Below are 101,941 nucleotides of genomic sequence, written 5' to 3'. Positions count from 1 at the left end.
TTCATGATAATACTCATGTTTTAGGAGAGTATTTTAAATGAAATACTATTTCTCTAAGTGTAAAGACAATAAACTAGAAAATTATTCTTAGACTTAAGGAATGAATGGACAAGATCTTTCATTCTGAAGCAGTGTAACTTTTGAAGACACAGTTCTTCTGGAAGCTTTTAGTAAAAGTCCAGATGTCTTTACAGAAAGATGTACACATGCAGATTTTAGATACCTTTGCAGGAGATGTAATGGGGATCCATAGATAAGTAAAGCACATTTAGGGACCTTGTATAAGGAACTTATATTTTACTGAGAGGATCTTGTTGTAGGTATGACTGAAGTGGAAAGGCATTCCATAAAATTACTATGTATCTCTGAATATATAGATTCTTAGTTGTCTTACGGGAGGTGGAGATAGGGGAGATAAAGTAAGTTTTTCTATTTTCTATAGATAGATTTTCTATAAATTCACCTCTGAGTTTCCTTTCACTTTAAATCTTTTAGTCTTTTGTTAAATGAATTCTCCCTTAAGAATTGTGAGCTACTGACTCTTACCTCCTCTAAAGTTATTTAGTGAGTAAATGCAGGTATTTAAAGCAGGAAATATTTTTGAGAGGTTTGCTCACTTGCCTCCCATACCAAGTATCTTGTCAACCATTCCATTTTTAAATTGAAACTTTCTAAACTCCATAATAGCTACAATTTTACAGTGCTTTGACATCACATACTGTGTTTTTATACTTCAGTCTTCCCTGTTTGCAAAGTTTTATTCCTTTATTGACTGATGTTCTGTTGTGATCCTTGTGATAACTAGGATGATATTTTATGTATTTTACAAGGCATAAAGTATTTTATATGCCAGATAATTTTTGGCATATAGGCATTAAAGTTTTTCCATATGAATTCCACTCTGCTCCCACGCCAAACACTTTATTTTGATGAAAAAATTTTGAGTTGTCTCTCCAAGTCCTCCAGATAATGCTAATGTTATCTCAGGGGTATTCTTTTTATTTATTTATTTATTTATTTATTTTTGGCTGCATTGGGTCCCCGCCGCTGTGCACGGGCCTTCTCTAGTTGCGGAGACAGTTGCATTGGGTTGCATTGGGTCTACGTTGCCGTGCGTAGGCTTCTCACTGCCGCGGCCTCTCTTTTTGCTCTAGAGCACAGGCTCAGGAGCTGTGGCCCACGGGCCCAGCTGCTCTGCGGCATGTGGGATCCTCCCAGACCAGGACTCAAACCCGTGTCCCCTGCACCGGCAGGCGGACTCCCAACCACTGCGCCACCAGGGAAGCCCTCAGGGGTATTCTTAATTGCCACTTTAATGATTAGGCTGATATCTTTGTCCTCATTTTTCAGCTTTTGGGCAAGTGTTGACAAACTGATAGGTACAGCTCATTTGCTACCAGTGCAAGACTCTGAATGCCAGATGATAAAATATTGTTACCCATTATCAATATCAAGAGGCCTTAGGCTCATTAATTGTAAGTTTCCTAAGCATTATTCTTTTATTCATTTTATTTCAAAGGCCTTATATGTTGAAATAAATTATTAATTTAGGTGGGTTTTAATTTACCATAAAACCCAAATAGGTGGGTTATCTGATTTGTACCTGGCTCAGGGGCTACAAAGATCAATGTTCAGACACATCAAGTATATCAGTTTTATCCATTTTATCCATTTCATCTGCTGAGAGCAAATCTCTTGAATTATTTCTCTGATTTCTATCACACTTCTGTTTTTTTTTTTTTCTGTTCTATATCTGGAAATCTTACTATTCAGAAGCTAAACCTCCTTGGACAAGTTATTTAATCTCATCTTTTCTATTGTTTCTAAGTTTCACTTTCTGGAAGATTTCCTTGATTTTGTCTTCTGACCTTTTTACAGAGTTTGAAATTTCTGCTGCGTTTAAAATTTATAAGTACACATCTGTTATCCTGAATGTTCCTTACATGTGTATTCCATTCTTGTTTTGTGATTGCACTATTGTCTAAGGATAGTTGGTTTTCTTAAAGTTTTCTTCCCTCCGTAGTCTATTTCTGCACTTCGTTTGTCCTAGTCTTATATCTGTATTGTTACATTTGCTCAGAATCTTGTGATTATTTGTTGACTGTTGATATTTAAGAATGTGATTGGAAGCTTTGAGTGCAGAGGTGGGGCTTGTTGGTCTTGGGGTTTGTAGTAGCATGATTTTTGTGGGGGAGAACACCAATGTGGAAGTAGGGAGGAGCTTTCTAAGTGGGGCACAAAACCCAGATGCCGTAAAAGATGGATAAATTTGACACATAGAATTTATTCCCCTAAAACTTGTTAGGGGAAACAATGTCAAAAGACAAATACTGCCTGCAGTGGGAGAAAATCGAAAAAGATGGCCCAAAAAAGGAGCCACAGAAGTGAAGAGACAGTTCATATGCGCTTACAAAAAACAAAAAACAAACAAAAAAAAACAGTAAGCATATGTAAAGTGCATATTTTGGCAAGCATGTGGGAAAAGGGGCACTCATAGTGTAGATGGTAATAAAATTGGTACTTTTTGGAGAGAGAAAGTATATGCTTTCTAACCCAGAAATTCCACTGCTAGGAATTTACAAGTAGTTTTGGAATTATGCCAAGGTACATGCATAGAGATACTGTGTATAGCATTAATTATAACAGCAAGAACTGGAGAAACAACCTAGATGCCTGTCAGTAGGAAATTGGTTAAGTCAGAAGAGAAGAATATAGATCAGTGTGTGCAAAATGTCATTTATGTAAAAATTCCTAAAAGCACATATATGTGATTACTTGAATTATTTTTTTTTTCTGGTAGTATGTACAAAACTTGATAGTGTTGGCTTTAAGGAAAAGGGGTTGTAGTAGGTATTTTTCATTCTGCATATTACTATAGAACTTTAAATGTACATATCACTTTTTGTTAAAAATTTTAAAGATAAAATGGTAGATTGCTATGGTACTTACCCTGCTTTGTCTTTCCTTGGCTAGAGCTTGAGGGTCTGCTTTAATTATCATTAAGCCTGGGATAACGCATGGAAGAGTTACCGTAAAAACCTTTCACCTTTCACTAATATTGGCATTTCACTTCATACAGAGTACTCTCATTTGTGTAATCTTATTTGATCTTCACAGTGGTCCTGGTGAGGTAGATGCTTTTCTAGGGGATAAGAAAATTGGGACTCTTGGAGATTGACTTTCTAAGACCACTAGCAGTAGTGCCTGAGCCAGGCTTTGAGTCCAAATACAAGCGCGGCCTTTCTTACCGTACTCGTTGCTCTTCCTTAGTTCTCAGGTGTGGTTGCTTTCACCGTATTTTCCATTGCTGTTTTGCACACTGATGTTTTAGATGTACTACTCAGCTTTACTAGAGCAGAATAAACACTGTGAACTGGATAAACTGGACCCAGTTAAGGCTGTCATAAGTTATCATTTCTTGTATGTCCTGAATTTGAACAGGATGACTCCTTTTCCAATGTGAAATGTGAGAAGCCTGAGGAAATGAAGGAACAGAACATTTTGAGGAAAAAACTGATTTGAAAGTACATATTTCATTTTCAGTCTTAGTTAATACCACTCTCTTTAGCTTCTATGCCTCCCGCCCACTACTACCATTTTAGTTTCTTGGAGATGGAAGTTTCTGGCTTCTGATCAGAAACTTCCTAACCCCCTATTACTTTAGCTTATATATACTGATATTTTGTTTTTAAAAAATTCTTCTTTAACTGAGAGGTCTGTCATTCGTCTAGAAAATTCTACTCAGGGCTTTTGGTTACATGTGACAGTTTAAAGGAGATTACCATACCATTGACTTTATTATACTAACAAAATACTGAAGACCTTACATTATTAGATGTATGTACGTACTCTTGCCTGTTTTTCAGGTGCTATGATGTAGAGCTCTGCCAATATAGACCCTTTTGAAGTAGAGGCATTTAATCAAAATTAACGTACTGTATTCACTTACAGATCATTTAAATGGTTTAAGAGATACATTATTAAACTTACAGGTAGAGACTTCTGTGCATTGGGTTTTAACTCCCATTTTGTCTTTACCGTATGGACTAGATTCAAGCCTGCTAACACAGACCAGCAGTTGAGCTGCTGCCAACAGATGGGGAGGACAACTGTGTGATATTCCATTTAGATGACTGAAATGTTAAATCTCAAAAAAGGCCACAGTGGCAGTGCTTGGAGTGAAAATTGCTTTCTGTAATTTGAGCTGTAATCATGCCAGTTATCCTCTGTGCTATATTTCTAGGATAATGTCATCCATTTCTATGGTGTCAACTAACCTATATACACAGATGACTCACAGTTCTCTAACTCCATCCCTTTCTCCTTCCTCTAACCCCCTGCCATAGCTTCCTCCTTCTCACCTAGCTCTTCTGTGAGAGCCAGAAGTCAGTTTCTGATTGTCACTGGAAATCTCCACTTGTATAACCCATAAGCACTTCGAGTTCAACATGTCCAAAGACAAACTCATCTTCCCTCCAAAATATAATACTCCTTCCATTTTCCCATAGGTCATCAAAGCCTGATACTCTAGAATCATTTTTGACTTCCCTTTGCTACTTTGTGTATCAGTCACAAATTTCTGATGCTTCAGCCTGCGAAATGTCTCATATCTGTCCTACCTTCTTTATTCCTACTGTGCATATCCTGTTTCAGACCCCTTATCTCTCTCACATTCATTCATTTATTCACTACTTATTAATTGCTTATTATGTGTCAGGCATAGTGTGAGACTGTCTCACTATGTCTCATTTATCAAAGGTTGAATAAGGTCTCTCCTCTCTCCTTAATAGAATACAATCATAATAGTTAATATTGAGCGTGTACCATGGGCAATGTACTTATATCATTTAGTCTTCACAGTGTCTTTTGGAAGCAGATGAGGAAACAGGCACAGAGAGGTAAGCCGTATGCAAACCATGATACTACAACAAGACAATACAGCTCGCTCAAATTCTACCTTAAACAAGGTGAATGTGTTAATAAATATAGACATCCTCTCACATTGTGCATAGTAGTAAAAAAAAGGGACTCATAAACAACGAGCCGTTTCTAAGTTAAAGATATAGTTTAGGGAAAGCAACTTTAAAACACTTGCAAAGAAATCTGAGAGCAGAATCAGATGCTTGGTTTTTTTTGTTTGTTTTCCTGTTGTCTCAGACATCACTAATTTGACAGCATTATTTTTGAGTAACTTGTCTTCACTGAGTCTTTTCAAAGCATACAAAGTTTTCATGGGAACATCATCTCTTTCTTAAATTATATATTTTGTAAGTTAAAGTTTATTTTTTGAGATAATTGTAGATTCTCATGTAGTTGTAAGAAATAATACAGATGGGTCTTGTGTACCCGTATCCAATTTCCTTCAATGGTAACATCTTGCAAAACTATATACATCTATATATCTATATCTATATCTATATCTATATCTATATCTATATTACAGTGTCAGATACCAGAGAGAGGTTTTAAGATAACTAAAACTGTCTCTTGCATAGATCAAATGTATATACCTTAGATACCAACTAAGGGATTCGTGTTCATTTTTTGTTGGCAGTTTCAGTGGGGGAAATGAAGGCAGAAGCCTAGGAATAGCTGACTGAAGCACAAATAGGAAGTAAGGAAGTAGAGACAAGGAATGAAGACCCTTCCTTGGAAAAGAATGAACGTTAGTTAGAGAGCATTACTGAAAAAAATTGTTTTTTAACTGAGGGAAATATTTTTAGACTGAGGTTGAATCAGTGGAGAGAAAGGTTGAAAATATAGGAAAGAGTTTTACAAATTGTCAACCATAAGTGTGTAATAAGACTCAAAATTTATTTTAATGAATAATATATAGAATAGAGATTTATGGAGCAAGGTCCCAGAGGAAATGGGAGAAGATTGGGTTCAGATTGGAGGCAAGGAAGTAAAGGGGGGTAAACAGATTAATTTGTGTTTGAGTGATTTGAGCCTAGTGGTTTTGTTCATCTTTGCAGAGCTCTGTGGAAAGAGGTAGGGAGTTTGAGAAGAGTATTGAGGGTGGGAACAGTTGCTGAGATGCTGAAGGTGGTGCTGAGCAAAGGAGAGGAATAGGATTGTTGAGCCTAAGGAAAGAACACATTTGTAGCGGTGTCGGTTTGCACAGTGGGTCAAGGGTAGACTTGAGAAGTTAAATTGGGAGTTTATTAGCAGAGAAGGATGTGTAGTCATGAATGGATAGACTAAGGAAGGGCTGAAAAGTGACTGAGTTGGAAAACCGTTATAGAGTTATTGAGGGAGACAGAGATGGAAGAGAAGGTCCTAAATTGAAAAGAGGATATTGGAGTTAAGATTTTAGAGGTCAAGGCATTTTAGATTCATGTGGTCCAAAAGAGTGGGATAAGGAAATAGTGTGAAGATGAAAGGCACTATGATTCATAAAAATTTGGAGTGCTAAGGAGTTTGTATTTTATCTTGAAGTTGATGATGGGAAATCATCAAGGAAGGGACATGACAGTATTAACCTTTAAGAAACACTACTCTGATGGAAATGTAGAGAATGGGAAAAACTGGAAGCAACCAGATACATATTGCTAGGCACTTTTGCACCCAGCTGAAGGGCGTGGTCCCATTTACAGCCCCTGTAGAGGGGAGAGCTTTCAGGCAGCTAAGTTTTCCACCACAAAGTTTCTGCCCTCTTGATTGAACCCAGTTAGCTGAACCAATCTGTCTTAATTACGTGCTCCAGGAAAGATCACACGCCTTCAGATGTATTTTGCCCACAGTCATCTTCTTTACAAATGTAATTAAACTCTCTTTTTCTGGGTTAACTTCAGGAACAACTAGCTCCTTAATATTTTTATGCCATTGAAATTTTGGGGCCATATACGGCCACAGTGGGTGGAGACAGTATACCTTTTCTTGCATTTCACTACTTTTCTGAGAAGATCTGGAAGTATTTCAGAAACCCTCAGGCATAGAGTTAGTTTCTCTGATCTGGAACAGTTACTTTCTAAGTATATTTTTTCTGTTTACATTTGTCTCTTCTATCACATTGTAAGTTCCTTCATAGTAACCTGCATTGAATTCATTTTGTTATAATGTGGTGCCTAAGTATTGTAGTACTCTGGCCCAAAAATACATGTTTAAAAAACGTTCAGTGAGGGACTTCCCTGGCGGTGCAGTGGTTAAGAATCCGCCTGCCAATGCAGGGGACACAGGTTCGAGCCCTGGTCCGGGAGGATCCCACAGGCCATGGAGCAACTAAGCCCCCAGCGCCACAACTAATGAGCCTGAGCTCTAGAGCCCGCGTGCCTAGAGCCCACCCAACGCAGCCAAAAATAAATAAGAAAAAACAAACAAAAAAAACCCGTTCAGTGAATGAATGAGTGAATGAATGAATGATGGCTCCCACAGACTGAGGGAGCCTTGTTCTTCTGTGGGCTAGATGATCTCAAGGTCCCAACAAGTCTGCCCTGAAACAGGCTCAGTTGTAATGCCCAAAGAGTGCTCAGACTAACAAAAAGTGCCACGCCATCCATATATGCTTAATTTGGATGTAGCTGTAAAGAGACCTAGCTAGCTCGTTTCCGGATCTCCGAAGAGGCGGTAGGCTCTTTTCCGTATGGTAGCAAGACTGTCTCGCCTACCGGAGCCAGTGAAACCGGTTTCCCTCCGGGAAAGAAGCCGAGACTACTTTCCGTACAGCAGGATGGTGGCCGCCAGCGGGGGCGGCCATAGCATCACGCCCGGGGGGAAGAGGCCGCCGTAAAGGAGGCGCCGCTTCCTCTTCTTACTTCTCCCGCCTCCCACCGGCTGTCGTAAAAGGGTGAATGGAGAGCGAGTTGTTGGGGGTAGAAAGGGAGGACAGGGGGCGCGGAGTCAGAGTGGCGCAGCAAGTGGCTGCAGGTGGCGACGGTGGCGGGGGGTGGGGAGTGAGGTAGTGCAAGGGTCGCGGAGGAGGAGGCTGAGAGGGTCAAAAGAAAAACTAAAGCTGCAGTCTGGCCTACTGGCCCGGGGGCCCCCGAGCCCCCGCCCGGGGAGATGGACCTCAACCGGATCATCCAGGCGCTGAAAGGCACCATCGACCCGAAGCTGCGGATTGCAGCTGAGAATGAACTCAACCAGGTAAGGAGCAGGCCTGCGGCGCCCCCCGCCGGCTCGCCGGACTCTCCCTTCTCGGCGCCCCTGATCTCCACCCCCACCCGGGCCCCGGGCCCCAGACCCCGACGCGTCTCTCGGCCGGTTCCACCCTCGCCCCAGCCCCCGCCCCGGGGTCCAGTGGCGCCGCACTCTCCGGATCTTTTCTCAACGGCTCACGCACCTGTTGGCCACCTTTGCATCTTTTCATGTCGTTTTCCTTCCCCAGTGCAGTTTGTTCAGCCTGCCTGGTCCGCAAAAAGAAGCTTTAGCAAGCTTTGCTAGTGTTTTCGGGATGTGATTTCTTTTCCTTAAGTACGCTGACTTGGTGGGAAAATTCACTTAAAATTCAAATCTGAGTTCAGCTTTTCTGCACACCCAGCTCTTTTTAGGTGTTGCTGTGGGAAACCCTGCCCATCGCCTGCTTCTGTGGGGTTGGCAGGACCGTTTAGACACTGATTGGCAGAGTTTTATTGGAGCGTTGGAGAAATGCTGTCGGGAGAGTGCTCTGGGAAGAACAGGCAATTTTTATGGTGTTAGTGCTTTGCGAAAGACTCGCCGAGTAGTAAGTGTAGGGACTTCTTATAAACGGTAAAATGTGTGAGACTTTCTTTCATTCCCCATTCTCTATTCTTACTAACTAGCCTTGACCATGTTCCAGCGATACTACCGACATTTCCAAATTTAATGATCCCAAACTCTAGCTTGTATTTTACTCCTCACCTGTAAGAATGAATCAGAGACCTCTCACTAAAAAGTACGAGGTCCACCTCCGGGATAGATTGACAGCTGTCTGAGGTTGCAGTAATCCTTAAAATGTAAAAGAATATACCTAAATTAGTGGTTCTCAAAGTGTTGCTCAGGATGAGCAACATCAACATCGTTTGGGAACTTGTTAGAAATGCAAATTATGGGGCTTCACTCTAGACTTAAAGAATTAGAAACTCTGGGGATGGGGCCCAGTTATGTTTTAATTAGTTAGCTAGGTGATTCTGTGCTTCCTAAAGTGTGAGAACGACTGTCCTAAGTAAATGTTTCTGTAGGAGTTCACTTAGGTTTTCCCTGGTTGGAGTTGACTTTAAAGTGCAAATATCCATTGTGAATCTCTGACAGGGATTATTTTAATGGGAAATCTGGGTGGAGTAAGTGTGAATCCAGGATTTCCAAGAGATAAGAGGGAGAGTGAAAACACTGACTCTGGAGGGAAGGTTGAGTTGAACTGAAGCCCAAAGGGAATGCATTGGTGCTTCAAAGAGAAAAGGATTCTCACTCAGAATAGGGGAAAATTAAAGTCAGTACCTGTCCCAGGCTTTGCAGGGTAAAAGTACTATATGTTGCTTGGCTAGAAGAGTAGTAATCCAGGCATTGGTTAGGAGGAACAAAGCAAGAGCTGAACTTGCAATCTACCAGTATGAACAGGCGAGTTAGCCTCTTTCTCTTCACAATGAGGCCAGATGTTATACTGGTAGTGTTGACAGGGATTATGTCTTTGCTATCATGTTGTACTACCCTGCCTCTGTTAGCCTACCCTTGCTTTGTTTCTGAGTCATCAGTATATAAGTGCAGTTGAATTTATAGAAGTGGAAAAGGTAGGTAGGAAAGCCTACAGAACTGCAAGAGACATTTAGGATCCAATTCTACCCTTTTCTTCGTGGTATTTCAATCCAAATCCATTCCAACCTCACTCTGCCCTGCCCCATACCCACCCAACTAATCACAGACCACAATTTCCTCTGCAACTTCTAAAAGTAGCTTATTGCTATGTCACTCATTTAGCATTTATATTTAGTATAATGCTTTGGATTGTAATATGCTCTAAGTATTTTTTTGAATTGTAAGTAGAAGACCAAAGTATAATGTCATATAACCTTTTAATAAAACATGGTTTTAATGTCGGATTTTGTATGTTTATCCTTTACCACCACTGTAACCTCCTTTTTTGTTGAATAAACAGGTGGGTAATCTACCATAAATGATTACGGTCCAGCTCATTTAATATTTTAGTCTAGGTCCCCCCACGATAAATATTCTCTGCATAGGAAATAGGGGCAGTTTCTATAGTGTACTGATTGATTTGTCAGTTGCCATTTAGAAGAGTAAGCAGTTTCAAAACATAATGGCCTGTGTTCCAAAGGATAAATTCTTTTGCACCTAGATTTTTTTTTTTTTCGGTACGCGAGCCTCTCACTGCTGTGGCCTCTACCGTTGCGGAGCACAGGCTCCGGACGCGCAGGCTCAGCGACCATGGCTCACGGGCCCAGGTGCTCCGCGGCATGTGGGATCTTCCCGGACCGGGGCATTAACCCGTGTCGCCTGCATCGGCAGGCGGACTCTCAACCACTGCGCCACCAGGGAAGCCCCAAAGGATACATTCTTATTTGGAACTATATTTTTCTGTAGCCAACATCTTTCTGTTACCAGTGACTGGCTCCTTGACTGCTATATCCAATATTGTTTCTCTGGAAAAATGTGTTTTCAGTTTTATTGAAGGCTATTAAGAATGGATCCTGTACACATTCATCATTGTCTTTAAACCCAGCAGTCCCTTTAGCAGCAGCATAGGGAAGTAGGAATGGGTAGATATCTTTTTTCAGTAACTCATCCAGAAAGATGTCTTCTTTTAATAAATCATGGCCTCAAAAGGGAAATCAAGATATTTACTTTCATTGCCACACTTTGGAATCTCTCCTTTTCCATGCATCTGTATGTATCATTTTTATTGCCCTTTAAGAGAGTTTGCTTCTGTGAATAACATATTTATCGGGTTATTTTTAGGCACTACTACAAGACTCTGCTCTCATGGACGTTACCTTCTAGTGGGGGATACAGAAAAGTAAATAATACAATTTTAGGTTATAAGTGCTATAGAGAGTAAAGCCCTAGAGAGAGTGTTGGAATGTATAAGTAGGGTGATCAGTCTCTGAAGAATGGCATTGAGCAGAGACCTAGGTATTGTGAAGAAGTGAACCAGATGAACTGGGAGAGGAAGAAAGGGAAGAGCAAATTCAGTAAAGGCCTTCAACTTGGTGTGTTGGAGGACTGGAAAAGTTAATGTTGAGGGAGCAACGAGGCAGAGTGGGAAAACATCAGGTTTTGCTTTAAATGAATTCTCATAAAATGCAGAATTTAGCTAAGCAAGGAAGCTTTATTTTCAGAAACTTTATTTTCAGAAAACTTCACAGGTATGAACCAAAATCCTCAAGAAATCATTGAGAGATAGTATTATTATTATCTTTGAGAAACTTGAAGCCCAGGGTAGAAAATTGGATAAATATTTGTAAGGAAAGTAGTATGAGAATATATCTGAATTTACCACTGAATGTTTTAGCTGGTCAAATTAATGTTGATTGAATCAAGGCTGAAAGAAGACAAAAAGTTGCAGAAGTTCTCTGAAATGTCAAACAGTTGTGAAAAGAGGAGTTCCAAAATGTGTACAGTGGCAACAGTGTTGAAATAAAGTCTCCACTATAACTACTTCCAAATAAGTAGTATTAATCTAAGTGTAAAGGTTATTTTGTACTTATGTATAATAAGTAAACTATGTAGATTAGAACTAAACAATATATATGTTTCAATCATTGATTCACTACAGGATCTTACAGTATCTCAAAAGTTATAAACGTGAGTTATTTTACAAGAATATAAATGTAGAAGATGAGACTGAGCTAAATCTGTTTTAATTTTGACTCCTGTAAACAGCTATTAAAAGAAATCTGTTTTCTTAAAAACTACTTTAAATTTCTGGTGGTTTCAATTTACTTTATGTACAACAGATTTAAGATTTTGAGGTTTATACAGGATGAAAGGAAGAGCAATTATAAGATAATTTAAAATTTTACTGAAGGATATGGAAAGACTTGGAAAGCATAATGTTCCTGGATGGAAAGAAGCAATGTTTTAAAGATGCCAGTTTTCTCCAAATTTTTGGTCAAACATTTATCTTTTTTTTTTCATATGTATTTATTTGGTTGCACCAGGTCTTAGGTGTGGCAGGCGGGCTCCTTAGTTGTGGCACACAGGCTCCTTAGTTGTAGCATGTGAACTCTTAGTTGCAACATGCATGTGGGATCTAATTCTCTGACCAGGGATCGAACCCCGGCCCCCTGCATTGGGAGCGTGGAGTCTTAACCACTGTGCCACCAGGGAAGTCCCTGAACATTTATCTTAATAAATGCTATTACATATAATAGGAAAGGTGATAAATTTAAAAAATGGAGTGGTATGCATAAACCTAGTGGTGTACTGAAAGGGATGCACCATAGATCCAGGCTCCTGGGAGGAGGTAAGCAGAAAAGACTCTGCGTCATGGTCTGGCTTTAGCCTCACTGAGTATGAGTCTTTTCTGGGAATGTCAGTTGGCAAGGCCAAGTGTAAGCTCTGGGAATGTGGCAGGCCTGTACTAGACAGGTACTAGGTCCAGGTACTAGACATCTGGAGGGTATATGATCAGAAGAAATAGGCTGCTCTGTTTTTTTTTTTTTTTTGCTTCTAAAGTTACCATGGCCAAACTCAGGAATAGGTCAAAGTAGAACATGTCTATGGGGAGAAATGGCCCAGGCAGCAGGCAGTTCATCAGCACAGGCTCACTTGGGCATTGTTAAATTTAAAAGCTGCTCTGACAGGGAAGAGATATGGGAACATATATATATGTATAACTGATTCACTTTGTTATAAAGCAGAAACTAACACATCATTGTAAAGCAATTATACTCCAATAAAGATGTAAAAACAAACAAAAAAGATGGCTAGAACATAATCAGTACTCAATAAAATTTGTTGAACAGATTAAAAAAAAAAAAATGCTCTGGCAACAGAGAGCAGCTGGTGACGACAGCTCTCAACACTGTCTTGTGAAGCACACTGTTCCAGTCTGGACTGGTTCCTCTCTATAGCTCATGCACAGCCATTGTCCGTTTTCTGTGTTGGATCTCTTGTTTTCTGTAGCCCATGTTTTCCTGTTTGTCAAAAATACCGTAAACAAAATTGAAGCACAAATAAGCTGGAAACAAACACTTGCAATGTATAAGTCAAATAAAAATTTGAGATTAAATTCATAAAATAGCTCCTAGAATTTATTAAGAATAAAACAAATATTCCATTTACAAAAGGGTGAGGGGATAAAGGAATTTGTAGAAGAAAACAAATAGCCAACAAACAGGAAAAAAAATTCAAGCTGGAATAAATGTAATTTAAAATATGAATAAGGTTTAAAAGTTTTGAAGGAATGATAATGCTAATCCCTATATTAGATACATAAACACACATATTCTACTCTTGGGAGTGTAAATTCCTACACCCTTTCCGGAGAGCATTTTGACAATATATGTCCAAAAAACATAAAATTGTTCTTACTCACTTATTCATCAATTTATTCTAAGTAAATTTTTCTGACTTGGAGTATCTTAGTAATCTTCATTTGGCTTTGGAGAGATTCTCTCACTGTAAAAGTTTTTCTTTTATTTGGACAGTAATGTATTCAGAAACAGAGTGCTAACAGTTATTCATTTATATTGCCCTATTTTTTTATAAAATATTTCTTTGTAATTTCAGTCTTACAAGATTATCAATTTTGCCCCCAGTTTACTTCGGATTATAGTCTCTGACCATGTGGAATTCCCAGTACGCCAGGCAGGTGAGTTGGTTTTTTTTAATCCTTTATAAGTTTATTTATGCGTAAAAGTAGGACTAGTGTTTTATTTCATTTCTAAATATCTGCTTTCTTTGAAAACATAGGAAACACACATGAAGTATTTCTAATGGTTTAAAATCTCACTCTCTTTTTCCCTGGAAATTTAGAGGTCCATACTGAGCTCTTAAATCTACCATAGCTTTTTCTTTCCTCTTCTCCCTTCTAGCTTCTAGCTACAGTTCCTTTTCTCTGTAACCTTGCCATTTTTCCCTCTTAGCTTTCCCAGTTTTAATAGCTTTATCTCCCTAATTTTTAATGATTCCTGGTGGCCTTGCCTTTGGGCCTATAGATTAAGACCGTGAATTTGTATATATTAATTTGGTTCCATTCATGCATCAGATCATGGAGATAAGGTTTGCACAGGTGTGCTTAACCACATGATTGGGGAGCAGGACTTTTGTTATAAACATGAAACTTACTTTTGAGTCTGTGGGATCTTAGGGTAGTTCCCTGATGTGTATTATTCTTCTTTTTGCTTTTTTAATGAACTGGTAGTTAGAACCCAGAAGGTTAAAAAATGGAGAAAGTCTTAGAGTGTAATGAGTCCTGGAAAGAGAATAATTTCATGATAAAAGGGGTAAAATGATAATACCTAATTTAAAGATATGTAATTGAAGAGACTTAAAGAATTATGTAAGTGATATGTATTAATAAATAATTTAGGCAATATAGAAAAATAGAAACAAAAATGTAGCAAAAATTACCTGACATTCATCACTCAGAAATAACCATCATTAACATTGGGTGAACGTTAGTCTTTGCATGTGTTCAGGTAGAAGGATAGATGAACAATATAGAAATGGGATTATACTATACATACTGATAAAAGTATTTAGTTCTACTTGAACATAACAGAATAAAAATGTAGGGAATCATTAAGTTTTGGAAAAATATGATTTTCTAAATGATCCATTTGTGGTTAAGAAAAACCTATGGAAAAACATTCACGGTGGAATTATTTTTTATTTTAATAAGATTTATAAGGCTTCTATGTAAGGTTTTTGAAACCACAATTCTCAATTTAATCTTTGTTTTATAAAATAGGCTGTTTTGAAACCACATTTTGCTAAGTGAAACCTATTTTAATAACCTAAGTGTTTATAGGGCCATTGTGAATTTCCCATAAAGCTTTGTAGAAACATTTTTAAAGATCTTAAAGCAATTTATTAAATTAATATGTCTTCTTTATATGACATATAAACATTACAAAAATACAGTTTATATTATTAGATTCCTCTTAATCCCACCCCCAAAGATATCTACCGTCAACTTTGGTGCATGGTTCTCTAATTCTTTTTTTTCTGTAGATAGATTGGTTTTAAAAAGTAACAAAAATCTGTTTGTATTACACATGCTATTTTATAATTTCCTTTGTTTTCATTTAACCTAATACCCTTGGGGCATCATTCCATGTCAGTACATATATTTCATTCTTTGTAACAGTTATTCAATATTTCTTTGAATTAGAACTGCCATAGTTTATTTAAGCAATCTGATATTAGTGGATATTTCCTCTATTGTCCCTTTTTGTGGGTTTTTTTTTTTTTTTTTTGTACGCGGGCCTCTCACTGTTGTGGTCTCTCCTGTTGTGGAGCACAGGCTCTGGACGCGCAGGCTCAGCGGCCATGGCTCGCGGGCCCAGTCGCTCTGCGGCATGTGGGATCTTCCCGGACCGGGGCATGAACCCTTGTCCCCTACATCGGCAGGCGGACTCTCAACCACTGCGCCACCAGGGAAGCCCCTTTTTTGTGGTTTTTGATAGAGGCAATGCTGAAATGAACATCCTTGGACACATATCTCTGGATGCTCATGTGGATAGTTTCACAGGATAAATTTTAACAAATGGAAGTACTAGGTCAATGATATTAACAATATTAACATTTAGAATTTTGAATCTTATCACCAAGTTGCATTTACTTGCTTTTTCTATCAACAGTGCATTAGAATGCTGGGTTCCCCATGTCCTCACCAACTGTATACAACTTTAAATCTTAATAACTTAGGTAATTAAGTTTTGATATAAAATGTAAACAGCATTTAAAGGCAATTTTTTCTTCATAGTTTATGTAGATTTCAAATCTGTTAGCCACATGACAGGGTTTGTCTTGGTGGTTGGTCATGTCCTAATTTATTAGGACAACTTTCTACTTTAGAGCCTCCATTTTATTAGACAGTCTGAAATATACTGTGTAGACTTCTACATTATCACCTAAATTTAAGTGCCATTAATAAATTTTCTGTTCTATTTAATCTATTATTAAAATACAAAAGCTCCAAGAATCTGATGGTGACACCCAGACAGATAATTTATCATTTTAGCATGACATTTAAAGAAGAATGATATGATCTTTGATTAAAAAATATCAGCCTGTATAAAAAATTATGCTAATATTAAGTGGAAATACTTAGTTCTGCAAAATATTCAGTGCTTGATTATTTTGTTTGTGGGAAATTCTAAAATATTCTTGCTATTATCAAGCAAGCTCATTAGTGAATGTCCTTTATTACTTTACTGTGAAGAAATAGGAAATAAATGTAATATTTTGATATTGGCAAGCCAAACAAAATAAATTTGGATGTTTGCTCCACTGTTTTCCTTTTGATTGGTAAGCTTAATAGCATTATTAAGGTTAACCTCAGTGTTCCAGAATACAAAACCTAGAAATAAGCAGAAAGTTGCCTCTGATCAGTCCAGAAGCACTTCAAGAAGCTCTTTTGTTAAAACTAATGTGTCTTATTTGTAGGATACTCAGAATCTATTTAATCTTGTTTCAGATATATAATATATACACTTTGTTACTTTATTTCCTAGCCTTTAACAGATTAAAGTAATAACAAGGGAGAGAAGGAGAGAGGGGCTACCAAATTACTATGAAAAATGGAAAAGCTTAAAAACATCAGCTTAGAAAAGCACAGCATTCTGCTTCACAGAGCTTAATGGCATCCTTTCCCCTTTGAGGTTATGGAACCCAGTTGATCTGTGTAGTGGTGGCTCTGGGTCCAGAGGATAGAGTGTGTGTGATGATTTATTGTGTTTGAGAAGGGGAGAAGCGTTTGTATGTTTTAAAACTAATTTCAAACTTAAGATGCTTGAAATTGTGAGTGGATTCTGCAGAAAAGCAAATTTTAATACTTAATTTCTTCATGAATGAATTAAGATATTTGTATTTTCTTAGCTCTGGCAGATGTTAGATACTTGAATTAAATGATTAAAGGGAGATTTTTAGATTACTGGTACAGTTTCAGTTATTTTTGGTATATTTCCTTCATTATCTTTAGTAATCCATGATTATCCATGAGAGTAATTAATATTCTCTTTTCAAATTATTCATTAAGTTCAATTTTATTTTAACTAATTGCAGATTTATTCCAACATATACAAATTTGTCAGTGTGCCTTTTATATAGGCCATCTCTTGTGGTGTCCCATAATAAAAATATTTTTTAGTTATAAAATTAATAGCATTTAATGACTGAATTATGAGTAAGTTCATGATTTTACCATGTCTGTATCTTTGCTGTCTGAAAGTTGTTTTTTATTTTCAAGACTAGTTCTATAGGGATTAAAACGGTGTGTATAATATATTGATTTTTTGATTTTTCTTTTTGCAAAGATTAATCTCATGAAATCAGTCTGAACTGCTGACAGGTTGGACCATATTCTTAGATCATTTATTCATTTTTTTTCAACAGTTTATGTATTTTTATTGCTGATGACTATAATATTAAAAAATAAATATACTGGGATAAACGATGGTACTTAGTCCAGAGACTGTGTGGTCTGAATTAAAAAAAGACAAAAACCCAAACTCTCTCACATATAGACACATTTTCTCTCTCCCTCCCTCCCTTTCACTCTCTCAAATAATTTTTGTTTTTATCCTAAAAAATGGAAATCCTAGGTGAAATTGTCTTTTTCAGACCTGTGTTGAATCAAAACTAATGAAAGAAGATCTTGTAGGATGTCAGGTTTATAATTTCATTGGGTTTCTGTTGTATTACAGCCAATGTAGAACATATTGGTTTATTCTCTGTGGTATAATGCTTTTACGAGCCAATTTAGTTTATGTTAAAATTGAGATGAAGGGAGGATTGGGTGGAGGGGAGAAGGGAGAGGAGAAACTTAAGGGAAGAAAGTTATAATGCTTTGCAGATCACCTTTCTTTATTCATATATATTATGTATATGTAAGAATATGACACTATAAGTAAGTATTAATTTACATTCAGTGCTCAGCTGGGATGGTTAGAAAACTTAACACCCCCTATCAAAATTCTGTAGCAGTATGTTAGCTTCTTTTAGAAGTCTTTTGTTAAATGTTGATGATTAAAAAGAATAGGAACAGAATCATTGATTATGTGTTTTGATAGAAATAAACAGGTAAGAAATTTCCTGAGATTTTTCAAAAATATTTGAAAGCTGATGTCCTTTTCTTTATTGTTATATTTACAAGTGGCAAATATTTCAAAAGGGTTAGATAAAAATTACCAATACTATAGGTATTTCAAAATAGTAGTACGGGATAATAGCCAGTGAAAAACAAAACAACAAAAAAAGCAATCTCCACGAAGGACTGTAGAATTTCATGTGTTGTCAGTTCAGTATTAGGCATTATGAACAGTATGACTCTTATGGTCTCAAAGTACTTAGTAGAGTTTCATTTAGACCATCTTGTGTTTAGTCTAAGGATGCATACTTGAGTTCCTGGATCATTTTTCTGTCATGTAAACTCTGGAAGCTTGATTTAATGAGATGTTTTCTGCTTAGACTTGCTTTACTAGCTAAAGAGAAACTTTCAATTCTTATCCATTTTCCCTTCCCCACTTGGCTATTTATAACTGTAAGATTTTCCATTTTTGCTGGGTATCATGTTTAGCATTGAAGGGTTTAGCCTTTCATGCTCTGTAAAGCTGAATGAAAGCCATCTTTTTGACACTGCTACTTCAGCATTTTTTTTTCTCTGACTTAGCTGCCATTTACTTGAAGAACATGGTGACCCAGTACTGGCCGGACCGAGAACCTCCACCAGGAGAAGCAATATTTCCATTTAACATTCATGAAAACGATCGCCAGCAAATACGTGATAATATTGTGGAAGGAATAATTCGGTCTCCAGATTTAGTGAGGTACATTATACTGTTTCTATATGCTTAGTAGGAAGCCCAAAATATATGAATGGGGGAGGTGGGATTTAATCATCAGCCTCAAGTTTGTTTTTTAAAAGAGATAAAGTAATGAAGATGGGCACTCAAAGAATACAGTTTTAGTTATTTGTTTTTGCATTTGTAATTCTTTGCCTCAAAATATTTTGGAAAAAAAATTTAGTTTCTATAAGTTGCCACAAAAAGAGTGGAGGCAAAAATCTAACGAAAATTGTTGTATAGATCCTTGCTATGTGAATAACCTATGTTCTTAGTTATGAGCTCTTGACTTTTTACTATCTGCTTTTCTTTTCCCTGATACAGGGAAATTGACTTCTGCGGGTTTTAACCTACCAGTTTTTGTAACACTTTACCTATCTTTTTGTTCGTTTTTATGAACTGAGTTTCTTTTCCTTTGAAGAAGACAGGATAGAGAAAATACAAACTAGAAGAATTGTCTTTGGTTTTTCAAATTTAGATTAGATGCTATAAAGCAGCACTGTCCAATAGAACTTTCTGCAGTGATGGAAATGTTTTATATCCACACTGTCTGATATTTAGCCATGTGGCATAGAAGCCAACTGAGTACTTGAAATGTGGCTAGTGTAACTGAGGAACCGAATTTTTAATTTAATTTTGATTAAATTACGGTGTGTACATGTAGCTGGTACTTGCCCTTAGTGGATAGCAGAGGTGTAGGTCAAAAAAATTACGCAATCTTAAAAGACAAACAAATTCTTTTCACCATGAGCAAGTGATTAGGTTGCTTTTGAAAATGTGGGAGGGAAATAGATGAAATTGAGGTAGGGGAATGAAATCATTTAACTTCAAGAGATTAGATGTAACCTATCCCTGAGTGTATAATGTACATTGGCATAAGCAGAAGAAAGGGAAGAAAGTGTGAGGATAACAGTGAGGAAGGTGGACAAACATTGAACACCTCTTTGTGCAGTTGTTTGGGTAAGAAGAGAAAATAGGGGTATTGATGAAAGAAAATCATCATTCTCATTGGTTGCCCAAATGCCATCTGGCACTGGCTTCCCTGTGGTACCATCATGTGTCCATTTCTTGTCAAAATCTTTACATTTTCAAATCTCTCTGAATCTTGCAAGCAATGCTTCTACACTTTAATATATGAAAGGATGGCTGTTCATAAACATCCTTTGCTTGGCTTGGAATTGAGAAAGGATTAAGAGGGTCAACCTAGGGGCTTCCCTGGTGGCGCAGTGGTTGAGAGACCGCCTGCCGATGCAGGGGACACGGGTTCGTGACCCGGTCCGGGAAGATCCCACATGCCGCGGAGTGGCTGGGCCCGTGAGCCATGGCCGCTGAGCCTGCGCGTCCAGAGCCTGTGCTCCGCAATGGAAGAGGCCACAACTGAGAGGCCTGCATACAGCAAAAAAAAAAGAGGGTCAACCTGAAGATGAAATTAAAAAAATGAAAAGTTTCAGTTTTATTGAATACAAATATGACCTATTTGTTGTTTAGAACAGCTGCTGGTGGCACAAGAGGTTATCTTTATCTTTATTATGAGACAGTTCCTTGTGGCTTTGCTTCTTTTATGTCCTGAAGGCTTAACTGTAACTACTCTTTTTTTCTTTTTGGTACGCGGGCCTCTCACTGTTGTGGCCTCTCTCGTTGCGGAGCACAGGCTCTAGACGCGCAGGCTCAGCGGCCATGGCTCACGGGCCCAGCCGCTCTGCGGCATGTGGGATCTTCCCGGACCGGGGCACGAACCTGCGTCCCCTGCATCGGCAGGCAGACTCTTAACCACTGCGCCACCAGGGAAGCCCTGTAACTACTCTTAAAGAAATATTCTCAAAGTTTATTTAAGAGTATTGCAAAGGATCTTTTGCAATTATATTTGGAAAAGATCCTTTGCAAGGAAAAGGCATTATTTGTTTGTTTCATTTCAGTGAAATCAAGTTATTGGCTGTTGAACTGAACACATATCTTTTTCTTGGCATTGTGGAATCCTAATTTAGCTAGATTCACTCTCCATACATTTGCAAGTGACCATGTAAGGACATATTAATAGTTGGTAGAAGAGAAATTTTTTTCCCCTCACTTTCTTTTCAATCCCAATTATAGTTGTATCCAATTGAGGAAGTGATTACTGACCTAAGTGTTATGAGATCACATCTTTCATAGCTTCACTTTGCAGTTTCATTAAAGAGGTTTCTTCTTCTTTTTTAAATGTCTTTCCTGTTGCTTTTTTCTTTATTTCTTTGGAAATAGTTCTTAGCATTCCTCTTCAGGAATTACCAGCTAATGCTTGTTACTTCATACAAAAATTAGGATCTCAGGAAGCTGTGATAGGTGCAAAATACTGTGTGACTGGGAACTGATGATGAATGGTTCCAGGCTTTGGCTCACAGAGATGTTTCCCACTGTTATGTAGGCCTCCATTTTACTTACTTTGACCATTTTTAGGCTAAGTTTGTCCAGTTGAAATGATAAAATACTTTTTTGGTTTTGTCTCCCCGTTAGGATATAATAACCAAAATACAAAATATAACAAACTGGGAAATTTTACAGAGCTGGGCTGGATTCATTGTCTTTTTCTTGGAAAATTTTTTATGAATTTATTTTAAGTTTTTTTTTTTTATGGTGTGGACCATTTTTAAAGGCTTTACTGAATTTGTTACAATATTGCCTCTGTTTTACGTTTTGGTTTTTTGGCCACAGGGCATGTGGGATCTTAGCTCCCCGACCAGGGATCAAACCCACAACCCCTGCATTGGAAGGTGAAGTCTTAACCACTGGACTACCAGGGAAGTCCCTGAATTTATTTTAAAATTCTTTATAGGACTTTATAGGTTTTTCTTTATAGGACTGCTCTTTTTCCCTCCACCCCAGATAAATATCTATATAATGTAAGTAAATAGGAATCAGAGTGTTTTTATGTACAATATTAGAGGTCTTTGAAGCCTGATATTTATAACTACTTAGATTTTGGACTTTTTTCCCCCCCCTTTATAGAGTCCAGTTAACAATGTGTCTCCGTGCCATCATTAAATACGATTTCCCTGGTCACTGGCCAGCGGTAGTCGACAAGATAGACTATTACTTGCAATCACAGAGCAGTGGAAGCTGGCTTGGCAGTTTATTATGTCTGTATCAACTGGTGAAGACATATGAGTAAGTTGATTTCTATTGGCTGAAGATACCAGCCTCCTGTTACTTAGAAGAATTACATTGCATAGAGGGGTCTGCTATGGGTGTTCTACAGAATCAGGTTAGATTGGGAAATGTTGGATTAAACACAGTTAAACATGTTTATTTACTATAGTTTTTCACAGAATCTTTAATCTGCTAATGTACTAATCTCTAAGTTAGTGCTTCTCAAACTTATTTGTTAGTTTCAGGGGACCATTTATTAACAGTTTTCCTTGGAAATTTTGATGGAGAGGTACCTTAACATTTATATTTAAGTAAGCACATCATTAAGTAAACCAAACATTTACCTTTTTGGATGCAAGGTAGAAAATGTTCAAGTTTCTTTGCTAGTGACTTTCTTTTCTATAAAAGTTGCTTGGGAGGTGTGGGACTAGTGTCACATTTAATAGCATTGCTTTCTAGCTTCTAAGGGGATTGCTGCTTCTGCATGCAAAGTCCTGTAGTCTTCCTTCTAAAATGATTTTTAGAGTATATTTTAGATTTATACCTGTTAAAATGACCTAAGAGCACCTAAATTTGTAAACTGTTTTAACTTCTCAAAGTAGGGTGGTAGATGGACAAATGTTTTTTCCACCACATCATTTGTTACATAATAGGAATGTCTATTTGAACTGTTTATCAACTTGTATTTTATAGCAAGAATTGTGGTATGTGAAAACTAATTTAAGTACTAGAAAAATTCATGTAGGAAAGTTGCAGAACTGTCTTGGATTTTTTTGAACTAGTCTAAATCTTTCTAGAAAATTTTAGGTATTCTGCCTAAAACAGGGATATGCTTTTTCAAAGTTCCTTTCAAGTTTATTCTAGCAATCCAAACAGAAAAATGTAAGCTAGTGTTTGGAATGTTATAGCTTTATATAGTTTAAAAATATTATTTTTCATTCATTGTTTATAGCTCTTTTGTGGGGGGGGAGAAATTATTGTTCTCTCTTTTTGTCTTTGCTCATGTAGATATAAGAAAGCAGAGGAAAGAGAACCTCTTATAGCAGCAATGCAAATATTTCTGCCTCGTATTCAGCAACAAATCATGCAGCTCCTTTCTGATTCCTCACATTATTCTGTATTAATACAGAAGCAGATCCTGAAAATCTTTTATGCACTTGTGCAGGTAAGTTTCTATAGCAGAAGACAAATATTGTATTTCTGCCTGATACATAGAAAGTGCTCAGTAAGTGTCAGTTATTGTTAAAAATTACATATTGTATATTCTCACATGTATTTCTTTAAAAAAATCCTTATGAGAGAACAGACTTTGAGAGGTCAACTTAATTGTCCAAGGTTATCTGAGTGGCAGAGCTGAGATTCAGTGTCCATATGCCTTTCACCCCCAGTGTCTGAAGTCTGGGTATGGAAGAAACAAGATAGTTAACTTCCCTGAAACCTGATAATTTGACTAATCTGTCCATAGCATTCTGCCTGTAGATTAGTTATGATTATAGGAGAAGAGGAAGGAAAAGAAGAAAGTTTCTTTTCTTTTTTTTTTTTTTGTGGTACGTGGGCCTCTCACTGTTGTGGCCACTCCCGTTGCGGAGCACAGGCTCCTGACGTGCAGGCTCAGCAGCCATGGCTCACGGGCACAGCCGCTCCACGGCATGTGGGATCTTCCCGGACCGGGGCACGAACCCGTGTCCCCTGCATCGGCAGGGGGACTCTCAACCGCTGCGCCACCAGGGAAGCCCTGAGAGTTCCTTTTTTTAATTGGGAAATCATATTGATGGTAGTTTCTTTGCATTTGACCCATTTAAAGCTAACAAACAAGACTGAGTGCCTCATTTACCTTCATTTAAAATACTTCCTTTTTCTTACCTGAAAGCTATAAAGAACATTAATATGGAATGTTTTAAATATAAAAATATTTAAAATTTAATCCTCAGAAGACTTGGGTAAGTTATTTCGATCTGGGTGGAGAAGAATAATTGTTGTCAGTTTAAACTGTTTGATGTTGAATGGATTAAGGCTTTATTTCATGCTTTCTAGTTAAATTAGTCACGGCAAGAGGGTAGTTTCATCAGGCTGGAGAGCCAAGATAGTTTGGTTTTGTTCTTGGCTTCTCTCTGACTTAAGTATTTTCATACTGTTCTAGAATATTTCACTTTAATAAAGATTTATATTTTTAGCCTCATCTTTTAAACTTTTAATAGAGATAGTCCAAGGCAGATTTTCCTTGTTTTTTAGCTTAGCCTTTTTTGGGGGAGACAGAAAGGGAAAGGAGGCACATCTGAGAAAAGAGAAGAAACTAGACTACTAGGAAAACATTCCTTCATCCTCTTTTTTCTTTTTTTAAAAGTAATAAGGTAGGAAGATGTGTGGTGCTTTTGTTTTTGTTTTTCTGTTCAGAAATCTTCCTCAGGAGAATCACTTTTTGGCAAATATTTTTTATTCAGTGAGATGTTTTGCCATTAGATATAGTAATATCCCATTTATTCAGAGCCAGACTTCCCTTTCCCCATTGGGAGAAGCATAGCCAGGAATCAGTAAGTGAGACAGAGGCTGACGAAATAGTGTTCTTAAAACCTCTACTTCTACTTGGTTTGCTAAGAGAACAAAAATCTAAAATTTTTTTCTCAACATGTATGTGCTAAAAACCTAAAAAACCAGAAAAAAACCCTCATCATTTTAAACCATTTTAGTAATCTATTATGTGCTAATACAGTAATATTCTTTAGTGGGAAATCCTGGAAGCAAAAATTTAGAAGGCTTTAGGAGGCACAGTTACAGTGTTTATGGAAGTAAAAAGTGATTGTCTAACAATTTGGGATGAGGCAGAAAAATTTATGTTTTAGAAAGTATGACGCAATGAAATTGATTTTGTCTAAGCATTTATTAAATATTGTGTACAGGACTGTTGAATATTCCATACATATTTCAGAACTCGTTTGTCCAGAAGTGAACTCATTGTTACTTTCCCCCAGCCCTTAGCCTGCTCCTCCTATGTTCCCCATCGTAAAACCAACTGACTCCCCACTGCATTTAGAACAAAATGTTAACTTTTTCCCATGGCCTATAAAACCCTTCATCTCTTGCCTCATCTTATACCATACTTAGCTTTAGCTTTGTTCTTTGCACTCCAGCCATATGGAAATTCTTTCAGCTTCATGAGCAGGTCATGTCCTCTGTCACTTCTGAGCCTTTAAGGCACTGTGTTTCTGCCTGGAGCATTCTCCTTTCCCTTTATGCCCTGGTCAATTTGTGCTCCTCCAGGTCTTGGCTTGCATATCACTTCTTCCAGGAAGTTGTCTCTGATAGTAGCAGACTGCATTAGGTGGTCCTCACGGGTGCCCTTATCAACATTATACTGCTTTTATCTGTACTATTTATCATACCATATTGTAATTCCTTGTTTAAATGTGTTCCCCCTCACCCCCCCCAACTAGACTGTGAGCTTTACTTAACATTATGTCCTTAGTGTGTAGTAGGTTTTGGACTGCATGGGTGCAGAGGTGCTATGCCTCATCTCCTGTAGCTCAAGGTGTAGGAGGGGTGGGGTTGCACACTGTAATACAGTGGACTGTGATTTCATGCCACAGTGTAGAGGAAAGTAATTGAAAAAATGTTTCTTGGATGTTTCATGATGTAAAGATTTTCATTAAAGTCATTAAAATGAGTTTCCACCACAAAAAAAGATAATTATGGGAGGAGAAATTAAGGAAACACCCCTATTTACAATTGCATCAAAAAGTAAAATACCTAGGAATAAACTTAACCAAGGAGTTAAAAAACCTATACTCTGAAAACTATAAAACATTGATGAAGGAATTTAAAAACAATACAAAGAAATGGAAAGATATTCTGTGTTCTTGGATTGGAATAATTAATATTGTAAAAATGTTCATACTACCTAAAGCAATCTATAGATTTAATGCAATCTCTATCAAAATACTGATGACATTTTTCATAGAACTAGAACAAATAATTTACAAAAGACCCTGATTTGCCAAAGCAATCTTGAGAAAAAAGAACAAACCTGGAGGTATCATGCTCCCTGACTTCAGACTGTACTACAGAGACACAGTAATCAAAACAGCATGGTACTGGCACAAAAACAAGCATATAGATCAATGGAACGGAACAGAGAGCTCAGAAATACACCCACACACCTATGGTCAATTAATCCATGACAAAGGAGGCAAGAATATACAATGGAGAAAAGACAGGCTCTTCAGTAAGTGGTGCTGGGAAAACTGGACAGCTACATGTAAGTGAATGAGATTAGAACATTTCCTCACACCATATACAAAAATAAACGAAAATGGATTAAGACTTGGAAACCATAAAACTCCTAGAAGAGAAAATAGGGAGAAAACTCTTTGACATAAATCATAGCAATTGTGTTTTGATCTGTCTCCTAAGGCAAGGAAATAAAAGCAGAAATAAACAAGTGGGACCTAATTAAACTTAAAAGCTTTTGCACAGCAGAGGAAATCATTGACAAAACGAAAAAGACAACCTACTAAATGGGAGAAAATATTTGCAAAGGATATGACTAATAAGGGGTTAATATCCAAAATATATAAACAGCTCATACAACTCAATATCAAAAAAACAACCCAATTAAAAAATGGGCAGGAGACTTGAATAGACATTTATCCAAAGAAGACATACAGGTGGCCAACAGGCACATGAAAAGATGCTGAACATCACTAATTATCAGAGAAATGCAAATCAAAACCACTGGATACCACCTCATACTGGTCAGAATAGCTATCATCAAAAAGTCTACAAATAACAAATGTTGGCAAGGATGTGGAGAAAAGGGAATCCTTCTACATGTTGGTGGGAATGTAAATTGGTACAGCCATTATGGAAAGCAGTATGGAGGTTCCTGAAAAAACTAAAAACAGAACCACCACATGATCTAGCAATTCTCCTGCTGGGTATATATCTGGAAAAAAATGAAAACACTAATTTGAAAAGATACATGCACCCCAGTGTTCATAGTGGTATTATTTACAGTAGACAAAATAAGGGAGCAACCTAAGTGTCCATTGATAGATGAATAGATAAAGAGGTGGTGTGTGTATCTACATATACACAATGGAATATTACTCAGCCATAAAAAAGAATGAAATTCTGCCATTTGCAACAATGTGGATGGACTTAGTGAAATAAGTCAGACAAAGAAAGACAAATACTCTTATCACTTATATGTGCAATCTAAAAAAATAAAACAAACGAATGTATATAACAAAACAGAAACAGATTTATAGTTATAGAGAACAAACTAATGGTTAACAGTGAGGAGAAGGAGGTGGGGAGGGTTGAGATAGGGGTATGGGATTAGGAGACACTAACTACTATGTATAAAATAAATAAGTAACAAGTATGTATTGTACAGCACAGGGAAATATAGCCATTATTTTGTAATAACTTTGAATGGAGTATAGTCTATAAAAATGCTGAATCACTCATATGCCCGAAACTAATATAATATTTTAAATGAAGTATACTTCAGAAATAAAAAGATAATTTTATGAGGTAATGGAAGTATTGACTAACCTTATTGTGATAGTAATTTCATAATGTATATGTGTATCAAATCGTCTTGTTCTATACCTTAAACATACATAGTATTATATATCAATTATATCTCAGTAAAGCTGGAAAAATGAAAAGTTTGACACACAAAGGGGTAAATGGTAAAAAATCACTTATCTAGAATCTCATGTTGAACAAATGATGCCTTATTGTATTATTATAATTTTTTACTTAAAAAAGTAGCTTAGGGACTTCCATGGCAGTCCAGTGGTTAAGGCTCCACACTCTGAATACAGGGGGCACATGTTCGATCCCTGGTCAAGGAACTAAGACCCCTTGTGCTGCACAGTGCGGCCAAAAAAAAAAAAAGCCTAGAGAAATAATTCATGGCATGTATATTTTCTAGATTTAAAAAATTTAATTTACATACATATGTTTATAGAGCTGTTTTAAGTTAAATTTTAGGTTGAACCACCTGAAATTACTAATTTCACGGTCAGGTGTTAACCGTTTCATATATTTCAATATAGATAAATTGCTGATTTTTTAGAGGGGAGGAATTATTGTCTGATGTTGTTGTCCTTTGTTTTCAGTATGCATTGCCTCTTCAGCTGGTGAATAACCAAACCATGACAGCGTGGATGGAGATCTTCCGAACTATTATTGACAGGACTGTTCCACCTGTAAGAAAGGGCTTCTGTTCCTAAGAAGAATGGGGAAAACTTGGGTTTGGGTTATTTGTGGTAGATTGATTTATTATACCAGCCTGCTATTTAGAAAAAAAAAAAATTACTACTGTAATAAAAGTAATTAATGATACATACTCATTTTTAGAAAGTTCAGATAAAATTAATAAAATAATAACTAATCCTACTAAAAATAACCATTTTTAAAACTTGGTATTTATTCCTCTTGTCTTTTCTTCTCTACATTTATATACAACCATATTTTTTTTCTTTCTACAAAAAATATTACAGAATCTTTATAGGAAGAAGTGATTAAAAAGGGTATGCTGACAAAATCTTATTAAAAAGTAATTTAAAAGGGTATACAGTAAAAGGAGCATTAATGAAATTTGTTAGGAGGAGCAATCATATTTTATATTTGTAAAAATGGTATAGATAGGTACTGTTTTGAAGTTCATTTTTCACTTAAAATCTATTGTAAATATTTTGTGTGATTATGAAGTTTTTTACATTGTGTCATTTTTGTTGAATGCTTCATTTGCTAGATATTTAGGTTGTTTTAGTTTTTTAGTGTTTTAACTATAAGGATGTAGTTAAATTTTTATGCACATACATGATTATTTTGTTTGGATAACCTCTTAGCAGTGTTTAAGGCTTTGACAGATCTTTAATTAATTAGTTAATCAATTAATTGAAGTATAGATATACAATATTAGTTTCAGGTGTACAGCGTAGTGATTCAGTATTTTTATAGGTTATACTCCATTAAAAGTTATTAGAATGTAATAGCTATAATTCCCTGTGCAAGACTTTGACAGACCTTGCAAATGGCTTTCCAGAAACAGTGCACTGGCTTATACTTTAATAAGCAGTGACTGAGAATGTCTGTTTTGTTAAATTCTAAGTTTGCCGGTTTGATAGGTGAAAGATGGTGTCTCATTTTTATCTGTAGTTACAGTGATACTATATTTCATCTATCAGATTAACTCAAATAATCAAATTAACTAAATTAAAATATATCAAATGTTTAAAATTTTGAGCTTGTCTCCAAATGTGCAGTATTCCTTCCTTTGCCCATATCTTGGGACAAATGATGTTGAGGTTTAGTTTATACACATAAATGCACAGAACTTAGTGAACAGTTCAGTGAATTCTGACAAACATACGCTTGTGTTACTATCACCCAGATCAAGATATAGAAATTTTCTGGCATCTCAGAGAGTTTCCTTGAGGGATATGGTGTTTTGTGTTTTCTTTTCTACTTATTTGGGCCTTTTAATGATAGAAGATAAAACAACAGCACTGGTTGGTTGAAATTTGCTTTGCTTGTTTAATTCCTACCTAGCAATCTATAAAGTAAGAATTTGCATTTGTTTGGCAGTCTAAATTCACATTTAATTTTACTTAATTTGTATCAATATTTATTCTGCCTTTGTTAGTCACACAAACCTTTTCATTATGTGGGAATTTTATCTGGGTGTTTTTGTCCTCCTAGGAGACTCTGCAGATTGACGAGGATGATAGACCAGAATTAGTCTGGTGGAAGTGTAAGAAGTGGGCATTACACATTGTAGCTCGTCTCTTTGAACGGTAATTCTGGTTATTAGATTTACAATCTATGGTTGGTATTTCAGTATTGGATATAATAAAATTGAATAGGTCCCTTGATGCTCTACAGTATATGATTATTTTTCTTTAGAGCAGCAGAGGGCAAAAAGTCACCCTCTGCTTTGTTTTAAAGCAGGCTTAACTGTGATCACTGGCTTTGAGATCATAGTAAGGTGAACAGTCTTCTCTGGATCTTTCTATTCTCTGTAAAAAGGATCGAGAAATGATATTTCTGTCTGAAATTTTAAGTATGGCCTGGAGTCTAAGTACAGCTTGTCATAATTTCATTTTGGGGCTTGTGAAAAAAAGGTAAAATGTTAGTATCTGTCCCAATAGAATACATCTTTCAACAAGTATTTAAACTGGTGAGCATGCTTTGTTTCTAAAATTTGCAGTATTTAAACATTTCTCTTTGTATTTTAAGATATGGAAGCCCAGGAAATGTCACAAAAGAATACTTTGAATTTTCCGAATTCTTTTTGAAAACTTATGCAGTGGGAATTCAGCAGGTAATAAACTTACATTTTTTAAATAGAAGGGTGGTTACTACTGAAAGTAGTTAAGTCACTTCTATCCATTTAATAGTAGTTTACAAACATGTTAATACATATTTATAGGGGGATGAAATGGCAGCTCTGGGAATCTAATACAGTGCAGTCAGTTTTAGAACCAAGTGTCCTAGGGTAGCTACTGCAAGAATGTCCCTTCTAGACTCCTAGATGCTGGACTGAAACCTTTCAAGTCTGTTGATTGATACTTGTGTAGCAGTTGCCAGTATTAGATCAGGTTCTTCAGTTAACTTCCTGATCTCACATGAGTTTCTTACCCTCTATTTGTTGGAGCCCCACCTCTTTGTTCTAAGCTTTTATATCAGAAGATTTAGGTAATAGGAATTGATATATTTCAAGAGGAGTTGAGCTCAGAAGTTAAGACTTTCAGCTGAGAAGTTACACATATTTGTGGAAGTTTGGGAACCATTCTGTACAGTGAAAATTAGGAGTTCTTGAGAAATAATCCAAGTTGATATTAATATTTACAAACTACAAAGGATAGATGGGCGTGAAGACTATCTGTATTGCCATTTGAATCATGAAATTTTTGTTTCTATTTCAACAAGTGAAATTCAGTAGTGATTGAGCATTGGCTGTGTCAGGGCTATATTAAGGAAGCAAAGATTAATCAGACATAGTAAAAGGCTTTCATGATACAAAGGGTGTTTCTAGATTTTTATAAATCTATGCAGATTAGTCTTCTTTACTGTCAGTGATAGAAAGTTCAAGCCTGTCATCTTAGATGGAATACTTCCTTTTATGGATTATCATTTTGACTAGTATCATTTTTTGGATTATCATTTCTAAAAATTACCTTGCAACAATTCAGGAAAGCTATGGCTATAATTTTCTCACAGATTATTTTGTTGGCCCATGAGAAAGTCTGTGGGGAAAATTGGTGAGTGATGAATAAAATTATATATTCAGCCATTCATTTTGGATACTAGGATAATCAGGGAGCTGGTTAGCTCTGTCTTCTGCTCTTTCCACTGCTGTTAAACCCCAGTAAGCATCCTAAAGTTGATGCCCTCTTCTGGTGTGTTCAGTAGAGGTTTTCCAGTGTCACATAAACATGTATGTACACACACATTTAAATTTCATGCTGTTGCATCCATGTCATAAACTGTTTGAACCTTGGTCATTTAAAGTATATATTCCTGATATTTTAAAACTTTTTTTTTTTAATCAAAAACTGTTCTCTTCTTTACTATTGTGTCTCATCTGCGACCACCTCCACTTTGTGTGAACAGCAACTGTATTAGGAAGAACTGTGTTTAGTAGCATCCATTTTTAGCCTGCATTGCAGAAGGAGTTTCTAGGTGATAGTAGGACTTCTGACAAATTTTATAAACCTGAACTTTATATAACTTGAACTGAATTCATGTTCTGAATTTATAAATTCTGTACATGTTTTAAAAGAACCCCTTTTACTTATTCAGCAGTTCAGTGATAAGCTTGCTGTAGTGAAGGGCTCTGGAGATCAGGAATTGGAAGACTTGGACTGTGTTGTAGTGCAGCCTCTGACTGCGTGTCCTTGGGTCCTCACAGCTGCTTTGGGCATGGTTCTTTCCTTAGAAACAATCTTTTTTTAAAAATCAATATTAAAAAAAATAACTTCTCAGTTTTGTGGTATTTCTACAAAGACTTTCCGTGGTCTGAGATTATAAAATAAAAATTTTCCACACTCTTTTTTAGTTACTATGTGGTTTCATTTTTTGTTGCTGTTGAAATATTTCCCTATCTGGAATTTATTTAGGTGTGAAGTTTAGTTAGGGAGCCACCTTAATTTTTTTCAGAGGGCTAGTCAGCTGTCCCAATACTGTTTTTTGGATAACTTACCATTTCTCTTCCAGTTGAAATGCACCTTTATCAAATATTAAAATATGTTTATGGTGTCTCTTGCTATATGGATGTTTTCAGTGTTCACTTAGTCAAATCTGTTACTATTTGACAGGAGTCTTAATTTATTTGAAGAGCTAGTATGTGGAAGAGCGTATAGACTTATTTTGAGTAGTTCCACAGGTTAGAAGCAGGATAAATGGCTGAAAATCACAGTGAGACACCCTTCAGTTCAATATTGCAAGGACCTATCTAAGAATTAAAACAGCTTGTGTGCTGTCTCACAAAATATTTACTTCTCTAAAAATCTGTTAATTTTTATCTCTTGACTTCTGCGTTGGTTTTATGTCATGCCTAAAATGCGCATCCTGTTAACTTTAAAATTGTTTATGTTTTCCTATGTTTTCTCTTCCTATTTTCCTGTAGGTACTACTAAAAATTTTAGACCAGTATAGGCAGAAAGAGTATATAGCTCCCCGTGTTCTTCAGCAAGCATTCAACTATCTCAACCAAGGCGTTGTTCATTCTGTAACCTGGAAGCAGATGAAGCCGCACATACAGGTTAGTGTCAGGGAGCAGCTCTCGGAAATCATTCTCTGGTTAAATTTTCTGGACAGGGTAAGTGTTAACTAATCCCATATTTTATATTTAATATGTTTTTGTTTCCATTAATAATTTCGAATGAATGCAGTCTTATATCTGATATGAAGGACCTGGAAATTTAAGTATTTGAGAAGAGTGAAGTTTTCAAGCTGTGTGAATTGGAAGACTTGGATTTAGTTAATCTTGCTTGGAATCTTATTTAGCCTCTGTTTCTCCTCTGTTAGGTCAGATAATATTTTTCTCCCCTTCTTACCTAAAGGTTGCTAGGATCAAATGAGGTATTTTGTATGATAGCATTTTGAAAACAGTCCCCAGGGCTCTACTAAGTTAGTGTTATTTTGCAGGAAATGCAGCCTGATACATGACGATTTTCTTTTGTGGGTATGAGCAGACAAGGTTTTTATTTCTTTTTGGATTGTTAAATACTATAAAAGAGTTAAAAGTTTTCAGTTTTTATATCAATTGTGTACTTAAAGGTAGAATCAGCATTTTATTAAAGAATAAATCAGAATGAAAAATTATGGACCATTAATAAATAAATTAATATTTACATACAGATAATTTTGGGTAATTCAAAGATGTTAGGAACGGAATTTTTTCCTCTCAAACTATGAATTCTTAAATTCTGTAATCTCTAAGATGGTATCTAAAAAGTAAAGCAATTCTTTTACTTTGTCTTTGGTGTCTAGGATAGAATTTGTTTAGTGTTATCTTATTATAGGTCTTACAGATATTAGATCTTTTGCATTGTTTTCTGTGGACATTTTAATAATGTTTGCCTAATTCCCTTGATCAAATAGTGATTGGTTCTTTGCAATTAATAAAGATACAGATTTCATTTTATTTTACTGTGTGCCTGTAAAGTAAGGGTGAACTGTGATAGCATTTTTTTCTACTTGATGCCTTTGGCCTTATTTTTACATGGCTGTAATGTAGGAGTAAGAAAACTCTGATTTTTAGGCTGAATTTTTTTCTCTTAGAATTACTTAATTTGGAAGAAGTGATAAGAGATAATTTTGTTCTTACATATGTAATTGTTAGAGCACGGAAGGGCTTGGTAGAGCATTAGCGGCAGTGAACATAGAGGCTGTTAGATGTGATTTTTTTTTCCCCCCACTGAAGCCTGCGCTTGTAGGGTAGGAAATTAAGTTGTTGAAAATGGAAAAAGAAGAAAATGTTAATGTTGTTGAAATATTGACATTTAGGATCAAAATGGAAATGTAAAAATGTTCACAATAAGTAATATAATAGTAAATATAACCTTGGTTTGATATTTATTTCTCTTAAAGAATCAAGGTATGTTTAGGTATGTTTAATATTGATAGTAAAACTTTTATCCCCGCTCTTGCTTCAAAGAATAGCATTCATCTCTTTCTCTGTACCTTTAATCAATTGTGGTTTAAAAACAATCTTATGGGCTTCCCTGGTGGCGCAGTGGTTGAGAGTCCGCCTGCCGATGCAGGGGACACGGGTTCGTGCCCTGGTCTGGGAAGATCCCACATGCCACGGAGCGGCTGGGCCCGTGAGCCATGGCCGCTGAGCCTGCGCGTCCGGAGCCTGTGCTCCGCAGCGGGAGAGGCCCACGTACCACAAAAAACAAAAACAAAAAACAATCTTATGTTTAACTTCTTCTGCCCCCACCTCTACCCCTTACCCCCAAGGCTTTTGCTTTCCTTCTTTCACTTTAGCCAACGCAAACTTGACAGAAAGATTAATATAACAGTTTGGAAAACTAACTTCAGGAAGGCTTTCATTATTTGTGTTCCCCAAATGTGAATAGTCTATACCCATTTGTTGTTTTGTTTTTTTCTCTTGTTAGAATATCTCTGAAGATGTGATTTTTTCTGTGATGTGTTATAAAGATGAAGATGAAGAGCTGTGGCAGGAAGATCCATATGAGTATATAAGGATGAAATTTGGTAATGGAGATGATTTTAGTCCTCATCAGTTCCTGGCTCCGTAAAGTAATAGAACTAAATTTATACTTTTAAGCAGATTTTACTACTTTGTTAAATTCCCAGAGTTCTGCTTTTCACGATAAACTCTGAAACTCGTGAGAGTTTGATGTTCTGTTGAACCGATGGACTTGAGATGAAAAGCTGCTTTATTTGTCCATCCCTCTCATGGGTGCTGAAGCAGTCATGGAACCATCTATGTATAACTCTTTCTGTTGTGATGCTGATCTGCAGGGACCATTCCTTTCTGTGCCTTTTGGGATACCTATTTGTAGATTGGGTTGTTCTCAGTCTGGGAGATCCTTTGCATTTCTGCATATTTTAGGAGCACCCCAATTTAGTTTGCATCCTTAACCTAGGGACTGAGTATTCCACAGGGGAATGAGATTACTTCTGATGACCTCACTGTGTGGCCCAGTTCTCTGTGGATCCTTTTAGCCTTGGATCTTCCAGGAAGCTGTTGAATTGTGTAGGTTGCCTCAGTTCATTCCCTTTTGTCACCAGTTTGAATTAAGCACTTCCCGGAGTACTCAGGCACTTAGCATAGGAAGATGTTATTTGTGTACCTCTGTTCCTCCCATGGTGAAGAAGCTATCTGAGGGCAGGGACTTTATCTTACTTGCTTTATTTTGTATTCTCCATCCCTTCTACACCCCTACATTCCTCTGCAAGTTCTTGGCCCTAGTCTGCCTTCAGTGAATGTTGAAACAAATAATTGATAAGACTCGCACTGCCCAAGGCATGCTGAAGGTACTGTGACCACAGTGCTTTCCCCTTGTCGGGCCATATGTCTCTAGTTACTTGAGTTAAGCCTACTAATATAGATGCTAGATTATTGGGCTATGTTGTTTTCACAGTGCTTTGTGTTTAGATTCTTTGATTCAGTAAGTGAGGAAGCGCCTCTTTCCTTTGGAGACAAAGTACAGGAAAAGCAAGTGAATGAGAAACAATATTTACCACTGCTTTATCCTTCCATTCTATCATTTCTATTTGAAAATCATTGTACATATGCATGATTTATTAATTCCCCTTCCTAATGCTTTTGTTTGCCTAGTTTGCTTTGACAGAGCAGAATGATTAACTGGTCTTTCTTCTGTCTTTTTTAAGGCATTTTTTTAGTGTCTAGCTTTTCTATGTTACCTGTTTTATAATGTGCAGTGTATTTGTTTAACTTTCAGAAGGCTACCATTATTTTACTTATTCTTCATATCAAATAAGAAAGTATCTCAGTTTTTAGAAAATATAATAGTTAAGAGCTGTGTGTGTTGATTGATAGAATTTACATTTTATTGATTAAGAGAGAATATGGATAATTCAAGACTAGCTAAAGTGCCTTTTTTCCTTAATCATTTCCTTCTGTAGAATGCAGTGGGTATTACTTAATATGTGTATTTTACTTTTAGATAACTACTGGGGAGAACAATTACGTTATTAGTTCTCTTTTTATATTTTTGTCATGTGCAGTTATTTATATTAACAAAATACCCCTGTCTAAATGTATTGACTGATATTAATAATGGTGTTTTTAGATTTGGTAAAAACTGAAGGAGCTCAGGCTTTGATGTTAAGACAGCCTGGATGTGAATGCTGGCCTGGTTGCTTACTCACTGTGTGACTGTGGGCAAATTACTTAACCTATCTGAGATGGAGTGTTTTCAGCTATAATATCTTGTGTGTGTATGGGTGTCTCTATGTGTATTATCAGTTTGTTTGTTTCTCTTACTACGTAAGCTCCATGAGAACCATTTTTGTTTGATATTTGTATCCCCAGAGCTTAGAACAGTGCCTGGCACATAGTAATCACTAAATAAATTTTTATTGTTTTTTGATAGAGGTAAAGCATTTTTCCTATCCTCAGTGAAACAGATATGCCTAATATGTATTGTTTGTTTTAATGTGATTATTTAAAAGGACAACCTTTTAAATAACTAAGTATTTTAATAAACATTTGATATTTATTAGAATAAACATATTTAAATATGTGTTTATTTTAATAAATATCAAATAAAATTTAAATATTTAATAAATAACATTTAATTTAAATATTTAATAACTATTTAAAATATTTTAAAAACATTTAAAATAAATATTGTGCATGAGAGCAGTGATGATATATCTTTAGCTTTTTTGTGCTATAAACCAGTGTTATATGTTGACTGTTTTATTTCTTGGTTTTGGAATAGTGGTCAATAAGGTTTAAAATCTATAATAAGTAGTTGTATTTTTGCTAACATGGTTTAAACTTTTAAAATCTTAGATATTTTCGAAGATTATGCTTCTCCCACCACAGCAGCCCAGACTCTCTTATATACTGCTGCAAAGAAAAGAAAAGAGGTATATAGTTATTCTTTCTAAATACAAAACTGAAGGGTGGCCTGTGTTCATTTGACACTCTAATGAATGCCCCTAGTATTTGAAAAATTATGTTAGTAGTTATAATCTGTTACTTTAAAAATATTTTTCTATCCTTGTAAGGGAAAAGGAATATTTTGTTTTCTTACTTATAATTGCTTGATAGCACACAATAAAATGGCTTTATTTTTGAAAATTTGTACATCATATTTAATACAATAGTAAGGCAGTAAAAGTTCATATAGACTAAAATGGTTTCTTCTGTTTCTTTAGGTGTTGCCAAAAATGATGGCATTCTGTTATCAAATCCTAACAGATCCGAACTTTGACCCTAGGAAGAAAGATGGAGCCCTGCATGTGATTGGTTCCCTAGCTGATATTTTATTGAAGGTTAAGCTACTCAAATTTAATTTACTTAATAACACTGTGTAGCAGAGGCAAATGAGAGAATATGAAAGTTATGGATAATTTAAAACTGGTGACTTTCTGCATAATTGAATTGACTAAATATTTTTCTTTCCTTAATTAAAAAAATGACTTTTTTTGATAGTTCCATTTTTATTTATTTATTTATTTATTTTTAACATCTTTATTGATGTATAATTGCTTTACAATGCTGTGTTAGTTTCTGCTGTATAACAAAGTGAATCAGCTATATGTATACATATATCCCCATATCCCCTCCCTCTTGCATCTCCCTCCCACCCTCCTTATCCCACCCCTCTAGGAGGTCACAGAGCCACTGAGCTGATCTCCCTGTGCTATGCGGCTGCTTCCCACTAGCTATCTATTTTATATTTGGTAGTGTATATATGTCAGTGCTACTCTCTCACTTTATCTCAGCTTACCCTTCCCCCTCCCTGTGTCCTCAAGTCCATTCTCTATGTCTGCATCTTTATTCCTGTCCTGGCCCTAGATTCTTCAGAACCATTTTTTTTTTTTTAGATTCCATATATATGTGTTAGCATGTGGTATTTGTTTTTCTCTTTCTGTCTTACGTCACTCTGTATGACAGAATCTAGGTCCATCTACCTCACTACGAATAACTCAATTTCATTTCTTTTTATGGCTGAGTAATATTCCATTGTGTATATGTGCCACATCTTCTTTATCCATTCATCTGTCGATGGACACTTAGGTTGCTTCCATATCCTGGTTATTGTAAATAGTGCTGCAGTGAACATTGTGGTACATGTTTCTTTTTGAATTATGGTTTTCTCAGGGTATATGCCCAGTAGTGGGATTGCTGGGTCATATGGTAGTTCTTAAAAAAAATGACTTTTTAATCATCACTTTTAAAATATGAAAATGTTGCTGTATAAAAAAAAATGATACAAAATGACTTGTGTTATTTATTTCTAGAAAGATCACTCAATATCAAATTATATCTAAAGTACTATTTCTGTCTTGTTTTAAAACATGCAATATGTAGGTAAAATTTTACAAAATTGTAAATAGAAGTATATTGTGTAAGTCAGAACAAACGTATTTTATTAGGAAGTGATTTTTACATATGAAAAAGACATTGGTAAGTTAAACTTCATTTCTGTTTCCTAACAGAAGAGTTTATTCAAGGACCAAATGGAATTATTGTTGCAGAATCACGTATTTCCATTATTATTATCTAACCTGGGATACCTTCGAGCCAGAGTAAGTTTTCCATATTTCCATTATAGTATCTCGAAATCTTCATTTGTAAGTTAATTATTGAACTAAATATTTTTGAATAAGTTGACCTTTTACCACATACTGAGGCGAAATGAAGGCAATTAGAATGTCTTTTATGGTCACATAAGCTGAATAAAGAGCAAACTAGTGAATAAAGGAATTTATAGATTTTAATTCCAGCTGTTTGTTTCCCCTAGCCTCACTTGCTGCATATGCAAAACATTCAGTGAGAGGGATGATGTTACAGCAATGGTACAGTGTAAATTCATAAGCTGATTAGTGTCCAAACACTAATGGAAATTATATTTTGGCTAAAAACTTGATTATGATTTCCAGTATAATAGTTAGATATGCCTTAATAAAATGGAGAAAATAATAATCCATGTAAATTTATTTGTGTTCTAAGTGTATATTATTTATAGAAATAATATATTTTATGGAGAAATAAAAATAGAACTTTAAGAGCCTAGTACTTATTTTTATAACTGTATCAACCCAACAAAATGTCTTGCTAAAACCAATATATGTTAAAATGCCTTGTACACTCTAAAGCATTTTATAAACAGAAGATAATAGTCACTAGGGAAATACTTGTGTGAATGTAGCTTAGCGATGTGGACGGCACACAAGTATTTTTATAAGTAGACTGTTATTTCTGCAGACTCTGTGAATTGTATTTCTCTTGTTAAGTCTTTAGTCATTCAAATTAATTACTGTCAGTTGTGTTTTATGCACATAGAGAATTTTAAAAAATAATATGATTCTGTGGTCTAATAGTTTAAACTTTGGTAATTTATGCAAAGTTAAATTTCTTCGTGTCTTGTGTGAGTGAAAAAATCAAGTTTGTTAAGCCAGTTAGTGTAAGGGAAAATAATATTTCATTCATTTGTTGTTAAGACCAGTAAGTGAATATCAGCATTGGTTGGTTCATAGTGCTTTTGCATATAAATAATAAATAAGTTATGAATCATAATATTTATTAAAAGCATTGACATGATTTCTTTTTTCAGAGACACTTAAATTTGGCTCTGTTTTCTTTTTCCTGTGAATAATGATATTGCATAAAGGTAATTTAGAAGTAATAAAACTGCCTTTATTATAAGAAGTCTGGGAAATCCAGAAGTTAGCAACTAAGGCTAATATGCTTCTCTCCAAAAACAAATAAATAAACAAATAGCACTTGGTAGAATTAATGATATTTTACTTAGTAAGAAGTTCTTATATGTGTGACATTATTACATAATGCCATAATCCTAATAGTTTTCTACTAACTTTTTTCTTGTAACATAGTCCTGTTGGGTACTTCATGCATTCAGTTCTTTGAAATTTCATAATGAGCTCAACCTAAGAAATGCAGTTGATCTAGCAAAGAAGAGCCTGATTGAAGATAAGGAGATGCCTGTCAAGGTTGAAGCTGCCCTTGCTCTTCAGTCATTAATTTCTAACCAGACACAAGGTAAAGACAAAATTTTTAAATTTAAAAAATTTAAAATAAAAACACACCTTTTAGAGGGTGTATTTAATTTATCCTTTTGACATGGTCTTCTCAAGTAGTTTTGTTCACTTCCTACCCTAACAAAGATGAGTCCCTAAGTCTTAAGGTTCAGGGTTTGGATTTTTGAGCTTTTGCCCCCTCAGAATTTTGTAGGAGTTTATTCTTGCCACTTTTAGGAGTGTCTGTTGACTGTGGTTTCCAGAAAAATTTTAGATTAGAAAAGAAGTTGATGATTGGTAGATGGGGAATCAAGAGACCTGGGGGTCTAGTTTTGATTGTGCTACCACCTTGCCATGTAGACCTGGGCAAGGCCCATGATCTGTTAAGACTTAGATGCTGTATGTTTAAATTTAGGGGGATTGGACTAGATGGCTTTAAGATTCCTTTCAACTCTAGGATTCTATGATTCTGCTAGTTCTGAAAGTAGCAAGTAGCATTTCTAGTGAGTGATAACACATATCTCATTTGTTTGTTTAGAAGAATGTTCTGTTCAAAATTCAAATAAACCTTTGAAAGTAAATTCGGCTTTATGAAGAACATGAACCTTTACCTCTATTCAACAGTGTTCCAGTGGAAGGACAGTATTGCATAAGCACATGTGGGGAGAAGGGTGATTAGAGATGGGGTGGGGGAGGGAACAGGCACATCAGTGTTGGGCATAGTCTTTATGTACATGATTTTTTATACTTGTGTCATGATAACATATTCGTGTTTGATAAGTCATGCTGATGACAGAGCACATGTGTAATTAGAATTTCTCAGTGGGTGCTATTGGCATTTTGGGCAGGACAGTTCTTTACTGTGCTGAACTGATTATCCCTATGTTACTCATGGGAAAATTGATACATTGGTGAATATTATTTTGGTACAGGTTTGTAAACTTACTCACTGTGAAGCAAATATGTTATCTAGAAGCTATTACTCTGTGTTATTTACCTTGTGACCAAGTTACTTTCCTTCACCACTTGTCAATGGCTAATTTTTTTACTGAGTTTGTTTTTTATTGCATTAGCTAAGGAATATATGAAGCCACACGTGAGGCCTATTATGCAGGAGCTGTTGCACATTGTTAGAGAGACAGAAAATGATGATGTTACTAATGTTATCCAGAAGATGATATGTGAATACAGTCAAGAGGTAGCCTCAATTGCTGTTGATATGACTCAACACTTGGTAAGACTGGGCAAAGTTTTATGTTAGTTGGTATAAAGGCTTTGAATAATCTAAATAAATTAAACTCCAAAATCTGGAGTTCAGTTTACATGTAATTGAAATGCTAATATAAAAATATTTGCTCTGATAATTCTGACAGTTAATAATTTCTATATATACTTTTAAGTTTTCCTAGATTTTGGATTTATTTATTTAATGACAACCAGAAGTTAATTATTTGCTATCTGATTATAATAGCTAATATATATTCCACTTTAGTGACTAGATAAGGGAAAAATGCCCATGTTTAAAACATGACAGATTCTATCATTGATTCACAAAGTGCATATCTTAAAGTTTGAGCAGTGCTGACATTTGGATGTGTGACACTCCCCCTTTTTTTTTTTTTTTAAAGAATTTATGTATTTATTATTTATTTTTGGCTGTGTTGGGTCTTCATTGCTGCACATGGGCTTTCTCTAGCTGCGGCGAGTGGGGGCTACTCTTTGTTGTGGTGCGCAGGCTTCTCATTGCGGTGGCTTCTCTTGTTGCGGAGCATGGGCTCTAGGTGCGCGGGCTTCAGTAGTTGTGGCACACGGGAACTCAGTAGTTGTGGCTAGGGGGCTCTAGAGTGCAGGCTCAGTAGTTGTGGCGCACGGGCTTAGTTGCTCTGCGGCAGGTGGGGTCTTCCTGGACCAGGGCTCGAACCCATGTCCCCTGCATTGGCAGGTGGATTCTTAACCACTACACCACCAGGGAAGCCCGACACTGCCCTTTTGCTAACTTATAGAGAAGGGCGGGTATAGCAGTACTAATTGTTGAATGTGTTTGCTATTTTCATAGGCTGAGATATTTGGCAAAGTTCTTCAAAGTGATGAATATGAAGAAGTCGAAGACAAAACCGTAATGGCTATGGGAATTTTACATACCATTGATACTATCTTGACAGTTGTAGAAGATCATAAAGAGGTAGGATTTCTTTGTGTTTTATTATGTCATTATAGTAACTGAAATTTATATGATCACTGGTGATGAATTTTAAAGTCTTAACCTTTAAATTGCTATTTATGTTGCTGGATTTTAAAAATTACCCTCAAATTTTAAAGAAAAGTATTAAAATGATTGAAGGGAAATATTACATGTGGTTTTAAAGTATGTAGTATATCTCTTTGTGCTAACCTTAGTTCAGTTCATCACATCTGCTATGTGCCGGGCTAGGTTTAGGGGGATATCAAATTGAATAAGACATGAGCCCTGCTTTTTGGAATCCATAGTCTGGTCTTCTTGGCAGAGAGAGACTGCCATTCAATCATGGTGGCAAATTTTAAATAATGGAACAAAATGCTGATGTAACAGATATCTGAGAATGGAAGGGAAGAAGAGCTTAAAACATCATCTTTCCTAAACTGAGTTCCAGAACAATATTGGGATAAGAATTTGTGCAAACATTTGTTAAGTGCTCTCATATCCGTTAGCTGATAGAATGTTACTATGTCACCCTGCCATACAGTGCGTAATGGTAGTGTCCTTTTGCAGAAGCGGAAAACAAGGTTCAGGTAGTATCAAGAGTCTGAATCATGTTCATAGAGCTAGTAAGTTGTAGATTTGGGGTTGCAGTCAGTTGATACATCCTGATAATATGTCAGTTAATCCCTACCTAAAACCTGCTGCTCTCTTCCCCAAGTATTATATATTATATAGCCTCTACTTGACTGAGATTAGATTTGTGTTCATTACTTCTGTGAGCACGGTTGACTCGTTTGGCAATGATGGCATCTCTCATTTTGTACAGTGGGACTTAGGAAGCAGGTGCTGGTTCTTTAAATAGCATTGTTAAACCCTGTGGCTGTTGACTTATCCTGTGTTTATCACATACCAATGGACGCTTACCAGGTTCTTAAAAATGGTTCAGTTTTCTTCTCCTGGGCAGGGCTTCCTTTGCCCAAAAGGCTTAGTGTGAATTTTTTTTTCCATATTCATTATTGTTTTGTTGTGTCCTTGTTGAAACAGTATGGGCCTATCAGTAAAAGTGAGATTTCCAAGTTAAGTTACATGTATACTTAAGGATTATTCTTTCACTTTATATGTAGAACTTATATTTTAAATTTGAAGAGAACTTAGACATCGCCTTGTCAAGTTTTCCCAAATATGTGTGTGTGGAGGATGGGCAGTAGTAGAATGAGCAGCAGGGTTAGTTTGAAGACAAAACAGCATTTTATCTTTTTGTTTTAATTTTTAAATTCTTGATATTAATTTTATTTTGAATTTCACATAAAGTTAAAGGAGCATGTGACCTTATTGTGATTATCAAGGGAGGCATGGGTTAAAATTGAGATGCACTAATCAAATCCAGCTTCCTTAACCTGCAGATGAAAAAACTTAAAGCCTTCAGCTAAATGGCTTTACCAAGGTCATAGGTAACTAGAGGCAAAACAAGGACTGGAATCTTGGTCTCCTGACTACCAGTCTTATGATTTTGAACTTTGACTTACTAAAAGCAAACTTTGAAAACAAGATTTCCTTAAAAGGAATATTTACACGTGTACAAATACTTAATGTATGAAGAGCAGAATTATAAATCTGGAACAGATGCTTAGTATTTTTATGGCTTAAGCCTTCACATTGAAATCCTAGATATATTAGGAATTAATTTTGGTATAAAATATGAGATAAGGAAGTAATTTAATTTGTAATTTTATTATGAATTTAACTGCCACTTCTATCATGAGTCTACTTTTCAGAATTTCCTGGTTATTCTTGCATGTTTAATTTTTCACGTGAAGTTTAGAATTCTCAATTTCTCTTCTCAGAAAAGTCCTGTTGGTATTTTTATTGGGATAATATTAAAGTTATAGATTAAATTAAGAGTTATGATGAATTTTAAACTAAATGTTTAAAATTTGTCTTTAGGTTACTCAGCAGTTAGAGAATATCTGTCTACGGATCATTGATCTTGTTTTACAGAAACATGTAATTGGTAAGTTCAAACATAGAATAAAAAGGTAAATCGGGACTCTTTAAATTTGATGAAAAATGCATTTTAGCCCTTCAAATTCAACAAGATGGACAGTTTTGAGAAAGAGAGACTTGCATTCTGTTCAATTTGTAGATATACTTTCTGATTATAGGCATCCAGATTTTCATTTAGAGGTAGGCTTAACATAGCCAGTTAAGAATTTTTGGTCTTGGAGTTTTTAAAGAACAGAGTATTTAAAGTTTTTTAGAAAGGAGGAACTGGGATGAGGTTCAGGTGAGGTTACTTTAATCTGGGATTGAAAAATGTGAAATGATAGACATATATCCTATCAGAAGTGTGAATTAATTGTTGTTCTCTTATCTGTTACGGTGCCTGACTGCTGAGTAGAATCAGTAGCTAATGCTGGATGTTATACACTGATTGGAATTTGTAGAGGAGACAACTTTTTCATAGTATCCAAGCATTTTGAAGATGCCAGCCCCAAATCTTGTGGGCATGAGGGAAATGCAACCTGTATAGTGTACAGATAGAAAGATGGAACAAAAGCATGCTACTGCCTAAGAGCAGTTGTTTCCAAACTTTTTATCATTCACACCATTAGTAAAAAATTGAGCCTGTACTTCTAATGTATGTGAATAAAATTTGAATACCTATTTATAGGCAATATACATGTTACTATACTACATTTACATACATAAAAATAGAAATGTAAAAACATGAGATTAAATATAAATATATATGTATATATTCACTACGTGTTCTAATAACATTCTTCTCCCATCTCAGTGGATTATCCTGCACCCTGCCAAGGGTACTCCTTACTTTTGAAATAGTTGCTGTAAAGCAGTAGTTCTAAGACTTCGGTGTGCATAAGAATCACTGAGGATCTAGTTAAAATGAAGATTCCTGGACCATAATTCCAGAGATTCTGATACACTCAAAAAGAGTATATTCACTTATGTCCTTATTCATGGAGGAGATTGTAACTGAAAATTCTCCATTAAAAAAATTTTTTTTAAGGACTTCAAACGTGAATTTTTTAATTGATTTACAGTATTATAATAGTTTCAGGATTACAATGTAGTAATTTGATATTTTTATAGAATATACTACATACAAAGTTATAAAATATTGACTGTATTCCCTGTGCTGTGCATTACATGCTTGTAACTTATTTATTTCAGGTGAAGGGGATTAAGAGATACAGATTACTAGGTATAAAATAAATAAGTTACAAGGATGTAATCTCCATTTAAATTTAAAGTAAAGTAATCTTGAGGAAAAAACTGTAAAGTAAAGCAAAGGGAAGTAGTTTATACCAACCTTCTGTAATCTGCCTACACCAAATATTTAATTTGAGCAATTACAACATCAGGATGTTAAAAAAAGGAAAGGGGCCTATTTCTTGGGTGTGGTGGGCAGAGGAGAAAGCCATGGTTTCAGCTGCCTGTCTCCTCTAATCTCATCCCTAGTCCCAGGGTGATAGCTGATCTCTCTTTATGTTTTCAGCTGTGATGCACATAATGTTAGTGGCCCTTTTTTGAACCAATATTTGGCTATGCAAGATCTCAGATTAAAAAACAGCAACCACCAAACTTGTTCTGGAAGATGTCATGGGCTGAATCTGTTAATCTAGGACCCCCGCCACAGTAGTCTGACCATGTTATGTCCGTGGGTCCAATCTCTTTCCATTGTCCCACTTCTCCCTCCCTCCTTTGCCTGTTTTCATTGCTAATTTACTCATGAAGTTGATTTATTATTAGAAGCCAGGCTTAGCTGTTACTGATGTAACTGTTCTATCTTATGCAGTAAGTCAAAGTTAGTAAAACCATCCTACCCTAATAGTCAGTCTTCTTGGTTGAGAATAAATGAAAAAACTTCTGGTCAATTTAAGCAGAAATGGAATTTAGCGGAAGGATAGTCGTAGCACACCAAAGCAGTGGGAAGGCTGGAGTTGGCCAGAGCCAGCCAGGATTCTGCCGTAATAGTGGCCTGCTTAGAAGGCCAGTGCTGCCTTTGTCAACACTGGGTCCTAGGCTGCTGCCTACCATAGTCCAGACTCCAACACAGACCCTGTCCCCCCCACCCCTGCCCCCCAAAACTGGAACAGCTTTGTGCCTTCTAGTTTCTCCCTCAAGATTCAGAGTCCTGGTCTTGAGCATCTGAGTAGCCAGGTAATGTACACATGCCGTAGCTGTCACGAATGTGAAAGGAAATATTTCTACCTTTTAGGCTTCACTTTAGGGAAGAGGCATTTGCTTTCCTGAACAGAACTCTCAGAAATTTTATATTCAGACAATTGGTTGTATTTCAAGTGATTGTCTTACATAACAAATTATTTCCCAGTATCTATGATTTCCGTCTTATTTTGCTTTTGGTAAGGCATATATCTGTATTACTAGCTTTTGAATGTATTAAGTTTTAAATAATGTTACAGAAAAAAACTTTATTCAAACTTCCAGGGTGAATATTAGTTCCTCTTAATAAGAAGGGAAAAAAATAATTAACTTTGAAATTAAACTTTTTTGTTCAGTGACATGGTAGGAATTATTTGAAATTTTTGTATTGAGGTTTGTGTTTTCCGATTGTATGTTTAGATATAATTTGCTTTTGAGTGAGGGTAATAATAATAAATATGTGTACAAATGCAAACACATTCCCTTTGGACTCTTCTACTTTGAGTATAATTGTCTTGAGGTAAATTAAGAAATACTGTACAAATTTTACAAGCTTTGTAAATTGACGAAATACTGTCCAGTATATAGTTTGTAAAAATATGTGAGACAGACAGATATTTTCACCTAGATTAATTAAGCTCTCTGAAGAACATTATTTGTAAATTTAAAATCCTGTGTAGGAGCCACGTACAATAATCTATTCCTTCTTGTATTCATTTCTAATATATATATAAACTATCTATATTAAAAAATATAAAAAATATAATTTTTCAGTATTATAAGTAAGTTTAGTAAAAACAAATCTTTGGCTTGTCTTATTGAGTAGGGGGCAGATCTTGGTAAGAAATGGAAGGTGGCAAATAGATGTAGCTGAAGATGTGAATGCTGAGAAACAGATGCTCAAAAGTACATTAGATGTAAAACATGTGTGAGTGTATAGCCTAAATCCTCTTCTGAGTGGTCTTTGTGTTTAATTTTTGCTATTTCCTGGGATTCTAACTAGAGATTTTCTTCTTTCTAGAATTCTATGAAGAAATTCTTTCACTGGCATATAGTTTAACCTGCCATGGTATTTCTCCTCAAATGTGGCAACTTCTAGGTATATTATATGAGATTTTTCAGCAGGATTGTTTTGAATATTTTACAGGTATGACTTTGACCATGTAACAGTTTTGCTTTTCTGTGTCTAAATAGATATTATTTTCGAGTAAAGGGTGGTGCTACCATAGGAGTGTTTTTCAGCCCTAGGAATAGAGGTAGTAGGAGGGAAACCGTATTGCCTACTGTATCTTAAAATACTTTGCAGTCAGAGTATATATCCATATATTTATTAATATCTTCTGAATATTGACTATATTCCAAGTATTGTTCTAAGCTCAGCAATACATCAGTGAAAAAAATAGACAGCCCTTGCCCTTTTGACACTTCCATTCCAGTGGGGGGAGGGAGAGGGTAGGAAACACACAGCCAAGTAAGTAAATATACAGTATGTCAGATGGTGGTGAGTGCTATGGAAAAAAAGAAGAAAATTAATAACAATCACTATAATAAATGATGAGCATTTTAGTCTTTCTGATCCACATTTTTCTCATTTATAGAAAAGGTGGATTTAACACTTTCATTTCTAGCATTTTGTGGTTGCAAGGGAAGATAGTAATGTGTGGGTGCTACAGAAATATGCTTTCAGTGGTAATAATTTATTTCTACTTCTGTTACTCATGTCTCACTGGGATTTTGAATTTTTTTCCAGACATGATGCCTCTTCTGCATAATTATGTGACAATAGATACAAATACTTTACTATCAAATCCAAAGCATTTAGAAATACTTTTTACAATGTGTAGAAAGGTAAGCATGTCCTAAACATTTGTCATAGTGATTCTTACTAATGGTTTACTTACTAACGTTTACTTACTAATGTTGTATTTTACTTCAGGTACTGTCTCAATTTGTTTCTTATACATTTAGTTCTGTATTGCTTTCATCAACATATATTTGTCATTTTGTATTTTCAAATGGAGTTTGGAATTATCTGAAAATTTCATATTGTGTGTTATACTTAAGAATGTTTGCTACTTTTATAGCTGTGTACTTTATAATGCTTAGGTAAATAATTTTCTTCGTGTTTTTTCTTTCAAAAATGCAGACTTGCTCCTTGATTAAAAAAGAGTGCTAGGAAAATACCACACAGTTTGTCAATTATTGATTTTTCTTTTAATTGAATGTATATATTAGAAGACACTAGATATAGGTAATTTGAACATAAATAACATAAGACAAAAAATTGGAATAGTTGGAAAAACAGCATCATTTAGCTCAATACAGGATAATTGGTAAGCCACATAATGGCTACTGTTGTATTTATGCACAAACATGATTGTCTACTATGTTATCTTTGTCACAAGTTAGATTTGGCCCTCTTGGTTATATCTGGGAATCATTGTTGACTAATGCTTTCCTCCTCTTTTAGGTGAATATATGTATCAATATATACATAAATATAAAACTGTATTGCATAGAGATGGCAGATTTTAGAAAGCTCAAATAGCCAGAAACCTAAGTTTGGCCTTGGAGTTGGGAGTAAGATAGCTAGTGTACAACCTATTTTCCTCCCTAGAAGAGATGTGTACCAGACTCTGTTAAAAGCGCTGAACGGATAATCAGTTTATCTGATGGAGGTCTCAGTTCAGTTATAAAGAGCCTGGGAGATTTTGGGAAGTCACTAAGTTTCATCACATGTAAACAGCAGGAGTAGAATCACGATTTTTGAAGACTCATATTGCTCTGTAATAACCCAGCTTGTTAAGTCATAATCACCTGGCTGTCTTCAGTTTTTTCCTAAGTTATAGAGACAGCTGCTAGTGAGGGAAAGGGGAAGAGAAAGCAAAGGTAGAAAACATAACAATCCTACATGGTCCTTTGTAACTCACAGTTGCTCTGTATTATAGCAGATATAGTAAAAGTGACGTTCACAGTGATGGCCTTCTACTTGTCAAGTAGTTAAATATATTTATTTCTGGTCTTATTATTGAACTCTTACTGTACACTGGTATTTCCTAAGCACTTTATACACATGAATTTATTTAATCTTTACAACATTATATCACCTTTTGTTAAAGAGGAGACAGGCATTTTGCATTGTGCCTGAGGTTTAGAAAACTGACCTAGTCACATAGCTGTTATGTGTTGGAGCTAGATTTGAATCCTGGTAATCTGGCTCCAGAGCCCATTTTTTAAGCTACTGTACTATATTTTGTTTCTCTTCCTTTTGTGGGGGGACAAAACCTCAAACCAACAAAACCAGCAAACAAAGAAACCAAGTCAATGCAATTTTGGGAAAAGGGGCTGAGTTTTTTCTTTCTGTATCATATAATCCTATGACATAAGTATATTACTATATTTCTTTTTACAGCTGGGGACTAAGGTACAGAGAATAAATATTGGGTGGGCCAAAAGGTGCGTTTGATTTTTTCCGTAAGATGGCTCTAGTAGCATTTAGTTGTCTTTAACTTCATTTGAAACAATTTTGTTAGATTGTATGTGACAGCTGTCATATCACCATGAGTTTAAAAAAAGACTTATCAAAATTGGTGAATTTTTGTGTAGCCATTTTAATATTGAGGATGGAAGAAAAAAAACAACATTTTTGGCATATTAAACTTTATTATTTCAGGAAAGGTAAAAACGCAACTGAAATGCACAAAAAGATTTGTGCAGTGTTTGGAGAAGGTGCTGTGATTGATCAAACGTGTCAAAAGTGGTTTGCGAAGTTCCGTGCAGGAGATTTCTTGCTGGCCGATGCACCACGGTCAGGTAGACCAGTTGAAGTTGATAGCGATCAAATCAAAACAATAATTGAGAACAATCAACGTTATACCATGTGGGAAATAGCCGACATACTCAAAATATCCAAATCAAGCATTGAAAATCATTTGCACTAGCTTGGTTATGTGAATTGCTTTGATGTTTGGGTTCCACGTAAGTTAAGTGAAAAAACCTTCTTGACCATATTTCTGCATGCGATTCTCTACTGAAACGTAATGAAACGTTCTGTTTTTAAAACAAATTGTGATGGGCAATGAAAAGTGTATACTGTACAACAATGTGGAACGGAAGAGATTGTGGGGCAAGCAAAATGAACCGCCACCAATGGCACCAAAGGCTGGTCTTCATCCAAAGGAGGTGATGTGTATATGGTGGGATTGGAAGGGAGTCCTCTATTACAAATGTCCCGAACATTTTTGGCACCAGGGGACTGGTTTCGTGGAAGACTGTTTTTCCACGGACCGGGGGCGGGGTGGGGGAATGGTTTTGGGATGATTCAAGCACATTATATTTATTGTGCACTTTATTTCTATTATTATTACATTGTAATAGGTAATGAAATAATTATACAACTTACCATAATGCAGAATCAGTGGGAGCCCTGAGCTTGTTTTCACGTGCCACTCACTGATAAGGTTTTGATATGAGTCTGCGTACAATTGATTTATTATGGTCTCTGTGCGGACAAACCTGTCTGCTAATGATGATCTGTATTTGCAGCTGCTCCCCAGCGCTAGCATCACTGCCTCAGCTCCACCTCAGATCATCAGGCATTAGATTCTCATAAGGAGCGTGCAACCTAGATTCCTTGCATGCGCAGTTCCCAGTAGGGTTCACGCTCCTATGAGAATCTAATGCCACCGCTGATCTGACAGGAGGCGGAGTTTAGGCGGTAATGTGAGCGATGGGGAGCGATGGGACCAGTGGACCGCTACTGGTCCGTGGCCTGGGGGTTGGGGACCCCTGCTCCTTCCAGAAAACCAAACCATTAATTGCAACAAGTACTGCTCCCAGTCAGACCAACTGAAAGCAGCCCTCAACGAAAAGCATCCAGAATTAGTCAACAGAAAACACATAATCTTTCATCAGGATAACGCAAGAGCACATGTTTCTTTGATGACCCGGCAAAAACTTACAGCTTGGCTGAGAAGTTCTGATTCATCTGCTGTATTCACCAGACTTTGCACCTTTGGATTTCCATTTATTTTGGTATTTACAAAATCTCTTAATGGAAAAAATTTCAATTCCCTGGACTGTAAAGGCTGTAAAAGGCACCTGGAATAGTTCTTGGCTCAAAAAGATAAAAAGTTTTGGGAAGATGGAATTATGAAGTTGCCTGAAAAATGGCAGAAGGTAGTGGAACAAAAGGGTGAATACGTCATTCAGTAAAGTTCTTGATGAAAAATGTGTCTTTTATTTTTACTTAAAAAACTGAAGACACTTTTTGGCCCACCCAGTAGCGTTTCTAAAAACACAGCTCGTAAATGGTAGAACTAGGATTTAGACCAAAGCATTCTGGTTCTAGAGCCCACATGTTTAGAATCTAGATCTAGAAACACTGCTCTTGAGGTAGAATTTTAAGTTTATGTAAATAGGGTTGGTTCTTGGTTTTGCTAGCTACCTGCTTATGTTTCAGCTCACTGATCCATCTGTTTTCCAGCTTCTACAATTTTATAGCTGTCTGTTTTTTCCTTTATCTCTGTCTTTGTGGATATATGCTTCTAAAATATCTTTACCTTTATTTTAATGGCCTTTGGGAAGGGATAAAATTGAATGGCGATGTTCAATCTGTCATCTTTATCTGGAATATCTTTTAAATTCAGTTTTCTTAAATTGTATTTGTCTAGGAAATTATCCAGGTCATCTAAGTTTTCAAATATATAAGGAATATAATATTGTTCATAGTATTTTCATTTTTAATCTTTCCTTTATCTGTATTTATGTCTTTCATAATGTTTTAAAATTTTGCTTGCTTTGCTTTTTAAAAATAATTTTGGCAAAAGTCTACTTAAGTCTTTTTTTAATGAATCTATTTTTGATTTCTGTTTGTTTTACCTCTTTTTGTTTATATTCCTAATTTCTATCTTACTTTTATTCTCTGGGTTAAGTCTGTTCTTTTTCTTATGTCTTGTGTTTGAACCCTTATTAATTTTTCCATATTTCTTTATTTCTAATATAAGCATGCCTCTACTCTATAAATCTCTCTTCTGGGAACCTTATTATAAGGCTGCCGTATTAGGTGTATGAATATGTGCACTGTATAATTGTTCATATCAGTGAAAATACAGAACTGACATTAGGGGAACAGGCTGGTAAGCTTTGTTATACTCATCTTCTGTAATACTGTATAGTCCTAAATGGTTATAATGTCTATGGAAAGTAGTTCAAATTATGAAGTCCAAATGAGGAAATTAAAAGGTGTGTAATATTAAATTTATGGTTTCATTATGAAAAAATGGGTGCATATAGACAAGAATTCAAAAGGAACAGAAAAACACAGGGTTTATTTAATTGTTTAAGAAGAAGGTTATTTTGTTTTCTTTTGATTTCATTGTATTTTATTGTTTTGATGCATTACATAAAGGGAAGCTTCATTTGTCTAGATAGTTAACTCATATAGCCTATTTTATTAATCCAAAGTTAAATAAGTGAATTATTACACCTTATAAGGTATCAGAGTAGATGAAGAAGATAGATGAACTTCGTTTTGAACTTCCTTCTTTGGGTTGGCAAGGTAAACATGACTCAAGCAACGCTGAGATTCTAATGGCTGAATTTTTATGTGATATTTACTTCATGTAGACTTGATTAAATTTTTTGCAATTGCTATTTACTGCTGAGTGAAATTTTAATTACTGCAGGTACTATGTGGAGATGCAGGAGAAGATGCAGAATGTCATGCAGCCAAACTTCTTGAAGTCATCATTCTTCAGTGCAAAGGAAGGGGAATTGATCAGGTAATATATGTATAGAAAACATCCTACTTGATGTTTACGTTTAAAATGTGCATGTCTGATTGATGTTTATATTGTGATGGAAAATTATAAAGATAGCCTATAGTTTGTGTTTACTGGTAGAAATCCTATGACAAAAATACCCAATGCAATTTGGCATCATATTTAAGAAATCATTGCTAAATTCAGGTTCACAGAGATTTTCCTCTAGAAGTTTTATGGTTTTAGCTCTAACATTTAGGTCTTTAATTCATTTTGAGTTAATTTTTGAATATGGTTTGTGGAAGGGGTACAAATTCATTATTTTCCACATGGATATCAAATTGTCTCAGCACCATTTGTTGGAAAAAACCTATTCTTTCCCCATTGAATTATCTTGGCACACTTTGTGAAATCAATTGACTGTAAATGTGAGGATATATTTCTGGATTCTCATTCAGATTTAATTAATTTTTTTGTCCTTAATCCAGGACTGCAGTATCTTTATTACTGTAGCTTTGTAGTAAGTTTTGAAATTAGGAAGTTTGTGTCCTCCAATTTTGTTCCTATGTAAGATTGTTTTGGCTATTATGGTCCCTTGAATTTCCATATGAATTTTAGGATCAGCTTGTCCATTTGAGCAAAGAAGCCAACTGGGATTGTGATAGGCATTGTGCTAAATCTGTAGATCACTTTGGGAAGTATTGTCACTTTGAGAATATTTAGTCTTTCAATCCCTGAACATGAGATGTCTTTCCTTTTATTTAGGTCATCTTTAATTTTTTTCAAAAATGTTTTGTAGTTTTCAAGTACAAGTTTCTTTCATTAAAATCTTCATAAAATATTTCATCCTTTTTAATGCTATTATAAATGGTATTGTTTTCTTAATTTTATTTTCAAGTTGTTTATTGCCTGTGTTTAGAAATACACTTTTTCTGTATTTATGTTGTTTCTTGCAACCTTGCCGAATTGCTTTATTAGTTTTAATAGAGTTTCAGAGAATTTCTTAGGATTTTCTGTACACAAGGTCATCTCATCTGCAGATAGAGTTTTACCTTTCCAACTTGGGTGCTTTTTATTTTATTTTTCTTGCCTAACTGCCTTGGCTAGAACCTTCAGTGCAATGTTGAATGGATGTGGCAAGAGGAGACATTTTGTCTTGTTCCTGATCTTAGGGGGCGAAGTATTCCTTTCACTATTAAGTCTGATGTAAGCTGTAGGTTTTTCATAGATGTCTTTTATCAGATTGAGTGTGTTCCTGTTTATTCGTGGTCTGTTGAGTCTTTTGATCATGAAGTCGTGTTGAATTTTATCAAATGCTTTTTCTGCATCTATTGAGATGATCATGTGGGTTTTGTCCTTTATTCTGTTGATACGGTGTTTTGCTTTAATTGATTTTCAGATGTTAAATCAACCTTGAATTCCTGGTGTAAATCCTTCTTGATCATGGAGTATGATCCTTTTTATATATTTCTAGATTCAGTTAGGTGGTATTTTTTTAAAACTATTTTTGTACCTGTATTTATAAGAGATATTGATCTGTAATTTTTTTTTTCTTGTGGTATCTTTGTCTGGCTTTGGAATCAGAGTTATGCTGGCCTTGTTGGGAATGAGTTGGGAAGTGCTCCCTCCTCTTCTATTTTTGGAAGAGTTTCTGAAGGTTGGTGTTTTTTAAATGTTAGAATTTAGCAGTGAAGCCATCTTTGCCTGAGCTTTTTTTGTGGGTAGTTTTAAAATTACCAATTCAATCTCATTATTTGTTATAGGTCTACTTGTATTTCTTTTTTTTTTTTTCTTTTTTTGTGGTACGTGGGCCTCTCACTGTTGTGGCCTCTCCCGTTGCGGAGCACAGGCTCCGGACACGCAGGCTCAGCGGCCATGGCTCACGGGCCTAGCCGCTCCGCGGCATGTGGGATCTTCCCAGACCGGGGCACGAACCCATGTGCCCTGCGTCGGCAGGTGGACTCTCAACCACTGTGCCACCAGGGAAGCCCTCTATTTCTTTTTTTTTTTTAGCGGTTACGCGGGCCTCTCACTGTTGTGGCCTCTCCCGTTGTGGAGCACAGGCTCCGGACACGCTGGCTCAGCGGCCATGGCTCATGGGCCTTGCCGCTCTGCGGCATGTGGGATCTTACCGGACCGGGGCACGAGCCCGCATCCCCTGCATTGGCAGGCGGACTCTCAACCACTGCGCCACCAGGGAAGCCCAAGCCCTCTGTTTCTTTTTGAGTTAATGTAGGAGTTTGCATCTTTCTAGGAAGTTGTCCATTTCATGTAAATTAACTAATTAGTTGGCATGCAATTCATAATATTTCATTATATTTCTTTTTGTTTTTGTAGGTTGGTAATAATGACCCCGTTTTGTTCCTGATTTTAGTAATTATTATCTTCTCTTTCTCTCGCTCTCTTATTTCCCCCTTTTGTTAGTTGAGGTAGAGGTTTGTCAATTTTGTTCATCTTTTCAAGGAACCAATTTATGATTTTGTTGTCTGTTTTTTTGTTTGCTATTTCATTAGTTTTTGCTCTAATCCTCATAATTTATTCCCTTCTACTTGCTTTGAGTTTAGCTTGCTCTTCTTTTTCCAGAGTCTTGAGGTGGAAGTTTAGGTTATTAGATTGAGACATTTCTTCTTTTTTAATATAGAGATTGATAGCTATAAATTTCCCTCTAACCACTGCTTTAGCTACATTCATAAGTTTTGGCATGTGTTCATATTCATTCATCTCAAAATATGTCCTTATTTCCCTTGTGCTTTATTCTGGACCCACTGGTTATTTAGGAGTGTGTTGTTTAATTTCCATATGTTTGTGAATTTACCAGAATTCTTTCTGTTAATGATTTCTAATTTTACTCCATTGTAATTGGAGAACATACTTTATGTGATTTCATTCCTTTTAAATTTATTGAGGCTTATTTTATGGCCCTGCATATAGTCTGTCCTGGAGATTGTTCCATGTGCACTTGAGAATAATATGTACTTTGCTGTTATTGGGCTGAGTGTTCTGTAGATGTTTGTTAGATCTAGTTGGTTTATAATGTTGATTAAGTCTTTTATTTTTTGCTGATCTTCTACCTATTTGTTCTATTCATTATCAAAAGTGAAGTATTAAATTCTCCAAATGTTATTGAATTATCTAGTTCTCCCTTTATTTCTGTCAGTTGTTGTTTCATGTATTTTAGGGCTCTGTTATGTGTATATATGTTTATAATGGTTTTATCTTCCTGATGAATTGACCCTTTTATCATTAAAATTGTCTCTCTTTATCTCTAGTAACACTTTTTGTTTGTTTTGATGTTGTTTTTGTCTAATATTAGTATATCCATTTCAGCTTTCTTATGGTTGCTGTTTGCATGATACATCTTTTTCCATTCTTTTACTTTCAACCTATTTGTATCTTTGAATTGACCCATTCATATTTACTGTTGTTACTTTTACACATAGATTCAATCTGTCATTTTATTTTTTATTTATATGTCTCATGTTTTGTTGTTGTTCCCCTATTCTTTCTTTACTGCTTTCTTTTGAATTAAGTACATATTTTCTAATGTCACATTTTAATTCTTTTAATTTTTTTCCCACTATTTTAAACATTTTTCTTAGTGGTTGCTCTAGGGCTTACCATATATACCTTACCTTATCACAATATACTTCAGATTGAGATTAACCTAATTTTTAGTGAGATATAGATGCATTACTCTTATATAGCTCTATTCCCTCTTTCCCCTTTTTGTACTACTGCTGTCATATATATTGCATCTATATATGTTATAAATCCAACAATACACTGTTTGTAATTATTTCTATTTGTAATTTTATTTCAAAGAAGCTAAGAAAAAAGGCAACCAAGTATATATCTACAGGTATATACTTGTTATATTAGCCTTCTTATTTACCATTTCTCAGTTCTCTTTATTTGTTTGCTGTGGGTTGAAGTTACCATCTGGTGTCATTTCCTTATTCCAGTAGAATCTTGCTTCTACATCCTTTGTATTGTTAATGTTGAATATATTACATTTTATAGTTTCAACAGTACAATTATAACATGTTATTTTATGTAATTGTTTTTTAAAACAGTTAAGAAAGTGAAAGAAATACTATTTTTACTATTTTTTATAATTACATAATTACCTTTACTGGAGTGTGTGTGTGTGTGTGTGTCTTTCTTTGTCTTTGAATTACCCTCTGGGTCACTTGCTTTCAGCCCGAAGAACTTCCTTTAGTATTTCTTGTAGGTAGGTCTGCTAGCAATGAGTTCTGCTTTTTTTTTTTTGTTTTTTTTTTTCTGAGAATTTCTTTATTTCATCTTCAGTGAGGTTGAGGTCTGAAGGTATTAGTTCTGTTCTAGGCAAGTAGCATTGGGAGTGGAAGATTAGAACAAGATTCATAGTGGGAGTCATTGCAGACATTGCATAGAAAACACCAGAAAAAATAAGACATAAGATGAGGACAGGGAGAAGCCTGTGAGCACAGGTTTACCTTGGAAAATAGATGATCTTTTTCACAGAAACAGAAAGTGTAGATACCAGGAGATGGGAATAGAGTGATATTACTCAAATGGTGACCATCTAATGGTGTCAGTAGGTGTTCATAAAAAAGTGTATTCAATGGTCTGGGGAAAACTGGATAAAACAAAATTCATTTCATTATTGCTTGAATTCTTAGTGCCTTTATCTGGAAATGTGCCTAAGGGAGTGGTTAGTATTCTGTGTTTTCCAAATTAATTAACAGTGGAATCTTTTTGTTTTCCAAACCCAAGGAACATCTATTAACTGTTGTGACAGTGTAAATTGGTAGTTAGATCTAGAGATTTGGTTGGATTCAATTGTGATTTTTTGGCAAGAATACTTCATAGGTGGTGGCGTGTATTTCTACTAGGGACAGAATGGTTGTCTCTAGTCTTATGATCTTAGTGCTGTTGGTGATGATATTCTAATTCTGTCATTCCTTCTTCATTTATGAGTGGAATTACTTCTATGAAGAGAAATGTTTTCTCATCAATTATTAGATTACTCTGAGGAATAGTTTGAGTATTTGCCATTATTTGTCATGATTGAGACAATATGTTGTTTCCTTATGCTCCATCTTTGGAGCATCCTCCAAAGATGACCAGTGAGGAGTTTTTTATGGTTTTTATTTTTTGGCTTTTTAGTATTATTTGACCTTATAGATTCAAATTTATTTGATACACATCAAATATATTCAGTATATTTAAGGTGTACAAAGTTCTTTCAACTTAGGCCAGTGGGAGCCTCTTGAGTTTGCCATATGAGTGCTTTTGACCTGATTCTCATAGCCTTTGGAAGTTTTCTGCTATCTGGTGTGATTAGATGTTCCAGTTTCATCTTGTACATTTCCTGCCCTACCCTGGGAAATGGTATTCCAAGACTGCACAAGGGATATTCCTTGCTATTGAGTAGGTCTTTATTTCCACAAAAGAGAACCAGGAAATACATATTATATTATCTTAAGATTAATCCATCATTAGTAGACACAGATATTTCCAGTTTCGGACTACATTATTTTTACTTAACCTAATTGATCCTAATCAGTATCTCCCACACCCAAAATCCTGGTTCTCATCATAATTACTCACTTACTTTACCCCACTAATACGTATATATTATCACCAACATACGATCACTATTAACAGTTTAAGATTTTTTAGTAGCTCCTTCTATCTCAAGGGTATATTCATATGCTAGGGATATTTATAGCCAAACAAGTCAAATCATAAATTTTAAAGTAATTTAACATAATCCCTGTTTGTTTGATTATTTATTTCATTTTATTTTAACTTTTAGGGATTGCTTAAATTTTTTGTGAATATAACATATGCAAAGTCTAAAGTCTAATTTACAAAACAAGGTATATTCAGGGGAATCTAGCTTCCATTCCTGTCCCCTCTACCATTACTTTCTTTCCCCATTTCTACACTCCCCCCACCCCCCAGTTTTTAGTTCATCCTTTCATTTAAAAACAAAAAGCAAATAGTTATATCCGTTCTCTCCTCACCTTCTTAAACAGTAGCATACTAAACATATTTTTTTTCCATTTTGCCTTCTTTACTTAATAATATATCTTGCAGATCACTCCATAGTGGTATATGGAGGTATTCTGCATAATCAATCCCCATAATTGACTTTATTTTAATATAAATGGATAATTTTAGTTTTACTAATTTTGAAACCTCAAAGTTTCTTTGTATTCTTAATGGCTTTGCATGTAATAGTAGATATTTGTTAAAATGAAGCTTTGTTATTAAAACATATCAAAAAGTTTTTCAAACTTAGTTTACATTTTCTTTTGGCTTCATTGATTCACAATAATTATTTAACTGTAGTAATAATTTTTAATAGAGCCTATGTCCTATATATGCTCTATATCAGAATATGAGACAAAATCAATAGAGTTAATCAGACTAGTCATTTCTTTATAAAAATCTCAATCTTAAAACTTCCACATGTAGTCATGTGTTTTGATATTATATATTATCCTAAACAAGTCTAGTATTCTTCTGATACTAATGTACTTACAGTTTGGCTTACTAAAGGAAACATATTGAATTTGTCTTAAATTTTTACATGAAACTCTGATTATTTTTTAATAGATTTTATTTTTCAGAGTAGTTATAGACTCTCAGAGAAATTGAGCAGAAGATATAGAGATTTCTCTTGTACCCCTTACCCCACACATGCATAGCCTTCCCCATTATCAACATCTCCACCAGGGTGGTGCATTGGTTATAACTGATGAACATACTGACACATCATTATCACCCAGAGACTGCAGTTTACACTAGGGTGTACTCTTGGTGTACACACTTTATACGTTTGGACAAATGTATAATGACATGTATCTACCATTATAGTATCATGCAGACTAGTTTCACTACACTGCCCTAAAAACCCTCTGTATTCCACCTATTCATCCCATTCTCCCCTGAAACTTTGATTTTTAAAGTTTAATTTAAAAATGAACTTATATTAAGACCTCAGAATTTTATTTTACACAAATCATTTTAGCCCATCCCTTTTTAAAAATTGAACTATAGTTACTGTACAATATTGTATAAGTCACAGGTGTGCAATATAGTGATTCACAATTTTTAAAGGTTATACTCCATTTGTAGTTATTATAAAATATTGGTTATATTTCCCATGTTGTACAGTATATCCTTGTAGCTTATTTTATACCTAATAATTTGTACCTCTTACTCCTCTACCCCTATATTGCACCTCCCCCTCCCTCTCCCCGCTGGTAACCCCTAGTTTGTTCTCTGTATCTGTGAGTCTACTTCTTTTTTGTGATATTCACTAGTTTGTTGTATTTTTTAGATTCCACATGTAAGTGATATCATACAGTTTTTATCTTTCTCTGTCTGACTGATTTCACTTAGCATAATGCCCTCCAAGTCCATCCATGTTGCTGCAAATGGCAAAATTTCATTCTTTATTATAGTTGAGTAGTATTTCATTGTGTATATATACCACATCTTCTTTTTTTACATCTTTATTGGAGTATAATTGCTTTACAATGGTGTGTTAGTTTCTGCTTTATAACAAAGTGAATCAGTTATACATATACATATGTTCCCATATCTCTTCCCTCTTGCGTTTCCCTCCCTCACACCCTCCCTATCCCACCCCTCCAGGCAGTCACAAAGCACCGAGCTGATTTCCCTGTGCTATTCGGCTGCTTCCCACTAGCTATCTACCTTACATTTGGTAGTGTATATATGTCCATGCCTCTCTCTCGCTTTGTCACAGTTTACCCTTCCCCCTCCCCATATCCTCAAGTCCATTCTCTAGTAGGTCTGTGTCTTTATTCCTGTCTTACCCCTAGGTTCTTCATGACATTTTTTTTTTCTTAAATTCCATATATATGTGTTAGCATATGGTATTTTTCTTTCTCTTTCTGACTTACTTCACTCTGTATGACAGACTCTAGGTCTATCCACCTCATTACAAATAGCTCAATTTCGTTTCTTTTTATGGCTGAGTAATATTCCATTGTATATATGTGCCACATCTTTATCCATTCATCCGATGATGGACACTTAGGTTTTTTCCATCTCCGGACTATTGTAGATAGAGCTGCAATGAACATTTTGGTACATGACTCTTTTTGAATTATGGTTTTCTCAGGGTATATGCCCAGTAGTGGGATTGCTGGGTCATATGGTAGTTCTATTTGTAGTTTTTTAAGGAACCTCCATACTGTTCTCCATAGTGGCTGTACCAATTCACATTCCCACCAGCAGTGCAAGAGTGTTCCCTTTTTTCCACACCCTCTCCAGCATTTACTGTTTCTAGATTTTTTGATGATGGCCATTCTGACTGGTGTGAGAACCACATCTTTATCCATTCATCTGTTGATGGACACTTAGGTTGCTTTCATATCTTGGCAATTGTAAATAATGCTGCTATGAACATTGGGGTACATGTATCTTTTTGAATTAGTGTTTTTGTTTTTGTTTTTTTGGATATATACCCAAGTGTGGAATTGCTGGGTCATATGGTAGTAGTATTTTTAGTTTTTTTGAGAAATCTCCATCTGTTTTCCACAGTTAGCCCATCCCTTTTAATTGAAAGTAACTGTTAGGAAATATTTCTAATAAAATTAAACAATATTGCACTTTGGAATTGGAGTCATAGGATTTTAATGTATGAAATCCACTATTTTTCTTCAGTCTCTTACTTGTACCAACAGGAATTTTCTTTTTCAAAAATTTTATTGAGATATATTTGACATATAAAATTATCTTAATTTCAGGTATACAACATGATTCAGTATGTGTATATACAGTGAAATGATCATGACAATAAGTATAGTTAACATCCATCACCATACATAGTTAAAAAAATTTTTTTCTTGTGATGAGAGCTTTTAATGTCTACTCGTTCTTAGCAACTTTCAAATGTACAATACAGTATTCTTAAGTTTAGCCACCATGTCGTTCATTACATCCCTATGACTTTTTTAGGAATTTTTTTTCTCAAGAGAAATTCTGATCACATCATGCTTATTTTTAGTCTCATTTTTTTTTTACACTTGACTCTTGAACAATGCAGGAGTTAGAGGCATTGACCCTCTGCACAGTCAGAAATCCACGTATAACTTACAGTTGGCCCTGTGTATACACGTTTGCTCCCTATCCGCAGATTCAACCAACTGTGGATGGTGTAGTACTGCAGTATTCACTATTGAAAAAACCCTGCATTTAACTGGATCCATATAGTTCAAACCTGCGTTGTTCAAGGGTCAACTGTATTTCCAATATGATTTATCAAAGAAAAATTCCACCCTAGTCATTTTAACTCAAACATGGAAGTGACTAAGTCTACATTTGGATTATTGCCATCATTTGAGTGTGGACTCTTGTAGAACAATCTTCAACTAAATGTAATCTTCACATAAAATGGAAGGAGACGTTTTGGCACTACTGTAGGACCTCTTTTTGGCCATTTAAGCTCTCTAGGTTTAATAATTCTAAAAATGATTTAAACAAGCAAACGTTTCACTGTCATTAAGAGTATCTGATTTATTGATAACACTTTACCAACATTCAGCTTTCTATAAAAGTTACTTGATTTCTCTTTTTTCCTCTAGTGCATTCCACTCTTTGTTCAACTTGTTTTGGAGAGATTAACCCGAGGAGTCAAAACTAGTGAGCTTCGTACTATGTGTCTTCAGGTTGCAATTGCTGCCTTGTACTACAACCCTGATTTGCTGCTACATACTTTAGAACGAATTCAGTTGCCTCACAACCCTGGACCTGTAACTGTACAGTTTATAAATCAGTGGATGAATGATACAGATTGTTTTCTTGGGTATGTATGTGTCTTTTCGATTTTACACTACATTTCTATTTTGGAAAGTTGACTTTTTAATATGTACATATAATAGCATATAAAGAAATAATTTTTATATCTTAAGAATTATTATTATTTTTTATTTATTTTTGGCTGCTTCGCTGCTGCACACAGGCTTTCTCTAGTTGCCGCAAGTGGGGGCTACTCTTCGTGGCAGTGCACGGGCTTCTCGTTGCAGTGGCCTCTCTCCTTGCAGAACATGGGCTCCAGGCTCGTGGGCCTCACCAGCCATGGCTCGTGGGCTCCAGAGCACAGGCTCAGTAGTTGTGGCGCACGGGTCCAGCTGCTCCGCGGCACATGGGATCATCCTGGACCAGGGCTCGAACCCACGTCCCCTCCACTGGCAGGTGGATTCCCAACCACTGGGCCACCAGGGAAGCCCTTTAAGAATTATTTTTAGTGCATTGTTAACATAATATTAAATTCTTAGAGAATTAAGAATGTGTTTCAGCAGTATAATCTAGTGGAAAGAACGCAGGCTCTGAAAATTAGGTATAGCTATTCCCCGCTTGTTTTTGACTTACGTGTATTGCTATATCTCTAGGCAACAAGAATTAAGTGTCCACTTGGGTTCCATGACTACTAAGTGTCTATGGGTAACAACATTCTAAATAGAGTCATGTTTCTAAGGAAAGTACTGGTCTGGTAAAGATATAAAGACTTCAATGGAGCCCGTTTTCAAATGTGAGGTCAGAAGATTGTTAGTTGTAGTCCTGGTCCTACCCTGGTAGGAGAGTTTGGCTTTCTGTGAAGCACTCTCCTAGCTTCCCAGCATAGGAAAAGTGAGATCCTAAGTAGTAGTTATAGGCCCACCTCAAGTGACCCAACACATGTAAGTGACCCTGTTGTGCTAGAATTTGAGCTAAATGCTGATTAATTTGTTCAAAACATTAGAAATAACTAGTGTTCTTTTTAAGTTTTGTAAGATATCATTTAGAAAAATTTACTGAGGGGAAAATAATTTCAACAGGGGTAGTCAGGACATTGCCAAGTGGTGGGGAGATGATGGAGGGGCTTGAATTAGGATGGTAGAAAAGGAATGGGGGAGCATATTTATAAGTTGCTATGTGTATTCTAATTTTTCTACTTGTAGGAGACTGGAATTTGTCCCTGATTTAGATTTCTTACTAAAGCTTTGAAAGGAAGAGCATACTTTAAAAAGAAATTGTGCTTAAAGTTATCTCTGACAAAGATTTAGAGAGTAGAGATTTAGTCATTCACAGTTATAGTTAGTAGCATCTATAAGCAATTTTCCCAAAATAGAAAATCCATCTCAGCTATTGTATAGATTGGGCATGCTTGAATTGTGCTCCCTTGGATTCTTCAGAGCCCCACTCGATAATCATCTCCTGTACTATGATCCATTTGACACCTGGTGTGCACTGCTAGTTAGAGGCTACATGGATGAGAAAGTCACCAGGTCAAGCACAGTCCCTGTTACAGTATACTATACTTTGACATTAGTAACTTGAATCAGTCAAGCAATGGAAATAGTGAAGAATAATAGAAGCTAGTAATATATTTGTCATTGGATATTACTCTCATTTTGAATCCCTGCCAGTGAATTTTTTGTTCATGCCTGCAATTTTAAGTGTTATATAGAAAATCTTTTAATTCTTAGTATTTTTAGTTTTAAACAATTTAGAAGAAACATTCATACAAAAATGTGTGTAATGTATATTGGTCAAACATTTTTCCTTCAGAATTAAATTTTCCTTATCCTGTTTTACAGAACAGGACATTTAATGATTTACTTATAGCTATTACATTCAGCTTACTAGATGCTGAGTTTGTGGAGGAACTTTTGGCACCTGGGTTAGTATACAGTGCCAAGATACCTTGTAGACCAATCCAATGAAGACAAAGTCTAAGGGACTTCTCATTTTTTCCATTGGATAGGAATTTTATGCTATCGTATACAGGTATTCTTGTTTAATAAATAAAAAGTTGTTAATAAATAATTTATTTGTTTTATTTAATAAATAAAAGTTGTTACGCTAAGGCCCAGATACAGCATTTGTATTATCATAAATTGATATTACACAAGATTCCCCATATTAATTGCAGACTCCCATAGCTCTTTGATGATGATAATTGGTTTACAAAAGTTGATTTACATAGGATTTCATATAGTACAAAATGGAGATACCTCTGTGTAACTCCAGTGAATGAACCTTAGAATACACCTTGGACATTTCTTTTTGTAATTTCTTTGGAATTTGTTCTCATTTCTCATGTGCACATTTTTTTTCGCCTTTATAATTTGTAGGCATCATGACCGGAAGATGTGTATAATAGGACTGAGTATTCTTTTGGAACTGCAAAATCGACCTCCTGGAGTAGATGCTGTGGTGGGACAGATTGTGCCCTCAATTCTTTTCCTTTTCCTTGGCCTAAAGCAGGTCTGTGCTACCAAACAACTGGTAAACCGGGAAGATCGCTCAAAAGCAGAGAAAGCTGATATGGAAGAAAATGGTAAAGTGTTCTAATTGAAATGAATGCTAGAATTGATTGTGATTTGAGTATGTGTTTTCTTTGAGTTTTAGTCTATTTGGAAACATTAAACAGGTGTACATTTCTTGGCCTGTTAACACGTTTAACAAATATTTTGGGTTTGTTTGACTTAATTATAGTAGTCCCTTCTTACCACAATTTTGGTTTCATCGTTTCATTTGTCTAAAAATACTAAATGGAAAATTCTAGGAATAAACAATTCATAACTTTATTTATCTATTTATTATTGAAGTATAGTTGATTTACAATATTATGTTAGTTTCAGGTGTACAACATACATAGTGATTCACTGTTTTTATAGATTATACTCTGTTTAAAGTTATTATAAAATGTTGGCTGTATTCTGTGTGCTGTACAATATATCCTTGTGCTTATTTATTTTATACTTAGTAGTTTGTACCTCTTAATATTCTACTGTTTTACCCCTCCCACTTCCCTCTCCCCAATGGTAACTACTAGTTTTTTCTCCGTATCTGTGAGTCTGTTTCTGTTTTGTTATATTCATTTGTTTCTTTTATTTCTTATATTCCACATATAAGTGTGACATACAGTATTTGTCTTTCTCTGACGTACTTCATTAAGCATAATATCCTCCAGGTCTATCCATGTTGTTGCAAATGGCAAGATTTCATTCTTTTTTATGGCTGAGTAATATTCCATCACATATCTCACCACATCTTCATTATCCATTCATTTGTTGATGGATATTTGGGTTGCTTCCTTATCTTGGTTTTTGTAAATAGTGCTGCTGTGAACTTTGGCATGTGTGTATCATTTTGAATTAGTGTTTTTGTTTTCTTTGAATATATATCTAGCAGTGAAATTGCTGGATCATACTTCTAGTTTTTTGAGAAATCTTCATGTCGTTTTCCGTAGTGGCTGCACCAATTTACATCCCTACCAACAGTGTGCAAGGGTTCCCTTTTCTCCATATTCTTGCCAACATTTGTTATTTGTTGATGGCCATTCTTACTAAGAGGGGTGAGATGATATCTCATTGTGGTTTTGATTTGCATATCTCTAATGATCAGCAATGTTGAACGTCTTTCATGTGCCTGTTGGCCACCTGTATGTCTTCTTTGGAAAAATGACTATTCAGGTCTTCTGCCCATTTTTTAATTGGGTCATTTAGTTTTTTGACATTGAGTTGTATGAGCTGTTTATATATTTTGGATATTAACCCCTTATTGTAGCATATCATTTGCAAATATTTTCTTCCATTTATAGGTTGTCTTTTCATTTTGTTGATGGTTTCCTTTGCTGTGCAAAAGCGTTTAAATTTAATTAGGTCCCATTTGTTTATTTTTGCTTTAGTGTCCTTTGCCTTAGGAGACCCCCCCAAAATACTGCTACAATTTATGTCAAAGTGTGTTCTGGGGCTTCCCTGATGGTGCAGTGGTTGAGAGTCTGCCTGCCAATGCAGGGGACACGGGTTTGTGCCCTGGTCTGGGAAGATCCCACATGCCGCAGAGTGGCTGGGCCCATGAGCCATGGCCACTGAGCTTGCACGTCCGGAGCCTGTGCTCTGCAACGGGAGAGGCCACAACAGTGAGAGGCCCGCATATCGCAAAAAAAAAAAAAAAAAAAAAAAAAAAGAGTGTTCTGCTTTTCTTCTAGGAGTTTTATGGTTTCTGGTTATACATTTAGGTCTTTAATCCATTTTGAGTTTATTTTTGTACATGGCATGAGAAAATGTTCTAATCTCATTCTTTTGCATGTAGCTGTCCAGTTTTCCCAGCACCACTTATTATTGAAGAAACTGATATTCCCCATTGTATATTCTTGCCTCCTTTGTCATAGATGAATCAACCCTAAACGCAGGAGTTTATTTCTGGGCTGTCTATTCTGTTCCATTGATCTGTGTGTCTGTTTTTGTGCCAGTACTATACTGTTTTGATTACTGTAGCTTTGTAGCATAGTCTGAAATCAAGGAGCATGATACCTCCAGCTCTGTTCTCTTTTGTCAAGATTGCTTTGGCAATTCAGGGTCTTTTTTGGTTCCATATAAATTTTAGGAAGAATTTGTTCTAGTTCTGTGAAAGATATCATGGGTATTTTGATAGGCATTAAATCTATGGATTGCTTTGGGTAGTATGGATTTTTTTAGTGATATTCTTCCAATCCATGAACATGGGATATCTTTGTATCATCTTTCGTTTCTTTCATCATTGTTTTATAATTTTCAGAGTAGAGGTCTTTCACCTCCTTGGTTAAGTTTATTCCTAGGTTTTTAATTCTTTTTGATGCAATTTTAAACAGGATTGTTTTCTTGCTTTCTCTTTCTGCAACTTTACTGAATTCATTTATTAGTTCTAAAAGCTTTTCATTGGAGACTTTAGGGTTTTCTGTATATAGTATTTTGTCATCTGAAAATAGTGACAGTTTTACTTCCCTTCCAACTTGGATGCCTTTGATTTCTTTTTCTTGTCTGATGGCTGTGGCTGGAATTTCCAATAGTATGTTAAATAGAAGTGGCGAGAGTGCGTATCCTTATCTTTAGAGGAAAATCTTTTAGCTTTCACTGTTGCGTATGATGTTAGCTGTAGGTTTGTCATAAATGGCCCTTATTATGTTGAGATATGTTCCCTCTATACCCACTTCTATGAGAGTTTTTGTCATGAATGGATGTTGAATTTGGTCAACTGCTTTTTCTGTAGCTCTTGTGATGATCATGTGATTTTTATCCTTTCTTTTTTTTTTTTAATGTGGTGTATCACATTGATTTGTGAATATTGAATCATCTTTGCATCCCTGGAATAAATCTCACTGGATCGTGGTGTACCATCCGTTTCTATAAATTGTTGAGTTTGGTTTGCTAATATTCTGTTCAGGATTTTTGCATCTATATTCATCAGAGATATTGGCCTGTAACTTTCTTTTTTTGTAGTGTCTTTGTCTGCTTTTGGTGGCCTCATAGGATGACCTTGGGCGTGTTCTCTTCAGTTTTTTGGAATAGTTTGAGAAGAATAGGTATTAGCTTTTCTTTATACATTTCATAGAGTTCTCATGTTAAACTGTCCAGTCCTGGACTTTTGTTTGCTGGGAGTCTTTTTATTATGAATTCAGTTTCACTGCTAGTGATCTCTTTATTCAGATTGTCTATATCTTCCTGATTGGGTCTTGGAAGATTGTATGTTTCTAAAAATGTTTCCATTCCTTCTAGGATGTCTAATTTGTTGGCATATAAATATTTTTAGTATTCACTTATGATTTTTTGGTATCTCTGTGATATCAGTTGTAATTTCTCCTCTTTCATTTCTTGTTTTATTTATTTATTTATTTATTTATTTATTTATTTATTTATTTATTTATTTATTGGCGGTACGCAGGCCTCTCACTGCTGCAGCCTCTCCTGCTGCAGAGCACAGGCTCTGGACACGCAGGCTCAGCGGCCATGGCCCATGGGCCCAGCCGCTCCACAGCATGTGGGATCTTCCCAGACTGGGGCACGAACCCGTGTCCCCTGCATCAGCAGGCAGACTCTCAACCACTGCACCACCAGGGAAGCCCTTTTTTTGCATTTTTTTTTAAACATCTTTATTGGAGTATAATTGCTTAACAATGGTGTGTTAGTTTCTGCTTTATAACGAAGTTAATTAGTTATACATATATATATGTCCCCATATCTCTTCCCTCTTGCATCTCCCTCCCTCCCAGCCTCCCTATCTCACCCTTCTACGTGGTCACAAAGCACCGAGCTGATCTCCCTGTGCTATGCGACTGCTTCCCACTAGCTATTTTATGTTTGGTATTGTATATATGTCCATGCCACTCTCTCACTTTGTCCCAGCTTACCCTTCCCCCTCCCTGTATCCTCAAGTCCGTTCTCTAGTAGGTCTGCATCTTTATTCCCGTCTTGCCCCTAGGTTCTTCATGACCATTTTTTTTTTTTTTTAGATTCCATATATATGTGTGTTAGCATATGGTATTTGTTTTTCTCTTTCTGACTTACTTCACGCTGAATGACAGTCTCTAGGTGCATCCACCTCATTACAGATAACTCAGTTTTGTTCCCTTTTATGGCTGAGTAATATTCCACTGTATATATGTGCCACATCTTCTTTATCCATTCATCCAATGATGGACACTTAGGTTGCTTCCATGGCCTGGCTATTGTAAATAGAGCTGCAATGAACATTTTGGTACATGACTCTTTTTGAATTATGGTTTTCTCAGGGTATATGCCCAGTAGTGGGATTGCTGGGTCATATGGTAGTTCTATTTGTAGTTTTTTAAGCAACTTTCATACTGTTCTCCACAGTGGCTGTATTAATTTACATTCCCACCAACAGTGCAAGAGCGATCCCTTTTCTCCACACCCTCTCTAGCATTTATTGTTTGTAGATTTTTTGATGATGGCCTTTCTGACCGGTGTGAGATACCTCATTGTAGTTTTGATTTGCATTTCTCTAATGATTATTTATGTTGAACATTCTTTCATGTGTTTGTTGGCAATCTGTATATCTTTTTTGGAGGAATGTCTATTTAGGTCTTCTGCCCATTTTCAGACTGGGTTGTTTGTTTTTTGATTCTCTTGTTTCTTGAGGTAGGCCTGAATTGCTATAAACTTCCCTATTAGAACTGCTTTTGCTGTGTCCTGTAGATTTCAGAAAGTTCTGTTTTTATTTTCATTTGTCTCAAGGTATTTTCTGATTTCCTCTTTAATTTCTTCATTCATCCATTGGTGTTTTAGTAGCATGTTGTTTAGTCTCCATATGTTTATGTTTTTCCCATTTTTCTACCTGTAATTGATTTCTAGTTTCATACTGCTGTGGTCGGAAAAAATGCTTAATATAATTTCTTTCCCCTTAAATTTGTTGAGACTTGTTTTGTGGCCTAGCATGTGTTGTCTCCTGGAGAATGTTCCATGTTCACATGGAAGAATGTTCCATGTTCACATGGAATACACATTCATGAAAGAATGTGTATTCTGCCATTTTGGGATGTAATGTCCTGTAGATACCTGTTAAGTCCAACTGGTCTGATGTGTTATTTAAGACTACTCTTTCCTTATTGATTTTTCTGTCTGGATGGTCCATGTGATTTTTCTGTCCAGTGATGTAAGTGGGTTAAAGTTTCCTCCTATTATTGTATTATTGTCAATTTCTCCCTTTATGTCTGTTAATATTTGTTTTATATATTTAGATGCAAATGTTATATTCTCTTCTTGTATCGATCCTTTTATCATTATATAATACCCTTTTTTGTCTTTTGTTATAGCCTTTGTTTTAAAGTCTACTTTATCTGATATGCATATTGCTACCCCTTCTTTCTTGTTGTTTCCATTGCATGAAATATATTTTTCCATCCCCTCACTTTCAGTCTGTGTGTGTCTTTAGCTCTGAAGTGAGTCTCTTGTAATTGTTTATTTTGCTAAATATATGCAAACAATCACAGAATTTTTTTCAGTATGTTGCATTCTTTATAATTTCTCGCTTTGCTCTCTAATGGGTTATAATTATTATGACTTGAGGGAAATTTTCTAGTAATTTCCCAGACTTTCTTGTTGAATTTCCTACTGAGGTGTAGAATGATTAACCAGTGAAGGTTTCTCTTGCTGTCTTTGTTATTCTACATATAATATATATATATATATGTATATGTATATATATATATTTTTTCCATATATGTGGTCAAAACTATGGTTTCTTGCATTATCCCTAAAACTACCTTGCAGTTGAATCCAGGTGCTTCAGTATGGTGCGTTTTATAGAACTAGGTTTAGATTAATATTGCCTGTTTTGGGTTTACTCCAGGTTTCTCCTCTTAGGTTGATTTCGTTCTGCATTTACTGTCTTCCGGTTATTTATAATACTGGACTAACTGCTTGGAACAGACCAGCCCTGAAAATAGAAACTGAATCTATGGGGATATACAATTCAGCTTTCAATTTTTTTAACCCACATATAGCTAATTATTTTTCCTCTGTATTTCTATATTTTTCTGTTTCTATTAGCAGAAATGACCTCTTTATTTGAGCATTTCCGAGCAGTTCATAATCAACTTAGTTAATTGCTAAGAGACTCAAATTCTCAGTGGTAGGTCATTGTTATTTAAAACACATGCACTGAATACATAATCATTTTATGTCTTTTTTGACAAAAAAGTTAATTTGGGAATCTGTGGCTAAATAGTATATATTAATGGATGTGGAGCAGCCATAGTGAAACAGTAATAATGTTCATCTTTAGAGATAGAAATTGTTTTGAGTGAGGAGGATAAAGTCATTTTCAGTTTAGCAACTACAGTAAAGATAAGGTTTATTTTTATAATTTTACATAAAATTATTTGGTCATTTTTCCATTTCTGGAATGTCATTTATTATTTTTATTTTCTTTCTGGAATTTATATTTTGTCCTTATGTGTTTGATTCCTTTTAAATAAATAATGGATTCACAGAAGAGATTTCAAGTGATGAAGAGGAGACGAATGTAACTGCTCAAGCAATGCAGTCAAATAATGGAAGAGGTGAAGATGAGGAGGAAGATGATGATGACTGGGATGAAGAAGTATTGGAAGAAACTGCCCTTGAGGGATTCAGCACTCCACTGGACCTTGACAATAGTGTGGATGAATATCAATTTTTTACACAAGCCCTGCTGAGTATGTTGTTACTCCCTGAATCTTCAGATATGTTTTTCATTTCCATCTATTAGAAGTTGTTTTGGGATCTTGCCCCAAATTGGTTTAGATTCCCTTTAAATTTTTAATTTATTTTTAATTATAGAAATCCCCAAACATACACAACATGAGAGCAAATAGTATAACATCCATCACCCAATCCCAGCAACCTTAATCGTTGTAAAGTGGCAGGGTGAGGCTGCAGGGTATCCTCACAAAAGTAATTACAGGCAAGAGTATCTGCATATATTGTTCATCCTCTAGATATGAATGGATAAGGATTTTTGCAGAATGAAGTATCTCACATATGTTGCTTAAAAATTGTGGCCATATTGGGGCTTCCCTGGTGGCGCAGTGGTTGGGAGTCCGCCTGCCGATGCAGGGGACACGGGTTCGTGCCCCGGTCTGGGAGGATCCCACATGCCGCGGAGCGGCTGGGCCCGTGGGCCATGGCCGCTGGGCCTGCACGTCCAGAGCCTGTGCTTCGCAACGGGAGAGGCCACAACAGTGAGAAGCCCGCGTACTGCAAAAAAAAAAAAAAAAAAAAAAAAAAAATTAAAAATTGTGGGCATAAACTTATTAGCAATTCAGAATCCCCATGTGAATGAACAGAGTCCAATAGAGAGTAAATTTTTACTACATAAGCAATTTACCAATTTGTACAGCAAAGGACACTAGAAACTCAAAGATTGGGAGAAAATATTTGTCATGTACATGTCATAGGCTTAAGACCCACAGATTACAAAGGCCTTCTATAAATGAATAAGACCAATAACCCAGTAGAAGAATGAAAGATATAAATGGAAAACTTATAGAATTAAAAATAAATAATAAGCCAATGAAAGCACTTAGAAAATTATTATAAACAAATTATAATGAAAAAATCCCACTAAATAGGTTGTTTTATAGTTACATCATATTTCTCTGGTAATACCATAATTTAGCTTATTTCCACTGATGGACATATAAGATATTTCCAGGGTTTTTCTTTTTTACAAGCAATATTAAATTGAACATCCTTGTGTATAAAATATTGCTACTAACAAGGCAATGGTAGTGTAATATATTGGCATTATTTAGTATGCCAATGTATTGGTTGTTACAAATACCATTAATGAACCACCTCTATGATTTATTGAAATTCAGCCGGAGCAAGAGGTAGAGAGTACAGAGAATGATATTCCAAAGCATGAGGAAGATAAGAGTGTAAATGTGGAGACTGGAATGTGGAGGGTACGCTCTAAGGCAGTTACTTCCAGACCTGGGTGTGCATCATAGGCAACAAAGAAGCTCTTAGGTCTTGAGTGGGATCTCAGCATATGTATTTTGAAAATGCTCCTCAAGAGATAGGCAGCCAGCTTTGGCTCAGTCAGCATATAGGGACCACTGCTTAAAGTCTCTATGAAGTAGTAAAATTGTACCAGCCTTGAAATCTGGTGGGTTTTTTTTTTTCCTTTTTCTTTTTGGCCGTGCAGCATGCAGGATCTTACTTCCCTGACCAGGAATCGAACCTGTGCCCCCTGCAATGGAAGCAGGGGTCTTAACCATTGGACCGCCAGGGAAGTCCCCCAGTCTTGAATTCTGGACTGAGATTGTCTTTATCCCATTTCCCATTAGAGTGTTTTTGAATGTTTTTCTGTAAAGAGGTGACCTTGGGGATATGATAATTTCCTTCAGGGGTATATTATCTGATGATGATGTCCAAAAAGAACTGAAGGGGGCTAGACTCGGGAACCAAGCGTTAGGAAATTACTTTATTGATTTAGGAGTAATAGGGCCCTGGAGTGGGAGGATGGCATTTGATGGGACAAAGCGTATCAGTGAAAGACATCAAGAAAGCAGCACAGAATTGGATGTGGAGAGAGCATGATTAAAGATGCTAGGCATTTACAGTGGTTGACTAGGAGACTGATAGAACTAGTGATGGAAATGGGAGATAAGGAGGGTTTGGGAGGTAAAATGTTAAATTTGGTTACAGTTGTACTGAGTTTGAGGTGAGCTATCCAAAGTAAAAGACCAGGAGGCTTAGGAACAGTTTTGCCTAAAGGTACAAATTTGAGTTTTTGGCATAGAAGTGATGCTGAAGGAGCAGGTAGCATGAGAATTCCTGAGGAAAATGGTAACAAGTGAGTAAGGTGTTTCCCAAGATCTGGATTTTAGGCAGCATTCATAGTTTGTAAAAACCCAGGAAGAAGAGGAGATGGGGAGGGAGCAGAGAACTAGGCAAAACAGATTTGTGATGTCCCAACCTTCCTTTATAGCCCCACGTAGGTCGAGTACTAAAGTGAGTACTCAGGAGTAGTCCTTTGTTGGAATAAGTTTTATCACCTATTGTCTGTGATCATTTCATTGTAATCTGATTGTGTTATTAGTTATTCTCTGAAATAATAATTGTCATTGGACTCCTTTATTTTTCCTTCTCCCTCAACACACCCCCAAAATACAACAGCTGTGCAGAATCGGGATGCTGCCTGGTACCAACTGCTGATGGCACCGCTCAGTGAGGATCAGAGGAGGGCGCTACAGGAGGTGTACACACTGGCCGAGCACCGAAGGACGGTAGCAGGTCAGCCAGCATGATTTCTAGATCGGAGTGCATGTGTCAGAGTGCCCGTATTCAGCTTTTATTTTACGAGCCTGGTGGCACCTAAATACTGTTCTAAAAATTGTTAGAGGCCAACCTTTCAAGATAATAAGGAATTACCATTATTGTATGATCTTTTTAATCATCCATGATATATTAGCTCTGTGAAACACCATGTGTTAATGTGTCTTTAGTGGTGTTCTTATTCACACCCTTATCCTATTTTGGAGCCAAAGGTAAGATGTAAAGGTTGGGATGAATCTTGCTGAGGGAGAGTTAATCAGCTGGGTCACCCATCTAAACATCTAAACAACAGATGGGTCAAAAGCATTTTATGAATTCTTGCAGGGCGCTTGTATTCCTAGAAATTGAAATACCCTCCATTTCTATTTGTTGGGCTTTATGTGTTGGTGATTCTCGTTGATTTTCAGTTTTTGAGCTGGAGAAATTGTTTTACACAGACGTTGTTATGGTCACTCCTAGAAAATTAGTGGAAGATTTTGTAATTACAAAAGTATTTTAGTGGGGAACATCATGGAATAGGAATCTAGAGTTTAGAACCCAGCTTCTTCTGCTTGGATTTAGGCTTTAAGTCCTGTACAGATTCTGTATCGGCCCTCCTGATGTGAGAAGGCAGTGTGCCCTTTCAGCAATAGACACTAGCTTTGAGCCTTGTTTTTATTTTGCTCAGTTTTAGCAAATAGTCTTTCCAAGATAGAAAATATAACTACAGTCTTCCTTCGGTATCTGTGTGGGGGGGATTGTTTCCCTGACCTGCCTTGGATACCAAAATCTGAGGATGCTTGTGTCCCCTGTTAAGATGGTGTGGTGCAGTGGGCCCTCTGTATCCGTGTGTTCCATATCTGCTGGTTCCGCATCCCCAGACACCAAGACGATGGTACTTACTGACACGGGTTTATTAAAGGCTAATGTTCAATTGGGCAGAATAATTAATACCACGATTCACATTCCTTCACAGTACTAACTCTAAAGAATCTGGCCCCTTTGAGGTTATTTCCAACTTTGTCACCTTAAATACTCCTCTCTTTTCTCCCCTTTCTCTTGGCAAATGCTAGAGGCAAAGAAGAAGATTGAACAACAGGGAGGCTTCACCTTTGAAAACAAAGGAGTCCTCTCTGCATTTAACTTTGGGACTATGCCCACCAACAACTGAAAGAAGGAAGATCAACCGACCAAATGTCATCGCTACGTGGTACGTCAGCCGGAAGGAGAGGGTCAAGGGGAGCCGGGGCTACTCTTTGTGCCACCTGCTGTGCCAGTTACTGCCTGGCGTCCGGCATCACCTTTCTCCACCCCTGCATCCCCTTTGACCTTTCTCACCCTGAAATATATATTTTAAGCACCTACTGTAATGTATGAAATTAAAGAACAACAAAATCATTGGACTGCAAAGGACAAAGCATATGCTCCAAAGGATGAATGACCAAGGTGGTTTTAGAGGATTGGATGGAATTGCACGTCTCAGGTTTTGCCATGCAGAATCAATGGATTTATGCTAATAACAGTGCCTTCTGTTGTACATGAATTATCTGAAAAAATTTTTTTGGAGTGCATTGCAATTTTTTTTAAGGCATAAAACATATTTCTAGATAAATGTAAACCTTGGCTATATGTTGACTTATTCTGCATTTCACTATGTGAATTTACTGTTAGGACGTTAGCTACAAGTCACTCTGGTTTCAAAATCATCACTGCTCCCCTTGCTCTCCACTGCTGCTGGGGGTTTTCTTCAGGGGTTGTACAATATGCACTGGCTCTGGTTTTTCATAAGGTGTTTTTTCCTAAAGATGTGGCTTTCCTAAGAAGTGTCTTATTCTCTCTTCCATCATATTTTTCAGCCCTGAAAGGGGTGGTATTTCTTTTGAGTCAGCCTATATGAATATCGATTTCATTCATAACCTAATAAGTTCAGGACTCAAAAATTTCTTGGCAGCGAGTGGCAGGGACTCTTTTCATCACTGGAATTAACAATCAGTCCAAGTATATTCTGAATCATTCACTTAATTATGCAATTAATTGACAGTTATACTAAAGCACATTGGACTTCTATGAGAAAGGTGCTACATAAGCACACTGTCTTTCTGGATGGGGGCTTGCATTTTCAGTAACTTATCATTCCAGCTGTGTTGGACCCGGGTCCAAAACATTTTGTAACAATATTTTTTATCTAGGAAAAAGACCCAAGTAAATCTTACTTCTTGCTTTCTCACACATCTGAATTTTCTCCTATCTAATCTGTCCTAGTTTTTATTATAGCTTAGTTTGGCTTCTTATATTTTTCAAGGGTTGGGGATATCAGTCAGCTGCACTCTGACATGGTAATGATGCAAGATAGCCCATGATAAATATCGCAGATGGAGGTTACAGCTGTTTTTCTGAACTGATTCAACACCAGAACATGGGTCACAGTGTTTTCATTCAGTAAAGCAAAAGTGAATTTTCAGAATTTAATATATTTCTGGATATGATACAGTTGTCCGTTTTTGTGAAATGTTTGCGGCTTATATTTTCCATCAGTCACTGGAGGAATTTTCTCCAGGTGCTTTCTATATTACCATCCCTTGTTAATATGAACTCTTTTTAGAATTTTAGGTTATTTAAGTAGTTTTTTACAGAAGTAGCCCAAGAAGCCATGAGTTTCAGAGTTAAATGATCCCCTGCTTTCTTCTGCCCCCTCTTCCCAAGGCATTGATGCTGAATGTGCCAGCTGGCGGTTAGAAGAGAAAGATGGCATGGGGGAGACTGTAGACATCGTAAGCTTTGAAGCTCTTCTTTTTCTCCTCATGTCCCAAATGGTTTAATTTTAACATAAGTAACATGCCTTCACACTGGACTGTAAAAGGCATGTGATTTTATTTTTGTGATGTATTGTCTTCTGCAGTATTAAAGGGAAAGAAGTGTTAATGTGTATCATCCTATCTTGTTTTTGAAGCCAGGGTAGTTGTACAGTTTTGTTACCAGCAGTGCTAACCTGAATGTGATATGATTACCTTGGAAAGGCAGGAACTCATATGAATGTACTGTAAAATAAATGCGGACTGATTCCCAGGATCTTGAACTCCTCTGTGTGAAATGTTTTCTGAAATGTGGAGGTGCTAAAGCAGGTGATTAAAACCCATCAGTGTGTGTTTTCCTGACTCCTGGGGACCTGGAGCAAGGTGACCATAGGTCTGGGAGGGTAGCAAGGGCTCATCAGGAACAGCTAAAGACTGGGGAGTGGTTGGGGGCTAGAGCCCCCAACCAAGGTGTCCAAATAAGAGCTGCAGAAGCTCTGAAAAAGCAAGGTCATTCAACCACATCAGGACCTTGAAGGAAAGGAAAAAATGCCTGAGGTGGAGCCATTTTCTGATGGGCTGCCATCAAATTAGGAGTGGAATGGTAAGCGCTGGCCTTTTGATTCTCAAATGTTTACCCAGCATGACAATAAGCTCCTCCTTCCCACCTCTAATTTATGTTAAGACCACACTGAACCAGTAAATTGTTAATCAGTGAAAATTCTAAAGAAAGAAAACAATGAAATTATGTCATTTATTTAATAGAGTGAATTACAGTCCAGTTTTCTATTCAGCAGGGGAGACTGAAAATTGTAATAAATTTATGGAGGAAATCAAGGAAAACTTAGCCATGTGATCAGAGACCACCAGCATTTGTATGTATGTATGCATGTGTGTATGCATGTGTTTTATCTATTAAAAAAAAAATCATTTCAGATAAGCCTTAAATGGTAAGCCTTCCTGTCCCCGTTTCACTCTCTCCATCGAGATCAGTGTACAAGTGGGTTGGAAACTTCTCAGACAGCCCACTTGTGAGTAAGGCCACAAAATCAATGAAAAAAAGGTTGGACTATGTTTTTAGGAAGAAGCATAAACGGCGCAACTGTGGCTGATCCTGTAGAGGTGTGTATGCAACAGAACTTTGAGTGGCTGGGCAGCAGGAGAGTCTGGGGCAGACAGCAGTGCTGGCAGAGGGAGGAGAGGTGTACAAGGCTCTGACATCAAGTGGGGAGGTGAGCGAGTGCACATGCTCCCTGCAGGGTACCTGAGAGGAAGTTCACCTTGGAGATCACCTAATTTGGAAAAAAGATTTCACAAGTACACGGGGGCCTCTCAAGAGCTAGGAGTTGGCGGCTTCCCAGAGTGTTCGGAATATGCCTGGAGCTGAGAGCAACTCAGGCAGGAGTGACCTCATGGAGACTTTTTTTCCAAAAGGCTTCCTTGGGCATGAAGGGAAAACCTGGGGAGGATGAGAACTACCCAGCAAGGCCTCCTGGGTACCTGTGTCCCCCACAGAGCTCTTAGTTAAGAGTGACACACCATTCTCACTGCCTAGTGAGTGAGGATGGTCCCCTCACTTCTCCCCCTTTGCAGTCATTCTCTCCTGCTGCAGCTTGACCCTCACCCCTTAACTCCGCTCTTATGCCCACCTCCCTGCCCTTACCTAGTCACAAGATAGAATGATTTTTCAAAATGCAAATCTTGGTTGTATCACTCACCTGAGAGATTAAGACCTCTCAGCGGCTCTAAGGATGCAGATAAAATCATTAACGTGGCCCCAAAGCCCCTGAGTGATTGGCTCTACCTCAACTCTCTCATCCTTTTCTCACTGCCTTCTTCCTCCAATTCACTGGGTTCATCTCCCTCCAGGCTCACTGATGCTCTTTTCTCCTCTTCCCTTCTGTCCTTTACCTGATAAATTCCTCTTCATCTTCACTTTGGAACATAAATATTACTCCTTATGGAAGCCTTTCTGGTCCAAGGGCCCCTAAGTCAACTTTGAATCATGTATCCCACTTATAATCAAATAATGTGCAATATAAGCTGTTAGAGCCAAATCTGTGTCTTCCTCACTCCTGAAACCCCAGCACCTAGCAGAGTGTTTTGCTTACAGTGGGTTTATCATTGGTACCAGGGCCCCCCAAAGAAGACTCTGGTAATAACTACATTGGAGAATTCAGGAGGACTCAATATATCCCACCTAAAATCTAATTATTTACTTTCCTGGCTACAGTCACAAACAAATATTTTTTTAAAAATTTTTTTTTGCTGTACACGGGCCTCTCACTGTTGTGACCTCTCCCGTTGCGGAGCACAGGCTCTGGACGCACAGGCTCAGCGGCCATGGCTCACAGGCCCAGCTGCTCCGCGGCATGTGGGATCTTCCCGGACCGGGGCACGAACCTGTGTCCCCTGCATTGGCAGGCAGACTCTCAACCACTGCGCCACCAGGGAAGCTCCAAACAAATATTTAAAGGAGGCCAATAATTTCATCTCCCCTTTAAGTATTTAAGTACTTTATTTAAATACTTTAAGTATTTGCTGTATTTATTTGGTGGAGTTGGGGAGAAACTGATTTTTTATTAATAAAAATCATATACTTCTATTTTCAAAATAAGAAACTTTATGCATTTATTACAATTTTCCAAGCCAGATAACCTAATATTGGTCATTCCCAGTAACCAAAACTACAAATTCAATTTCCTAATTTTTAGCTCTCCACAGCTGCTGACGTCGGACAACCCTCAGCTAGGTGGTGCCAGGATTGGGAGCATTTTCACATAAATTAGAATGTTCGACGTTGGTAGATGCCAGCAAGAAGTATTTATTTTTTCATGAGGGTGTTGTCTACTTTGGTGGGAACAAGACTAGTGTTCATTTCCTAGTTAAAGGAGGAGTTGTATTTGGAAAGGTTCATTCACTGGAACCATGTTTCCCGTGTGTCCCGGTGAGGTTTCAGCCCTCCTTACAGCGGGTGCTCCAGGCCACTCCCTCTGGCCAGCCCCTTCATGGGGTTGTGGTTGGGCACTATCGCCAGAGATTCTCTGAAGGTAGAGACAAGTTAAATAAGAAGATTGTTTACTTTCTCATTGTGCCTGCTTCTGACAGGCCTTCAGCCTCTCTTTTCAACCAAGATTTGAAGAATATGGTACAGCCTAAACTTTGGATCTAGAGTTGTGTGACTCCAGTTGGATTCTTCTTTGCTTGTGGTAGCCAGCCTGCATGATGACCCCCAATGAACTTTGATATCCCTTGGGTTGTTCTTTCTCACACTGTCCCATGGTTGGACTGTGAGAACAATGGCATGTAGGAGTTACGGTATGTCACTTCCAAGATTAAGTTATGAAAATCTATGACTTACATCTTGGGTGTGTTTTATCTCTCTCTCCTCCTTTCTCCATGTTCTCTGGTGGGAACCATGTCATGAGCAGCCCAACGGTGAGGACCACATGGTGAGGAACTGAAGCCTCCTGCCAGGAGACACATGCGTTAATTAGGAAGCAGATGCTTCAAATTTGTCAAGTTTTCCGAGGCCACAGGCGTAGCTGGCAGCTTGACTATAACCTCATGAGGGACCCTAAATCATAATCATCCAAGTAAGCTCCTCCTGGATTCCTGACTCTCAGAAACCGTGAGACAATAAACAGTTGTTGTTTTTAGCTGCTGAGTCTGGTGACAGTTTGTTATGGTGCTGTAGGTAACTAACACACTTTACAAAAACTCTCCTATACTTTGTACTATGAATAAATAATATACCCTGGATTGGCAGGAAATAGAATGCTGACATCTGATATGAGGCAGAACTAGGTAATCTCCAAGATTTCTCCCCACCCCAAGATTCTACAATAGGTTGAAACTGAAGACTGCCTATGATACCCAAATTTCCCTAAAATAGTCTAGATTTTCTACTTTCAAACTAAGCTATATTTAAAAACAGATATGACAAAATCTGTAGCTCAGATTCAGTTTACATCGTGTTTATAGACGTGAGGCATTTGTTCTCAAGTACTACCATTTATCTTAATTTTTAGTCAGCTTTATTTTTTTAATTTTTTTTTAGCTTTATTTTTTAACATGCAAAACTTTCTATAAAAGAAAAGGCATGGTGTAATTTATAGGCTATATTTTAATTGTCATAAAGCACCATTTGAAACCATGGCTGAATTGATTTTTGACATATTCAGGCATTATCTTGAGTTACACTGACTCAGTGGGTCAGCTCTACCGAACTCATGAAATGAGCCTGCTAGAAGAACTGCTGCAGGATGACTTGGATTTTAAAATTTTTAGTATTTTAGGGAACAAAAGTATTAGAAGTGTTTCTTCCTTTGGAAGCTGAAAGCTTGATAGCAGTTCAAGAACAACTTGGAAATACCAATCGTTTGGTTATCTTTATTTTTGTTTCCGAAATTGCAGATGAACTTTGTGGCCTGGGACTCTCAGAAAACTGCCAATTTCTGTTTTGATTTTTTTGAAAATCAAAGTAAAAGGAGGAACAGTAAATGACTATATTTTTGGTTTTAGAAATTATGCCAAAGTGTCATAGTAATATCTCATCAAAGAACAGTTTCACATTCCCCATTTGTTAATGGACTTAGCCATTAACACAAGAATTTCTGTTTTACAGAATATTTATTGTTGTAAGTATTATTATTATTATTAGATATTACTAATTAATAGATAGCCAAAGTTGCTCAGGCAGGAGAAGGGTAATTTTTTACACAACGTAAGTTTAGAAAATCTGAGTCTCTGCATTTAGCTCCTGATTTTCACACTGGCCTGTTAGGAGTTTCTTTATCTGTAGAACAGGGTAGAGGGAGGCCTGGCTGCCTTGGGAAATTTTGTCCTCATAACATGAGTCTGATATTTTATAAAAGGAGAATTGTCTCTATTCTTAGTTAAAAAAATTTTTTTTTTACCTTGTAATTCAGAATTAGAAACAGAAAGGAAAAAGAGGGAACTATGTAGAAATTATTTTATACTTCATTTTAAAAACCAAGTTATGTTGTTTTCTATTTGCAAAAATGCTATATTCTTCAAAGGTAATATGGTTCTTGAAAAATAGTACAGCTGTGCCTCATATCACACTATAAAAATTTTAGGAAACTACAATCATAGAGGAGCTAAAAGACAAGACACTTAGTAAATGCCTCTTTAAGGAGCAAAAACAAGTTGAAATTTTGAAAGTAGTTAACTGAGAAACTGCTGACTGGTTCTGGGGGTGGAGGTGGCCATAACTGTGATTTTTGATTAGATTTTTATATTCTTAAACCTCTATCGTCTCTTGTTGTGAATATAATTTTTCCCCCCTTCTGCTAGGCTATGAAGAGAAAAAGGAGTTTTGAAGGGCAAGTGATCCTTGCCCCTGACAGAGGAGGGGAAGCTAAAAGTTGCGAGAACTCCAGGAAATTCATATGGTTGCAGGATGGCAGCTGGGAGGTCGGGATGGGGGAGCTTGGCTGTTTCCTCTGCTCCTAGTTCTAAGATGCACTTAGGGAAAACTCTGTATAGATCTTTTCCTTCCCTAGCCCCTCTGTGTATTTGTTTGTTTCTCTTGATAATTAGTCATATGGTTCTTATCTTTGCATGCTGAGTAATTCTTATTTAATACTGGAAATTGTGTAAAAAAAAAAAAAATAGAGGCCCGGGAATTCCCTGGCGGTCCAGTGGTTAGGACTCCATGCTTCCACTGCAAGGGGCACAGTTTGATCCCTGGTCAGGGAACTAAGATCCTGCAAGGCCAAAAAAAAAAAAGAAAGAAAAAGAAAAAAGAGCCTCCATATGATGATGACTTTCAATGGAGAAAGTTCAAAATTTTCTTTAAGATAACAGAGTGGAAGAAGGGGGAACTCATTGTAATACAATCAGAGACTGGTCTGGGTTGAGGTTAGATTGCAGTTTGGGTAAGATTCAGTCTACTGCTTGTTTGCCCTGTACCTAGGGCTTGGCCCTTCAGAGTTTCAGTTAAGAGATCAGTAGGTCTGGGTCTCCTTAGTGCCAAGAACTATGGGAATTTCTGCCCTGCTTTTCAGTGGTTTTCAGCTTAGCTCTCTCATCTCCCACCATGCACATCTTTAGAATTAGCTGAGTGCCTTGATGGGGGAGACCAGATCTTAGGTCTCCAACTTTGGCATTCCAATCCTGAATGCCCACCCAAAGCTGTTTCTGTCTCCCCAGCAGAGACCTTCCGTCTGGACCTAGCCTAGATCCTCAGTCTTCAGCCCATGCTCAGAACTGGCAAATACCTCTTGGAATAGTCAATTGCCAATTCTCGGCAACTTTACAAATGTTCTGTCTCTCAACCTCTGGAATTTTAGTCCCTCCAGTAGTTTGCTTTTGCAGCTCTCTGATACCTTACTAAACATGATTTAAAAAGTTTATCTGGATTTTGTAGCTCTCAGTGGGAGCATTTTCCTGCCATGAATTCCATCATATCCAGAAGCAGAAATATACCTTTTTTTTTTGTCCATTTGATCTGACCTGGACTGAGAGAAATGAAGTAAAGTCTTCCACTACTGTTTGCACCTGTTTCTCCTTGTGCCTCTATAATTTCTGCTTTTATCAATATTGTTGCTCCATTGTTTAGTACAGAGGTATTCAGAGCTGTTACGTCTTCATTTTGGTTTTTATGCTTTGACACTATAAAAGTGCCTTTATTATTGCTTTTTGGCCTGATTTCTACCTTCTCTAATATTTTATTACAACAGCCACTTTCTTTTTGTTTTGCTTTTTCCTGGTATGTCTTTGTTCATCTTTTTATTTTTAACTTTTCTGAATAATTTTGTTTTCAGTGTTACTCATATATAGCCTAGGAATTGGGTTTGTGACCTAGATTTGTGAGTCAATCTGAAAATCAATCTTTTTCTTTTATTAGGTAAACTAAACCTACATTTATTGGTTAATTTTAGATCTATGATATGTGTAACATTTTATTATTGTTTTTAAATGCATAGCTCCTCCTTTTTTATTTTTTATATTTATTTATTTATTTGGCTGAGCCGGGTCTTTGTTGTGGCATGTGGGATCTAGTTACCTGACCAGGGATCGAACCCGGGCCCCTGGCATTGGGAGCACAGAGTCTTAGCCACTGGACCACCAGGGAAGTCCCTGTGTAACATTTTCAAAGTCTGTTCTATGTAGTCTTTCTTTCTGATAGTGACTACATAATTATATCTTTAATACCTTTATTCTCTTTTTTCTTTAGAATAATATCTAGAATTTTCCTGATATAAGCAGCATTAAAATTGCTTGTATTCTCTTCTTTCCCTTCATCCCTTGCCCTCCATCCCACAATTTTGGTAAATAATGTTATCTTTCTTAGTGCTGACTTTTGTACTGTCAAGTATGTTTTACTTCTAAAACTTAATTTTTCAACTTAAAATGTCTCTTGGTTTCTCAGTATTATAGATGACGCAGTCAGTGAGCTTATTCTTTTTTCAACTTTCCTTCTTATCTTTCCATTTTTTTAGGTTATCTTTTTTAAGTTGTCAGATCACATACCACATGTATTCTATTCTGTCACCCTTATTTTTCTCTTTTTTTGATCTTATATCTATGGGTAGATATATTTGCTGCCCATGAGAAGTCTTTTTACTGAGGCTGCCTCAGTCATCCCTTGACTGGTTACAGTTTTTCCTCTAGTAGTTTCCTTGAGAAGAGCTCACACAAACATTATTCCCTGAATTCTGGAATGTTCAAAGCAATTTGGTAGTATTAACTGTTGGAAGGAATGTGACTAAAAGCTCTATTTCTGGCAAGAGTATAAATTGGTACAACCACTGGAAAGCAGGTTTGCCACAACTCATAAACATTCACTACTCTAGGACTCAGAAATTTCATGTCTATTCAGGGACAACTCATGCACAGGTATACCAGGAGTCACATAGAGGGCTGTTCATAACAGCACTGTTTATAATAGTAAAAACTGAATGACCACCAAAAAACAGATAGATAAGTAAATCAAGGTATATTCCTCAAATTAAACTTTATACACCAGTCAAAATTAATAATCTATAGTTACACTCAATAGTATAGACAAAATCTTAGCAATGTGCTGTATTTTACTAATTCTCATCTTTGTCATTTTAATATTTGTAAAATTGTGATATATCTTACAATTGATGGCATGTCATCATTTAATTAGAAGATATTATTTTTTATTTTATTACGTAAAATAATGCTGTATCTTACATTTGATGGGACCTTATATTCAATGACATATGCTAATAATGTGTGACAAAATGAAGTGTCAGAAGATTACATAAATATGATGCCCTCTGTGTAAGGCTGAAACAATGAAAACTAAGCAGTTTTTATTTATGAACACATATATGACAATACTATGTGTGTTCAAGGGAATAATAAAAAAGTGTCAGGATGGTGATTCCTTCTGGTGGGGGAAGTTAAATGGATGGGATAGGAAAGGTAGATGAAGGTTATTGTTTGAGTTCTCATGTTGGTTTCATGGGTATTTATGTTATTATTTAACATAATGGCTTATTTTAATAATCAATAATTAACATAAAATTACCATAAATAAAATACATATACATATAATATTGATACATAAATGAGGACATGTATGGACTAAGAATGCAGATATGTCATAAACCAAGAATTCTGACTAATTTTATACATCTTAGATTGAAACTTTATATTAGAAGTAAAACTTGGCTGGTTCATACTGTCCTTGGGTATAAGTGTTGAAACTATCTTCTGACATTGAATGTTGCTTTTGAGTAATCTGACGTCTGCCATCATCCTGATTTCTTTTTCAAATGATATAATCATTTTGCTTGGATTTCCAAATGATTTTCTGCCTGTTTAAAGACAATGGCTTTACTAATACATGTCTGTTTTGTTGGAGCTGGATCAAATTTCCCTGATATACAGTGTGCCTTTTCAATAGGTAGGCTTAGATCATGTATTTCAGGACTATTTTCTATAATTATATTTTCAAATACGTATTCTATTCCACTGTTTTGTCTTTCTTCTTTTGAACTCTGTGCATGTGTGGGATATAATTTACTTGTCTTCTATATCTATAATTTTGTCTCGAATCCCTTTGATTTCTTTCTCTATTTTGGTTTAATTTTGCTTGCTTTCTCCACTTCTTTCCTGCCTATCGCTTACTGTGCTTTCCATAATATCTATTTTCCTTTGTGCTTTTTAATAATTTATTCTTTATATTTGATTTTGGTTTTCTTTCCTGAGTCCTGACAGCTCCTCTTTCTCTTCTTCCTGTTATTGATCATGCCATCAACATCTGTTGTCTCTTCCTTTCTTCTCTTAGTTCTTCTATTTCTGCTTTGCTCTCTTCCTTCATAGTTGTGATTTTATTTGAAAACAGTTCTTATCTGGTCTGTGACAAGTCTTTCTGGTGGATTTTCTTATTTATAGGAAAGTTTTGCTGTGCTTTCCCACATTTTCTTATTGTACAGAATTTTTATAGACACTATATCAGTTATTTTTGTAGTTTATATTTTCCTGAACTAGCTACTGGCAGGTGATCAGGGAAGTGTAGGTAAGCAGGCGCAAGGGTTATCTCCTTTGTTGGTATAGTGAAAGACTCTTTTCTCCACGTCTCATGTCTTTTTTCAGTCCTCCTTTATCACCTTCTCTTATGTTAAATAGATATTCTGGTGTACCATTTAGAATAATACTAACTTAATTCCAATGGTATACATACATATATGTATATCTACATATACACACACACATACATACATATATACATTTTGCTTCAATATAGCTCCCTTTGCTCCCTCCTCCCTTGCATTGTTATTAATTGTGTATTATTTTACTATCGTCATAGTGATTACATCTTTATTAGAAGTACATCAATATAACAGTATCATTATTATTTTATACAGTTGTCTTTTAAATCAGTTAAGAGAAGAAATAAGTAAAAAATACATTTATGTTGTGTTATACATTTACCTATGTGTGGTAGACAGAATAATGGTTCCCCAAAGATGTTCATGTCCTAATCTTCAAAACCTGTGATTATGTTTACATGACAAAGGAGAATTAAGTTTCCAGATAGCATTAAGACTGCTCAGCAGCTGGCTTTAAGACAGGGGAGGCTATCTTGGATTAGCCAGGTGGATACAATGTAATCACAATGTTTTTAAAAGTGGAAGAGGGAAGCAGAAGAGAAGATCAGAGTGATAGGGGAAGGACTCAACCCACCATTTCTGACTTTGAAGATGTAGGAAGAGGACCACAAGTCAAGGAATGCAGGGAAATCATAGAAGCTGAAAGAGGGAATTCAGTGGATTTTCCCCTAGAACTACCAGAAAAGAATGCAGACCTGCTGACACCTTGATTTCAGCTCAGTGAGATATGTTATGGACTTCTAAACTTCATGAGATAGTATATATGCCTTGTTTTAGGCCACTAAGTCTTTGGTAATCTGTTACTGCAGCCATAGGAAACTAACCCACTATGTGAAACTAACCCACTATGTAATTATCTTTACTGTGTTCTTAATTTATTCATGTGAATTCAAGGTCTAGTTTCATTTTTTTTTTTTTTTTTCCAGCCAGAAGGATTTCTTTTAGAATTTATTGTAGGGGCAGATCTGCTAGCAACAATTTTTCTCAGTCTTTTAAAAATCTCGGTATGTCTTTATTTCACCTTCATTTTTGGATAGTTTTGCTGGATATATACTTTTTAGTTGGCTTTTTCTTTTCTTTGAGCACTTTATCATCCCACTCTCTTCTGGCCTCCATTGTTTCTGATGAAGTCAGCTGTTAATCTTATTGAGGATCCTTTGTGGTGGATTGCTTTTCTCTTGCTACGTTGAAAAATTTCTTTATGTCCTTAGTTTGATTATGATGTGTTTAGGTATGGATCTGTTTGAATTTATCCTACTTAGGGTTTGTTGAGCTTCTTGGTTGTGTAGATTAATGTTTTTCATCAAATGTGGGAAATTATCAGTCATTTCTATTTCAAATCTCTTTTTCTGCCCCCCTCCCCCTGCCTTTTTCTCTTTAAAAACGGCACCTCTGTGTATGCCCCTCTGAACTTCACCTGGTTCAGTATGGTGTCTTCAGCCTGTTTTTGTGCTCCCCTGGTTGCTTCACCCAATGCTGTACCTACCTGAGAAGGTGATCCCTTCATTTTGGCTGCTGCTTTTGATATTTGCTACTCTTGATACCTCTGGGCACCTTCCCTCTTTCCCTCTCTCTCTTCCCCAGCACTTGAAAACTATTCAAAGTCAGTCCTGTCCACAGCAGGTCTCATTCAGGTGAGGTCCTCTCCTTTCACTGGTGATTTCTGAGGTCTATTGCTGCTATATCCCTCTGTGCTCTCCTGTGCTCTCTCATTTCTGCCTTCTGCTCAGCAGCTTTTTAAAACACTTCCATTTCAATTTAGACTTAGTGGGTTTTCTGTTTCCCAGTTTCATGAAAACTGAGTTTGTGGCTTTAAAAACTCTGTGTTTTTTTTTTGGCTTCCCTGGTGGCACAGTGGTTGAGAGTCCGTCTGCCGATGCAGGGAATGCGCGTTCGTGCCCCGGTCCGGGAAGATCCCACATGCCGCGGAGCGGCTGGGCCTGTGAGCCATGGCCGCTGAGCCTGCGCGTCCGGAGCCTGTGCTCGGCAACGGGAGAGGCCACAGCAGTGAGAGGCCTGCGTACCGCAAAAAAACCAAAAAACCAAAAACTGTGTTTTTTTCCTGTGGTTTTCAAGAGAAGTCATGAGAAGATTCATTAAGCGACCACCATATTTATACCAAATAGCCTCCAAGTATGTTAAAAAAATTTTAGCGTATTTTCAAAATCTATTTACAGTGTTCAGAAGAAAGACAAGACAAAAACAAAGTTGGCCCAGAGTTTCAGTCAGATGTTATGTCTGTTGTTTTGTTCACTTCAGTGCACAACATTCAAGGGGTTGGGGATCAGTGTGATGTTACAGGAGGTTGGTCACATGTCTAAGTTGAATTTTGAGCAAGTTTGGGAAAACCCCTTAATAGGACCTACATCAAACATGAAAGTATTATAGTTTCTTGGTGATTTTCTTCAATTAATCTTGGGAAAAAAAGGAGATGCAAAGAAAGAGAGAAGGCAATGGAATTTTGCAAACACAATAGAAGATGCAAGTGGAGATAATGCTTTGGACTAATGAGTAGGATAGAAAAAAAAAGATTTCTTTCTCTGATTAGATAAGCAATCACATAAAAGTGGACAGATGGGTTTTTGATGTAAAACATAGTTTGAGAGCCTGTGATAGTCTCAGAAAATTTTCATTTTAAGTTTGTAAACCAAGAGCAAGTCAAGTTTCAATTGATAAAGCGGTATCATGTAATTCTAAGTCTTGTTATATATGTTATACTGTGTATCTAGCTAATACACATTTTAACAGAAAAGGCATAAGTGACTGGATTAGGAACCTCATCGTGTGTCAGTTATCCATTCCAAACTCATGGCATTTCTAGTGCTGAATGCATCACCATTCACCAGATGACAGGGTCAGCTCTGCAAGTCTTGTGCTTTGGAAAAAGAACAAACAAACCTATTTAGCAGCAAAAATATCAGGAAGTCTTCAAGAGCTTGGTTTCAGATATCCTAATAGAAGGTAGAGGAGATCTGTTTGTAGAAGGGGATCCTTTGCATAAGCCTCCAAGTCACAGGCTGTTTACTAACTCTCGGCTGCTGAGGCTAGTCCTAGTAACTCCTGATAAACGCACCCAGACAAGATGGGGAGGCCCTACCGTGAAATGCTGGGATGGGATACAAGAGAGCGGCAGCAATGGCTGCTGCTGCAATGTGATCTCTCCAGATGGATTCTTTCATCTCAGGTAAAAAGTTCAGTCCTACGATCTCATTCTTTTTTTTTTGCAAACATTGCAATGGTTGACTTTATTATAGGGATTAAAATCTATGATTAAAGTGAGGTAGTGTCAACAATCCTTTCTTAATCCTATATTGATTCAACAACTGCTGTGTATATGCTTTGGTTCAGTTAAGTATGATGGACTAGTTTGTAGACCCCTGAATTCCAACAACAGCAACTGATATACTTACAGTGCAGCTGCTGAGCTGATAACCCTTCTTTATGATAGTGTAATAGAGTGGAATGATATTAAGTTACTCTGAATACAACAGGCATGACTCTTCATTTGTCTGTACTATATTAAAATATATTCGTATTTAAAAATCATGTAGTTTTTATTTTGAAAACACTCAAACTTTGTGTTACAGACCAGATTATTTCATGACTTTTTATGAAACTTTAAAATATAATAAATAATATAATCCACGGATGATTTGTATCAGTATTAAAAATGATTATTTCAAGGACTTTTATAATCCCTTAGTGATAAGTGATGCCTACATATGCATGCTGCTCTTGAAATGGGCTCAGAGTCATTTAAAAAAATACTAGTATGGGTGTTTCTCTTCCCTCACTGGCTACATTCTGGATCAACACACTCTGAGTGGCAAAGCTGAGAGAACATAGTGGAGAAATAGTGAGTGGGTGAGAAACAGGGGTAATTAATATAAGTGCTCGGAAGTCCTGTGATGCCTGAAAGGATTTAAAACAAAAATGTAAGAGCACCGGAGGAGTAGGTTTACACTGTGCCACACCCTCCCCTCCCACCCCACCCCCCGGCCCCTCCCCAACACAAAACACAAGCCTGTATACTTATTACTTCGGGAAATATAGCACGATAGCAGGGTTACTTGTATCATCGACTTTGCAGTCACAGCCTCTCCCCCTCATTTCCCCACCACACCCATAGTCCTTTTCTGATGAAAATGAGGGAGCCCAGATGCCTCTGTGGGGTTTTGGGCAAAACCATATTCTATAGAGGAACTCCATAGGGGATGGTGACAAGCAGATCAATTTGATCCTTTCTTTATGATAAATATGGATTCCACAAGACATGCAGAAACAGAAACTGTATCCCAGTGTTTCCTGAGATGTGGGCTGGTGCTCCGTGGGGCCTGCTGTTTAGCCAAGTCTTTGGGATCAAGAGTGACTGAACAGCCAAGGGGAAGATGATAACCTGTGAGACCTAACATGCTCCTGAATCTTTGTGAGAGACCCTTGTCACCGAAGGTGGCCAGGCATGTCTCTTGTAATCCTGAAAAGCCAGAAACTAAGTTTCTGCTTTAGGGTCTCTGTCTGTATTCCATGTTTCTCCCCAGACCAGAGAGGGCAAGAGGTTGCAGAAAGAACAAAGAGGACATGCTTTGGAGTCCCTGGGTTCAGATTCTTGCCACTGAGTTGAATATCAGTCACCGTCAGATCATTTATTTCAGATAATCCAAATATGACTTCAATAAAGTCATAACATATCAAACATATGAAGATTATTATTATTATTTTTGCGCGGGCCTCTCACCGTCGCGGCCTCTCCCGTTGCGGAGGACAGGCTCCAGACGCGCAGGCTCAGCGGCCATGGCTCACGGGCCCAGCCGCTCCGCGGCATGTGGGATCTTCCCGGACCAGGGCACGAACCCGCGTCCCCTGCATTGGCAGGCGGATTCCCAACGACTGCACCACCAGGGAAGCCCTGAAGATTTTTGAACGTTGTAAATGGTTGTAAAATCTTATTGATTATATTTCATCTCTTAGCTCATCAAATATCCTCGATATTGCCTTTTATATACCTTACCTCCCCTGGGCTCCACAGTAAGATGTGGGATCCCCAGAAGGTGTTTAATAAATGCTTGTTGCATGTATGACCATCCTAAAATGCTGACCCTTGTGGTTCATTCAGGACTGGAACCATGTTCAAGGAACAGAACAAACAGGAATTCAAATCAAATGCAGAACTCTAAGGCAGCTCTTACTAAAATCCCCTTTCCCTCCTGTTTAGCACTTTGCAACTCCCAGGCCCGTCACTGTTCCCCCACAGAAGGACCCTCTCCCTCACCCTCCCTGACCCACCCAGTAGTCTCTCTAACTCACCCCTAGCCCACCCCTCCCAGCATTGCCCTGGGCCCTCCACACCTCCACATGTGAGACTCCCCTGGGAAGTGAGGCTCCTTTTTACTGTCACTCCTGTTTTCACTAGAATAGACCTTTCATTCTCAACTCCTTTTCCTAATTCTGCCTCCAAGAACCCAAATCTTGCTTAATCCTGCTCAGGGGAAGAGGGGGGAAGGAACTAAGCAGCAGATGGAAACAGAACCTAATTTATTTGGCAGGAAGAAGGATTGGAAACACTGTTTTTATCCCATTCCATAGATGGAGAATAACAAAGTCAGCAAGTATCTATTACGTTCCTGCTAGGAAGCTGGCTCCAGGGATGAGCCAAAAGGAGAAAGCTACACTCCCTAGTCATTGATGACTGGGTGGGGGAGAATGGGAGGGGTGTTTCTCCAGAAAACTTTATGGATGCTTGAGAAAGTGAAAAATACTGCAGCACTCAAAATATATTCAAGCGTAATTTACATAAAATAAGTCCGCTTTCTTAAGTGTCTAGTTCAGTGAATTTTTGGCAAATCTATAGTCATCTAACCATCATCCCTGCAATACTGCCTTTTCTAGAATGCTATGTAAATGGAAATATAGAGTATGTAGTCTTTTTATACATGTATTAATAATTCTTTCTTTTTATTGCTTAGTAGTATCCCATTGTACATATATATCAAATGTGTTTATCCATTCTCCAGTTGATGGGCATTTGTGTGTTTCCAGGTTTTGGCTACCAAGAATAAAGCTGTTATGAACATTCATATAGAGGCCTCTGTGTGAACGTAGATTTTTGTTTCTCGTGTGTAAATACCTAGGATTTGGATTGATGTGTTACATGGTAGGTGTATGATTACTTTTACAAGAAACTGCCCTGCTGGTTTCCAAAGTGACTGCATGAGGGTTTCAGTTGCTCCACATTCTTGCTGACACTTGATATTGTCAATTGGTTTGATTGTGGTCATTGTATTGGTATGCAGAGGTATTTTGTGGATTTAATTTTCATTTCACTGATCATTAGTGGCTTTGAGCATCTTTTCACATGCTTATTGGCCATTTATGTATCTTCTTTGATAATATATCTGTCCAAATCTTTAGCCCATTTCTAATTGGGTTGTCTTCTTATTATGAGTTGTATTTTTCCTATTCTCCTTATTGAGTAAAATTTCTGTACGTATTCTAGACACAAGTGCTTTATTGAATGTATGTTTTGCAAATATTTTCATCCACTCTGTGGCTCATTTGTCTTTTCACTTTCTTCATAGTGTTTTTTTTTTTTTTTTTCGGTACGCGGGCCTCTCACTGTTGTGGCCTCTCCCGTTGTGGAGCACAGGCTCCGGACGCGCAGGCTCAGCGGCCATGGCTCACGGGCCCAGCCGCTCTGCGGCATGTGGGATCTTCCCGGACTGGGGCACGAACCCACGTCCCCTGCATCGGCAGGCGGACTCTCAACCACTGCACCACCAGGGAAGCCCTTAATAGTGGTTTTTAAAGAGCAGAAGTATTTAATTTTGATGGCATCCAGCTTATCAATTTTCTTCTTTTATAGTTTGTGAGAAATCTTTGCTTAACTAACACAAGGTCACTGTTATTGGTTGAATTGTGTCCTCCCCCTCCCACTCCCCCAGCCCCAAATTAATATGTTCAAGTCTTAACCCCGACTACCTCGGAATGTAAACTTATATGGAGATAGGGTCTCTGTAGAGGGAATCAAGTTAAAATGAGGTTATTAAGGTGGGTCCTATCCAATATGACTGGTGTCCTATAAGAAAAAGAGGAAATTTGGAGATAGACAGACAGACACACACACACACACACACACACACACACACAGACACATGCACACACACAGGGAGAATGCCCTGTGACCATAAGCCAGAGATTGGGGTGATGCATCCGTAAACCAAAGGATGCCAAAGATGCTAGCAAAGCACTAGAAGAAGAGAAAGGCATTGAACAGATTCTTCCTCGCAGCCCTCAGAAGTAACTAGTCTTGCTGACACCTTGACCTTGGACTGTCAACCTCTAGAGTTGTGAGATAAACAATTTCTCTTGTTTCAGCTATTCAGTTTGTGGTACTTTGTTACAGCAGTCCTAGTAAACTAATACAGTCACTAAGATTTTCTCCTACTTTTTTTCTAGAGGTCCTGTAGCACTTTTGTAAGATTAATCTGGCAGAGATATGAGAGAGTTCCTGAGTTCAAAATGATTTCAGAACGAGTTTAAGGAGCTGGATGATGCTTGTAGCAATAAAGTTTTTATAGGAATAAAGAAACTCTGCCTTGGTTTTGGCAAGCAGAGAAGAAGATTTCATCTTTGTGAAAACAAATTTCACTGAACTAAGAAGCCATAAAAGTTGGGCACTGTTTCACTATGATTTAATGAATTGGAAATATATATATTTTGGACCAGAAGCTGCAGTTTGCCAAACCATTATTCTTTTGTTCCATTCTGAGGAAATTCATTGCTTCTTCATAGGCAGTGTCCAAATCCAAGGTTTTGGAATTAGGGAGCAAAGTGCTAAGTCAGGTATTTAGTAGCTATGATAGGCAATGAGCTTGTGTTAGATTTTTCGCAGAGGCCACTCGCTGAATTGTGTCTCAGGTCTCAGCAGTGTTTGGTTACCAACCTCTATTTAATCTATCTTCTTATAAACATAGGGAATTGAAGAAATTCAACTAGAAATTATGGACGGCTCACAGTATACTCAGCATTGTCAGGATAAGTAGAAACCTATGAGTTGAAGACCCAGTGCTTCAGAAATATTCAGTGCACTGGATTCCAGCCACTGTGTTTATTAAGGACACCACTCCTGCATTCTCCTGGCTTTTTAAGATAGTCTTGGGGGATCAGTGCCCATGTTGGGACCCTCAGTAAAGAATTAGAAGAGTGCTAGATGGCAGAAGATGCCAATTTATTATAAAAAGAAGTGCTGCAGCATTCAAAGAAAACACATGATGCGTGGATGAGGATGATGATATCTCATTTCTGTGAGTTAAATAGAAAGGGATATTATAATCATGTTTTACAAATGAGGAGACTGAATTAGAGACAGGCTAGAAGGACATATTCAGATATACAAGCGATATCTAAACAAAGTTTTCAATTAAAGTTTTTTTTTTTAAAGTATTATTCTGGTCACAAGTATCTTCTTTACTATTACAAAATCTTGGTTCATCAGGAATGTATGGAAGATTACTGCTCCACAAACTTCCAATCCCTCTCTTCCTCCAATCTCCGTGGGTGCTGTGCCTACCCTTCCCATCCTGCTGTGCTTGACTCTGGACTCGGCCACCTGAATTGATTTAGGCAATGGGATGTCAACAGATGTGAGCAAAGGCTTGAAATGTGCTTGCACATGTGGGTTTGCTCTCTCAAACTCTTGACTTTCACCATGAGAGGAACATGATGTGGACACTGCTCATCTAAGGAGGATGAGAGATATGGAGCTGACCTGGACCCAGCTTACAGCTGGAAGTCAGGCCCAGCTAAGCCAGCCCACAGATGTGTGAAGTGGCAACATGCTGCTGCAAGCCACTGAAGTTTCCAGGTTATTTGTTAAGTATCTTTGTTTGCATAATACTACATTAATACATACTTTTGTAAAGCGCAAAATGGTTATAGGTAGCACAATGTAGCCCACTGTGCTTATGTACTGCATAGACTGGAAATAGTAAGAATGGAGGCTGAATGGTCTGAAGAACCGGCACAGGACTGGAAATCAGAAGACCCGGGTTGCAGTGGTTTTTCTACCTTTAATGATAGTAGCTTATCTTATGAAATGCTCACCAGGTGCCAGGCATTTTTCTAGCAGTTTTATTAACTCATTTAATCCTAATAACAACCTTATGAGGTACATTTATTGATATTCCTACCTTAGAGATGAGGAAACTGAGGCACAGAGAGATTAAGAAGCCACCTGAGGTCTCACAGCTAGTAAGTGGCTGGACTGAGATTGGCACCTTGACAGGCAGTGTAATGGATGCTGTCGTGCGCCACCCAGGTGCCTGGTCACAGTGGAGGCACTCGTTTTCCCAGATGCCGGGAGAGTTGGCACCTGATATTTGTCAGCTGAGTCCCTCTCTGGGAGTTGTCCTTGACCAAAGGGAGATGCCTCACTCAAGTTACATCCTTTCTTGGGGATAGCACATCCAATGTCTGGTCAATATGTGACCAAAAGCCTGGTCAAAACTTCTTTGTCTACATTAGGGACAACTTGAAGTCCCTTCCAACTCAGGAGCTCTCTGCAGATCAGACTAGTCCTTTGAAGCTACTTCATCATCTCTGCTGAATCCTGCTTCCCTCATTTCCTTACAGGAGTTGGTTTCTAAAATGCTCCCTAACAAGCCTGCATACAAATAACCATCTCAGAATCAAATTCAAGCAACCCAACCTGAGATAGCTGCATTCCAGAGTCTGAGTCTCTAGACACAATGCAGTATTGCAAGGTATCTTCTTAGAGTTTCATTGTAAAGTGGGGACGATAATGCCTGTCTTATTGAGAGGGTTAAAAGTGGTAGCATTTCACATTCATTTTTCACTCTGCAGTGTGGCGATCTGCCTTCAGCCCCACCCTTTCCCACTCCATGGACGCTCTTACCACTATGGTCATCAATGACTTTTAATGACAGAACCCAACAGATATTGTTTATACTGGACTCTACTGCATTTGATTTTATCATCACTTGTGAACTTGGTCTTCTGACGATTGTTTTCCACAAGATTCCAACTCTCCCTTTCTTATTCAACTATCTCCTGCATATTCGTGACTCCCTATCCCAACTTCTTCCCCAAGCTTTGGAATAATTGTTCCACAAACAGTTGAACATATGTTGCTACTTGTTTTCTCCAAGTTCCTCAAACTCAGCATTTCCAAAATGGAAATCATCATTTTCTCCAGCAAACCTGCCCTTCCTTCTGTAATTTGCTTTCATTGGTGATACCATCCTTCCAGGCCACCATTCAAACAAAAAGGTGTTTTTCTTTAATAGTTCCTCTTTCTCACCCCCACATTAAATAAGCCTGTCTAATTTTCTCCTTGTCCCCAAACTTCTCCACTGTGTCCCTCCACTCTATTCCTTCTGTCATTGCCCCCCTTGAGACCCTCATCAGCTCTTGTCTGAGCAATTGCAATAGCTTCCTAAGTGGTCTCCTTGCTTCCAGCCGTGCTTTCTCAAATTCAACATCCAAACCACAGTGTATATGATCTACCTAAAAGGAAAATCTGATTATGCCATTCTTCTCCTTAAAACTCTTCAGTAGCCCCCATTTTCTACAGGATGATGCCAATAAAAAGCTCTTCATAATCAGAATCAGTGCAGTGGCCAAGATGTGGGTTTTAGAACCAGGCAGTTGGAAAAGATCCCTGGCTCCTCTGCTTATTACTGGTGTGGCCTTGGGCAATACCTTTAACCTTGCTAACAGAATGGAGATATAATAAAGGTATCTACTTGAGGCAGTTACTCACCAATTTTTCTACATACTATCTGATGTTTTCCAGCCTTTCTTGAGATTGGATTGGGACCATGAGATAATCTACTGGGAGTGGCATTGATGTGAGGCCTGTGACTTGCCTCCTTTTTCCTCTTTTCCTGCTGTGACAGCTTTGGAGGCCACACGTCCAGGGTGGCTCTGGACCGTGAGCTCCGTGAGGACACATAGCGCTTCACTGTGGCACCTCCAGCACTAGAACAGGGCCTTGTCCATACCAGGTGGTCAACAAATGTTTGCTGAATAAATTGACACCCACTTTGAACTTTGGAAAATGGAATATCTTTTTCTTAAAAATATGCAGAATAGATTTAAACCCTCGCATTAATCAAGTAGGGCTGCCATAACAAAACACCACAGACTGGGTGGCTTAAACAACAAAAATTAATTTTCTCAGTTTTGGAGGCTAGAAGTCCAAGATCAAGGTGTTAGCAGGTTTTCTTCTGAGGCCGCTCTCCTTGGCTTGCAGATGGCTGCCTTCTTGCTGTGTCCTCACATGATCTTTCCACTGTATATACAAGTGTCTGGTGTCTCTCTGTGTCCAAATCTATTCTTTCTATAAGGACACCAGTCATATTGAATTAGGGCCCACCCTAATGGCCTCATTTTAACTGAATTACCTCTTTAAAGTATTTATCTCAAAATATGGTTACAATTTGAGGTAGTAGGTGTTAGGACTTCAACACATGAATTTGGGGGGACACAGTACAGCCCATAAGAACCCTCATCTGTAGACTACCCTGTTCACTTTAACAGACCAGAGGATCTTTTCCTCTCAGGAGAAAAAATCTTGTAATAAGAATGATCAAGACAGGAGAAAGTAACACTTGTTGTGGATATGACATGACAGCAGCCCACACCTACTGTCGGTCCACTCACTATGTGCAAGGTCTTATGCTAAGTTCTGTAAGTGAATTGTCTCTTTCAATCTCAAAATTGAAGTACAGGAAGATAGAGGAAATTGTCTTAGGACATACAGCTGATAAGTGGTAGAGCTAGGATTTTAGGATTTGAATCCACTTATATCGCCCTACTCCCCATCTCAGCTAATTGTCACAAGTGCCCTGTGAGAGAGTATATGCTTTTTCAAAAAAAACTGATAATAAAATAGCAAGCATTTATATACTGTTCTCTACATGACAGGTACTCTCAAGTATTTCACATAAGCTAACTCATTTATAACCTCATAATAATGCCACGAGGTGATGGCATTATAACCATCACCAGTGCCATCACTGTCGCACTGCCAGGAGTCCCAGCAAGGAGGTGACACAGGGGGATCTGAGCCTAGGAAAGTCCACCTGCCACACTCAGCTGCTGCTTGGGACACAGGTTAAGTAACTTGGCCAAGGGCATGCCTCTTAGAAGGGAAAAGATTGGGCCTTGAATCTGGGCCTCTCTGGAGACCCCGCACTCCCTTCATTACTGTGCACCGTGCCTGCTTGCGCCTGCCTGTGCGCTGTGTTTTCCTCCACAGCCTTGGTGATGTGAACATCTCTGCCAACACTGATATCAAGGAGAGGGCTTTAATGCTGAAGAAAGAAGAGTTGGGGGAAATCCTCCTTTGCAGTGTTATTGGAGTAAACTCTTATTTCCCTTTGATTAGCTGCGTGTTTAATATTTCAAAACGCAATGGTCTTTAACAAATCTGACGGGTTAAACCTGGAAGGGGGTGGGAATCTTTAGCACAGTGGCAGTTGGGGCAGACTGACTTTTTATATTTATAAAAGTTGTGTCTGTCACAAGGCCTCTGAGAACACTTGTACAATTTAAAATACAAACTGGAAAAATACGTTGACATGATTGTCTGTCTTAAGGAATTTTTCCATAATCACAGTCTTAACATAAAAATTCCCGCTTGGTATCCCTCCCCAGGCAGAAGTTGGAGTGTACACGAGACTTTCCTTATGCTTAGAAATTAGTCTGAAATTCTTTATCCCAACAGAAGCTCATTTCAGACCAGAGCTCCCAATAGACAGCATCTCCATCCTTCCTTCTCCTTCTGCTTTTCCCCAACCTGGAGCCTGACGCTCCGCCCACTCCCCTTCCCCACCTGCAGGCATCTGTGCTGTCCCTTCTTGGAGTCTTCAGGGGTGCCTCGTGCCCACCCCTGAGGCCATAAGACCCCGTCAGGATCTGGATCCAGCCAACTGCTGACCTCCTGTCGTCCCCTCCTCCCCTAGGGCCCCCGTGGTGCCCCCACGTGTGCGTCTGCGCTGTCTCGATCCACCGGTTACTCCCTGCTGCTGCCCGGGATCCACCGGCTGTGCTCCGGGGCCGCCAATCCGCGAGGACTCGATGGAGCCCCTGTTTTGTTTCACTAAGCCTGCGATGTTTCATCTGCAAGTTCGGGGCCCTTTTATAGAGTCCTCGCTGTTATTGGTGTTCATTTGTTGACTTCTATCTGAAAATACCAAGGAAGGCAGGGTCTGGAGGTAAAAGCACCACCTTGTCCACAGTAGGCATCAATAAAAGGAGATCGCATCTCTTCTTTTACTTACAAAAAAAGAGAAATTACCCACGTTGCCTGACTTGTCAAATGAAAGACTCTAGTGAGGCAGAAATTGTTAGAGAGAAACTTGGAACAATTTTTAAAAATGTTTTTATTGTGGTAAAATACACATGACATAAAACTTACCATTTTGGCGATTTTTTAAATATACAGTTCAATGGCATTAACTCCATTCACAACGTAGTGCGGCCATCCCCACCACCCATCTCCAGAGCCTCTTCACCTTCCCCAGCTGACACTCAAAACACCAACTCTGCACTCTCATTACCTCCCCACCAAGCCCTGGTAACCCATAGTCTCCTCTCCGTCTCTATGAATTTGCCTCTTCTAGGCACCTCATAAAAGGGAGATCATACAATATTTGTCCTTTTGTATCTGGCTTATTTCACTTAGCATGATGTTTTCAAGGTTCTTCCATGTTGTAGCATGTGTCAGAATTCATTCCATTTTAAGGCTGAATAATAGTCCATTGTATGTATATACCACACTTTCTTTATCCATTCATCTGTAGTTGGAAAGTTAGGTTATTTGTGAACCTTGGCTGTTGTGAATCATGCTGCAATGAATATGGATATGGGAGTGCAGATATCTCTGCAAGATACTGACTTTAATCCTTTTGAGTATATTCCTAGAAGTAGAGTTGCGGGATCATCTGGTAAAACTATGTTTAATTTTTTGAGGAATTGTCATGGCCTCTATTTACCTCTTTACTCTGTGCTTTTCTTCATCTTCACTCTGTTCACAGGCCACCCTCTCTGTATTTCTGCCTTTTAAGCACCCCAAGAGGGAGGATAAAATTAGTTTAGAAAGCACTTGCTGGGCAGAGCATGCGAGGCAGGCCTCTGGTCGGCCAGCCTTTAGATGGAGCCTTTGGTCGAGAACCAGTATTTTTGGATGAGTTGTGTCCACATTATCAGTGTCACATGATAAAACCACCTCTGAACAGTGGACTGTGGATATTACAACATTCCTCAAAATTAGGCCATATGTAGGCACTCCAGGAAACACTAGTTCACAGGGAAAACCCCAGAGGGAATTACAGACCAGTGAGTATTTATTCCCCCTTGGGCATAACTTACTGCCTTTCTACAGACTTGTGCCATGGTCTGTCCTTATCTTTTAGTCCAGCTCTTCACTACTTGGCAAAGTTTGGTGTCATTTGGAAATGTTGAAGACTTCATTGAGCATTTCCTCCTGAAGCTCATATCCTGAATGGATTTGT

General features: G+C 37.0%; 2 protein-coding genes across 2 annotated transcripts in view; both read left to right on the top strand.

Moving 5' to 3' along the window:
• Positions 1 to 7,941: 7,941 nt before the first annotated feature.
• On the top strand, positions 7,942 to 78,059 carry IPO8 (importin 8). The gene is made up of 26 exons (XM_082666104.1): positions 7,942 to 8,085; positions 13,648 to 13,729; positions 18,755 to 18,911; positions 21,909 to 22,067; positions 23,058 to 23,214; positions 28,175 to 28,264; positions 29,763 to 29,857; positions 30,300 to 30,384; positions 32,692 to 32,826; positions 34,688 to 34,787; positions 37,081 to 37,157; positions 37,449 to 37,565; positions 38,736 to 38,825; positions 40,134 to 40,299; positions 41,351 to 41,511; positions 42,334 to 42,459; positions 44,401 to 44,467; positions 47,666 to 47,791; positions 48,395 to 48,492; positions 53,331 to 53,426; positions 63,014 to 63,234; positions 65,546 to 65,751; positions 72,190 to 72,393; positions 74,861 to 74,977; positions 76,072 to 76,208; positions 77,702 to 78,059. Exons 1-25 carry the CDS (start codon positions 8,002 to 8,004, stop codon positions 76,167 to 76,169), a joined length of 3,114 nt encoding a protein of 1,037 aa, XP_082522230.1. The 5' UTR covers positions 7,942 to 8,001; the 3' UTR covers positions 76,170 to 76,208; positions 77,702 to 78,059.
• Positions 78,060 to 96,396: 18,337 nt separating this feature from the next.
• The window catches only part of LOC309829869 (homeobox protein NANOG-like), a gene marked incomplete at both ends in the record, with an annotated part of 10,413 nt that continues 4,868 nt past the window's right edge, over positions 96,397 to 101,941 (top strand). The window contains 2 exons of the mRNA XM_082666148.1: positions 96,397 to 96,509; positions 100,391 to 100,553. Of these exons, the coding sequence (XP_082522274.1) occupies positions 96,397 to 96,509; positions 100,391 to 100,553 (276 nt within the window). The remainder of the gene's footprint in view (positions 96,510 to 100,390; positions 100,554 to 101,941) is intronic.

The sequence above is a fragment of the Grampus griseus genome (assembly GCF_964374135.1).
Source record: "Grampus griseus genome assembly, chromosome: 11".
Classification (NCBI taxonomy): Eukaryota; Metazoa; Chordata; class Mammalia; order Artiodactyla; family Delphinidae; genus Grampus; species Grampus griseus.
The sequence above is the reverse complement of the archived record's forward strand: the minus strand, read 5'-3'. Positions and strand labels throughout refer to the sequence as shown.

Coding starts and splice junctions, on each gene's coding strand:
- IPO8 (XM_082666104.1), top strand. CDS start 8,002: ATGGACCTCAACCGGATCATCCAGGCGCTGAAAGGCACCATCGACCCG. Junction 8,086..13,647: donor CTGAGAATGAACTCAACCAG/GTAAGGAGCAGG, acceptor TTGTAATTTCAG/TCTTACAAGATTATCAATTT. Junction 48,493..53,330: donor TTTTTACAATGTGTAGAAAG/GTAAGCATGTCC, acceptor TAATTACTGCAG/GTACTATGTGGAGATGCAGG.